General features: G+C 34.2%; 3 protein-coding genes and 1 pseudogene across 5 annotated transcripts; 1 reads left to right on the top strand and 3 right to left on the bottom strand.

Moving 5' to 3' along the window:
- The first annotated feature begins 38,745 nt into the window (after positions 1-38,745).
- Positions 38,746-114,802, top strand: LOC134233781 (atlastin-2-like). The gene is made up of 6 exons (XM_062715787.1): positions 38,746-38,773; positions 69,460-69,659; positions 78,428-78,559; positions 114,186-114,290; positions 114,433-114,483; positions 114,776-114,802. Exons 1-6 carry the CDS (start codon positions 38,746-38,748, stop codon positions 114,800-114,802), a joined length of 543 nt encoding a protein of 180 aa, XP_062571771.1.
- On the bottom strand, positions 91,128-97,013 carry LOC134233752 (uncharacterized; annotated as a pseudogene).
- Positions 114,803-122,300: 7,498 nt separating the features above from the next.
- Positions 122,301-140,375, bottom strand: LOC134233760 (uncharacterized). 3 transcript variants are annotated; one of them, XM_062715765.1, is made up of 6 exons: positions 140,211-140,375; positions 137,718-137,871; positions 136,528-136,669; positions 135,414-135,599; positions 124,109-124,279; positions 122,301-123,984 (listed from the first exon to the last, which is right to left on the bottom strand). In XM_062715765.1, exons 1-6 carry the CDS (start codon positions 140,249-140,251, stop codon positions 123,392-123,394), a joined length of 1,287 nt encoding a protein of 428 aa, XP_062571749.1. In that variant the 5' UTR covers positions 140,252-140,375; the 3' UTR covers positions 122,301-123,391. The 3 variants fall into 3 exon arrangements, with proteins under 3 accessions (XP_062571749.1, XP_062571756.1, XP_062571760.1); XM_062715772.1 differs by lacking the exon at positions 140,211-140,375 and adding an exon at positions 139,173-139,282; XM_062715776.1 differs by lacking the exon at positions 140,211-140,375 and adding an exon at positions 139,025-139,122.
- Positions 140,376-141,466: 1,091 nt separating this feature from the next.
- Positions 141,467-143,565, bottom strand: LOC134233744 (mediator of RNA polymerase II transcription subunit 18-like). The gene is made up of 3 exons (XM_062715742.1): positions 143,437-143,565; positions 142,929-143,068; positions 141,467-142,014 (listed from the first exon to the last, which is right to left on the bottom strand). Exons 1-3 carry the CDS (start codon positions 143,464-143,466, stop codon positions 141,960-141,962), a joined length of 225 nt encoding a protein of 74 aa, XP_062571726.1. The 5' UTR covers positions 143,467-143,565; the 3' UTR covers positions 141,467-141,959.
- Positions 143,566-144,179: the final 614 nt, after the last annotated feature.

Raw genomic sequence — 144,179 nt, 5'->3', positions numbered from 1 at the left:
CACTTTTACACAAAAATTCCAACATTTTACTCTGACAATAACTTTTGAGTAGTAGGTGCTAGGACTTTCATATTTCAAATATGTATTGTATTTAGAAAGACCTTTCCTTGGATAACAACAACCTTGACCTTTTGAGGTTAACCTTGGAGATTTATGTACTAAAGAAAAAACTTTAACCTTGACCATATCTTTTGAACGGTGAGGACTAAGGCATTCGTACTTCACAAATGTAATCCTTGTGAGAAGACCTTTCATTGGATAACAACAACCTTGACCTTTTGACCTTGACCTTAGAGATTTACGTACTTATGAAAAAAACTTAACCTTCATCACAACTCTTAAACAGTAGATGCTAGAACTTTTATTTTTCACATATGTATTCTTTGTTGCAAGACATTTCATTGGATACAAACAACCATGACCTTTTGACCCTGACCTTTGAGATTAACGTACTTATGAAAAAACTTTAACCTTGACCATAACTTTTGAACGGTGAGGGCTAGGCCTTTCATACTTCACATATGTAATCCTTTTGAGAAGACCTTTCATTCGATACCAACAACTTTTACCCTTTGACCTTTGATATTGGATTTTTAACTACTTTTTTTAAAAAACTTTAACTTTGGTCACAACTTTTGAACAGTAGATACTAGGAATTTTATATTTCACATATGTATTCTTTGTGACAGTCCTTTCATCGGATATCAACATTTTTGTCCTTGACCTTAAAGATTTGCGTACTTATGAAAAAAAACCTTGACCATAACTTTTGAACAGTAAGGGCTAGGGCTTTCATAATTCACATATGTAATCCTTGTGAGAAAACCTTTCAATGGATATCAAAAACTTTTACCCTTTGATCTTGAACTTGGAGTTGACCTACTTTAAAAAAAAAAACATTTTACTTTAGTCATAACTTTTTGATGGTCAGGATTAGGGTTTTCATCCTTAAAAAATCAACTTCAGTGTTACTTTCTAAATAAATGACATATGATAGTTTGTTCATATTACACCTAATATGTCATAAAAATCACATCTCACCCACAAAGACTCCGAAAGCGGGGGACCACAATTCTTTGAATTTGCTTGTTACGTCTTAGGTTTGACTCGGCGCCGGTGTAACGTTGAATATTGACCCCAGTTGAAAATTGACCCGGGGTTCATATTTCAACGTTTAATATTGAACCAGGGGTGTTTTTTCTCCGTTGAAAATTAAGAACAAAAGCCGTTGAATTTATACCCGGGGTCATTTTTCAACAGGTTGATAATTGTTTTTCGTATACCCGATGACCTCAACAAGTTGAAAATTGACCCTGTTGAATATTGACCCCACCTCAGAATTTGAACATTTTTTTGAATTGGTAAGTTGTTTTAGGTGATTTATCAGTATCTACATATTTATATTTCGGTTTCAATTTTATTTTCCTTTTCCAGAATAATAGAAATAAACCCATCATCCTGTGTATATGTGTACATTTTGATCAGTACACGATTTCAGTTATATTCAAGCATGATAACTTTAATTAGACAATACCTAAAATCCACATCAATAAATAACCACAAAACTATGAATAGGGCATAAAACAGAAATCCTGGAAATCTTGTGTCTAGAAAGTGAGCCCTACATAATATACTGACACGCAAAAGAAACGCAACCTCCAAATTTTGATAAAATTTTTAATATTTCGTATAAATAAATAGTCTAATGTTTACATCTGATAGAAGATACACATCTGCACATCTACACTAATTAGTGCATCAAGTTATGAGTAATCTATCATCACTCTAGCAAAAAGTGTCAAGGATGTAGATGTGGTAAGAATTTAACTTTTCCAGGTCTAATATCGAATATGCCCTCCATTAGCATTTGTTGCTGCTCGAATTCTCGAATTCGCTCGAATGCATAGAGTTTGTTACACGGTTGATTTGTGTCATAGGAATGTTCTGCCACTCTTACAGAAGTGCCTGACACAATACAGGTAGAGTTTCCGGTGGATTTTGGCTCGTTCGAATGCGTCGATCCAACATGTCCCACACATGCTCAATTGGCGACAGATCAGGACTGTATGGGGGCCAAGTTAACGTTTCGACATTGTTTTGTTGAAGAAAATCAAGTGAAAGTCGTGCTTCATGACACCTTGCATTGCCTTGTTGGGGGATAAGGTTATGCTGGTTGACAAACGGAATGACCACAGGTTGCAGAACAGTGTCAATGTATCGCTGACCTGTCCAACTGCCTTCAATGAATACTAAGCGGGTTTTCCAGAGTAGATCATGCCTCATACCATAACGCTTTCACCACCAACCTGTCAAATTCCACCATGCAGTTGTTGGCATAACGTTCACCGCGTCGTCTAAAAACACAATGACGCCCATGTGAGCGGTTTGCATTGAAAACGCAGTTGGACGGTGTCGATGCAACCATTGTAGTCTGACAGACGTCACGCCGATGACGATTAAGAGACATCCCCACTGCAACGCGACACGGCCTTATTCCATATAGTGAAGAAGCCAAAGCACAGTATCTTGGCTTATTCTTTAATTATGCGTCCCAGGTGTTTCATTTGAAGTTTTTTGTGCAGTTTTAAACCGGTTGCGCAAGTGCTGCAACCTCATGAAGCGATCCTGTGGTCACCTTTGGTCGACCAGTTCGAGGGTGATCAGCAGTGGCACTGTACCAGTTTGTTTTAGGCGTTTGTACAGAAGAGATATTGTGCTTTTGTGGACATTCAGTATAGCAACATCTCTTTGGGTGTTTCCAGCCATCAGTAACTGTACTGCCCTATTACGCGCATTGTTTGAGAGCTTAGGCATACTTATTGCAATCCAAAAAAATAGTTTTAATGTCAAACTATTCTTACCAGATACCTGAAGAATAACAAAAATGTGAAAGACGCACCAAATACAGTCGCGTGTATCCATGTACTTGCTAATTGTGGTATTAATCGATGCCTCGCTGACACGAAAACGTGTAGTGTGACAGAGTTTAATCAACTATAACTTTGCTTGAAAATGTGTATGAAATCCCTCGATTAAAAATTGCTGACAATAAATTATAAAAAATAAAAAAAGTCGTATTTAAAGGGGGTTGCATTTCTTTTGCGTGTCAGTATATTTTATTGATCAGGTGGGCAGAACATCCCATTTTGTCAAATTCAGTAAATAAAAGTTAACAAAATTAAAAGCCTAAAAATCAAAATAAAACACATCGGTCAAAATGAATTCAATGATAGGTTATATTTGTGAAAAGAAACAAATTCACCTGTCCCCTATTCCAACAGTGGTTTAATAATTACTGTTTTCACAGTCATGACATGTTTATTCGGCTAATTATTTGTTTACACAAAAATTCCACCTACTCCTACATGAAATTTTACCTTTTTCTACCTGATTTTCAAAAAGTGGGAATAGGTAGAATGAACCAGGCGTCGGAACCGGGGGGCTAAAAAGGGGTGCGTGGGCAAAGATAGACATATTACTAGTATGCATTTAAAATTGGACCTGACCTATTTTGTTGGTTTAGCCCCCCCCCCCCTTTCAATTTTCTTCCAACGCCCATGCGCTGGAAATCTGCGTCTCCACAATCAGTTTAGTACAAACAAAATCTAGTGGAAGTTTGATGTGTAAGTAGCATTTACGTTAAAAAAATAAAACTAAAGTTTAAAGTTATTTACAGCGAGTCAGTAGAGTTAGTTTTACTTTAATAAAAACGCACACACAAAAAGAAGAAAAAAGAAACCGAAGTCCCTCTAGATCCGCCACTACATTTCTTCTCTTTCAGCTTCTTTGATATGCAGCGGGAAAATACTTGGCACAGTTTGAAATACGCGTTATCCTCATCTGCTAGAGCAAAATCTCATAATATTCTGTCTTTTAATAAATTAATATTAAACTATATTTTTGAAAATTTTTCGTAGAAAATGTTTATATATATATATATATATATATATATATATATATATATATATATATATATATATATATATATATATATATATATATATATATATATATACATGCGTAAACGTCATTTTATATTAAATAAATACGTAAAACAAATTCTGTTTTAATAGAGAAAGTAAAATTGTTTATATACTATATATACATGTAGCTAGTATAACGTGGTTTTTGCTATAGACTATGACCAACGCGTGTCCTAATTTTCTCCGCACCTCTGTCAAGTCAAATTTCCGCAATCAGGATTGGATGAAATATTTTCTCCCGTTGTTTTTTTTTTTTTTTATTTTTTTTATGGTTATTGTGAGTTTTGTTAGACATTTAAACACTCTTTTCAATACACTATTATATAAATGTTATTAGATATTTTTCTATCTAAGGCAAACATTTTTTGATTAAAAAACTACAAAAATGAAGAAAACACCCCAGTTACAAATACCAAAAAAAACCCCCACATTTTTCAAATATATTTGGTACTACATTTGCAATCCCCAAAAAGGGGAGACCTCCCCCTTTTACATCCTCTACTTAACAAAATTAAATATGTATTGATTGTGAGGATCGTTCTTGAACTGTTTGATAAACTATACGAAAAAGATCACTAAACCTTTTATTTAACAAAAATCCGTTTTTCAAGTTACATATTATACACATGTAAGTTAATAATGTTGTGCATAACTAAATAAGCATTAAAACGTAAGTGCAACATTCGTTAAACTTTCACCATTTCTCAAAAAACCAATATTACGAATTTAAATGAAGATTTGTTAACAAAAAAAATAAATAAATAAACAAACAAATTTCTGAACTAAATTGTATATTGTATAACTATGTTTTCTAATTTCCAGGATTTACATATACAAATTACTTTTAAAAAAATACACGAAATATTACGATTTTAATAAGATTCATGTTACTTTGAAATCTAAATTTTTTTAAAGATATTTTATTCTAAGAATATTAATATAACTGAATTACTGAATTAAGTGTGCATTGATAAAATTGGTGTCGGAAGCAAATTTGGGGGGGGGGGGGGGCTAATTGAAAAAGGAAAAACGATTCAAATCTGAAAAGAAATTGAAGAATTAAAAGAAGATTTGTCCATTGTCCAGACTAGTAGTCCAAACCCAAAAATTCGATTGGGGGGATGATCTGATTTTTTTAAGCACTATTACTTACTCCTCTTTCTTTGACTACACTGTAACGTGCAAAAAGGGGGTAAGCATCCCTAACACACCCCCTCTTCCCGACGCCTATCTATTAAATCACATTTATGAAAACCAAGTCATAAATATGTGTTTTTATGCTGTTGAATTTTGAACCAGTTTCATGATCAAAATTCCACGACCCGGGTCAGTTTTCAACGGACTAGGGTCTAAATTCAACACCTTTGGTCTCACTCTTCAACGTTGAAAAATGACCCCAGGGTCCAAATTCAACGTTACACCGGGAACGAGAATCAAACCCCGGCCTCACGATCACGAAGCGAACGCCCTACCACTAGGCTACCATGAACGGTCCTGTCGAAAAAGAAAGGCAACCAAACATTTACTTTAAAAAGATTGTTTTTACAATATAAGGCTAGTACATGTTCCATCACATACTCAATCGTTAGTGGTGCAAAATTTCTGAATCTTTGATATTATCTTAAAAGAATAACATTGGATTTCGGGGAGGGGGGGGAGGGGGGGGCAACCTTCTACTTTTTTCTGTTCTTGATAGACATAGCATAGGCAATGGACCTTTCTTTGTAAACATTGTGCTCTCTTTTAAATTTCAAAGAAACAATTTGATATAGTTAATCAAACCTCCCATGTGGTTGAGAGCTTTCTACTTTGTCAACATAATGAGACATGATGTGTTTTTATGTCCAAAACATTACTTCTTACAATGTGCGGACCATCGCAAACAATATTTAATTTTTGTGAGATGCTTGAAGGAAATCCTACAACTGACTAATTTTTCTATCTGACTGCTGAACAAAATTGATATATGTACCAATTTGTCGAATGTATTACATGTAATTACAAAGTATTTTTCATGCAATAGATATTGTTTAACATTTTCAAGTCCTTGCAGAGGCCCATTTGAAAATAACTTCTATCGTTACAGAAAAGATTGATTGATTGATTGTATATTGTTTAAGGTCCCTTTTGAGAATTTTTTTGAGAATTTTCACTCATATGGAGACGTCACCGTATGCCGGTGAAGGGCTTCAAATTTTGACTTCAGGGCCATTGAGCAGTGAAGGATCTTTGTCGAGCCTGCCGCTGACACGGGGCCTCGGTTTTTAATCCTAAGGACCCGCAACTTTCGCTTCAAAGTGCCGAGCGCATGGCGAAGGAACGTTTGCTACCCACTTTAATGACTAGGTCAACTTTTTCTCGCGGCTGAGATACGATCTCACGACCTCCCGATCACGGAACGAGCGTTCCTCCGACTGAGCTACCGTGAACAGTTTACAGAAAAGAGATTTGTTGTAAACACATATTCATAGGAAATTTTTATATAGGACAGATTATCAAGACTTGTTTCATGGAAAATCAAATATAAACATGGCAATAAACGCATCTATCGACGGACGATAAATACAATTTCCAACCGCGTGCTCAGTCGAATGACTTGAATGAGGACACTCAAACGATAAATATTTTCCCCTCGATTTGCTCGATTGGGGTTAAGGTTTCGTCAAAGGTCAACATGTCCAAAAATTATTTTTACAATTGCCCCAAAACTATGTAAGGTATAAAGTTTAAACTTTTACAGTTTATAAATTATTTATTGATTAACAGATAAAAAGTATCACTTGATAAAAAAAAACTTGGAATAATATTAATTGAGAAAAATTCTTCTTAAAAATGCACATATTTTTTAAAAAAAATACACCTAATTAATTCCATGCTTTTAGTGAAAACCATCATTGCAAAAACAAAATATGTTTATCATAAAGGGCAAGTTGGACTTGGACAGCCTCTGGAAAGTTGTTTTCCCGGTTTATTGTGTCCAAATGTTAAGACTTGAAAGTGAAAGTACACTGCAAATGGCGGATACTATAGGGGTCTTGTCTTTGTCATGCTTTCAATAACAGCCTTTCATAGACCATTCACGTCCAACTTGCCCTTCAATGATAAACATATATTATTTCTACAATGTTGGTTTTCATAAAAAGGACAGAATTAAGCAGTTGCATTTTTTTTTAAAAAATGCACATTTTCTGATTCAATTTTTCTCATAAAATATCTTTTTTAAAAATATTTGTTTTCAAGTAATACTTTCTATCTTTTAATCAGTGATATTTTTACAAAATGTGAACGTTTTGACTTCATATACAACACAAACTTTCGGAGCAATTGTAAAAATAATTTTTAAGACATGTTGACCTTTGACGAAACCTTAAAATCGCATTTCATTTCATTGATCAGGCGATGCGATGCATCAAATAAAAGTAGTAAGTTATATAAATTAAGGATTATAACCAAGTAATTTCTTGTTTTGAAGTTGTTATAGTCGCACGTATTCTAAAATCAACGTAATTCGAACTGTGTGTGGCAGAGGAATGGCGTACGCAAGGTACCCATGGCCTCAGGAAGACCCCCATTGAAAAATCAAATTTTCAAAAATGATAGATAAGGATAAGCAAAAAAGCGAAACAAATGGTTGTATCAATATTATCAATAAACCAAGCTGACATGCATTATTTTCACTGATACTATCACTTGTTCTCGAGAAAAAAATGAGTTTGGGATTCGTAAAAGTGAACATGTGTATAAGTACATTATGTAGGTAGAAAGGCGGGGGGGGGGGGGGGTTAAGTCTATGTTGGTTTTGAATATATACTCATGCCAAGAATAAAAGCGTTTAGCCAGCCTGATACGCATGTACATATTAGCCACTGTTGGATTGATTGAAAGTGAAGAAAAATCCTATTTTGTTCAGGATGGGGGGGGGGGGGGGGCTGGGTGGGGGTGTACATGTAATTTAACTTTCAGTACTATATTTTTCTTCCAAACACCTCTACTTATCCTTCCTTTATTGCCCTGCCTCGTGGATGTTGAAAGGGGAAAGGGCTATACCTGTGACAATTTTATATATATCTTTACAAAAAAATTGCTATATCAACCCCCACTCCCCATCCCCGTCCGAGGTTTCAACTATAAATATAGGGAATATATCAGCCGTAACTGCATCCGACAAAAATGTATAGCAGTTTAGGCAGTGTAATTAGAACCATTTCACGTTTAGTTTGGTCTTTCAGTAAGATGTGGCATTCTCGGCACTACAAATAGCGAAAATATTCTACTTGGGTAAGCAATTAATAACATCAGGGATTTAGAATTGTTGTTGACATTGATGAGAAAACTTCTGCTCCACCTTTGTGCAGGATGAGACAATGTGATTGGTTATTCGATACATTAATTGTATCCCATGTATATTTCAACAGTGCAGGAAAGCTGTGTATTTCAGAAGCTAATAATTTAAAGTCTAGAATGCCAAGCCTTACTTAAAGTCCAAATAAGTGTGAAATGTTTCTAATTTTTTTTTATTTTCAAAATTTGTCAAACTCAAAAGACAATGTCGTTACATCAACAATATTGGTTTTTAAAAGGAAGTTTTTTTTTTCTTCCAAAAGGAATACACAGGTGATAACTAAGAATTCTTGCACCCATCCTCAAAACCTATTACCAAGGCCAAAAAGGTGGTAAAGTTAATGAACAAGGTCAGAAGAAATGAAATAATGGTACACACTGAAGACTTGTAAAAGAAATACATGTGTGATATTGTAAACGTATTACATTTAGCTGTGTATTCTTTTTTTCGGCGGTAAGGGATTTCCGTTAATTTAGGTACAACACTTAATCTCTTGCACTTATATGCATACATAAGAAATCAAAAGAAATGCACGAAATAAAAACTACACTAACTATTTAAAAAATAGATAACAAGGTTCACCCTGGACCTCCTTTGGCCCTGTGAATTTCTAAAATCAGAACTGCATATTTTTAGTTGAAAATAGTTGAAAATATGTTAACGTTTACTTAGGTCCTTTGTGACTTCATATGAAAGAAAAATGATGTAATTATTTCTCTTGTCCAGGTATTATGACGCCAAGAATTGAGATATTTTCTTTAGTCTTGAAAATTTCTTAAAAAATGGTTAAAATTTACAGCCGTTTTTGAATATTTTGCATGACCCTCAACAAAATGATTAACTATTAAAATAAAAAGATCTGAGAGATCCTCTCTTAGTAAAATTAGACTAAGCGCACATAAACTTGCATTAGAAAGTGGTAGATATATTTCCACATCAAGAAATGAAAGATATTGTAATGTTTGTAATACTGGTGTGATTGAGGATGAAATTCATTTTCTTTTTCACTGTAATTCTTACTCTAAGCTAAGAAACACATTCTTCAGTAATATTTATAACATAACAAAGAAAACTATTAATCTTAACAATGAGAAATATATGCTACAATTATATATACTCTTCAAATAAGAAACGCATAGTAGGAACAATGCCCTGAAAATTCGTTTTTATTAGTTTTAGGACTTTAGGACTTTAAATTCTGTAAATGTATTATACATTGTATTAAGCATGTATCATATTTTGCGGAAAGAGGTAGGTTTCTTACGCTGGTATGTTATGTAAGCATATATGTCATTTCTCGGAAAATTTAGACATTATAAAGAAAATTAAGTTTGATAAATTACCAAATCCGCTGATAAATGTAAACTATTATTACCGTATATAGTCGCCTATAAGTCGGATTTCTGGGAGTTAATATCTTGTCCAAAACTCTTTGTCCGACAGTGTGCATCTTACTGAACTACGGTACAATTATGTTTACCTTTTTAGACTTTAACTTAAAAACTTTTACCTTTATATTATAATATGTTATAAGATGTAACCATGCGATAAATATTTTTTTTTTATTTTACGGAAAATAGTTGAACAATATAATCATTGAACAAATCTTGCAAATTAATGCACGTCAATTATTGTGACATTTTTGCACTAAAAAGTTACATATTTGGAGTTTTAGAAAACTAAATAGGGAATAAAACCCTTTTCTTAATCAAGCTTTTTACGATATAAGTGCTGATCATTCAGAAGTATCGAGTACTTAAAAATAATGAAAGAAAAAGTTGGTGTCAGTGATGATAATTTTGAAATATTGGTCTAAATATGTTATTTCCAGGTGAAAAATCATATGAATTTTATATAAGCTTATTTTGTAACAAATGACAGAGGAAAGGCCGACCGGGATAGTGTATATACGTGTTTCTATCTTCTAAAGAAAATAGAATCGATAAAAATAACTTTGCATACTTGTTTACTTAACTGAACTATGAATTTCACATAATATTCACGATATTTCTTTTTATTCTGAATTTTACGTAAAATCTTTATACACGTTGTTTACACATTCCTATTTCTTTTCTAGAGTTACATGTTAATTACATCCCTAAATACCAATATTGCGAAAAACTTGTGTTAAAAATTGACGTCATACATGTATTGCCTACTTTGACGTCATAATGTAGCACTGTTTAATCAAGGTAGAATATTTTGTGTGCTTCCTTAGTACTCCTCCATTAAATGATTCTGTCAATATACTAATTATGTTCCGTTTCGAGACTTAGTGCTTTCATTTCCAATTAAAAATTCCTGTAAAAGCCCAAGTTCTGATACTTCAATGTTCTTGAATTTTGATAAAAATGAGTGAATTTGAGCATCTTCGACTATTAATTACCGTTCACGGTAGCTCAGTCGGTAGAGCGCTCGCTCCGTGATCGGGAGGTCGTGAGTTCGTATCTCGGCCGCGAGTGACCTAGTCGTTAAATTGGTAGCAACTGTTCCTTCGCCCTGCGCTCGGCACTTTGAAGTGAAAGTTGCGGGTCCTTCGGATGAGACCTTAAAAACCAAGGCCCCGTGTCAGCGGCAGGCGTTGGCACGATAAAGATCCCTCACTGCTCAATGGCCCTGAGTGCCGAGTAAAGGTCTAAATTTGAAGCCCTTCACCAGCAAACGGTGAAGTCTCAATATGAGTGAAAAATTCTCGAGAGGGACGTTAAACAACAATCAATCAATCGACTATTAATTAAAATATGACCCCATCCGCGATCTAAAAATTGTTTCATTGGATTGGAATCTTCCTAAACAGTTCTTACATTATACAAATACAATACAAATACTTTATTGGCACAAACACAATTACAATAATTGGCAAAGGCCCACTGAACAGCATTAAATATTGTTTACATATTTTTTTTCAAGAATTGTCAAGTAATTGACTTCTAAGATCAAAACAGTCTCTGATAAATTTAACAGTAACGTTCAAGACTTTTTGTATATTACTGTTAATATACTCTTCAATAATAGAAACGCATCGTAGAATTTAAGTAACACATTGAACATAAAGATTATTTAGTAAAATGATGCATTGATAAAACAGAAATGTGGCAAGCAACAGGAATACTATCTAAATGTCATAAATACTCAACAATTTTGAGATTATAGTCAGTTTAAGACAATTAAAGATCAATATCTAGTGTGTACCCCCGCAGACACAAATGATAGCCACAAACGGCATCTAATGGAAGCAAATGTGTGTAATAAAATCTGTATAGGAATACTCTCCCACTCCAAATGTAGAATTTTAGTCAGCTGTTGCAGAATCTGCGGATGCGATTGTCTTTGGCAAATCATGTCAATCCATTTTGTCCAATGCTAATTAATTTGGATTAAATCTAGCGATTTAGAGGACTGTGACTGAAACAGGTTGTTGTTTCTTTGCAAGAATATGTGTGTCAAACAAACCATATATGGCTGTGTATAGTGAGATTGCAATTCGGTTCTAGGATGCTGCAAAATCGAATGGGTATGTGCAGGTAAAACATGGTTAGAGTACCTTTTTCCATCAAAGTCCATTGAATTCGTACCAAATCAATCTTACTCTCTTATAATACCATTTTCCATATCCTTACACTACCACCACCAATTTTTTAACCGTCCTGGAGGCAGTTATCTATCTAACTTTTATTAAAAAGCATTAGCATTCTTAAACTTATAAGAGGCTTTCAGATAAACATTCTGGACCAGCAGGTTAACAAAAATGTTCAGCAGTGATGCTGATGTCACACTCTATTCATTTGAAATCTTTGAAGTCGATATTTGGGGTTTTGTGGGGTCGGAACAATGGCATGAATAATCGTCTTGCAATAACTCGTAGTCAACTGAAAACAGTCTTGTTAGATGATCTGTGCAGTTCAGGAATAGATCACGCTTTAGATGACATCCTTGCATTACATTCATGCAATTTGCGTAATCCTTGGAAGTGATGCTGTGCTGCTGATTTCACACGTAGTCTACTATATTTTTTGCGAACATTGGGTGCTCGATTTTAATGGTTTATGTTATATAGGTTATATATATATATATATATATATATATATATATATATATATATATATATATATATATATATATATATATGAAAATTATTATTACTTTACTTTATGGAGAAAAGTACAGATAGAATTCCATTTCTTGACATCATAGTAATTAAGGAAAACGATATCATTTTGACAGATATCTATTACAAGCCAACCGACACGCATCAGTATCTTAATTTCAATTTGTGCCATCCACGGCATACAAAAAGAGCCATCCCTTATAATTTAACAAGGAGAATATGCCCCATCGTAAATAAGGAAACAACCAAAATACAAAGACTACAAGAACTGAAAGAGTATCTACGGGAACAAAGTTATCCCGTAAAAATTTTTTGATAATGATATTAAAAAAGCAATGGATTTAGAAAGAGAGGACCTCCTCAACCCTGTGCAACAGACGGATTCCAGGATCTTGCCTTTAATGACGACCCATAATCCCCAGAATACAAACCTTGCACCGATTGTTTACCAACTCAACGACGTTTTGAAAACCGACGAAACTATGTCTTAAATATTTAAAAATTGGAAATTCATAAACAGTAGGATGCAGCCGAAGAACCTCAGGCGAATTCTCACAAAGTCCTGTTTTAAAGAAACGACAGAATTTCATGTGATCAAGTGCCAGGATCCGCGTTATGGTACCTGCCCATACATACACGGACAAAGTTTCAACTTTAATGGGAAACAGTTTATCGTTAGTAATAACATGTCATGTCAAACTAGAAATGTTATATACGTTATAACATGTTCCGGTTGCGGGGAACTATATATCGGCGAGATAGGACGTACCTTACGGGAAAGGATCAGAGTACACAAACAACAAATAAATGTACCGCAATATCGCAAACTGAAAGTCAGTGAACACTTAGACGTGTGCGGAAATAGAACTTTTACTGTCTTTCCATTTTATAAGCTGCACAATTCTAATACAGTCGAAAGACGTGATAAAGAAAGACATTTTATAAGGATTTTCGAACCTAAATTAAATAGTTTAATATAAAAGTATTGTTTCTTTACATGTAAATTATCTTACTGAGTCACATTCATTGCTTTGTTATTGTATGCTTTGTTAATGCATTGTTCTGTTAAAGTACGGGAAAAATATGACGTCAATCAAAGACATGTTAACGTTAAGTTATTATGACGTAATAATAGACGTTACCATGAGTATTGTAAAACATCATGAAGAAGAAATGAAAGCACTTATGTTTCACTCGTTCTCTGTGTTTTTATTAATTTAAAATAATTTTCATATTTATCACCGACCACTCTGATTTTTCTTGGATATATATATATATATATATATATATATATATATATATATATATATATATATATATATATATATATATATATATATATATATATATATATATATATATATATTATATATATATTTAATACAACACACTTGACCTTGCTGAATGTTAAATCGAAATAAGGTAGCTCATATAGGGAGTAGAAATTGAAATAAGCTATTGTATCATAAAAAAAATAACTTGTGCAATATATGTAGATTAACATGTACAAATCATTGTGCAAAATTTTATGTACTTTTAAAGAATTTTTACAAAAATGCTTCAATATTATTTTAAGGAAGAGACAAGAAGTCTTTTATATACGTTTCCGACAGGCGAAGCACTCCTAGAGTTTTGCTGAATGGCAGAGATGCAAACACATTCACTTATGTGCCAAATTTAGACGGATTGTTTGGGACTGCTACAGGTTTGTTAAATTAATTTCGCCATAAAATATAAATTGTTAAATTCTGGAATTTTTCTTTTTTAATGAATAATACTTTTTAAGCATTCAGATTTTGATTCTTTTTATTAAATTTTGACGTACAAACAGAGAATTGCTACCAAATTTAGTTTGGGCTAAAACCTTCCAACATGAAGCAACCTTGAAAATTCTTCTTTTCTTATGAACTGAAATGGTCAAACAGTTTGCATGATTATAGTAAGCATTGATCCCTAAACCATAATTGTGAAATGTATTACCCCTGGCTCAGTGTTTAGGCTCTAGAGTGGGGCGAGTTTATTTGAAAATACCTTATATGTTATAAGGTCTTATTTTAAACACTACATGGACTTAGAGTAAGCAAAATATATTTATGATTATGCTGAAATCAATGAGCCTTCTACTAAAATTATGAAATCTATGATCTCGTGGTCAGGGTTTTGGTCCTTGGGTAGGGCAAGGGCTTATATACTTTGCCATGTATTGATAATGTGTAAGATTTGTTTGTCTTGTTTGACTTTTTTAATCATTATGCTTACGTTATTCAAAGAAGAAGGAAAACTGATGTAATTAAAAACATGATGTGTTTATGAAACACTGATGCCCCATGCAATACAGCGAAGATTAAACTTTTTTTTCAATTCAAACGCACTGGAAATACAATTCTGAAATATGAAAGTAGGCCACAGTTAAATTTTTGTTCATAAGTACAGGAATGTCCAAGGTCAAAGTCAAAACATCAAGGTGATTTGTATTCACACTACTGGACGCAAAAGTGCTGAGAATCCCAAACTTTACTGAAAATGTTTGAACATTACTAATACGGTACTGTTCCTGCTGATAATGACTGATAGTGGTTGCAACCTACATGTATGTTTGTTATTGAAATGAATCTCATCCACTATTGATATAATTATTTCAAAAGTGGTTGTATTTCAATAGTGGTTACTAACTATGTTTGCTATTGAAATGCACTCCAAACCACTATTGATATAATAATTTCAATACCGGTCGTTATTTGAATAAGTGGTTGCAATTAATCACTTATTGTTTTTCGTCTGCTACTAGTGGTGTTTTTAATAAACAAACTACCTACACTGTGCATGCACTTGGTACTTTGGAACAATCTTAAAGTTGACGGACACACTAAAAATAGTCCGTAATATTGAATTTTTTGAAGAAATATGTTAATAGAAAACTATTTAGTATAGAACATTGCGGTACAAAAATACAACATTTAAAAAAATGAAGATGTATACATGTACATTATGTACATTTTACAGACTTATTTTAATAACTGTTTTAGGTCACCTGAGTAAACTCAGGTGACCTATTGCTAACCGTTTTCGGCCGTCGTCGTCCGTCATGCGTCGTGTGTAAACATTTGAACATTTTCAGCATCTTCTCTGCAACCACTGAACCAATTTCAACCAAATTTGGCTCAAAGCATCTATGGGTAAAGGGGAACAAAAATTGTGAATTTCATGATCCCCCCCGGGGCCTGAGGGGTGGGACCAAAACCAATAAAATTAATGCAATCTTTAAAAATCTTCTTCTTTACTCCTGGACAACAAGCAGTCAAACTTTTTGCATGATTGTAATCAGCAATGAGTCCTCTACTAAAATTTTGAAATTCATGGCCCTGGGGTCAGGGGTTCTAGTGCTAGGGCGGGGCTAAATAATAAGGTAGTGAAAATGCATTATTTCTTTGAAAATCTTCTTCTATACTCCAACCAACTAAGTACAAAGTAATGATGAGCAAGAGTGCCTCTACCAAAATTGTGAATTTTATGGCCCCAGGGTCAGGGTTCTGGTGTTGGGGCGGGGCTCTATTGATTATATAGTGAAAATACATGAATTCTTTGAAAATCTTATCCTTTGCTCCTGGTTAATATGCTGATGATCTAATTACATATCTAAGTCCAGGATTTATTTTATTTTTAGTTTTACAAACCCTCCGCTCAAGGTTTTGAATTTTCAGAAAAAAAAATAAAACACTTTTTTTTCTTTCCGATGTCAAATTTGAGTCGGGATCGAGATTTCAAATTTACGAATTGGCACTTCCGGTTTTACGAGGAAACGGTGGGTAAATAAAGCTAGATCTGAGAAGATAAGAGTGCCATTCAAAACGTTTCATCCGTTCAAAGGACAAATAAAATGCTGACAACTTTGTTGCTCAATGACATGCTGGTGAGATAATTATGTATTCGTTTCAAAAGTAACTGTACATGTAAATTATTTTCCTCCCCCAGGTTTTTAACTGACTATGGTAGCTATTGCATATTGCCAGAGAAAATGTTTAGGTCTCTGTTATAGCTTACAGTCTAAGAGTCAATCTTCAAAAAAGGGTTGCTTATGCATCAGATGTAATGAATAAAACTATGGGAGAAGTGAAGTAAATTTGAGGAAGAAATAAATAATAACCTTAAGAAATAAAAAAAATTCAACTATTAAAAGGCAAGAATGTACAAATATATACAGGCATGTAGTATCATTTGTATCAGCCAGAAAAATTATTTTACATTTAGTTGAAAAAATGTTCACCCTACTCCCCAATACTCCTTGTCTGTTTTATGATAGGAATTATAATTTTAGGCATCCAGTAAATTTTAGAACAATGTCTACACATTCACATAACACATACTAAAAAAATGAAGATATATTGAAAGACTTTTAAAGAAATGGTTTTTAAAAATGTATTTTGATCAACATCACAAAATTTATTTAACTGGCCCAAACTGGCAGATGATGAAATAAGCAATTAAGTGTTCTTCTTTCCTATTTGTAAGCATAATGTGTCCAGTGGTAAGGAGCCTATTAGGATAGCATAAAAAAATGTACAAATGTTAATAATTGATTTATCGAAAAAAAAATATTTCTTTCTCCTTCGGTACTTTTTTATTTTCATTTTCATAACTAAACCTAAACATAAAAAAAATGCTGGCCTTATAATGAAGAAAGGGGCCTTTTTCAAAATAGATAAGTTCCGGGCTGCTAGGTCAGGGGTACCAGGGGGGTACTTTGACTAAAAATAAATTAATGCTTTGAAATCTGCCCTTTGATAAGCAATGGTGCCTCTTTCAAAATTTGTGAATTTCATGGCTTTTGGATTAAAACAATCGCTGCAAAGCTGTTACATGATACTCAGGTGACCTATAAGGCCCGTGGGCTTCTTGTTATTCACATAGTTCTTTCGTCGTATTCAATTTCATTTGTTAAAGTTTCACGCATTTTTTGTCAGATATATGTAAAATAATATCCGGGAGAGGGGATAACATGTATTTTCAATTCTGAATCTCTGTTAACGATGGTTTGGACCGGTAAATACAGAGTCGAGAATATGAGTTCATATTTTAATTAAGAAAAAATGTGCAAAATATACATATAAACTGTGATAAATATATAAAGGAAGATTGTTTAATGAAAGCACTTTTTTGAAATAATATTGATATAAACTGTTCACAATTTAGATGCAGGGATACTGAAGTTAATGGTATATGAGAATCAATTAAAAGATGTCTTGCACAATATGTCTAGATAAGGAAATATAATGTTTTTTTGTCATAAACTCTTCAAGCAATGTTATTCTCAAATAAAACAATGGAAAAGGAAAGTTGTCTATATGCTAGTATTTAAAAATTCAAATGTACACTAAAAGTCGGTGTAACTTAAGAAGTTATCAGTGTCACTTTCTTCAATATGTCGGTTAAACAATATACACTGATTTCTTTTCTATCAATGTGCCTCTAAATACCTGCAAAACCATACGAAAATGTGTAGTTGACCGTCAACTAGCCGTCAACTAAACGTAAACTAGTCGTCAACTGTTAATGTGAAAACAGTTGACCACTTGGAGTTGAATGCTTTTCTGAAAAGCGATCAACTGGTTTGCATAAAAGGGCCAGTTGACCATTAGTTGAATGCAACTACTTTGAAATTTTATGCAGAACAAGAGTTGACCACTAGTTGAACACTCCGACTTGTTAGAAAATTTCTCCCACGCTAAATGTATGTTGGGTTCAAAATTACATTGTCATAGATCGGGTTTGTTATACCATACATGTAATTACAACAACCAAGATTTGAATCAGTACATGTGTGTTTTCTATAGAAGATGGGGATTTTGATTTGAAACATTATTATTGTCTTCGTGATGATTCAGCGTGTGAAATATCTCATGTACTTTTGTAAGTATATAAAATTAAAAGATTTGTTTTTACTAAGCTTGTTATTTTTAAACAGATATAATAGGAATGCAAAAAAATGTAGCCAGTATAGGTCCCTTTTTGTGTACTTTTTAAATATTGAAAGAATTCTGAAAACCTGTTATGCATCAAGTATTTTGTTGTGTTTCTTGTTGTGTTGGTAAAAATATACAATTGCTTTAGACTAATTCTATAAGGCTGTAACAACTTATGAGAGTTTGCCAGTTCAATTCATTTATAATGCATTTAAATTTACAATTACATTTATGTCAATTTAGAAACTCCATTGGTTTGTCTTTTCATATTTTCAAGAAGACTGCTTGTCTTAGATTTCAAATCTCCCTCCATTTTTTTCAAATATTTAATGAAAGCAACCTACGTGAACTGACTAATTGAGTAATCAACTAGCAGACATCTGTAAAGGAAATAGTGGAATATTCAACTAGCGGTTAACTGTGAAGGAAATAGAGGAGTATTCAACTAGCGGTCAACTGCAAATAAATTAAAAATAGAGGAGTATTCAACTAGCGGTTAACTGTAAAATAAAGTTGAGTATTCAACTAGCGGTCAACTGCAAAGAATATATAGGAGCATTCAACAGTGGTCCACTCTATGCAAATAAGTTGATCGCTCCCTCATTTGCATGGCAAAAATTCAACTAATGGTCAATTGACGGTCAGTTGACCGTCAACTAGTAGTTAACTGAATACTCTGATTGAATTCTAATAGTACTTTTTCATATCGGTGTATTTTAATTTAATTCTTCTCAAACGCTCAATATAATAATCGACAAATTGGACAAATTCAAATTTGAAATGTATTTTCACAGCTAATGATACATTCCCTAGGAATTGATCAGATTTTTAAAACTTATAAAAATAATATATTTTAAATTTTTGCTAATTACCAAGATTTTTCATACCTCATTCTTCTGTGAATAATAATGTCGTTTGATTTTTGGAAGAGGATCACAATGCCGATTAAAATTAATATATATTTATCCATTTGTTTTTCAAAATTAATTTTACTACTTTAAGTGCCCTGTTATTATTTTCAAAATTAAAAGGAAGTGATCCCTTATGATCGTTTGTAATAAATTATTAAAGACGGAATAAAGAATTTACCCCTGGGAGCAGAGCTTTTATAATCTGTTTATTAGACAGAGAAGAAAAGAGATGAAAACAAACGTTTCATTGTGGAGGTGATCCTATTGTTTCCATAAAAACGTTACAAAAAGTGTAAAATTTAAAGATGTATTCGGTGTTTTTATAAAAGCGTTTTTCAGGCATTACTTAACTAAATAAATGGTGTTTCTTAATACTTTGGCAAGGAAAATTAAACTCGATCGAGTGATTTGCTGATGTTTTTGCAGTCTGTAATAACCTTCAACCTGCTGTATAATTAACCGTATCGTTCGAATTTCAAAAATAAACTGAAACGGAAATGGTTGTTGTTTAGTTTCGCATAAACGTTCAACCTCGCAGCACTGTTAAGGCCTACTATGAGAAATCAACGGAAAATAAATGTACAAAAAGGGGATATTATTTTAAATTAAATTTATTTCAATTAAGCTGTTTTATTATCACAGAACATTAGTACCTGTGGAAATAGCATAGTATTACCCACTCTATTCTGTATGACGTTTAATCCCATCGATGGACAGTCACGTGATGAATGCATAGTACGTGTACTGAATGTAGGTCAACAACAAATTTCAATATCGCAAGGGCATACACTAGTTGAAATTTAAAATTCAAGCTATTAATTGTTTCTGCACACTTTGTAGTTTCTGAAAAGTGCTGCTGCTTTGAATAGAATTCGCGTTTTAATAGATAAATTTTCAAGTAAATAGGCCAATGTCAAAAAATATTAGACTTTTACCAAATATTTTGTGAACTTATGAAATCACGCCTTCGATTTAAAGAAAGCAGCAGCACTTTTCAAGTTAAGGATAATATCCTTTATCTATATTTAAAAAATGATTAAGATTTATGCAGTGTATGCCCTTGCGAAAGTACGATTTTATGGTGCACCTCGATGTAAAATATACGTAACCTGTACATAAAAACACGACATAATTAATAGAATACGTTCTCTGGGTAGTTAATGAATAATCGCACTAAACAAAGGATCTACATTGGTATTAATCGACTATTTAAAACCTGTAAATAATATTCCGTTTTATTATAAAACGCATTTTTCGTTGTTAAAAAATTCCTAAATCTGCCTCTCACAGTACATGAAATACGTCATGTTTACCAAAATGACGTCATATATACAAGTTCTTCGCAATCAGTACTTTGTTTAAAACAAGCTACATGGGATTTACCTACCGACGTTTTTTAATGCATTGATAGGTTTTATTGTTGTTTATTATGCAAATACAGTTAAAAGTTGCAAATATTTTCATTTTCAGGGATTATGAGAAATACATTAAAGTCATATATTTGTGTGACGTCACAGTAAACTTTTCACGTATAAATTAGGCCCCGCCCCCTTATTCAAGCCTTAACAATGCTGCGCTACGTTTTCTTTTCATTTCTTAAACACTTAAAAATATGTGCCCAAGCTAAATTCCTCGTTGACACAGGGGCAACTCTGACACTGCTGTCCTCAGCATTGTATGATACAATTGCAGAGAACATCAGGCGGCCAATGCTCCAGAAGGTTTACTAGAGCATTTTAGCTGTCTGTCAAGGGTAAGGCGGACTTAAAACTTAATAGTGAGGGCATGGTAGCACACACAACTGCTGTCATTGCGGAGATCCAGGCAGATGAAATATTGGGACTTGACTTTCTACTGTCAAATGCAAGCACGGTGGAAATGGGCCAAAGGGTGCTTTACATAAGAGATAAGATAATACCAATGTTTGTTGATGTTACATTGGCTGCAACAGAATAACAGCAACAAAGATAATCAGCATTCCACCAAAAAGTGAGATCATCACGTAGGGACAAGTGTTAAAGGACGGTAAACAGTTCCAAGCAAAACGTGTTTGGTAGAACCATTTGTATCTGGCTTGCCAAGAGAACGCTACATCACAGCCAGAACATTTGTCATACCACAGGAGATGGTACCAGTCCGTTTGCTCAATGTTGGCCAGGAATCAAAAGTCTTTTACTCAGGTACATGTACAGTTAATGGACAACTCAGTGAAGTCAGAGTTGGTGAATCGCATGAGAAGGATACGTCAAGCAAACCTGAGAAGTTAAGACCTGATTTGGTTGAGATGCTGAAGAAAACTTCAAGCTGCCTTACGCCAAAGCAGAAAAGAGAAGCTAATAAAGAGCAAGAGCCACTTTGGGCCTTATTTGGTCCTGAGAATCTCTGAAAAATCAAAACAACTCGGTTTAGATTGCAAATGCAGTATTTAAAACTTGGAGTGTTGGTAACCACGTATCTATCAATCGTGACTTAATTTTACATCTAGTCAATGCATTATGACGTCATAAAATGCGTCGTTTTCCTAATATCCTGTAAATTTCTTTGAAAATGACCTAAAGTTAAAGCATTTTTTTCAATATTTCATATAGAGCACAACCTCTGATCAAGATAATGCAAATACATAATGAAAGCTCTGTTTTTGAAGATCAAAAATCGTTTTATTTTTTGGATCGTGGGGTGTGCTCATATTATAATTCTTTGCTAAAGGTAGTCAAATACGCATGTTTTCTGCAAATTTCAAAATCATTGCAATTTCACAAAGCCTGTTTCACAAAACCAATATGCGGATTCTCAAAATGAAATTTTATTATAGAAAATGAAAACATCAAGTGTCTACTTTATTTGAATACTGTGGTTTCATCAATTTTTGTCGGCATCAATTTTCGAGGAATTTATAAAACAAACATTTTCGAGGATACATAATTTCGTGGACAAAAACATTGCCTTTACAAATGTATGTCATATTTCGTAATTCAAGAAACATTTGAATTCGTGGATCGGCTCAACAACGAAATCCACGAATATTGGTGCTCAACGAATATTGATGAAACCACAGTATATGAAATGGGAAAGAGGGTGATGGTTAATTTATTGAAATGAGTACAGGGCCATTTTATACATAAGATGGCTCTTGCTCTTTTTGTTTGAATAAAGCAATCTTTTTGCGAAGTCTGATAAAGATTTGGGTCGCACAGAAATTGTCAAACACGGGATTGATGCTGGGGAAAACATCCTATCAAAATACCACCAAGGAGGGTACTCGCTTATTTTACAGAGGAGGTTGACAAACAGCTGAATGATATGCTTGAAAGAGGTGTGATCGAGCCATCAAACAGCCCATGGTCAGCGCCTATTGTGCTAGCTAAAAAGAAGGACGGTACATTCCGCTTTTGCATTGATTACTGCAAGTTAAATAGCTGTAAAATCAAGGACGCATACCCCCTTCATAGAATAGACAAGTCATTTGATCAGTTGAGTGGTAGGTCGTGGTTCATAACTCTAGATCTCTGCTCAGGATATTGGCAGGTAGAGATGGAGCCAGAAGACAAACAAAAGACAGCCTTTGCCACACGTCGTGGATTATTCCAGTCGAAGGTCAAGCTATTCGGCTTATGTTGAGCTCCTGCAACATTGAGCGCCTAATGAAAAGTGTTTTGGCAGACCTTCACTGGAATATATGTCTTGTTTACCTGGATGACGTGATAGTGACTGGCAAGACCTTTGACGAAATGTTGGCAAACCTTAGAAGAGTTTTTGACAGACTGCAAAATGCAGGCCTTAAACTCAAAGCTAAGAAATGCTGCTTATTTGCCAAAAAGGTGACTTACCTTGGTCATGTTGTGTCAGAGGATATTGTAGCGACTGACAAAGACAAAACAGCTGCAGTAAAGCAGCGGCCAGTACCTACTATTGCCAATGAGTTACGCTCATTCCTTGAACTATGCAGCTATTATAGGAAATTAATCAAAGATTTCTCAAGCTTTGCAAAATGCCTACACACACTGACAGAGAAAGTTCGCGCCTTTTCTTGGTTTAAAAAATGCCAAGAGGCATTTGACACCCTTATACATAAACTGACCAATACTCCAATCTTAAGGCATCCAGATTTCTCTCATCCCTTAAAATTAGACACAGATGCCAGCAATGTGTCTATAGGCGCAGTCCTATCACATAAGATTGATGGTCAAGAGAGGGTTGTTGCTTATGCAAGTCGGACGTTGACAAAGTGTGAGCGTAGATATTGCGCTATACGAAAGGAATTGCTCGCGGTTGTCCACTTTGTCAAACACTTTAGGCATTACATAAACGGTAAAAAGTTCATACTCCGCACAGACCATAGCTTTTTAAGATGCTTTTTCATTTAATAATCCAGAAGGACAGTTGGCACGTTGGCTGGAAATTCTCAGTACATTTAGTTTTGAGATACAACACCGACCAGGTACACAACACAGCAAAGCAGATGTATTGAGTCGTGTGTCATGTCGCCAGTGTGATTTTGATCCAAACTAGGAGAAAGATTTGGAAAGTAACAAGCCAGACGGAGTGAGAGCCATATCCCAAGCCAGTAGATCAAAGGATAATGATGACAATCCATTGCTGTTTATGAAAGACATACAATACAAAGACAAAGATATATCTCTTGTCAAACGTTTGGTCAAAGAAAGGACAAGACCTGAGTTCAGCAGGGTTCTCCATGAGCTGTTTTACTGTGTTGCTTCCGACACAGTAAAATTTTCTCCGACACAGTAACGATTCAAATTTTATGCGTGCAACACAGTAAAAATTTTGCCGACACAGTAAAATCTGTGATAATTAGAAAATTTAAACTTGTTTTAAGCCTCTCTAACTAAATCTTTAATCAAACAATTCGGCCGTCTTTCAATTCTAAACGGTGGAGCACTTAATTACAAGGGCTTCACCTTCATAATTAATTATCTCCCAGTCCCTCGCCGGACTTAACGCATCAGGGAACAAATAATTTGTTTTCACACTTCCACAACGGTTAATTGGTAGTTTTTAAAAATAAATTGTATTATTTGGAAAATTAGATTTAAATATGTCTTTTCTATAGAGTCACGGCTCTAGAATTATGATACATGTACATCAGACAGTCAAACATAAAATCGTACCAAAGTCATTCCATTAATGTAAATAGATAGCTTAAAATTTTCAACATGTTCAAGGAACTCTTAAAAGTATTTTACCATTCTGAAGTTCGATAATTCGTTCAAGAAAACGGACAGGTATTCACGACAAATTTACTTTCAAAAATGTTAAGTACAAGTAGTTCGACAGTATCGACCAGAATTTCCTCTGTTTTCAGAACTTGTGTTTTTACTTTTATAAATATGCACGGCCATACCATTTGTGTAATGGATTATCGATTTTGAAAAAAGCATGTGTATGTATTCTTTTGTAATTATAATGAATAGTAATTCATTTGCGAATTTAACCGCGAAAATATCGCGAAATTTTAGTTTTTGCGTAAACTCTGCAACACAGTAACATTTCAAATGATGGAGAACCCTGGTTCAGTGTGGTCAGTGGCCAAGGATACGTATTACATTCTTTGTGGTCACAATGGAACAATCTTTGTATTGAGAATGACATTCTTTTCAGAAGACTTGAAGAGGAAAATGGAAGGACCATACGCTTGCAGGCTATTGTTCCAAATAGTCAAGGAAGGACAATATTCGAGTTCAGTCATGATGTGAGGACAACTGCACATCTTGGTGTGAGCAAGACACTAGCTCGAATAAGGCAAAAGTTCTATTGGCCTGGTTTGCAAGCAGACACCAGAATGTACATAGCAGATTGTGAGAAATGCTTTAGAGGAAAGGTCCTCAAATGAAGAGAAGAGCACCCATGAAATAAGATGAGAGTGGCTTACCCACTGACAGGATTGCCACGGACATACTGGGAACACTACCAATGACAGAGGATGACAATAAACGCAGCTAGGATAAGGCTGCCCGTAAAATATCAAACTGTTCAAACTGTACTAACTTCGCTGAACTACCTAGATATGACGTCATAATAGAACATGACGTCAAGTCACTGCATACTTGAGCTGACATGACGGGGAAAGTGTCATAATTATAACATGGCATGTAGATTTATTTAGGAGACTTATTGTTCAATTTAAGTGTAAGGATTGTTTGTTAAGCTAGAGTGTGCTGTTATGATTTGAACATTTGAAATTTAAATATCCCTGTTCTTTTTGCTTGTATGATACGCACATATTCAAACGGTAGCACAATTAATGTGTGATACGCTCCCCTTACACGTCCGTAGACAGAGTTAAAATTTATGAAGCATGTTTATATTGGACTGGCACAAGTGATAAACAAGGACAGATGAAAGATATTCTGTGTGAATCTACAATAGAAGTATGTCCTCTAACTGGATTTTGCTGGGGGATTGTGTGTAGTTTATCTTTTTTTTTGAATAAATTGCGATAAAGAGTGGAAAATACCCCTTTTTATGTTGGTAAGTTGATTTTCTCTTAAAATATTTTCCTGCCCCCAGCTCTTTCTATGTACTAGAGATCACGATGAATAGATCTATATAACAAACTTAGCACAATATTTTTGTTTTTCACTTGTGCCAAAGCGATTTTTGTGCAACAAGTAGGATTATATCATAAATACCCGTCACGTGATCAACACAGTCATGTGACACCCCAAAAATGCTGTTAAATAAAACATGGCTAAACTATTATTTCAAGTTAAATGCAATTTCAAACAAGGATTACATATTGAAATTAAAATTTAGCTCAGAATAAAAAAAAAGATTTTCCAGACATTTTAAGCCTTCGGACAGCCTTATCATAACTGCGAATATATATTTGTGTATCGGACTAATTCACGAAATGGAGTGAGTCCTTCCCTATGCCGAGCAGGGAAGCCAAGACAGTGGAAAAACTTGTTGTTGAAGAACTAATTGCCCGGTTCGGCGTACAATCAGTACTACCTAAGTTGTTACAACTTGTGTCCGATCCCTTTGACATATTGTCAATAAAATATGTTCAAAACAAAACATCAGTAATTCACTCTGACCGAGGTCGACAGCATGAGAGTGCGCTATTTGAATAGATGTACCAGGTTCTCCAAATCAAGAAAACACGGACCAGCCCCTACCATCTACAATGTGATGGAATGATAAATTGTTTTTACAAGACGCTAATTACAATGTTAAGCGCTGATGTGAACGACCATCATTCAATTTGGGACAAACACCTTCCATTCGTACATGAAATGATGGCTTACAGGGCTTCCGTTCACGAGACAACTTGCTACACTCCAATTACCTGATGCTGGGAAGAGAAGTGTCAACACCGCTTGACATCATGTTTGAAATGCCCAGATTAGTTCAGCACATTGTTATGGGTCAGAATAACCCTGAATGCCAGCAAAGATCAATCACACAGTTTAAACTTAACAATAATTTATTTACAGTAATATACAAATCATTAAGTACAAACTTAGCAAAAATCTAAAAATACATACATCAGAGTGTCCGTTGCTGCACACAATGTCCCAGTGAAATTATATCCCAGTAATACGTACCTCAATGATGCTTGTATGACAATCGTATCTATGCATCAAATTGTCAGGGTATTTATACCGTATTATAAATCTAGAATATTCTGGAAGTTGTAAGTACATGATATTACTGGAAAGTTCTGGACATACATAGTTCAAGAATGTTCTAGAAAATTACCGAACATGTTGACCACTCTGGAATGTTCAAGAAACTTAATGTTACTAATAATAGACACGGTGAAACAATACAAATACAACACACGGTCACAACACGTCCCCCCTTAAAAAGTTTGAAGGTCAATGAAAACTTATCTTGTTAAAACATATGTACATTAATACAAAATCTAATTTGTTCATGATACTCTGGACAAGGCATCTGCAATAACATTGTCTTTGCCTTTGATATGCTTAATTGAACTATGTTGTATTCTTGTAACAACAAACTCCATCTAGTCAGTCTTTGATTCTTGTTTGACAATTTATGCAAAAATGTCAGGGGGTTGTAATCTGTATATACAAGAATTGGATGCAATGTAACATTCAGATAAACATCAAAATGATGTAAGGCTAACAACAAAGCAAGGCATTCCTTTTCAATGGTGGAATACTTTTGTTGACATTTTGTAAGTTTCTTTGAAAAATAAGAAACAACTCTATCTACCTTATCACTATGTTCTTGAAACAAAGCTGCCCCGATTCCAAAATCACTAGCGTCAACAGTAAGCTTAAATTGCTTAGAAAAATCTGGAGTTGATAGAACTGGATTGCTCGTAAGGACCGATTTGATTTTATGAAAGGATTTTTCACAGTCCTTTGTCCATTCAAAATTAACCCTCTTTTGTAAAAGATTTGTAAGTGGACTTACAACTGAGGAAAAATTTTGACAAAATTTTCTGTAAAACCCAGCCATGCCCAAAAACCTCATTAATTCTTTCTTGTTTGTAGGAATCGGGAACTTTGCAATAGCTTCCACTTTAGCCATAATGGGTGTAACATAACCTTGACCTACTTTATGACCTAAATACTCTACATAAGCATGACAAAATTCGCTCTTCTCAAGGTTCACAGTTAAGTTTGCTTTAGCTAAAATGTCAAATAAAGCACGCATGATTCAAAGATGTTCGTCCCATGTGTCGCTGTATATGATGACATCATCAATGTAGGCCTCGCATCCCTCAAGGTCTTGAAGAAGGGAGTGAATCATCCTTTGGAATGTAGCCGGTGCGTTTTTCATGCCAAAAGGCATTACTTTATACTGGTAAAGTCCATCTGGTGTAGCAAAAGCAGATATTTCTTTTGCTCTTTCTGTTTACGGTACTTGCCAGTAGCCTTTCAACAGGTCAAATTTACTGACATATTTTGCGTTTCCAATTTTGTCAATACAGTCATCGATTCTAGGTATTGGATATGAATCAGTTTTGGTAACAGAATTCACCTTTCTAAAGTCTGTACATAATCGGTAGGAACCGTCCTGTTTTGGTACAAGAATACACGGTGAGCTCCAATTACTTTTACTAGGTTCAACAATGTCATTGTCCAACATGTACTGCACTTCCCTTCTTAGGTACTGCAATTTTGTTGGATTGAGACGGTACGGATGTTGTTTGATAGGTAGAGCGTCGCCAACTATGTCATCATGACAAGCTGCATTAGTTTTCTTTGGAACATCCGAGAAGATTTGACGATACTCATTCATCAAGTTTTTAACTTGTTCTTTTTGGTGAATGTTCAAATGTCCTAGTTTGGCATCAAAATTTGCCAAAATTTCTGAGTTTTTTCAAGCGGACACTCTGATTACAATCTTTCTCATTCATCTCTATACTTGTATCACTCTCAATACAATTTTGAACAGTCTAAGCATTGGCTAAAGTGGAAACTGGTTTTACAGAATTTCGGTCACACCTTTCAAAATACTCTTTTAACATGTTAATGTGACAAACCCGTTTCTCTTTACGTCGACCTGGTGTCTTAACTACATAGTTTACATCACTGATCTTGCTTTCAATTTCATAAGGGCCATAGAATCTGGCCTGTAAAGGATGGACAGGAATAGGTAAAAATACAAGAACCTTATCACCTGGCTAAACACCCTATTTCTGGCATCTTTGTCATACCACATTTTCATTTTCATCTGAGAGCTCTTCAAATTTTCTTGTGCTAACTTACAAGCATTGTAAAGTTTGTTTTTGAAATCAGACACATAATCTAAAAGATTAAGATCACTAGTCTCAGTCAGCCACTTTTCCTTCAACAATTTCAAAGGACCCCTAACCGTATGACCAAACACCAATTCAAAAGGACTAAACCCAAGAGACTCCTGGACTGCCTCTCGTGCAGAAAATAGCACAAGATGAACCCCTTCATCCCAGTCTTTCTCATACTGGTAACAATAGGTCTTCAGCATTGTTTTTAGGGTTTGATGAAAACGTTCTAGCGCTCCCTGGGACTCAGGATGATAAGCAGTTGATCTATATTGCCTTATACCCAACTCATGCATGACTTGCTGGAACAATCCCGACATAAAATTTGAGCCTTGATCCGACTGAATTGCCTTGGGTGCTCCTACAAAACTGAAAAACTTGGTTAGGGCCTTCACTATGCTCTTTGCCTTTATATTCCTAAGAGGTATGGCTTCAGGAAATCGAGTGGATGTACACATAATGGTAAGTAAGTACTGGTTTCCAGATCTAGTCCTAGGCAAAGGTCCTACACAATCCACCAACACTCGACTAAACGGTTCTTCAAAAGCTGGAATTGGTTGGAGAGGGGCGGATGGTATCTTCTGATTCGGTTCACCTACCATCTGACAGACATGACACGACTTACAAAACTCAGAAACATCCTTCCTTAGCTTAGGCCAATAAAAATGACTCAAAATCCTATTATAAGTCTTATTGATACCTAAATGACCAGCCATAGGTGTATCGTGAGCTAAACTCATTACATCTCCACGATAAGCAGCTGGGACCACTATCTGGTGAACAACACGCCACACTTCATCTGGAGAGGCGTCAGGTGGTCGCCATTTTCGCATAAGGATGCCATCTTTCATATAGAAGCATTCTCCAACTTTAGTAGCCTCTTCTGGAGGAAGTGCCCTCTTACTTAGTTGAATGATATCTGGGTCTTTATGTTGTTCAGAAAGTAAACGTTCTCGGCTGAGGATGTCCTTGCCTTGGCTTTCTGGTAGATTTGACTCATCTTCATTACCACTACATTTTGATAAAGGTTCCTTCGGTACTGACTTCTTGTGTGGTTCCATGTCTATTTGAGTGCCATCAAGGTCAGATAAGAAAGTGTCATTCAAATCAATATCAACAGAGGAATTCGTATCGTCAAAGGCCTGAGTATGGTCTGCCTCCATCTCTCGTCTTCTGGCCATCGCTCTAGTTACAGCACAGGCTGGATAAATGTCATCATCTTCATCATCGCACATGACATCTGGAGTGATTTTCTCACAAACTATAGGATCTGGTACAACTTTTCCACCAGCTAAATCGTTACCTAGCAACAAAGAAATGCCTGGAACGGGAAGAGTAGGTCGAACACCTACGATAACAGGTCCAGTAACTAAATCTGACTTCAAACTAATTCTATGCAGGGGAACATCAATGACGCCTAGCTCCATACCCTGTAATAAAACTGACCCACCAGTAGAAGTCTGCTCAGACAAAGGAAGCACGCCCTCTAAAAATAACGTCTGTGCAGCACCAGTATCTCTCAAAATCTGGACAGGTTTTATTTCGCTAGAGTCACCGAGTGAAACAAATCCCTGAGACATAAAGGGCTTATAATCCTTCATAGAATCAATAGAACTGGACTGTGAAACCTGGACATCAGGAGTGTCAGAACAAATCGAAACTAAGGCTTCTCTATCACCTCTAACTGCTGCACAAGCATGTGGTTGAGTTTTGTCAAAATCATTTTTTCTCTTAAGTTTAAAGCATTCACTGATCAGATGACCCTTTTTCTTACAATAACTACAAGTAGGAAGCGACCCTATTCCAGAAGATCCTTCAAAATGTCCTGGACCGGACTTAGAACCACCTTGTGATGGAGACTGGGAAATAGTGGAAGACTGAGACCCTGAACCACTCTTTTTATATGAGTCCGAATTTGTAGAATTACTGCTAGTCTGAGATTTTGACACAAAATTCTTTTTATGAGACAGAGCATAAGTATCAGATATGACTGCTGCCTTTTCAAGAGTTTTTTACATTCTTATCTTCTAAATGTGTTTTCAAATCTTGAGAAACACATTCCTTAAACTCTTCTACCAGGATGACTTGGCGCAAATTAGCAAAAGTTTTATCAAGTTTCTTAGATCTAAACCAGTGATCAAATAAATCTTCTTTCTGTTGTGAAAATTCAACAAATGTTTGATTATCCAACTTCCTATACTTTCTAACCTTTTGTCTATATGCTTCGGGTACCAATTCGTATGCTTTTAATATTGCTACTTTGACCTTCTCATAGTCTGAACTTTCAGCTACCCCTAGTGCAGAGTATACCTCAGCAGCTTTGCCAACCAGTACACTTTGTAACATTGTTGACCACACGTGTTGTGGCCATTTAAGATTTTCTGCGACTTTCTCGAATTGGGGAAAATATTTGTCTACAGATTTTTCTTGAAATTTCAAAACTAACCTAATATTTTTTGCTGCGTCAAATTCAGTTTTGACAACTGAAAGTCCTGGTTGATTCTGTAATTTTAATTTCTCTAATTCAAAGTTCAATTCACGCTCTCTTTCTCGCTCTTGTCTTTCTCTTTCTCGCTCTTCTCTTTCTCTTTCTTATTTGTCTAATTCAAATTTTCGTTCACGCTCTCGTTCTTCTCTCTCTCTTTCTCTGTCTTCTCTTTCAAATCGCATTTTCTCTAACTCTAATTGAAACTGATATTCTGTCATTTTGTAAGAGCCTAACTCTGATTTAACTCAGTGTACGAAACTCGGAAAAAATTCAGGTGGACCACGAGGGCTGACTACTCAAAAAGTCTGTCAGCCCTGCTATTGTAATTATATTAAGTGTTAAAAATTGCTCTTAAGTACTAAAATTTAAGTTAATATTTTTTTCTTTTCAATTAAATCGAGCTGACTAATTTTACCAAAAATTGTGTGTGAATCATAATACCCATAAACCTTGACATTATTAAATATTTAATCATCATGGTCATAAATTTAAAAAAAAATGGAAGAAAAAACATCAGTACTTAATGTTTTATTTTTCCTAACTTTATATTGAAAGTTATCAAATAAAAAAATAATCTTATTAGTATTTACTGTGAAAGAATTTCAATTAGATTTAAAAAAAATGTACAAGTTTGAGTGTATGTGTTCTCTGAAGTTTATATTGAATTTTATAACGCGGGCTTGCTAATTTTCAGCAGGGCTGACAGACTTTTTGAGTAGTCAGCCCTCGTGGTCCACCTGAATTTTTTCCGAGTTTCGTACACTGCCTAATGCGATCAAGTCATCATGAAGTCGGGCGACATATTGCGATTGTACGCATGTTTTTATTCTCCAGGCTGTTTCTCGGAGTTTCACGGAGATGGCTGGGACAATCTTCCTGAAACTTTCCTCAAATAAGGATCACTGGGTGTAATTTGCTGTGTAGTCATTCAGTTCCAAATTGGCTTCTGTTGCTATGGAAACCTGCAAATAGCGATGAATTTTGTCGACGAGTTTTTTCTCTGCTCCCTTGAACATTCATCATGAAATTTTATTTATCTAATGAGTGGCATCTGTAATTGTGCTAGTTGGATTAAAAAATTGCACATTGTCAATAGTTTCCATGGAAACAGGAGGATAGTGAAAATTCTTTAACTTTGATCTTAAATCAAAGAACTGAAAGGACTGATACGAGTTGTTTGTTGTCCAATTTAAGATTCTAGTTCAAGGAAACCGCCATTCAATTGAGCTTTAAACCTTTTAGGGTTAATAGGCATATTGTGTAGATGTATGAAACAAACGCAACTTTGCGCGCATTTTGAATATAGTCATGCATTAGGATATCCTACAGCATGATATCTCACAATAATCATGAAAACACGGGCATGCACATGCGCTGCAATCTTATTGACTTAAACTTTAAATGGCTATTACTCTTTTGGTTTTCGACCAAACAGAATGGGATTTATAACATAGATAAACATAATTGATTCTTACAAGAAGGTATGGTCATCATGCATATGCATGAACGTGCTTGCATGTGCGCTTTGCTCTGATTTTTAAATCAAAGTACTGAAAAGACTTATACGAGTTGATGGTTGTCCAAGCTTAGCTAATGGGTATTGCATTACTGATGGAAAATGAAAGTCTTGTCCAGTTCGGGGCGACATACGCTATTGCTTGCAATAACAGACTTTCTAGTTATTATTCCACTTTTCATAGTACGAGTATAGGTCATATCTCAGCTTTGTGTGGTTGATTTTAAACGAGTTTCTACTGGTTGATGCATCATGTTTATATCTCCAGGGGTGTTCCTCACTTTTTTCGAAAGGATGGGGTGACTTGCGGCCCCTCGTATACTAACAAAAAAATTAAATGTCTAAGTTTTATTCAAATTTTTGTATGTAACTAATCACTGATATGTGTACCTTCAAATAATACTATTTTTAACAGAAATAAAAAACGTGATTTTGAAGATATAGATCTTTTATTGAGGTAGGGGTATCATGTTTTCATCCAATTCCCATTGCATTTTAACCCCGCCCCACTCTTTAAAGCCCTTAAAATATACGAGCGCAGATAGGTACAATTTTCTCCTATGGCTGGTCACTGTATTTTATTGAAATCTACCTATATGTAAAAGGAGAAAATTGTACCTAACTGCGCTCACATGCTATTTTTTTTTAAAAAAAATTGTAAAATCTAGTTAGCCTTTCCCATTATAAACAGATCGACGGAACTAGATTTTCTGACGTAAGAATGAATACATATGCTAATAGAGGCACAGGCGATACTTTCTAACTGACCAATCAGCTAAATGAAATTCGTTACGAGTGAGTATCACAAAAATACTATAGAAACATATCTTTTATGCATTTGAGTCACAGATTAGACTCGGACCTACTTGTGTACCATTTTTAGTCACGTATTAAAAGATTGAGGGGCAAAATGAAAACCATCTATCCTTCTGTGTTCAATAATCCAGAAGTGAAAAAAGAATTAGATTACATGATCAGTACGTGCTGGTCCCTGCTGACAAAGCAGGTAATGTCATTGTCTTCGTTTGTTAGGCTCATTATATAAATTGCACATCAGAAGAACTTGGATTCAATTCTACGAGTGGTAATCCAACTTATACATATACTACTCTTTCTAAGGAAGAAATTTTTCAAAATCACCTGTCAGTTTTGAATACTTTTAATATTCCACAGAGCCAAAATGAGTTTGAACTACCTTATATATATTGGATTCCGAAACTTCATAAGAATCCTTACAAACAAAGATACATTGCAGGTTCCAGTAAATGTTCAACCAAGCCTCTTTCGTTACTTCTCACTAAAATATTGACAGTAGTGAAGGAAAAACTTCAAGAGTACTGTACAACTATATATTCAAGAAGTGGTGTAAATCAGATGTGGATACTTAAAAATTCTAAAGAACTTTTGGACAATTTGAAATCACAAGACTTTATAAAAATCAACAGCATAAAAACTTACGACTTTTCAACTTTATACACAACAATTCCGCACGACAAATTAAAATCCAGGTTTTTTTTATATCATTGACAGCTGCTTCTTCAACAAAAATGGAACTCGTAAATTTACTTACCTCGTCATTGGTCATTTGAAAAATTATTTTGTTAAAACAGATTCTGATTGTACACATAAGTACTCTGAAGTTGACATCAAGAAGATGCTCGAGTTTCTGATTGACAATATCTATGTGGTTTTTGGAGACCAGGTATTCCAACATTCTATTGGAATTCCCATGGGTACAAATTGCGCTCCGTTATTAGCTTGCTTATTTTTAAAATCATATGAAGCAGAATTTATGCAAAATCTTAAGCGTGAAAAGAAGAAAATACTTGCTGTGGCCTTCAACTCGACATTTAGATATATCGACCACGTACTGTCAATTAATAATGGTATTTTCCAAAATATATAACAAAAGTTGAGCATATATCCTGGTGAGCTTGAAAAAAAAAGACACCACAGAGTCCGATTCTTCTGTTTCATACTTGGATATTTTATTTGAAAAAGACACTAATAGTAATCTAACAACCAAGCTATATGAAAAACGTGATGATTTTAACTTTTCTATCGTCAATTTCCTTTACTTAATATGCAGTAATATACCTTCATCACCTGCATACGGAGTATATATATATCTCAGTTGATTCGATACGCAAGAGCATGCTGTACGTATGAACAATTTCTAAAACGAGGTAAATTATTGACAAGAAAGTTGACGAAATAAAAATATCAGCAGTCTCGTTTAAAGTCATCATTCCGTAATTTCTATGGTCGATACAATGACCTTGTCAGCAAATACAGTTTATCATTGAGTCGAATGCTGACTGACGTTTTTCATACCAATTGTTGGTCCATTTATACACTGAAATGATGACGGATTTTTCCACTTTTTTCTGATCATGACAACGAGCACACGACGGGTGTGACCGGTCGGCAGGGGATGCTCACTCCTTCATGACTCCTGGTCCAACCTCTGATGTTTCGGGGGTCCGCGTTTGCTCTGCTCTAATTTTGTATTGTTTTATGGACTTTGAGATTGAATACTGTTCGTTATCTCCATATCCTTCTTGAAAAAGATAATAAATATCTGAAAGAAAATTAACTAATCATAACAGGAGAAACAAAGGACATCAAAGAAATTCTAGATAAAATGTATATTTTGTTTTTCCGATCATCAGTAAAGGAATTTTAGGCACTTCTGAATTTCTTTTTCTTGCCGATAAAATGTATATCTTCTACATGTTCTAGGTAAATGAGATAATGACCATTACACTTTCCATAAAGTTTTATGGAGTCTTTTGTAAAGTGTTCTGAAAAGTTTATATTAATACGATGCCTGGATTAGAGTTTAGAGAGAAAGTCTACCTTGCGCAGGGGGAAAGTGGGAGGGGGATATACATTACATAAATCTTTGCTTTCTAAAGGTTTCAATGTGTCTAGAACATCAAATGTTAAATGTCAAGGTCCTGTTAGTGAAAAGAATGAAAGGAAGTAGTGTTTATAAAGGTCTTCCGACTTTCTTCGGAAGACCTTGTTATTCTTAGGTTTCTTTTTCACTTTTATTAGGGTCTTTCGAGCTTCCTTCCTTTTCCACTGTTTCTAATTATTATTTTCTTTTTTTCCCCGCCGTATTTTTTGACAGACAATTTCTCAGAGACTTTTAGACTGATTTTTTTTAACTTTCAGGTTAGATACCTTGTACTTACACCTACACGTGTTTCACTTTTTGATACATGTTTTCTTGGTGAGTTATTGCCCTTTAATTGATAATTTTGAGGTCTTGTGTCCACTAAAAATCTCAAGAACGACGTACGATAATTACCCGAAAGTTGGAGAACTTGTAGCCAATACGTTGTAGATGAGCAGAACGATAAAATTATAAGCCGATTTCTTAGAAATCAGAAGCTATGTGACTGAAAATTTTAGTAACTCTTTTTCCTTGAAATATTGCTACTTTTTGTGTAATAACTTTTGAATAATTTGGTAAAAAATATATAACAAAAGTTGTGCATAATCACAAGACATTTAATATAAGATCAAGGATTGAAAAGGTGCCGGTCCCTATATTTAGGGGTTAATACATGTAGCTCATACACGGATTTTTTCTGATAGCTAAAACTATTGGTATTTCATGAAAAAGTTTGACTGAAATAATTTCTTACTAAATAAATCTTGTCATTTGATATGAAGAATAATAAACTTCGGATCTGGAAAAAATGGCGCCGGTAGTGAAAGACGGGTAGAGCTCAGCTCCGCTGTCGTGGGTCGAAAAGGTGCAGATTTTCATATTTATTCAACATATATAGAAAAAATATAAGTTTGTCCATCAGCATCTGATTCAGAAGAATTAAAAAAGAGTTTTGAAAAAGTGTGAAGAACGGATTATTACTGACTTTGTCTTCAACCTGAGTTCTCGTGAGTAGCGCTTACGGGTCTGTGTTGTTGTGTTACTATTAAGGTCAGACGACACGTTCCTCAAATATATATTTTGTATTTTTTGGTATTATATAAAAAATATATCGTATTTGTCATTTTCTTCTTATTTCTGCATTGTTTTCAGAATGTTTTTAAATTCAAGAACTACAATAAATGTGACAAAGGCCATTCAGAAGATTACCCATAAGGGTTATATAAAAATATGACCCAATGGTATCTTGTTCAAATGCCTGGTAAGGTACCCTAATTTTTTTGTGAGGAAACTTGTTTAAGTATCTATACATCAAGGACAAATTCTTAGAAAAAATTATATATAAATTGTATATATTTGAGGAACGTGTCGTCTGACCTTAATAGACTTTTGATATTAGTGTATTGTGTCAATCGTACTCTTAAAAATTCTGTGACAATGTCTGAGAGATCAACTAGACTAAAGTCTAAATCTGAATCGAGTCCCCAGAATAAGGAGACAAACAAGTCCTTAATTGATGAGATCAGACGTCTGAAATCTGATATTATCACGAAAAAAGATCTCGAAAAGGCTGTTGAAAACATTGTGAAAAACGTTGTTTCTCAAATCTGAGATGATAAAATGAAGGAATTCAGTGAAACGTTAAAAGAAAATACAGAAAGTTTGAAGAAGGTATTAGAAGAATTAAGCGAGACAATAGATAGATTAAGTGAGAAAGTTAAAGACCTAGAGGCAGATTTGAATGACACAAAACAACTCGCTCGGGAGGCATATCTGACCGCTAATCGTAATGAACAATATTCGTGGAAAAATACTTTTAAGATCAATTGTGTTCCTCAGGAAGAAAAAGAGGATGTCGAAGAAGTGGTTCAGAATGTGCTACTTAATGGGTGCGGGGTTGGAATTCAGGAGAAGGACATAGCAATTCACAGAATTCCGGGAAAAGCAGACGGACCAAGGCCAATCCTGGTGAAATTAAAGAACAACATAGCAAAAGCGAATATAATGCGCAAGAGGTCAGATATTAAAAAGAATACAGATGGGAAGATCTGGCTGACAGACGATGTGACGAGACTGAATGGGATCCTCATAAACCGATTAAAAGACCACCCAAAAATAGACAATGCGTGGTACTTTAATGGAAGTGTTTATGGACTTGTGAACGATAAGCGAATGAAGTTTGACTTGTTGGACAATCTTGATGAAAAAATCAAATAGTGTAAAGTGTTATTTAGACAACCCGGAATTTTAATTTCCATCCATGTGAATATTCCGGAACTTTGATGTCCATTGACGTCGAAGTTTTTGCTATTACTTTAAAATATTAAATTCCGGTTGTGACTTTTGCCTGTACGCGATTATATGGCCCATTGACAATTTTCGAGCTAGCCAATTTTTGAACTGTTTGAATGCTTTTTACAAACTTTTTCCTGTTCTGCTACTTCTTTCCTTTCTACTCTATCTTTCTCTTTACAACTCAATTCTGTGTTTATTCAAGATTCGTACAGAAGCTCCAGTTTCCGTCAGAGGTAATTTCTTAATTATTCATCATGTCTTTAAAAATATTATCAGCTAATTGTCAAGGATTGGGGGATATCAGAAAACGAAGAGATGTTTTTAATTATCTTAGAGGAATGAATTATAATATTTACTGCCTTCAGGACACTCATTTTACAACTGAAATAGAAAATGAAATCAGAAGCATGTGGGGTTTTGACTGTTACTTATGTTCTTTTTCATCAAATGCAAGAGGTATTAGCAATTTTATTCAATAATAATTTTGAGGTTAAAATGTCTAAGGAAAAAGGAGACGTGGATGGTAATTTTCTTCTTTTAGAATTTACTGCTGAAGAAAAAAGGTTTCTTTTATGTTGTATATATGGACCAAACAATGATAACCCTGATTTTTTATGAAAGATTACATGAGTACATTAATGATTTTAATTGTGAAAATGTTATATTAAGTGGTGACTTTAATCTTGTTATAAATCCTGAATTAGACTACTATAATTATAAACATATAAATAACCCTAATGCAAGACAGAGGGTTATAGAGCTTATGGAAGATAACAACTTAGTTGATATTTATAGACAAAATAATCCAGATGCTTTGAGATATACTTGGAGAAAAAAAGTCCCATTAAGCAAAGTAGATTAGATATTTTTTTCTTGTATCGGAGAACTTACTGTCAAGTGTTACAACAAGTTCTATAGAACCTAGCTATAGGTCCGACCACTCGATTATTACTTTATCTTTAAAGTTCAATGATTTTAAGAAAGGCAAAGGATTATGGAAATTTAATAATTCTTTTTTATATGATGAAGAATTTTTAAACTCAATTAAGGGGGTGATACAAAGGGTTAAAGAGCAGTACTGTATGCAGTTCCAGTATATAATATAGATAACTTGAAATCTATTGAAGATGAAAATATTGCATTCTTAGTCAATGACCAGTTATTTTTAGAAACACTTCTTATGGAAATTAGAGGGAAATGTATTTCATATTCGTCTTTTAAAAAAAAATCGAGAATTTTTAAAGACGAAAAACTTATAAAAGAAATAAGTTCCCTGGAGGAATTGGCACAGGGATCTACAAACAATAATGAAACTCTTGAAGAAAAAAAAATGAGTTGGAAGATATTAAAACAGAAAAAATGGCTGGTGTATATATAAGGTCAAGGGCAAGATTGATAGAAGAAGGGGAGAAACCGAAAAAATATTTCTGTAATCTCGAGTCAAGAAATTTCATAAGTAAAATTATTCCAAAAATTAAATTAGAAAATGGAGAGACAGTTTATAATCAGTCAGATATCTTAAAAACAACCAAACAATATTATGAAAATTTTTATAGAAATGTTGATGATATCATTGAAAATGTTAACCTTCAGGAGAAAATGAATTTTTCAGATATTGAAAAGCTTTGCAATGAAGAATCAAGGTCATTAGAAGGTCAAATTACAATGAAGGAGGCAGGGGAAACACTTTCTAGGATGAAATCAAATAAATCACCTGGCTCAGATGGCTTTACCTCAGAATTTTTTAAGGTCTTTTGGAAATTTATAGGCATTTTTGTTGTCCGATCAATTAATTATGCATATGATCATGATATCTTAAGTGTAACTCAGAGACATGGAATCATTACCTGCTTACCGAAGGGTGGTAAACCTAAACACTTGTTAAAAAATTGGAGACCTATCTCTCTTTTAAACACAGTTTATAAAATTGCATCTGGTTCAATAGCGAACAGAATCAGAAGGTTTCTAGATAAAATTATACATCCTGATCAAACAGGCTTTATACAGGGCAGGCATATAGCTGAAAACATTAGACTTATCTATGACATTATGCAATACACAGAAGAAGAAAAAATACCAGGTCTTCTTCTTCTTGTTGACTTTGAAAAAGCATTTGATTCTGTCTCTTGGGCTTTTATTTAAAAATCACTTAAATTCTTTAATTTTGGAGAGTCTATGAGGAAATGGGTCAGTTTATTTTATTCAAACATTACATCAGCAGTAAATCAGGGAGGAAATTTATCTGAAACATTCTCTTTGCATCGAGGATGTCGTCAGGGAGACCCACTATCCCCATACTTATTCTTGATACATGTATGTGCTGAAATCCTTGCTATTAAGATAAGAAATAACAAAGACATCAAAGGTATATATTTTATTGATGGGGAAAAGAAAATCTCGATGCTCGCTGATGACTCCTCTCTTATATTAGATGGCAGTGAGAAATCTTTACAATCAAGTTTAGGTACCCTTAGAGATTTTGCAAAAATGTCAGGCTTACATATAAATTATGATAAAACACAAGTAATATGGATAGGTAGCAAAAAAGGTAGTGATGAGGTTTTATGTAAAAATCAATCTCTTGAGTGGGGAAAGAAAAACTTTAGGTTACTTGGTATTGAATTTGATATAGATTTGCAGAAGATACTTTCGAGGAATCTCAGTTCAAAGTTAGAAAACATAAAGAAAATGATAAGACATTGAAAACATAGGAATCTCACACCACTAGGCCGATTAACAGTTTTGAAAACACTTCTATTGCCAACATTGAATCATATTTTTGCCTCCCTTCCAAATCCCACTGATTTATATATAAAAGATTTAGAAAACACCTTTTATTCTTTTGTAATGGGAAGTAATGCTTGTAGACTAAAAAAGGAGTTTGTATTAAAGATCTTAAAGATGGCGGTTTCAAGATGCTTAGTATTAAAGAGTTTATTATGTCTCTGAAACTTGTATGGATGAAAAATGTCATACTGCAAGGTAATATTCATATCTTACTTTAGATTTAAAAAAAAAACAGTTTTTTGTGGAGAAGAATATATTCTCAAGAAAATTAAAGATGTAAAAAATATGTTTTGGAAAATGTTTTAGAAGCCTGGCTATTTTTTTCTAAAAAATTACCAGAACCAGATGCAAGTGTCTCTATGGAACCATTATTTTTTAATAAAAATATTCTGATTGGCAAGAAAACAATTTTTTATAAGAAATGGTTTGAAAATAATGTATTTTTCGTAAATGATCTCTTAAGAGAGGACGGTTCCTTTATGGACATTAATATGTTTAAATTGAAATATGGAATCCATACAAACTTTCTTGAGTACAATGGACTTATAGCTGCTATCAGAGAATGGATGAAAACCAAAAATATAATTTCTATGCCAACTGTGTATATGCCATATATTACACAAAAAACATTCCGTTTATTAAATGCGAAGAAATCAAGAAATTTATATGAAATTTTGAAAAGCAATGACATCAAGCCCTTAGGTCAGACTAGCTGGAATAGAATTTTTAACTTGAATGATAGTGAATGGGAAAAAGTTTTTTCATTTCCTTTTAAGTTCACAAAAGATACAAAACTTCAGTGGTTCCAGTTCCGCATTAATCATAAAATATTAGCAACAAATTCCTTTTTACATAAAACTAAGAAAATAGGTTCATACAAGTGTTCTTTTTGTGAAACTGAGACAGAAACTATTGAACACATCTTCTGGGAATGTGATGTAGTACAAGACTTATTGAATAGTTTTGATAGTTATTGTTTTAGAAAGATTCATATTAATGTTGTATATTTGAAAAAAAGAATTCATATTGGGATCTTTTGCAAAATTAGACAAAATAAAAAATCTCATTGCTCTTCAGATTAAATATTTTATCTACAGAATGAGATGTAGTGGTAAATACCTCTCCTTGAATGAACTGATATCCTCCATCAAATATATGTATGAAATAAACAAGTATATTGCATATAAGAACAATAATCAGGTGACCTTTGACGAAGCCTGGAAACCCTGGAAGAATCTGTTTTTGTAATTTTTTTCTTACTATCCCTTCTCGCTCTCCTCTCTCTCTTGCTCTACTTCTCACTCTGTCTTTCTCTTTCTCTCTCTGTCTCTCTCTCTCTCTCATAAAAAAATTACAGAAAATATATATTTGTATTTTATAAGTATGTATTAGAATCTGTAAATAAAAAAAAAGAATAATAAACTTCAAGCTATATTTAATTCTTTTTATAAAACAAATATGTGAGAAACCTTACAGGAACAAGTTATCTACTATTGTCTATAGACAACCAAGCCTTTACCGGGCCTCCTGCACAGATTTAGTTGATGCATTTGAAAGATATAGTTTTGATTCGGTGTTTCTCTGTTTATTTTTTTGTTTTTTTTTTTGTTTTTTTTTTATCAAATAATTTGAAATGTGATGATATTAAAATCAAAATATTTTTCCTGCATTAGTTTAGAGGAAGTTTTTTTCAGGGCCTCTTGTTTGTAAACAACGCGCGGCATTGTGGGAAATGGGAAGGTGCTAAAGTTCAGATTTATATAGATAAAGATCAGGTCTCTAGTCAGTCCGGTTTTTAGTGCGTCTCATCGAAATGAGAAATGTGAAGTTGAATTTTTTTTCTCACCAGACAAGCCGTATGTAGACATGCACGGACATTTAATCTGCAGCTGTGAAGTACTCTATCAATCCACTGGAGCATTATTCTAATCAGAATTATCCGATTTTTATGAGTGTGACTAAAATGGGTAGCGAAACCCGGGCCGGGCCGGGATTTTTGATAACGAAAACCGGGTTTTTGATAATAACGAAATAAATACTCATTCTTTCTTCATGAAATTTACAGACATAGTTTTTATTCTAGGACTGGCCTTCGCTGAAATTTTTAGGTCAAAATGTTGTGTTTTTTAATGATTATCACTGATTGTCCTTTTCCAAGTGACTAAAATGGGTAGCGAGCCCGGATTACTCATTTTGGCGATTTAAACTTTATTTCGGCAGCAAATTTACAATTATTTCATTTGGATCTTTGGTATTAAACTTAAGCTACCTAAAACATTTAACTGTTGTAGTAATAAATCAAGATTATTGAAAATGAATGTCAGACTGCTCGGCCCAGCGACACCTGGGCCCAACGATACCTCGGCCCATTAACACCTCGGCCCCTACGGCTCGGCCCAACGATACCTCGGCCCAATAACACCTCGGCCCCTACGGCTCGGCCCAAATTTGCAGACACCTCGGCTCACATAAAAGACACCTCGGCCCAAACAGAAATATGATATTTTAATTAAATATATTTATTATCTATTCTGTTATATATATCTATGAAATGTAAAAAAAAAATTAATTTGATACATTTGCAATCTTTCAAGACGGCAAATTGACGGTAATTAAAGAAAGACAATCCATTAGAAACTTGATTGTAAGTGCTAATCATTAAACAAACACGAAGACGCGGTGCAGTCTCAAGCGAGTCTCATACGGGGTGGTGTGGTGACAATGAGGAGTTAATTACGAAAAGCCATAATTAGGAGACTTACTAATGTTAATGAAAAGTTCTTTTAAGTAACCATTGTTGATATTTTATTGAATTGATTTGAAAAAAAAATGTTTTTAAAATTCAAAAGCAGTAAAAAAAATATATAAAAAAATAAACAAATCAATAAATCTTGTGGACCAGGGCATAAACTTCTGTTTATACCTATTACATGTACCTCCCAATCAACGAATTATAATTTGATCTTGTGCTGTTGTTTGTTAGAAAATACTGAAATATTGAAATTATCGTATTTTATAATTTACGTTTAGTGATTAAATTTTATATACATCGTACACATTTACATTACCGTGGCATAGAAAGTACAAAAAAAATTAAACTTATAAATTTAAGAAAACCAAATTTTATTTTATTCCAAACGGGTCGAGCAGTCTTCGGTTTGAGCCGACCTGTCGGGACCAAGGTGTCAATCAGCACGGGCCGAGGTGTCGTTGGGCCGAGTAGTCTGTCTACCTTGAAAATATACGCATTTTTTGAACACCCGGGATTCGTCGGAACCGGACACGTTCACCCGGGAAAAACTCTCCGAAATACTTATCAGATAATGACATATAACTGAAATATAAATGACTCTTTTTTTATTTGCATATTTATATTATTGTTTATATATTATTTATATTATTTTTTTTCCAATTTATTTCTAAGGTGTATCTATTTATATTATTTTTTTTTCCAATTTATTTCTAAGGTGTATCTAGATCAGGGACTGAAAAAATATTTATTCTCCCTGTGGCAATCCGGAATTATATAATTTGTCCCGGGCAAACGCGTCCGGTTTTGACCTGTCCCGGGTCTATGAAAAATGACAAATACCCTAATTATTGACATTTATTTTCACAATGATTGAACAATTTAACTATTTGAAGTTAATATACAACCATTAAATGCAAATATCACAAACACTTTCGATGCATTAAGATCGTCAAAATGAGTAAATCGGGCTCGCTACCCATTTTAGTCACCTGGAAAAAGACAATCGGTGATAATCATCGAAAAACAAAACATTTTGATTTAAAATTCTCAGCGAAGGCAAAACCTATACTTATAAACTATGTCTGTAAATTTCATGAAGAAAGAATGAGTATTTATCTCGTAATTATCAAAAACCCGGCTCTCAGTTTTGGCCCGGGATTCGCTACCCATTTTAGTCACACTCGATTTTTATTAGATAGAATGTTCTATCGTTAAAATGATGAATGTCCTACGGACCCGGTGAGGGCTTGTCCCGAGACACAGTTAGATTATTCTAACTAGATTTTTATATTCTAAGAATCTTGTGTGAATTGTTTACGAGAAAATTCAAATTAACAAGGATGAACACTCTTGACTCTGTTTCGGATTACCAAGTGATAATTGTATCGAGTGATGAAAGAGCGGACGGTTACATTTTAATGTGTGATTGGCGTGAACCATCGGAATGAAGGTATATAAGAAATTTTTTTTACCTATATTTTACATTACTAAAGCAATTTAGAGCATTGATATTATTACACTGTGTTAGAAATACACAGTCACAGACACATCGATATATTATCTGTTTTACAGTTCAAACGCTCTCTGTAAGCTTTGTAAAATGCTCACAACTTTATATTTTATTATATATAATTTTAAAAAATTTGAGCATGTAATTTCAAGAAGTTTTGCTATTAAAACCAAAAATGCAAAAATTCCAACACAGCACTATCTTTCATAGTGATACTCTATAATTCACACTACACTTATTGTTACTGTGTATTTTCAATTAATAATATGTTGACGGTGCATATTAGGGTGAGGGTAGATACTAAATTCAGTTTTAATTTAATTTGGGCTTGTCAAACCGCACTTGACATTTGGTGCATCGATGCTCTGTTCACACGGAGAGTTTAATTCTGTAACAGGAAAGGAGAAAATGCAGTCAGATGCTCTACCTACTGAGCTATCCAGGCCGATATCCACGACCCTAACCATTATATTCCTCCCTCCTTAAAGGTCTTTGGCCCTCCAAAGACCCCGACCCAGGCTCATCCCTGGCAGGTTTTTCACCTGTCAATTTCAGGGCATGCAACGGCACCAATTTAATCTGTAACAGGAAAGGAGAAAATGCATGGCTGGACCGGGAATCGTACCTGGGACCCCTGTATCTCCAGTCAGGTGTTCTACCTACTGAGCTATCCAGGCCGATATCCACGGCCCTAACCATTACATTTCAAATGTTTAATTCGAATTAATTTACTATGCATTTAATTACTCCACATTAGCCCCGTGTGAACATAAGCTTAAGGGAATATAATTCGAATTAAATTTTTAGGCATGGGTAATGGCAAAATTAAGAATGTAGTTTAAGGAAGCAAAGCAGTGTGGGTCCAAAGTTACTGCGGAAAAAATATGATCAACGTGCAAGTCATAATTTTCTCTTCGCCAATGCGTTGTCATAAGAGCCCACAAAATGAGCAGCACTTCGTGCTGCTGTTGCACTCAGGGGCGGATCCAGCAATTTCTTAAAGGGAAGGGGGGGGGGGTTCCAGGTTTATGCCCCTCTAACAACACCCCCCCCCCTCCCATACATACTCTCAAGCAAAGATTCAAAGACTTGTATGGAAAGATCTAAGGTTGTTCTAAATACTATCTTTGTTTTATGTCCTTAAAAAAAAGCGTACCCCTATTCCGAACAAAAAAAAAAACCCATTTCTATGGAACTCTTAAAATTGACTGCATTTGTATCCTTTCCTAAGAGTACAAAGAATTTTCTTTAAGAATTTGAAATTTTTTTATGGTGGTATGCGGGTGGGTTTTAAAACAGAGTTACATGGTAGTTCCTTCAATAGATCTAAAACATGATAAAAAAAAGAACGGTTCATATATAGCCAACTCAGCCAAAGATCGCGGGAATATAATATCTTATTAAATCTCGTATGTTACCTATCATATACAAAATATATAAAAATAAGTAAAATATGTTCTACCATTCTCTCATTGGAAAAGTATAATAGAAAAGGTAATTGGAGGAAACTGAATTTGTGAGAATTTATCTTTTCAATAAATAAGTAAGACGTACAAACATATTATCTCTCCAGACTCGGAAAACGTTTATACTCTCTCTCTCTTTCTCTCTCAATTGACAAACTTGGCAAAAAATAAAGGGGGGGGGGGGGGTTCCAACCCCCAGAACCCCCCCCCCCCCCCGTCTGGATCCGCCAATGGCACTTGCTATAAATAGCTGTTCAAACAAAATCTTAATATCATAATTTATTAACAAAAAATTGTACAAATGTTGCTCAGTTAAATTGCACAAGAAATTTATAAAAACAATTGTAATAAAAGAAAGTTTTTTTTTCTGTTATAAGACTGCAGGAATGGTTTGCTTGTTTATTGGTCTATCAAACATTTTTCAGTCATTTTATGATGCCACCACTTGGGATAGTAAGCTGCAAATAGAGACTTGTACACTGCACTTATTGTCTTTGAGAAGTAAGGGATCCTTTTTGTGCCAACACCTACCGTGACACAGAATCTCGGTTTATAGAGTCTCATCGGAGTAACCTGTCTCATGCATTTATCAATGGGATTGGAACCTGCAATGTAAGGATCAGCTTCTTACTGATGCCTTGAATATTAATATTATTTGAGAAATTCATGATTATACAAAGCGAATGCCCTACCACTAGGCTACCATAACAGACAATGATGTGTTTGGGTTGCTAAGGCAAACATTTATAATGAATAGTAGCTTATGGAAAATTGATTTTCATTCAATGTCTTTTTAAAACATGAGCAAAACTAATGAAAAAATGATTTGCATGTACCCCCGGTACACATACTTTTACAAAAAACAAGCATGGCTAGTCGGTTATGAAAATTAGGGTGTCCCGATAAGGCAATGTATAAAAGTGTAACAGTGTGGTAAGAACAATTTGCTAACACAGTGCTCTATTATCAGAACTCAGGTGACCTATTGCTATGCGTTTTCATCTGTCGTCATTCGTCGTGTGTTAACATTTATACATTTTCAGCTTCTACACTGAACCAATTAAGGCATTCAGATTTTAGAACGCAGTTCGCAGTTCGCTATTCGCAATTCAAAAGTGAACTGCGTTCTAGAACGCAGTTCGCAATTCAAAATTAAAACATACGCTGTGTGGTCTGAAATTTTGGGGGTGGGATACTAGGGGCCAGATACCACTTCTATGAAAAAATGGTGATGGTACCATCTCTAGTTTCCGAGATATGGTCTTCTAGTTTTTAGCCCTACTATATAATACTATACGAATAAACATCGGGCTCGGGGACATCGAAGTCCCCTACCCTGGGGTCTGAAATTTTGGGGGTGGGGTACTAGGGGCCAGATACCACGTCTATGAAAAAATGGTGATGGTACCATCTCTAGTTTCCGAGATATGGTCTTCTAGTTTTTAGCCCTACTATATAATACTATACGAATAAACATCGGGCTCGGGGACATCGAAGTCCCCTACCCTGGGGTCTGAAATTTTGGGGGTGAGGTACTAGGAGCCAGATACCACTTCTATGAAAAAATGGTGATGGTACCATCTCTAGTTTCCGAGATATGGTCTTCTAGTTTTTAGCCCTACTATATAATACAATACGAATAAACATCGGGCTCGGGGACATCGAAGTCCCCTACCCTGGGGTCTGAAATTTTGGGGGTGAGGTACTAGGAGCCAGATACCACTTCTATGAAAAAATGGTGATGGTACCATCTCTAGTTTCCGAGATATGGTCTTCTAATTTTTAGCCCTACTATATAATACTATACAAATAAACATCGGGCTCGGGGACATCAAAGTCCCCTACCCTGGGGTCTGAAATTTTGGGGGTGAGGTACTAGAAGCCAGATACCACTTCTATGAAAAAATGGTGATGGTACCATCTCTAGTTTCCGAGATATGGTCTTCTAGTTTTTAGCCCTACTATATAATACTATACGAATAAACATCGGGCTCGGGGACATCGAAGTCCCCTACCCTGGGGTCTGAAATTTTGGGGGTGGGGTACTAGGGGCCAGATACCACTTCTATGAAAAAATGGTGATGGTACCATCTTTAGTTTCCGAGATATGGTCTTCTAGTTTTTAGCCCTACTATATAATACTATACGAATAAACATCGGGCTCGGGGACATTGAAGTCCCCTACCCTGGGGTCAGAAATTTTGGGGGTGAGGTACTAGGAGCCAGATACCACTTCTATGAAAAAATGGTGATGGTACCATCTCTAGTTTCCGAGATATGGTCTTCTAGTTTTTAGCCCTACTATATAATACTATACGAATAAACATCGGGGTCGGGGACATCGAAGTCCCCTACCCTGGGGTCTGAAATTTTGGGGGTGAGGTACTAGGAGCCAGATACCACTTCTATGAAAAAATGGTGATGGTACCATCTCTAGTTTCCGAGATATGGTCTTCTAGTTTTTAGCCCTACTATATAATACAATACGAATAAACATCGGGCTCGGGGACATCGAAGTCTCCTACCCTGGGGTCTGAAATTTTGGGATGGGGTACTAGGGACCAGATACCACTTCTATGAAAAAATGGTGATGGTACCATCTCTAGTTTCCTAGATATGGTCTTCTAGTTTTTAGCCCTACTCTATAATACTATACGAATAAACATCGGACTCGGGGACATGGAAGTCCCATACCCTGGGGTCTGAAATTTTGGGGGTGAGGTACTAGGAGCCAGATACCACTTCTATGAAAAAATGGTGATGGTACCATCTCTAGTTTCCGAGATATGATCTAGTTTTTAGCCCTACTATATAATACTATACGAATAAACATCGGGCTCGGGGACATCGAAGTCCCCTACCCTGGGGTCTGAAATCTTGGGGCTGGGGTACTAGGGGCCAGATACCACTTCTATGAAAAAATGGTGATGGTACCATCTCTAGTTTCCGAGATATGATCTTCTAATTTTTAGCCCTACTATATAATACTATACGAATAAACATCGGGCTCGGGGACATCGAAGTCCCCTACCCTGGGGTCTGAAATTTTGGGGGTGAGGTACTAGGAGCCAGATACCACTTCTATGAAAAAATGGTGATGGTACCATCTCTAGTTTCCGAGATATGGTCTTCTAATTTTTAGCCCTACTATATAATACTATACAAATAAACATCGGGCTCGGGGACATCAAAGTCCCCTACCCTGGGGTCTGAAATTTTGGGGGTGAGGTACTAGAAGCCAGATACCACTTCTATGAAAAAATGGTGATGGTACCATCTCTAGTTTCCGAGATATGGTCTTCTAGTTTTTAGCCCTACTATATAATACTATACGAATAAACATCGGGCTCGGGGACATCGAAGTCCCCTACCCTGGGGTCTGAAATTTTGGGGGTGGGGTACTAGGGGCCAGATACCACTTCTATGAAAAAATGGTGATGGTACCATCTTTAGTTTCCGAGATATGGTCTTCTAGTTTTTAGCCCTACTATATAATACTATACGAATAAACATCGGGCTCGGGGACATTGAAGTCCCCTACCCTGGGGTCAGAAATTTTGGGGGTGAGGTACTAGGAGCCAGATACCACTTCTATGAAAAAATGGTGATGGTACCATCTCTAGTTTCCGAGATATGGTCTTCTAGTTTTTAGCCCTACTATATAATACTATACGAATAAACATCGGGGTCGGGGACATCGAAGTCCCCTACCCTGGGGTCTGAAATTTTGGGGGTGGGGTACTAGGGGCCAGATACCACTTCTATGAAAAAATGGTGATGGTACCATCTCTAGTTTCCGAGATATGATCTTCTAATTTTTAGCCCTACTATATAATACTATACGAATAAACATCGGGATCGGGGACATCGAAGTCCCCTACCCTGGGGTCTGAAATTTTGGGGGTGGGGTACTAGGAGCCAGATACCACTTCTATGAAAAAATGGTGATGGTACCATCTCTAGTTTCCGAGATATGGTCTTTTAGTTTTTAGCCCTACTATATAATACTATACGAATAAACATCGGGCTCGGGGACATCGAAGTCCCCTACCCTGGGGTCTGAAATTTTGGGGGTGGGGTACTAGGGGCCAGATACCACTTCTGTGAAAAAATGGTGATGGTACCATCTCTAGTTTCCGAGATATGGTCTTCTAGTTTTTAGCCCTACTATATAATACAATACGAATAAACATCGGGCTCGGGGACATCAAAGTCCCCTACCCTGGGATCTGAAATTTTGGGGGTGGGGTACTAGGGGCTAGATACCACTTCTATGAAAAAATGGTGATGGTACCATCTCTAGTTTCCGAGATATGGTCTTCTAGTTTTTAGCCCTACTATATAATACTATACAAATAAACATCGGGCTCGGTGACATCGAAGTCCCCTACCCTGGGATCTAAATTTTTTGGGGTGGGGTACTAGGGGCCAGATACCACTTCTATAAAAAAAATGGTGATGGTACCATCTCTAGTTTCCGAGATATGGTCTTCTAGTTTTTAGCCCTACTATATAATACTATACAAATAAACATCGGGCTCGGGGACATCGAAGTCCCCTACCCTGGGGTCTGAAATTTTGGGGGTGGGGTACTAGGGGCCAGATACCACTTCTATGAAAAAATGGTGATGGTACCATCTCTAGTTTCCGAGATATGGTCTTCTAGTTTTTAGCCCTACTATATAATACTATACGAATAAACATCGGGCTCGGGGTCATCGAAGTCCCCTACCCTGGGGTCTGAAATTTTGGGGGTGGGGTACTAGGGGCCAGATACCACTTCTATCTGGCCCCTAGTACCCCACCCCCAAAATTTCAGACCCCAAGGTAGGGGACTTCGATGTCCCCGAGCCCGATGTTTATTCGTATAGTATTATATAGTAGGAGATATGGTCTTCTAGTTTTTAGCCCTACTATATAATACTATATGAATAAACATCGGGCTCGGGGACATCGAAGTCCCCTACCCTGGGGTCTGAAATTTTGGGGGTGGGGTACTAGGGGTCAGATACCACTTCTATGAAAAAATGGTGATGGTACCATCTCTAGTTTCCGAGATATGGTCTTTTAGTTTTTAGCCCTACTATATAATACTATACGAATAAACATCGGGCTCGGGGACATCGAAGTCCCCTACCCTGGGATCTGAAATTTTGGGGGTGGGGTACTAGGGGCCAGATACCACTTCTGTGAAAAAATGGTGATGGTACCATCTCTAGTTTCCGTTTTAAAGAAAAAGTCCGGATATTTTATCAAACTTCATAAACTGATGAGAATTATTCAACTTCATCAACAATTTTGAACTTGACCCTTCCTTTGACCCACTTTTCCAAAAGTAGTGTCAAACTTAATATGCTGATATATATTGATGTAAGCATTTCAACTACATCAACATTTTGTCTTTGAAATTTCATTTGACCTCGACCTCATTTTTATGAAATTGTGTTTAAACTTAAAATTTAATTGTATTAAAACTTTGATAATGTTTTTTCAACTTTTTATGCTGATACATACTGATGAGAACTGTACAACTGTATCACAAATTTTAAAACATGACCTTTCATTGCCTGACCTCACATTTACGAAACTCCATATGCTGATACATACTGATGTAAGTAATTCAAATGCATCACTTTTTAAGATATTCTGAACAAATTTCATACAAATTTTCATGTTGCATTACTAGTACCCTGGTATACCTTCGGCGGGGCATTTATGTCCTATGGACATATTTCTATTTTCTTCCTGTTACATTGAAACTGCACAAAAACCATTACTAAAGATCGAGTCAAACTTTCAAATCATGAGCAATCTTTTTTTTAAAGAAAACCCCATCAAAAAATATCCATAAGTAAGCTATGGACCATTCACATTGAACTTCCACAAAATAATTTGAATCAAGGTCATGACACACCGTTAAGTCATTAGCAATCTTTGTGTAAAGTGGTAGAATAATTATTTTTTTTTTTTGGCATAGAAAATAAAATTATGAAATTTTTCTTCAAGTTGAACTTGAATATATAAAATAATGTGCTTAAGTCAAGTCATGGCACAACCTCAGGTCATAAACAATCTTAGTGCAAAATGGGAACTTACTAAGTATATACATAAGATATGGACCGGATACAATTTATGAAAATTTCTTCCAGTGACCTTGAACTTGTCAAAATGACCTTAGGTTAAGGTCATGGCATATCCTTAGGTCAAGAGCAATTTTTGTAGGAAGTAGTATATTCTTTAGTTTCATCAAAAGATATATGTGGACCGGACCCGTTTGTACATGTTGCTTAACAGCTATACAGACAGACTGACGGCTAGATCGCCACATTTAAATCGTATATACACCTCAAAACGTCGTTTGTTGGATAAAAAAAGATGAAAAAGAAAACTCATTGCATATACAATTTTTTTTAGTTAAAAAGTTAACAAACATTCCTGGTAGTCCTTTCATTCGGTCAATCCATTTATTTATCGACTCCAAAAAAAAGAGTATTTTGCATTTCTGTGAAGTCTATACATAATGAAAGGGCAATATCGGTATATTATCAAACAAAAGTTTATAATGAAATTTTACAACTTAAAAAAAAAGAACTTAGATTTTAAATCTTGCTATATAAAATTTTCATATTCATGGAGAAAGAAATTTAAAAAAAATATATAAGAACACTTTTATAATAAATCATATCCATAAAACTGGATATCCTCTTCCACTTTAATTATTTTTAAATTCTTCCTCTGTAACCCCCCCCCCCCCCTTTTTTTTGTTTTTGATTGTTGGATTCTTACTAAAATGAAAAACCCCTAAAACCCTAATTACTAACTTATACACATGTACATGTACATGTAGATCTAATTTGTCATATTTTAGTAGACATTTTTTTGTTTAAAAAATATAATTCTGAAATGACTTTATAATTGAAATGAAATTTCAGAACGGAATAACATTACAGTTATTGAATAAAATATAAAAATCAGAATAATCGGAAAAATATTAAAACAGTTTTTTTCGAATATCTTATGTTACTACAGAGACAAAGCAATAAATTATTTACAAGTATTACATGTGGAAGCTAAATATAGTTTCGTATATAATCCAAGGGGTTTTTCCTAAAAGAAAAATAACAGGGATGGGTTTTCTTGCTATTTATAGGTATGAAGAACATGTATTCAAAATATAGAGCCCGATGTTTATTCGTATAGTATTATATAGTAGGGCTAAAAACTAGAAGACCATATGTCGGAAACAAGAGATGGTACCATCACCATTTTTTCATAGAAGTGGTATCTGGCCCCTAGTACCCCACCCCCAAAATTTCAGACCCCAGGGTAGGGGACTTCGATGTCCCCGAGCCCGATGTTTATTCGTATAGTATTATATAGTAGGGCTAAAAACTAGAAGACCATATGTCGGAAACAAGAGATGGTACCATCACCATTTTTTCATAGAAGTGGTATCTGGCCCCTAGTACCCCACCCCCAAAATTTCAGACCCCAGGGTAGGGGACTTCGATGTCCCCGAGCCCGATGTTTATTCGTATAGTATTATATAGTAGGGCTAAAAACTAGAAGACCATATGTCGGAAACAAGAGATGGTACCATCACCATTTTTTCATAGAAGTGGTATCTGGCCCCTAGTACCCCACCCCCAAAATTTCAGATCCCAGGGTAGGGGACTTCGATGTCCCCGAGCCCGATGTTTATTCGTATAGTATTATATAGTAGGGCTAAAAACTAGAAGACCATATGTCGGAAACAAGAGATGGTACCATCACCATTTTTTCATAGAAGTGGTATCTGGCCCCTAGTACCCCACCCCCAAAATTTCAGACCCCAGGGTAGGGGACTTCGATGTCCCCGAGCCCGATGTTTATTCGTATAGTATTATATAGTAGGGCTAAAAACTAGAAGACCATATCTCGGAAACAAGAGATGGTACCATCACCATTTTTTCACAGAAGTGGTATCTGGCCCCTAGTACCCCACCCCCAAAATTTCAGACCCCAGGGTAGGGGACTTCGATGTCCCCGAGCCCGATGTTTATTCGTATAGTATTATATAGTAGGGCTAAAAACTAGAAGACCATATGTCGGAAACAAGAGATGGTACCATCACCATTTTTTCATAGAAGTGGTATCTGGCCCCTAGAACCCCACCCTCAAAATTTCAGACCCCAGGGTAGGGGACCTCGATGTCCCCGAGCCCGATGTTTATTCGTATAGTATTATATAGTAGGGCTAAAAACTAGAAGACCATATCTCGGAAACAAGAGATGGTACCATCACCATTTTTTCATAGAAGTGGTATCTGGCCCCTAGTACCCCACCCCCAAAATCTCAGACCCCACGGTAGGGGACTTCGATGTCCCCGAGCCCGATCTTTATTCGTATAGTATTATATAGTAGGGTTAAAAACTAGAAGTCCATATCTCGGAAACTAGAGATGGTACCAGCACCATTTTTGCATAGAAGTGGTATCTGGCCCCTAGTACCCCACCCCCAAAATTTCAGACCCCAGGGTAGGGGACTTCGATGTCCCCGAGCCCGATGTTTATTCATATAGTATTATATAGTAGGGCTAAAAACTAGAAGTCCATATCTCGGAAACTAGAGATGGTACCATCACCATTTTTTCATAGAAGTGGTATCTGGCCCCTAGTACCCCACCCCCAAAATTTCAGATCCCAGGGTAGGGGACTTCGATGTCCCCGAGCCCGATGTTTATTCGTATAGTATTATATAGTTGGGCTAAAAACTAGAAGACCATATGTCGGAAACAAGAGATGGTACCATCACCATTTTTTCATAGACGTGGTATCTGGCCCCTAGTACCCCACCCCCAAAATTTCAGACCCCAGGGTTGGGGACTTCGATGTCCCCGAGCCCGATGTTTATTCGTATAGTATTATATAGTAGGGCTAAAAACTAGAGGTCCATATCTCGGAAACAAGAGATGGTACCATCACCATTTTTTCATAGAAGTGGTATCTGGCCCCTAGTACCCCACCCCCAAAATTTCAGACCACACAGCGCATGTTTTAATTTTGAATTGCGAACTGCGTTCTAGAACGCAGTTCACTTTTGAATTGCGAATAGCGAACTGCGAACTGCGTTCTAAAATCTGAACGCCACCAATTAAACCAGTTTTGGCATATAGCATCTTAAGGTAAAGGGGAACAAAAATTGTGAATCTCATGGTCCTTGCCCCCTACCCCCACCCCCTGGGGCCTGAAGGTGGGGCGAAACCACTAAAATTAGTACAATCTTTAAAATTCTTCTTTACTCCTGGAAATCAAACAGTCAAACTGTTAGCATGAATGTAAGAACCATTGAGTCCTCTAACAAAATTGTGAAATCCATGGACCCAGGAACAGGGTTCTAGTGCTAGGGTGGGGCTATATTGATTATATAGTGAGAATGCATTATTTCTTTTAAAAAATCTTTTTTTTTCTGTTCCTGGTTATCAAATGAACTAACTAATTACATAGTTATGATTAACAAGCGTGCTTCTTTTAAAATTGTGAATTTTATGACTCCAGGGTCAGGGGTTCTGATGTTAGCCTAGGTCGGAGCTCTATGATTTTATCAGTAAAAATGCTTTAATGCTTTGAAAAATTTCTTTCTTTGCTTCTGGGTATCAATTAAAATAAATAAGTACATAGTTATAATAGGGAAAATACATTATTTTTTTTGCAAAATCTACTTCTCTACTTCTCTGCTCCTGTGTAATAAGCAGATGAATTATCTATATAGTTTTGATGTGCAAGGGTTTTTCTACTAGAATGGTGAATTTCAAGGCCTCTAGGTCAGGGATACCATGGGACCGGGGGGGGGGGGGGGGGGCTCTACTTATATACTGAAAATGCGATGTTTGAATCTGCTCCTTTGTATTAATCAAACATTTATGATAAGCAAATGTGCCTTTTCAAAGAGTGTGCAATGTGTGGACTTAAGGTCAGGGGTTCATGTATGGTAGTTGCACTTCTTTTTATTGTAGCTTAATATTACTGATTAGTTAACGTTGATGCATTTTTTGTTCCCCTATCCAGCCCATGGGTAGTAAGGAACCAGATATAACTGAAATGATATACCTCTAGCTGTCAACTATCATTTGAGAAAGAAAAAAATCATGCATATTTGTTTTGAAATTTGATTATTTTTGTTTATCTTTATATGGAGCTCTTCTTCTAAAGGAGATCGAAATACCGTAAAATCCCTATTAAACGCTACTGCCCCTATAAGCACCCCTAAGGTCTTTTTCCAATTATCAGAAAATAAGGTCTCCCTGTACAGAGATTAAAATCATCTTTGAATCAAAAAGTCTGCCAAAATTTGAACAAAGTGAAAATGTAACTTGTCTATTATCCAATTTCTCAGTGGAAAATGAATCATATCGTATAAATTGGGCCGATTATCTTCACTTAAATTAAAGTTCGACATTATTTTAGTTGTTCTTAACAATTTTTGAAGTATAAGAATGACATTTAATAAAATTTCAAAATTTTCTAAGCGCCCGGGGTGGTTAATAGGGATTATACGATAATCTAAAAAGGCAACGGCCACCCAGGCCCTTTAAGTAACCAACCTAAGCAATTGCAAAGTTCATAGCTATGATTAGCAATGGTGCAAGACTGCCAGCCTCTTTCAAAATTGTGAATGCTATAACATCTACCTTAAAACTTGAGCCAAACTCTATAATTTAAAAGTTGACCTACATAATGTATAAGGCCCATGGCCCTTTTGTTACTTCACACTAGCGTGTAAGTGTCTTAAACCGGCTAGCATGTTGTCATAAACACAGTAGCATGGTGTCATAAATGAGCTAGAGCCGCATTATTACTTTGTGCTAGCTCATCGTTCCTTATGCGATACCATGTTTTGTCACTTCATTAGCGCACTGTTCGTAATGTGCTGTACATGTAACACCTTTACAAATGGCCTTATCTTGACACATAAAAAATCATAACCGGATACATGTACTTTCTTTCTGACTGATTAGTCGGTTTAAACAACTGTTAACCATGACCATTCTTAATAGTAATGAATTTTGACATTAACAAGTAATGTACATTTCCATTATTTGAAATCATGAAAAACTAATATTTTATTTCATAACATCCTCAAATGACTGCCTGTAAACATATATTCATAAATAATTATATAGTAGTTTTACAAATAATACACATGCAGAAAATGTGGCAGTACCTTTGAACTCAGTTTGATGTTTTATCATAAAAGTTTCAATTTTTTTTTGATAGGTGTCATCTGAAATTTGATGCCAAGCATGATCATGATTTGCCAGAAGAGCATCTTTTGGGAGATCAGATGACAATGTATAAACAGCAAAATGAAATTGAAACAGTCATGTGAAACAGTCTCAGTTTAAGAAAATGACTTTGAATATATCATATCTGAATTTTGATTTGAGAAATAGACATAAATCTACAAATATGAACAAATCAATTGCTTTCAGTTTTTGAAGAAAAATAGATTTTGTTGCAGAATTTATGTTTAGTTTGGAATAAATGCTCTTTTTAAATATGTGTCAAATCTTGCATGTTTACATCTGTAATGAGGTCTTCTTTTTCCAAAGGAAGACATACCAATGCTTATGGTTAAGATGATAAAGGTCTGTCTTCAGTGGCAATATTTAAAATCTGATATGTGTATTTTTAAAGTATAGATGAAGGAAAGTTACTATTTTGGCAGAAACATCCAAAGCATTAACATATGTGCATTTGTCAGCACTAAGGACATGTACATGTTGTTTCAAACATAAGATAAAAGAGATGTCCAATCACATTTCAATGTCATCAAAGCACTTAATCTGTATACAGTTTATCTCATATGAGCTCAAGCTGTAGCAATTATTTTTTAATTAAAAGTCACCCATTATCTTTGTATTAAATTCCGCAGAATTTCATTTTCTTTTAAGAACCACAGGACAATTTAAGTTAAACTTGGCACAAAGCATTCTTTAGTGCAGGAAAATAAAATTTGTTCATATGAAGTGCTTTCAAAAGATCTCTGTTGAATGTCCTGTTTAGAGAACTTTACTTTACTCTTGTTGAGATACCACCCTTTGCCAGTAGAGGTCTGCAGATTAGAAACATACACAACACATTCCTTTTTCTATTCTTGTAAAAGTATTGGTCTTCTTACTGCTTAACAAAAAAATAGAAATAGTTCATTAGTTACATATTGGTATTACTCACTATCTAAATATACTGTGTAAATGTTTTAAAGCAATTTTTAAGCTGTTGATGTATATTTAAAACACGGATATTTCTGTAGCAGGCACAATTCACTAACATGATTGCATCAAAGATGATATATGTATACAAATCTAATTCAAAATAAAATTGAACTAAGCTATATCAATAGAACAATATTTGTCTACAAATGAAAGACAGAATATGAGGGAGTATAAGTTTTGTAGGTACAGTTTCAATGCTGTTGGAGAGATTACCATTGGATTATTTATCCTTGAGCTCACTTCAGATTCATTCAGACTTTAAGAAAGGGTTTTTGCTACTTGAGTCAAAGAAATAAAGAATGGTAGCAAAGTTGACAATTGAAACATTTTACTTTTTGCTTATCGCTAAGAAGGAAGACCCATCCGTTGCTTTGCATCGAGCATTGCTCTTGTTATTATTTTTTTTTCCTTATTGATTTTGTGCACGCGATTTCTCAAAAATGGCTCAACAAAATCTAATGAAACTTTCAAGACATATGGAACATTACTTGAACCTTATGCGGTTTTTTCCGTTTTGATGACATCACTTCCGGTCTAGACATATCGTCGATTTTCTGATTTTTAAGGGTCATTTTGTCCACACTTTCCCCAAAAAAACGGCTCTTGATAGAAACTTCAAACTTTGAGGCATTGGTAGAGCAATGTTTGGAGAGGTGCATCAGGTATATCAGATTTACTGGAAATGACGAACGTCTGCGCTCGCTATTGCCCCAAAATAGACCTATAACGAATTTGAATTCAAAATTTCTTGCACCCTTTCTTCATATCTTTTTGATATCAGAAGATATCTCAGAAAAGGGGCTGTCCCCTAAAATCAGGGATCTAAATCGGCCGAATGTTTCTCCTTTATATTTCAAAACGTATTGATAATTTGTAATGCGTCAAAGAAGCAAAAGTGTTCAAAATGTCAAGCTTAATATATTAGAATCGTCAAAATACGTCTGGCAACGTCACTTTGTTTTTGGGTAACATCTGTCAGTGGGGGCATAAAAATAAATTTTCCGTGCGTCGGTGTCACTTCCGGTCAAACTGAAAGTAACGAAAACTGGCTCATTTTTGCATTATTTAACATAGATTTAAAGGATTTAGACAATCATTTACGTATGAACAATTTCTTAAACGAGGTAAATTATTGACAAGCAAGTTGATGAAACAAGAATATCAACAGTATCGTTTAATTCATCATTTCGTAAATTCTATGGTCGATACAATGACCTTGTCAGCAAATACAATTTATCATTGAATGAAATGCTGACTGACGTTTTTCATACCAATTGTTAGTCCATTATTTATACACTGAATTGACTGCGGATTTTTTCCGTTATTTCCTGATTATGACAATGAGCACACGGCGGGTGTGACCGGTCAGCAGGGGATGCTCACTCCTCCATGGCACCTGATCCCACCTCTGATGTTTCGGAGGTCCGTATTTGCTCTGCTCTTGTTTTGTATTGTTTTATGGACGTTGAGATTGAATACTGTTCGTTATTTCCATATCCTTATTTCTAAATGCGTTTTTACTCATTTTTGTAAAAAATGGAAGTTCTGGTAAAACAGGACGGAAGAACTACTCGTTGCTTCGCAACGAGCTTCGCTCTAGTTATTATTTTTATTATAGTTATTATTATCTATCGCCTCGAGGTTAACAATGCACTTAAACACGGCGATTGGGCTTGCAGGCTTGCAGACAGTACCTGATTATGATAACCGTCATCAAGTAACATTCTTTCAATGCAGGCATTGTATTGATATGACTAAAATACATAAAAACACAACTTTTTTTCTTTTATTAGCTCACCTGAGCTAAAAGCTCAGGTTAGCTTGTCTGATCATATTTTGTCCGTCTGTCTGTCTGTCCGTCTGTAAACTTTTAAAGGCGCTAAGAATGTTTTATCTTTAAAATTTTATTGATGCTATCATACCTATCTGACTTCTTCTCAAGAACTGCTGGGCCAATTTCAACCAAACTTGCCACAAAGCATCCTTGGGTGAAGGGGGTTCAAGTTTGTTCAAAGGAAGGGCCATGCTCTCATTCAAAATGTTTTAAAAATCTTCTTTATTAGAACCCCTTTGCCAGAAAGGATGACATTTATTGGAATGCATCATCAGGTAGTGTTGATTCGAGCTTGTTCAAATCATAACCACCGGGGGTAGGGCGGGCCACAATGGACGACTTAAGTTTGACATAGAAATATAAAGGACTATTTTTTTTTTTTAAAAATCCTCTTCTCAAGGATAGCAAAGCCATAATTGATCATATTTATATGGAAGCACTCTCAGGTAGTGTAGATTCAAGTAGGATTAAATCATGACCCCCGGGGGTAGGGCGAAGCCACAATGGCCGGCCAAAGTTTTACATAGAAATATATAGGAAAATTCTTTTAAAATCTTCTTCTCAAGAATAGGAAAGCCATAATTGATCATATTTATATGGAAGCATCCTCAGGTAGTGTAGATTCAAGTAGGATCAAATCATGACCCCCGGGGGTAGGGCGAAGCCACAATGGCCGGCCAAAATTTTACATAGAAATATATAGGAAAATTCTTTTAAAATCTTCTTCTCAAGAATAGCAAAGCTGTAATTGATCTTATTTATATGAAAGCATCCTCAGGTTGTTTAGATTTAATTTTGTTCAAATCACGACCCCCTGGGGGTAGGGCGAAACCACAATGGTCGACCATAGTTTTACATAGAAATATATAAGAAAGTACTTTAAAAATCATCTTCTCAAGAATTGGTAATAGGATTAAAACCTTTTAATAATAAACCAATTTCTACTTTTTCATACCACAGTGCTCAGGTGAGCGATGTCGCCCATGGGCCTCTTGTTTAAGAAAAAAACTGAATTGAAATTGAAATTGTGTCACGTCCATGTGATTTCAACACCACAATAAAATTGACGACAGTTTACTTACGAGGGTCGTTCAATAAGTAATGCAATACTCAGTATATCATAATAAATGATGAAGCATTTGATTTTATTTTTTGATATTTGAAAAGTTCCATTTAATATCTACTGAACACAGAAAACCCCACGAATTTTTATGGTGTTACCGCAAAGAAATTCTTTTTTAAAGTAAGCATGGTCACTACACTGAGCTGAAAACTGTTTATAAATGATCTCCGCCAAGAAGATGACAATCTGTGCGTATTTGAAAAATGCGCTTTTTACATAAATCGCAGCAAACCTCATATTTAAGATAAAATTTTTTTAAGTGGACAAAATAATCTTTAAGGATGTATACTTTTCATATGGATTCAATGATTCGGAAGAAAAAAACAAGGGTTCAAATATAACAGTCAATATTGTTAATTGAAATTTGTGGGGACATCACAAAATATCGACTTTGTGTGCCACATGTAATTTGAAAATGCTTTATTTACATGGAAAAATATTGTAAAAATACTTAACATTAAATCGTCACAGCATTTTGTAGAATTCGGATAAAGGAACAACATAAAACAATATTTCAATCAGACAGGTGTCATATTTTCTCACAAATTTCAAAAAGAGAACTTTCGTTAATTGTGCACACCGTTTACTTAAAAATATATTTTTAAACAAAATTGAAGGATTGATAAACTTTCTTAATGTATGGCGAAACATTGATGCTATTATTATAGTCGTAAAATAATTAATGATAAATAACGAGGATTCCAGGAAAAGGGTGTCATTTAATTAGGATAAAGAGAAGTAAAGGCTGCTAACATGTTTTATTAGTTTCATGTATTTAAATAGGTCAATTAAAACATGAACATGCATCCAAATAAAGTACAAGCAATAGTAAGTTTTATCTTCAAATCGCATAAAGGAAAGTTGAATAGATTTTTTGCAAAGGAAGTCCAAAATTCGGTGACCATGGTATTTTTCCTGTGCTTAACAACGCAGCTGGATATACTCTTAGAGAAAAAATAAAATTTTGAAGAAAAGAAAGTACACATGACTTTTCAATTACCCATATTAGTTTAATCGCAGCCACTGTGAGATCTTTTTGTCCCCAAAACACATGAAAACAATCAAAGGAAGATTGTATAATGTTAGATATGTCTTGTGAAATGATATTCCTCAGTGTCTTTGGGGCACCCCTACAGATGAGTATGCTGAGGATTTCTGTTCATAGATTCAGAGACTTGAGACACATGTAACTGGTAACAGGGAATGCCTTTAGGGATTGAAACTATTAAGAATATGTATTACGTACTTTTCTTACTTTTAGATGACATGTTGCATTATTTATTGAACGACCCTCGTATATACGGGAGTGTTATTGTGTTCCATGCTTGACTAACCAAAAAGTCAAATAAATGGGTGGGGATTAATAAAAAGCAATAGCATACGCGTATTTATATATTTTAATGACAAGCGAAAGCACGACCATTTATTTGCGATAATGCAATCCCACCTGCGTTTGCGCTTATACATGTATGCACCATTTTTCATTCGTTTTACAGTATGTAAGTATAGAAGCCTTAGTCCTAACCGTTTAATACTTATGACCAAGGTCATATTTTTTACAAGTGTCAAACTCCAAGCCAGGTTCAAAGGATCAAATGTCTTGCTATCAAATGAAAGGTCTTGTCACAAGAATTAAATATGTAAAGCATGAAAACACTAGCTAAACAAAAGTCAAGATTTTTTTTTAAATCGGTGAAACTCCCAAGGACAAATGGTAAAAAAAAGTTTTTGATATAAAATGAAGGATCTTTTCTCAAAGAGTACATGTGGAAGTATGAAAGCCCAATGTTTTACCGTTCAAACGTTATGACTTAGGTTTTAGTTTATTCAAAAGTACAGAGATCTTAAAGGTCAGAAATTTATGGTACATGTGATTGGTATCCAACGAAAGGTCTATATTAAGACACAATTCATATTTGAAGTATACATGTCCTGGTATCTACTATTCAAAAGATATGGCAAAAGTAAAAGTTTGGAAGTTTTGTTTAAAAGTGGGTCAGGCTCTAACGTCAAGGTCAAAAGGTTAAATTTGGTGGTATACCCAAAGAACGGTCTTGTCACAAGGAAAACACAAGTGATATATAAAAGTCATAGCTCCACTAAATCAAAAGTTATGAGCAAGATAAAGTTTTTTGCGAACAAACAGACAAATAGAGAGACAGCTAGACAGACCGAGAGACAGCGAGACACGGAAAAAACTATATACCCCTGAAACTTTGTTTACGGGGGCATAAAAATAAATGTATTTGTATTTACAAGTAATTGACAAAATTATCAATGTATTTGAAAGTAACTAATTACATTTCAAAATAATTAACCCCAAACCTAATCGGAATTTCCCCAAATCAAGCGGTATATATGCAAGCTTTAACAGGGTGACTATTAATTGAAATCTGTTAAAATTTCCTAAGTTAAAGATTTCTGGTTAACAAATATCCCAGATTTTTTTTTCTTTTGGCTATTGATTATAGTACCCATGATTATATTTTGTGTATTGTGCACGGTTCTGCCTAATGTACAATGTAGGTGAAAATTATGAAAGCTCCTTTTTGTAACATGTTTGTGCAGTTAAATTATTAAATGTATACACGTGTATTGAAGGAAATAGAATATGCCTATATGAATTAATATAACGTTGTGATTGCAAATTCTTTATAATGTATATATAAGACTTTTGTATAGAATAATTATCACATTCTAATGAATGTTTATAACTTTATGCAAGAAGGTTATGGAAATAACGAACAGTATTCAATCTCAACGTCCATTAAACAAATATACAAAATAAGAGCAGAGCAAACACGGACCTCCGAAACATCAGAGGTAGGATCAGGTGCCATGGAGGAGTGAGCATCCCCTGCCGACAGGTCACACCCGCCGTGTGCTCGTTGTCATAATCAGAAAATAACGGAAAAAAATCAGCATTTCATTCAATGATAAATTGTATTTGCTGACAAGGTCATTGTATCGACCATAGAATTTACGAAATGATGACTTTAAACGAGACTGTTGATATTCTTGTTTCATCAACTTGCTTGTCAATAATTTACCTCGTTTAAGGATGTACAACACACCTACCTCAAAAATTTTCCTGTCGTTTAATTTTCTTAATTTTTTAATATGTTATTAAAGACTATATATGCCAATTGTTTATGAATTTTTGAGGAAATCGTTCGAGTAGTATTTGGTCAGCAAGCTCCAAAAGTTACCCCCCTTGGCAAGAAAAGAAGTGGCAAAATATTGCAAGAAGAGAGAAATAAAACAATGTTTATTTGCTAAAAATAATGTGATACAAATGTCTTCTTTTGTAAAATCATTGTTGGAACATTAAATTTCATAATCTGAGAGTCTTCACACATTTAGATTAAGATTGAATAATTTTTTGAGGGGTTGAATGAAAAATGTGTCCCTAAAAATGGACGTTAAAATCGCCTATTTTTCAAGTTTAGAATTTTTTATTTAAAAAACGTGTCGTTTAATTTTTAAAAATTTACCCTAATATTAAAGTGTAGCAATCATATTATCATCTGATTTTTTTTTTGAATTTTCTGTCGACTCATTATTTTTTTATAACGAAATTTATCATGGAGGTTCAATCAATTTTACCGCGCTTCTTGCGCAACGTCCTTCTGACGGTCTGAGGCTTAGAGCATAATCAGCTGCTAAAAGGTATATGGCACAAATAAATCTTGTTGCACATCAATTAAAATCATACAATACTTAATTCAAAATGTATTGACTAAAATCAACTTATTTTTGAAGTGGTATGTGATTAAGTACGTTTTTATATAAAACATATTGTTTGAAAAAACCGTTGTATTCCTACCAAGTCGATCCTGAGCTAGTAAAAAAAAATCCACGTGTTGGATAGTATCATTGTCCATCTCGTAAATAAATGTTTCCACAATGTAATTTTTGTGAAAAAACCTGTCGATTAATTTTGGTAAAAAACTTTCTTTAGGTAGCTGGTAGTAAAAATAATCTTCATAATTTTTTGTATAATTTTTGAACGACCAGTTTTAATTTAATAGCGGAAAATCCCCACCCCTTTCTTAATAAATCGCGTTCCCGCGCGTCTTTTAGACGGGGGTCGATCACTTTGTTATATGAATCTACAAATATATACACACTAAAAAAATTGAATTGGAATATTGCTTTTGCTTGAAAAATATATTATCTTACAAATTTAATAGTTCTCATTTGTAAAGCATACTTAAATGTAGATTTTAAGGCAATTTTTGAATACCCCTATCATCCCCACCCCTTCCTTTTTTGCGTCGCAGACCATTAGCGTTTGACGAAACGTCGTTTACAGTGCAAATATACTGGTATATTTCGTCAAGAATCCCGGAGGTATGCATTAGTTTTTTAAAAATTCATGAATGCAGAATAAATATTGACTACTCTTTTTATATGTATGAGGAAAAAATTACTAAAAGATTTTAGTGTTTAGTCCATATACGTATGCGTTATGCATTCCAATCACATGAAACCTGGATACGAATTCAAGTTTTGTTGAACTTGAATATGTTTGATTTTTAATTTTATTTCTTTAATTTTATTCATTAAAAAATAGTGTATGTTCAACTCTTCTGTGATATAAATGAAATAATTGTAGTGTCTTTCATGTCATTAATTCAAACGAGACAGCATGTGACCGCGTGGGGATACACAACATTTGCATTAGATGTACATACACCCCTCATGATATATTGTACGCATTTCTTTCAATGTCGTCGCTTCTAAAGTTAAAATGAAAATTCCGTATTTGTCCACATTAACTTCAAAATATCAAACATTAAACTCTTCATCGATTTCAATTTATCAAATCGCACATTGTTATTTTTTAAAATCTTATAGATCTAGGCTACGTTTTGTTTTGATTCGAGGAAATGCGAACCGACATTGTTGACAGAAAGTCAAAGTTACAATTTGTTGCAAGAGGATATTCATAAATGCAGATAATTTCAGTACAAGTGAACAATTCTTTTCAATTCTATACTTACATTGTGTATATATGAGGTCTATAGTATTCGATTGTCGGAATTATCAGATCTTGCTGTAAATGTATCTGATTCTGTGGAAAACCGTGAATAAAGGGAGGAAAATAAACATCTCCTAAATTTTCAGAGTTGTTCCTCTTTGATCTTTGTTGATCAGTAAGGGTCTGAGAACAGCATCGATCTTCATTGTAAAAAAGTTTTTTGGTTATTTATTCTTGTTTTATTTAGGCAAATTCAAAAAGAAAAACAATCCATGTATTTATATCGTGTATGCACAAATTGTATTGAAGATCATTAATCGGTATGTTATATAGCCAATTGTACATAATGAGAATTTCGGCAATGTAGAATAAAATTTTCAGAATATAAAAAAAATGCTGCGCTTTGAAAAAAAACAAACAATTTATTGTATATGAAATGAAATAAACAGTAAGGGATGGTATTTTATGTCTTGCTTTTTACGGAGTTTAATCGGGTTAATTAAAAAAAAATACTTATTGATTGAGTATTGTACGCACAATCACAGCTAAGTGATAGTCCCATATCCTAATTTTCTTTCATGATTGTTATACATCAGGATCGTTTTACTCGTCGTTTTGACGCTTTATTTTTGACGTTAAATTTGACGTCACGTCAAACGTTCAATTGAAATCGCAAGAGTTATCTCCCCCAGTGTGTTGTACGTCTTTAAGAAATTGTTTATACGTAGAGCATGCTCTTGCGTATCGAATCAACTCAGATATAAATACTCCGTATGCAGGTGATGAAGGTATATTGCTGCATAAGTAAGGGAAGTTGACGATAGAAAAGTTAAAGTCAACACGTTTTTCATATAGCTTGGTTGTTAGATTACCATTTGTGTCTTTTTCAAGTAAAATATCCAAGTATGAAGCAGAAGTGTCGGACTCTGTGGTATCTTTTATCTCAAGCTCACCAGGATATATCGTGTCGACGTAGGAATGGAAATTATCATTATTAATTGACAATACGTCGTCGATATATCTAAATGTCGAGTTGAAGGCCACAGCAAGTGTTTTTTTTCTTTTCACTCAAAAGATTTTGCATAAATTCTGCTTCATATGAATATAAAAATAAGTCTGCTAATAATGGAGCGCAATTTGTACCCATGGGAATTCAAATAGATTGTTGGAAGAAGTGGTCTCCAAAAACCACATAGATATTGTTAATCAGAAACTCAAGCATCTTTTTGATGTCAACTTCAGAGTACTTGTGTGTGCAATCAGCATCTATTTTAACAAAATAAATTTTCAAATGACCAATGACGAGGTAAGTAAACTTACGAGTTCCATTTTTGTTGAAGAAGCAGCTGTCAATGATATCAAAAAGCCTGGATTTTAATTTGTCGTGCGGAATTGTTGTGTATAAAGTTGAAAAGTCGTAAGTTTTAATGCTGTTGATTTTTGTAAAGTCTTGTGATTTCAAATTGTCCAAAAGTTCTTTAGAATTTTTAAGTATCCACATCTGATTTACACCACTTCTTGAATATATAGTTGTACAGTACTCTTGAAGTTTTTCCTTCACTACTGTCAATATTTTAGTGAGAAGTAACGAAAGAGGCTTGGTTGAACATTTACTGGAACCTGCAATGTATCTTTGTTTGAAAGGATTCTTGTGAAGCCAGATGTCATAATTTTTTTTTCATTTCATATGCTTTAAATTGTCATTTATTAAAAAAAAAGTCTTTCACCCCCCACCCCCCCCAAAAAAGGATCCTCGAGGTTTCAAATCCGATGCCTATTACATTTAAAGTGAGAGACATACCACTACACCACGAAACCACTTTTCTCTCGTTTAGGAGAGTGGTTTTGCCATTTTAATTCTGACTTCATTTTAAAAATTTAGAAATTTTGTTGATAAATACTAAAGTTATCATCTAATTCTCCTGACGTCTCCATATGAGTGAAAAATTCTCAATAGGGACGTTAAACAATATACAATCAATTAATCTAATTCACCTTAAAACGCTTTGCACCACAAAAGTATTTATTTTTTGGAAAATAGATTCAAAAAGTTCCAATTGTGAGCAAACAGTCTGTTTAAAAATGAAATAATTTACATAATGAATTTAATTTACCATGAAGGGGTTATTGATTTAAAATATTACATTTATTATAAAAAAAACCATCTGTATAAAACAACAAACTATGTTACCGTTTAGTCTACCAACATCGTATTCTATTCAATTCAATTAAATAACTTATAGTTCACGAACTTGAAAATCTTGCTTTTTATGCAGTCAGTTTATTTATTACATCATAATCAGTAATGTGAATTCTATAAAATTTTGTTAAAAAGTATTTTTTTTACTCTTATCAATTGTATATTCACAATTAATAATAAAAAGATTTAAAGTTGAATACTGATTTATTATCCTGGTTTGAATGTTCTTTCTTCTTTTAAGAAAGCATCTTTCTAAACAGGCATATCCTTATTTGATGATAATTTCTTTACCATTTACAGGCAAAGCTGTCCAGATTGTAAAATACGATCAAACAAAATCGGGTAATGCAAAGTTTCATTACATGGTAGAAGAAATCAAAAAGATTTTCCTTGCTGACGACGTGAAAGACAAAAAGGCTGTTATCATATCCATTGCAGGTCCAGCTAGAAAGGGAAAATCGTTTATGCTGGGATTCTTCATGAAATATTTACAGGATCCAGTAAGTTTATAAGAATCATCAGTAAACTAGTTGCTGTCGAACAATTAGAGGCTTTATATTTCAATTTCATATCATTTATTTCTTTAAAATTAGATTTAATGAAACAAGATGTGTTTCTGAAACCTGATGCCCCCGTATGTCAACAAAGCAAACTTTTCTCAAATTCAAATTTAATTAATTGGTACCAAACGTAGGGTATGCTCACTTGAAAAATAATTGTGAAATACGGAAGAGGGTCAATGTTATTTTTTTTTTCAATAAGTACAACAATCTCAAAGGTCATGGTAAAAAATTCAAGGTAACTGGTATCAAATAAAAGGTCTTGCCACATAAAATATTTATGTAGAGTATGGCAGCCCTAGCCCTTGCAATTCATAGCGCCTACCGTGACACGGCACCTACGTTTTTAAAGTCTTATCCGAAAGACCCGTGACTTTCACTTCTAGTGTCGAGAGCTTGGCGAAAGAACAGTCACTACCTTTGTTTACGTCTTAGGTATGACGCGGCGCTGAGAACGAAAATCGAACCCGGGCCCCCCGATCACGAAGCGAACGCTCTACCACTAGGCTACCGTGACCGGTTGAAAAGTATGAAAGTACTAGCCCTAATACTTTAAGAGTTGTGGTCAGGTTTGCTTTTTTGCTTTTGAGAAGTGGTTTAAACTCAAAGGTCAATTTCAAAGAGTCAAAATTCTTGGTATTCAACAAAGAATCTTTTCACAAGGAATACATGTATGAAGTATGAAAGCCCTATCCCTTACCGTTCAATAGTTATGGCCAAGGTTAAAGTTTTTTCAAAAGTACGAAAATCTACTAGGTTAAGGTCAAACAGTCAAGTTTGTTAATATCCAATAAAACATCTTTCAACGACAAATAATTATGTAAAGAATAAATGTCCTTGTATCTACTGTTCAAAAGAATGGCAAAAATAAAAGATTAAAATTTTTGGGTAAAAACGTCAAGGTCAAAAAGTCAAATTTGGTGGTACATAAAGAACGGTTTTGTCACAAGAAATACACATGTGTAATACGAAAGTTATGGGTCCACTAAATCAAAAGATATAAGCAAGGCTAATGTTTTAATGTTTAGTTGGAGTTTGACTTGCAATTGAGAGAATAAAAGCTTGCTATAAGCTGCTACACAGGGGCTTGAGTTTTTTTTATCAAACACATGTTGTCTTTTAATTGTTTCATAATTTGATACATTTCTGATTTGTTTATGCCCTCGGAAAGGAAGTTTTGTCGTGTCCGTCCGCTGTATGTCTGTCTGTCTGACTTTACTAACCCTAACCCTAACCCTAACCTCTGCGGGGAAATAGCTGAAGCATATGATTTTTGTGTTTTTGTGTTAGAAATTTGTTTTTGTAAATATACACAGGCTTTGGATACTCTTGATATTTCTTCGTTCATTTTCTTGTTCACAGCTTGATATTCAATAAAATCAAGACCGTCGAGTTTTTTCAAATGTGCTTTGGTATTTTTGGTATATTTCACATCCAGTTGCATGTGAGACAAAATCTGATTGTATTTTGTCGGCTATGTTGGAAAGCGCTTCATTTTCTGATTTCAACTGATTGACTGACTTTTTGAGAGACTCTTTGGTCTTGACATATGAGGACTGTGCTTTCTCAAGTTCAGTCACTCTCTGCATTAGCGATTGAGTTAGCGATCGTAGTTCGATAAACGCTTGCGTCGGTCGTTCACTAGGATGATCTTGTTTAGATTTATCAAACACATCAGATCTGTATGAGCTATCGCCATTACAGAGCATATAGAGGGCAAAACAATCTCTAGCATACTTGGTTGAACTAGTGTTACTTTTGGTTGTTTTTCTGGTGATAAGTTTACCTGTTGGGCACCCCTTGGTATTTTTTGCTTTCACAAGAAGTGCATATCTGTATTCTATAATAAGCTGTTCGCTGTTCGATGTGATCTCAAGAAGTTTTTGAACATATAAGTCCCTGGGAAGATTTTGAAGTTGGAGATCAAAAGATGCAAAGTCTTTTTGGCAAGTCGTTATTGTAGATTCCACGGTGGCGTGAGTATCACTCATACTGCCACATAAGCCACTAGTTACTGCATTCACAAGATCAGAGTTTTGAGGACAATATGCAAAATTGAAATTGGGTTCAATCTGATTTTCTGACAATACACAGCTAAACTCTGGATTTTGACTACTTACAGGAAGGAGGGTGGCTCCACAGTTCTGTAGTTCAAGAATATCACTCGGAGGCGAATCGTGAGCGTCCTCACCGGACGACGCCATTTTTTTTTTGTGTGTGGGATTTATGTAAGGGATACAAGACGAAGATGGTCTAATATGTCAGATACGGGACTGGGACGAGGTGCGAAGCACCGAGTCTCAGTCCCGTATCTGACATAATAGAGAATCTGAGTTTTGTATCTTACTTAAAACATTTTTTTCAATGCACTTTTGTATTGCTATTGTCATAATATGGTACTTGTGACGGTGACCAAACCAGATGGAGGGAGCGCTTAAGGGTTTCAGATATTTTTTTTTTTTTAGAGGAATGAATAGATTTTGATTTAAAACCCTTTATTGAACCCCAATCAAATATTATTTATTGTTGCCACACTCTACGGACGCATTAAGAAGAGCTGAACAACCTTATGATAATAAGCGATTCTGAGAGTATTGTGAAAGATCTTTTTTTAACGTATGAAGATTGTAAGTTACCATTAAGCAAATAAATTCAAGGAAAGTGTCGTTTTTTTCTCTTGGATATCGAAAGCACCACATCTTTACGTAAACGAATTTGGAAATATATTGTGAAAATAAATTTTCCAGGAAAAAAACGGAGTTGCACAGATATAACAGATCGAGTGTGAACTTGTCCGAATGTAATGTTCTAGAATAAGGATATGGAAATAACGAACAGTATTCAATCTCAACATCCATTAAACAAATATACAAAACAAGAGCAGAGCAAACACGGACCTCCGAAACATCAGAGGTGGGATCAGGTGCCATGGAGGAGTGAGCATCCCCTGCTGACCGGTCACACCCGCCGTGTGCTCATTGTCATAATCAGGAAATAACGGAAAAAATCCGTAGTCAATTCAGTGTATAAATAATGGACTAACAATTGGTATGAAAAACGTCAGTCAGCATTTCATTCAATGATAAATTGTATTTGCTGACAAGGTCATTGTATCGACCATAGAATTTACGAAATGATGACTTTAAACGAGACTGTTGATATTCTTGTTTCATCAACTTGCTTGTCAATAATTTACCTCGTTTAAGAAATTGTTCATACGTAGAGCATGCTCTTGCGTATCGAATCAACTGAGATATAAATACTCCGTATGCAGGTGATGAAGGTATATTGCTGCATAAGTAAGGGAAGTTGACGATAGAAAAGTTAAAGTCATCACGTTTATCATATAGCTTGGTTGTTAGATTACCATTTGTGTCTTTTTCAAGTAAAATATCCAAGTATGAAGCAGATGTGTTGGACTCTGTGGTATCTTTTATCTCAAGCTCACCAGGATATATCGTGTCGACGTAGGAATGGAAATTATCATTATTAATTGACAATACGTCGTCGATATATCTAAATGTCGAGTTGAAGGCCACAGCAAGTGTTTTTTTCTTTTCACGCAAAAGATTTTGTATAAATTCTGCTTCATATGAATATAAAAATAAGTCTGCTAATAACGGAGCGCAATTTGTACCCATGGGAATTCCAATAGATTGTTGGAATACCTGGTCTCCAATGAACCACTTTTCGTGGATTTATTTGGAAGTGTTTTCGAAAAAATCACAAGTGTATGATAAGTGCTTCAATATCGGTCGTTTCACAATCATTAACCAGTCTGGACTGTGTATTAACTCTACTGGATTTCTGAGATACTCCAATTGTGAAGTTTCGTTGCATTAATTGGTTTCTATAAAGTTTAAATTTGATTACGAGATGTTGATTGCTCCATTGCTTGAATTGGATTACGAGATTGTTGATTTCTATATAAAATTCATAATGTTTGTTAATTTTCTGCCTTATTTATTTGCTGTGCAAAATCTAGGTGACATCATCATTTGTTTCACAAAATACCGTATTATTTTGGAGTACAATATTAGATATAATATTGTACTCCTGACAATAATATTGGACTATAACTAGTACCCTCTTTAAAATACAAGACTGTAGAAACAAAAGAATGACGTCACAAAAATGTTTTAACAAACGATAAAATGGCATGTAATAGTGAGTTTGTATGCAGTATACAGCTATTTAGGTGTTTAAAATAGCACATAATTTCATTTTGTGGTATTTTTGAAGACCTCAATTATGTGTGACGTCAAAGTAAACATTTCCCGTATAAATTAGGTCCCGCCTCCTTAGTTCAAAATAACTGTGCTGCGTGGCAAATAGTTGATCAGAGGTTTGCCTTGTTGTAAGTCACAAATGACTTTTACTGTGTCGCAGGAGTCTTGATAACCAATCAGCATCAGCATGGTTCTTACTTTAATAATATGTGATAGTAAAATTATAGGCTGATAGAGCTGCTATCCAGCGAAGACCAGAATCATCTAACTTAGCTGTAGTCAGAACATAGGTCAGAGGGTTGTTGTCTGTACAGAACGGTGAAGGTGTTGCCCATGAGTCCGAAAACTTGGCAGAACTTGGCACAGAGATGGCCCACTTCAGAGCAAGAAACTAATTTATGTGTTGGGTAGTTTCTCTCGGATTTTGTTAACCCTCGACCAGTGTAGGGAAATAACCCGGTCATGTCCATCCTTGTTCTGGTAGAGAACAGCACCCAACCCTGTACCGCATGTATCTGTGTAGATCTCGAGTGGCTTGGAGAAGACTGGATGTTCAAGGACAGGTGGAGATGTCAATTTGTCCTTGACATCTATTAGAAAACGGACAATTTTGGAAAAATTCTGAATAAATTTTAAAGTATTTCGTAGATAACTCGTACAAGAAATCAAAAAATTCAAAAAACAAATGGTACTTGAGAAAAAATCGAAGTGGAAAAGTGGTAAGAAGTAATTTGCGAAGGTTGGAAAAAACTAAATAGAAAAACGTGAAATGACGAAAGATATGCCCAAAAATAATTGAAAAGAACAGAAAAAAAGCTAAAGAAATGATGGATATACGGGTGGATCTGTGAAGCTACAGTTGGCGAAAAAGGATATAAAAAGCACTAAAAAACCAACAACACTGTATATCCTAAATGTCGGATCTACTAAGTAGATACAAGGTCACGGATGGAAATTTTTATAAAGCACTAAAATGACCAACGACACGAACAATAAAAATTGTCAAATTTTCGGGACGCCCTGTCCCTTCCTCAGGACAAAGAAAAAAGTTAAAAAGTCATATAAACAAAGGAAAAAGAGAAACAAAAAGAACTATCACTACTACTAAACTACTAAACACTAGATATTTACATAATTGCATGTTGAATTGGAAATATTAAGAACACTGATAAAGAAAGAAATCCGGACCGCTGTGAAATGAATAAAGTATGCCATTTTAAATGCGAGATTTGCAAATGAATGAATATTCTAAGTCGAATAAGCGAATTATTCTACTCATAAGTTGTCTAAGGGGCGAACTCTCTTACTTTTTCTTGCATGCGTAGCCTGACATTTGCCCTTGGCATACGCTTTAACTTCACGTATATATTTTCTGCCTGGACCTCAGGGTCCACGCAATGACACATCTGTGTTATACTTGGATATTATACTTGAAAAAGACGTCAATGATAATCTTACAAAATCTATATGGCAAATGGGATGATTTTAACTTTTCTATCGTTAACTTCCATTACGCATGCAGCAATATACCTTCATCACCTGCTTACGGAGTTAAAATATCTCAGTTGATTCGATAGACAATAACATGCTCTACGTGTGAACAATTTCTAAAACGAGGTAAATAATTGACGAACAAGTCGATGAAACAAGAATACCAGTAGTCTTGTTTATGCATCATTTCGTGAGTTCTCTGCCTGGTCGAGACAATAACCTTGTCAGCAGATACAATTTATCATTTTGTTAAATGCTGTCTGACGTTTTTTATACTGATTGTTAGTCTAAAGCTATTATTCATACACCGAATTGACGACGGATATTTCTCTTATTTCCCAATCGTGACAAGGAGCACACGGCGGTTGTGACTGGTCGGAACCTGCTCCATCTCGGAGGCCTGTGTTTGGTTTTTAGCTCACCTGAGCCGAAGGCTCAAGTGCACTTTTCTGATAAAAAATTGTCCGTTGTCTGTCGTCGATGTCGTTGTCGTTGTTGTCGTCGTAAACTTTTAACATTTTCATCTTCTTCTCAAGAACCACTGGGCCAATTTCAACAAAACTTGGTACAAAGTATTCTTGGGTTAAGGGGATTCAAATATGTACAAATGAAGGGCCAGTCCTTTTTCCAAGGGAAGATAATTATGAATTAGTGAAAAATTAAAGGCATTTTTTAAAAAAAATCTTTTTCTCAAGAACCACTGGTCCATGAAAGATGAAACTCATGTGGAACCATCCTCAGGTAGTGTAGATTCAAGTTTGTTCAAATCATGACCCCCGGGGTAAGGGTGGGGCCTAAATGGCCGATCAACGTTTTACATAGGAATATATAGAAAAAAATCTTTAAAAATCTTCTTCTCCAGAACCACTGGGTCAGGAACAAATGTAACTCATGTTGGATCATCCTCATGTAGTGTAGATTCAAGTTTGTTCGAATAATGACCCCCGGGGTTAGGGTTGGGCCAAAATGGCCGATCAAAGTTTTACCTAGGAATATATAAGAAAAATCTATAAAAATATTTTTCTCAAGTACAACTGGGCCAGGAAAGATGAAACACATGTGGGATTATCCTCAGGTAGTGAAGATTCAAGTTTGTTCAAATCATGACCCCCGGAGGTAGGGTGGGGCCAAAATGGCCGATCAAAGTTTTACATAGGAATATATAGGGAAAATCCTTAAAATCTTCTTTTCAAGAACTTTGGGGTCAGGAAAGATGAAACTCATGTGGAATCATCCTCAGGTAGTGTAAATTCAAGTTTGTTCAAATCATGACCCCCGGAGGTAGGGTGGGGCCAAAATGGCCGATCAAAGTTTTACATAGGAATATATAGAAAAAATCTTTAAAAATCTTCTTCTCCAGAACCACTGGGCCAGGAACAAATGTAACTCATGTTGGATCATCCTCATGTAGTGTAGATTCAAGTTTGTTCAAATCATGACCCCTTGGGGTAGGGTTGGGCCAAAATGGCCGATCAAAGTTTTACCTAGGAATATATAGGAAAAATCTTTAAAAATCTTCTTCTCCAGAACCACTGGGCCAGGAACAAATGTAACTCATGTTGGATAATCCTCATGTAGTGTAGATTTAAGTTTGTTCGAATAATGACCCCCGGGGTTAGGGTTGGGCCAAAATAGCCAATCAAAGTTTTACCTAGGAATATATAGGAAAAATCTATAAAAATCTTTTTCTCAAGTACAACTGGGCCAGGAAAGATGAAACTCATGTGGGTTATCCTCAGGTAGTGAAGATTCAAGTTTGTTCAAATCATGACCCCCGGAGGTAGGGTGGGGCCAAAATGGCCGATCAAAGTTTTACATAGGAATATATAGGAAAAATCTATAAAAATCTTTTTCTCAAGTACAACTGGGCCAGGAAAGATGAAACTAATGTGGAATCATCCTCATGTAGTGTAAATTCAAGTTTGTTCAAATCATGACCCCCGGAGGTAGGGTGGGGCCAATATGGCCGATCAAAGTTTTACATAGGAATATATAGAAAAAATCTTTAAAAATCTTCTTCTCCAGAACCACTGGGCCAGGAACAAATGTAACTCATGTTGGATCATCCTCATGTAGTGTAGATTCAAGTTTGTTCGAATAATGACCCCCGGGGTTAGGGTTGGGCCAAAATGGCCGATCAAAGTTTTACCTAGGAATATATAGGAAAAATCTTTAAAAATCTTCTTCTCCAGAACCACTGGGCCAGGAACAAATGTAACTCATGTTGGATAATCCTCATGTAGTGTAGATTTAAGTTTGTTCGAATAATGACCCCCGGGGTTAGGGTTGGGCCAAAATAGCCAATCAAAGTTTTACCTAGGAATATATAGGAAAAATCTATAAAAATCTTTTTCTCAAGTACAACTGGGCCAGGAAAGATGAAACTCATGTGGGATTATCCTCAGGTAGTGAAGATTCAAGTTTGTTCAAATCATGACCCCCGGAGGTAGGGTGGGGCCAAGATGGCCGATCAAAGTTTTACATAGGAATATATAGGGAAAATCCTTAAAATCTTCTTTTCAAGAACTTTGGGGTCAGGAAAGATGAAACTAATGTGGAATCATCCTCAGGTAGTGTAAATTCAAGTTTGTTCAAATCATGACCCACGGTTGGGGCCAAAATGGCCGATCAAAGTTTTACATAGGAACATATTGGGAAACCTTTTAAAATATTCTTTTCAAGTACATGTGCTTCAAAGCCAGGCTCTGTTATATTTATAGGGAATCATCCTCAGGTGATGTAGATTCAAGTTTGTTGAAATCATGACCCCAAGGAGGGGGGGGGGTAAAATTCAAGCCCCCCACCCAGTTTACTTTCAGTTCTGATCTGATCTGTGTTTTTTTTTTCTAGCCAATTGCTCAGGTGAGCGATGTGGCCCCTCGGCCTATTGTTTGTATAGTTTTTTGGACTTTGATTTTGAAAACTGTTTGTTATCTCCGTATGCTTCATCATGCGTCCTTATTAATTTAATTATTTTATTTTTTCAAGGATGGGGCTGCAAGTTGGGACGAGAATGAGCCACTTAAAACTTTCCAATGGGGAGGAGGATGTAAAAGCATTACATCTGGATTGTGGATTTGGAACAAACCATTTATTTCTAAGACGGCATCCGGAGAAGAAGTAACGTATATTCAGTAACATTCTATTTTACATTATAATAATTTACTTTCAAAAAATGCAAAACACAAACATTTGTCACTTTTCCAGAATTATTTTGAAAATTAAAGGATTCTTCTGAATGAATCACAGAGAGATAGAACTAGCGTAATGCATACCTCCTTAAATAGAATTTTTGAAATACAATGTACAGAGTCTTGTACAGAAAGGCCAGAGTAGGAAATAAATGTATAATATCAGCTTTGTAGAAATGTGTCTTATTAGTGGCTACTTAAAACAGCAAGTATTGTAGCATTTCTATGTTTGCTGACTGTCTTAATGAATATGTAGTTATTCAGCTTACATATATTTCAGTAAAAAAGTAAGATTGTTCAATTTTTTTCATTAAATACGAGGGTTTTTTGTAAAACATTAACTGCCCTGAAAATATGACAGCTTTTGCCGAATGTTTAAGTTTTTTATCTAAACAAATATGTTACTCAAAAGAAAAGATTTGTCTCAACGAATAAATTTTGAAATAAAATGCCTCAGCACTAACCATTTAAAAGTCATGGCTGATGTTTTAGCCCATCTGATCTGAGGGCTCAAGTAATTTTTCTGATCAAATAACGTTAGGCGTACCGATATCCGTCCGTCCTTCTGTCCGCCTGTTCGTCTGTAAATGTTCATATTCTCAAAATCTTCTCATTGAATACTGGGCCAATTTCAACCAATGTGCCGGAATGTGTCCTCAGGGAAAGAGAATCAAAGTTTATTTAATAAAAAGACAACACCCTCCACTACTGAATTAGATACCCCCTTAGATTCCAAAAAAATCCCCTGTTGTCCCCTGTCAGTCCCTGACATTTTTCTGTCTCTTCCTGACTTTCTCCTATGATCCCCTGTCGTTGTCCCTGCTCTCCCTGTCCAGTCCCTGTCGTCCCCTGTCGTTGTCCCTGCCTTCCCTGTATACTCCCTATCGTCCCCTGACATTCTCTGATCTCCCTGTACAGTCCCTGTCGTCCCCTGTCGTTGTCCCTGCCTTTCCTGTCTACTCCCTGTCATCCCCTGACATTAATTTTGGCCAAGAAAAGAAAAGAAATATAATTTTTGTTTCATTTAAGAGTGGAAAATGATATAGTCTTGAAAACTTTAGTATTTTTTTGAAAATATAGAGTTAGTAAATAGTGAACACATTTTTAAATGCCTTAACTAAATCCTGTAATTTAGTTCCTATGACTTGTATCAATGTGATTTTTTTTAGTTTGGTAGCATTTCGAGGGGAGAACGGCAGAGACTTGCATCGATTCTAAAGAAGAATATACATTACATTATCAAATCAATGCGTAGGATATTTTGTTATCCCAAAGAAATAAATGAATGAAAAATTAATTGAAATGCATTAATAAAGTGAATGACTATTCAATAAATAAAAATAATTAAATAAACTAAAAATCTACTTTATCATTTATTTTCTTATGTGAATAAATCTACAAATCGACTGAATTAAGAAAAAATAAAAATAAATAAACAATTAGATAAATTAAATAAATAAATATATAACTAAATAGATAAATTTATATCCCCAAAATTTGTTTTATTAGTTTTATTTTATTTATTTGCTGAAATATGCTACAAAGTATTTTATTAGCATATTTAAACGACTTTTTTTTTTTACTTTAAGTCCATGATGGATATCAAAATAACCGTTTCATTATGCACAATTTTAATCTGTCATTTACATTTTTGATTAATTAATTTGATTAAAAAATTGGGTTTTCAAAACCCTTACACGGTTCTGAAACAACATCAAAGCCATTGATGTTTACCAGGATTAAACTCGTGGTACACGGTCATGACACCTATTATCTTTTTCTCCGACAGCTATACCTTGTTCATATTGTGGCAAGACGACCGTGTGTAGTTTGCAGCTGTTTGAAATAACATTTTCTCTTTGTATGAGAACTGATTTTTTCAATCTAAACGAAATAAAATTATCAAAAAAAACCTTTGACGGGATAAGATTGTGCATAATGAGACGATTATTTTGATATCCATCATTGAAGTAAATTAATTAAAAGCAGTTTTAATATCCTTCAGAAATAAATTGATACATACAGTACAGGCCACGAGTTTTCCACTAAAAACACGGGCAACCGTGGACCGCAAGTCCACGCTTTAGATCCCCTGAAGCAGAATCAAAATTCCGAAACCTTACTGCACATCTACATAACACCAACAACCATCTCTCAAAAGATGATTAGGCTGCTGAGTAAAATGTAGAAGGAGTTCAGGGAAGATGGGGCTTTTTGCATAAAAAAAACGTCATTTTTCGACCCCCATTTGATCCCCCGGGGCAAAATCTAATTTCTGAAACCATACTGCACATCTACATGACATTCCCGACCATTTCGCAAAAGATAATTAGGCTGCTGAGTAAAATGTAAAATGAGTTCAGGGAAGAAGAGGCTTTTTGTATCAAAAACATCATTTTTCGACCCTCATTTCATCCCTTGGGGCAAAATCAAAATTCCAAAATCTTACTGCACATCTACATGACACCCCCAACCATCTCCCAAAAGATGATCAGGCTGTTGAGTAAAATGTAGAAGGAGTTAAGGGAAGAAGGGGCTTTTTGTATAAAAAAAACATCATTTTTCGACCCCAATTTTACCCCCCAGGGCAAAATCAAAATTCTAAAACCTTACTAATATGACTAGTTTTAAGAGGATTATCCTTATAAAAGTGAATTTCTCTGTGCTTTCTATATTAATATTTCTTCACTTAGGGCAGTTATATTAGTTTAAGAGTTGTTGTAAATTGTGCTTTATAAATAAAATTAATTTCATCACAACATGTATTGGTAACAATCCTCTAAAACTAATGTCCAAATAACTGTATCTCACTTCTATTCTCAATGACCGTGTAGTGTAGGGCAGCGTTGTGAGAATTCCATTGGCATCGAAAGCAAGTTTTTAACTTGCCTAGATAGCCGAGCGGTCTAACGCGCTGTTCCTGCACTGCTAGGAGACAGATTCCATAGGTCGAAATTTCAACCCCTGGCTGGGGCGGAAGTGGGTATCCTCATCAAAGTGAATTTCTCTGTGCTTTCTATATTAATATTTCTTCACTTAGGGCAGTTATATTAGTTTAAGAGTTGTTGTAAATTGTGCTTTATATATATTAATATTTTAAAAGTAGGTTAAACTTCAAGACAAGGGTCAAAGAGTCAAAAGTAATAATATATTTGAAAAAGTCTTTTCACATGTAATTTACATGTATACATGTAATTTGAATGCCCTTCCTTTTCTATTTCAAAATGATAAATTTAAAATGTTATTTTTTTGGAAAGAAGGTAAAATTTTAAGGTCAACTTCTCACTCTGGTTAAAAAATCATAATAGTTTATTTAGAAAGTTTTGTGGTAATGTACATGTGAAATATGATAGTTTTATCTCTTATTATTCAAAGGTTATGACCAAGGTTCAATTCATTGTGACAAATGAACATACTGTCAATACGATGGACAGATTGAAATCGTACAAATGATATTTAATGTCCCATCCCTTTCCCCCCAAACAAAGGACAATAATGCAATTGCTGTTCTTGAGAAGATTTATGACGGAAAAAATTCCCTACATATTTCTTAGGGCAAATCAAGATTATGTTTTTATGTCATTTGTTTGCTTGTTATTAAACATCCCTCTCAGGAATTGTTCACTCATATGGAGACACCACCCCTTAAAAAAAATGAGGACAAGTCAGATTTGAGATCAACATTCATTTTAGGAGTTTTCAACCATTAAGGCGTAGAGACATATTGACTCGATCTTCCCCTCACCTCTTCCTAGACCCATATTTGTTCATATATGCAAACTACTACTTGTTTTTACATTTAAGAAAATTTTAATATACAGTCAAACTTGTTTTAAGAGGCCACCTTTGGGAAGTATGGAAACTGGCCACTTAAGACATGTGACCTCTTATTCCAGTTTGCCTTCGAAAAGGACATTCGGTCAATACATAAACAACATTAAGCATTACAGTAAAATTAATTTAATCATAATTAAACAGGTCAATTTCAAAAAAGCTTTTTATGCATATATATCAATTCAATCTCATTTAAAGAATTCGAAATGTTAAAGGTTTTGTGCATGTTTCTGTTCTTACGTATAAATAATTAATAGTTAAAACGTTGCATTAATCAGTGTGCTTTTGTTACATTGAAATCCTTTTAATTTTCATTTGAAGTAAAGAAAAATGCACAAAAATACGGTTTCATGGTAAATAAAGTAAAGCACAGAAATTTAAGTAAGAATATGTTCACTTTCATATGTTAATAAAGTGGTCAGCAGTGTAATCCCCCCCCGGTCAACTTAATTAATCAGTAATTAACTTATTTGCTAATGTTTTTAAAGTCTTGTTAATTATACTAGTATTCTTGATAAAGCTGTCAGAATTTCTATGTAACATACACAGATACACAAATAAAATTAACAGTTGACCAGAGAGATGTATTTACGAAGTTGAAAATCATTCCATAACACAGGTGTCACGTTCAGTAGAGCGTAACGAATCCCTATCGATAGTCTCTTGATAGTAAATTCACGAGATAATCATGGCACATGAAGCACTTTGTTTTCACTAGAGTAACAATTAGGGCTTCTCATGGAATCAAAATCTACAAGGTGTGAATTTCTTCAGCTAGAGGAAAGTATCAATTGTAATTAAATTCTATTAATTTTTCAATCGGCGATCTTGAAAAATAATTACAAGTTGATCTAACAGGACAAATATATTTTTTTCATAAACACAAACAGAGTTCAGCGTATCTTAAAGCAATTTTTTTAATTGCATTAATAGGTTAAATTTACTATCGAGGATATAATTACCCAAGCCAATGTGTTTAAAAGATGTGATAGGACCGCAAAAAGTGACGAAATGACCGCTATTACAGTGTCAATAAGCCTATTGGGGGAGGATTTGGGTGGCCGCTGGCCGCGTTACACAGTTGGCCGTTTATTCCAGTTAAAATATATAGGAAAAATCGTCGGGGGGAACTGATAGTGGCCGCTGTCCGCAAGTAGCCGTTGATTTCGGGTGGCCGCTAAGACAAGTTTGACTGTAATTATACAAATATTTTAATGTGGTCCATTTTTTTGAATGACTTCCAATCCTAATTCTTGGAGGATAGGTCGACACAAATTCATGAATAAAATGTCTAGCAATCTTATCATTGATGCACTTTTATTTAATTCAATGCAGTCATATTGTGAACATTTCCAGTTCATTAGGAAAGTGGAAATGACCTCCAGGGATTCATAACCTTAATACCACTAAATACATAACACAATAACTCAAGAAACAAAAGTATGAATAGTCATATGGAAAAGTTTCCTTCTATTTGGGACTGACATGATAATTTGTCATTACAGGGACAGGGAGTTGATTGGGAGACCCCCACCCCCACCACGGAATTTGCAGGACTATAATATATACTGAAGCAAATAAAAATGACTTTGAATCACCCTAGAAAATAGACCCAAACATAACTTCTCTTGTCTTGCTTCTCAGGAAATTTAGGTCCGAAAATCCCCCCTTCCTTCAAAAAAAAACCAAAACATTCAGTATCTTGTAACTGAATAATAATAATAATAATAATAATAATAATAATAATAATAATAATAATAATAATAATAATAATAATATCCTTTATTTATACAGGATTGCACAATTAGTTTACAACTAGTTTACATTGTGGTCCTGAAAACATATATACAGACAGATGATTATGTACAGAAACATAATACTCAGTAAATATAAAGCAAGTAGCTACTAAAATCAATATATACACATGGTTAGTGTTACGTTACCACTAAAAACGATCATATTTACCATCTAAGTAATAATATTTTAGTTTGACGACTGGTAATAATTTCTTATGTATGATGTTTTAAAACTTTGCAAAGATGGACAATTCTTTAAAAATTCTGGCAAATTATTCCATAGCTGGGAACCATAAATTGTGAAAGATCTTCTATAATATTCTGTTTTAGCCCTCGGAATGTACAATGAATTACTTTGACTCAATCTTGTAGCTCTGTTGTTTATTTCATGTACAAACTAAAAAACATCTAAATAATCTGGTCTAATCCGTGAAGAACTTTAAAAGGATGACAGTTCTATACATAAAATAATCATTAATTGGCATCCATCTCAGTTTTAAAAACATTTCCGATGTAGGTGTATAAAAAGTTGTATTTAAAATCACTCTAGCAGCTCGCTTTTGGAGTTTACATAGTTTGCTAAGACTCTCTTTGTTTTTCATATTTCCCCAAACAGTACAGCAATAATTAAAATGGGGAAATACAATTGTATTAAAAATTTTCAACAATAACTCAGAGGACATGAATGATCTTAATCTAGACAAAACACCTATTTTGGAAGCAAGCCTTTTCGTTAAAATCTCAACGTGTTCAGACCATGTAAGACACTTGTCAATGTAGACACCAAGTAGTTTCGCACAAGATACATTTTCAATCACAATACTACCCACTTTAATAGATAGATTCCTACAGTTTCTTAATTTTTGTTCTGTACCAATTAACATGCACTGAGTTTTTTTTTAAGATGGATTGTTAACTTGTTTTTCTCCATCCAACCTAGTGTATTGATAAGATCGCTATGTAATTTATTCTCAATAACATCGTTACTCTTATCTGAGACATCCTGAGTTGTATCATCAGCATACATGTGAGCCGCTGAGTGTTTTTAGCAGTCTTGGTAGTCATTGACATAAAGGATAAAGAACAATGGCCCAAGTATTGATCCTTGAGGGACGCCTATAGTTATGTTTAATTTTTCTGACTGAGTACCATTCCATCTAACACATTGTGTCCTATTCGGCAAGTACGATTTAAACCAATTAAAAGAGTCTTTGCAAATTCCAAAAGAAAGTAGTTTGTGGAGAAGTATATTATGATTCACCGTATCAAATGCTTTGCTAAGATCAACAAATAAAACACCAGTAAGTTTACCACTATCAATATTTTGTAACCATTTTTCAATTATACTATGAAGTGCAGTTTCGCATGAATGCTTAGGTCTAAAACCCGATTGTTTTTCATTGATAAGATTGTTATGCGTAAGGTATTCATAAAAAGAATTGTGAACATGCCTTTCTAAGACTTTGCTTATGATAGGTAATATCGAAACTGGGCGATAATTATTGAGCAAAAAATTCTCACCAGCTTTATACAATGGTGTAATCCTAGCACTTTTCCATTCATCAACAAAAACCCCCGACTTGATTGAACAATTCAAAATATGCGTTAAAATATTTCCTAAGACATGAATACTTTGCTTTAGAATTTTAACAGAAATTTCATCTAAACCAGTAGCTTTTGAGTTAGACATAGAAAGTACTTCGTCGATAACAAAGCTTTCACTAACAAAAGGTATGGAAAATGAAACTTCTGGCATTTGTTGGGGAACCGTGGGTAGGGAGTTGTCGAAACTAGAAGCAAATTTGTGTCCTATATTAGAAAAGAAGTCATTGAATTTGTTTGCGATTTCTTGAGGACAAGTAATTGTTTCACCATAGACTTCTAAATGAGTTGTTGTAGATTGAGTTCGTTTCGAGGGAAGAAATTCCTTTATACGATCCCACATATTCTTGGGCTTAGCGTGTGCCTGCTCGATTAATGTAACGTCGATGACGGAGGATAACTCTTCAGAATAAGAAATTCATCTATTGTAGCATCAAAAAACATTTTGTTCTTTAAACTCTAACCTAACTATTTGCATTTCAAACTATTTTACCAAAATCTTTACCAAAATGTGTACTTGCCGACTGTCATAGGTCCAGTCAACTTAATGAAATATAATACAATTAAAACACAAAATGAAATAATTCCTACTGAAATACATCCAATGATGTAATTGTGTACACCACACTACACGTGCAGTGCAATTTCAAAATAAGTAGCAAAATCAAAGAATTGTGGTCCACCGCTTTCGGTGCCTTCTTTGGTGAGGTGTCATTTTTTATGACATTTTGCGTCTAATATGAACACCCTATCATAAGTCATCTATTTAAAAATTATCACTGAACTCCAAGGTCAAAGGGTTAACGTTCTTGGTATCCAATGAAAAGTCTTCTCGAATGGATTACATTTGTGAAGTATGAAAGCCCTATCCCTTACAATTCAAAAGTTATGGTCAAGGTTAAAGTTTTCTCATAAGTACAAAAAATCTCCAAGGTAAAGGTCAAAATTGTCGATTTAAAATGAAAGGTCTTGCCACAAAAAATACATACATGTATGTGAAATATGAAAGTCCTGGACATCTATTCACAAAAAAATCTTACGAATAAACGTAGTCGTAAGATTTTTTCGTAAGATTTTGGTTATTCACAATATCGCACGATTGACGTTACGTCAAAAAAGCAGTCGTAAGTTTACGTCAAGTCTTGGGCTGACGTAAGTCTATAAATACTACACAAAATATCAACTCTAAAAATGAAATTAGCCACTGTCTTTACTTTATCATAAAATATAAACAAAACAGAGCCAGGGAGACTATTATATTTGGTCAGTGCACATCTGTTTGAATCATTGACCAACAGGAAAATGATGCCGTTTACCGAGAAAGTGAAAAGGGATGTCTATATACCTATGTCTATATATATAAACTTTAATGCAAAAATATATAATTTAATATAAAAATATAAAGAACAGGACAGACAAAAAACAACAACAAAATAAATGCCTTCGACAAAATGGTAATGCGTAAATAATTATAATTTTTAAAGGGGGTGGGGTAGAGAATTTTTTCAGCAAAAAAATTTTTGATACTTTTATTAGAGTAGTTTGCAAAAAGTAAATTTTATCAATTTAATTAGGGGATAATTGCTGGCCTTAAATAAAAAAAGAAGAGTTTTCAGAAAAGGGCCTGAGTTATCAACATAATTGCAACGTTATCTTGCAGGTGAATAAAAAAAACGTGCTGGAACAATTTTCACGAATTCCAATGTAAAATGAGGTTTCATATTCATCTATTAATTATTTTAACTTAAAAAGAATTTTTGAACTCGTCACTTTATTATTCAAGAATATGTCATAAAAAAGATATATTTTGATTTTGATTTGAACATATTTTATTGTTTAACACAAAGGGATCAGAAACAAGTTCTTACAACCTACAAGTTCTTCTCCTGGTGTTAGTATAGTCGATACAGTTAGTACAGTTGTCATAATAATAACATAATAAAGTATTTAATTTTGACAAGTAACATAAATCAATTGAAATGTTAATTAAATCTTCCAGATTCATTGATAAATTTATGAACTGCTGAAAATATAAGACAGTTCATATCATAAGATAGAGTGTCATTACCCCATAACAACAGATGTGTGTCTATTAGAATCGATTCGTCTAATTTGAAAAGTTTGTCAAAAAGATTATTTCGTGCTCTTACATATCTTTTACAAACAAAGAAAAAATGATAAACATCCTCATTTTGACCACAAATACATTTAGGAGATTCAATAATATTCCTTCTGTAAAGATCATAATTTAGTAAACAGTTGTGTCTTAATTTAGTGTGTATAATATTGATAATACGCTTACCAAACGAAAAATATTTCGGGGGCTTAGTTATTACATCGGTGATATTCTTTTTAAAAGTGTTAACAGATGTTGCTTCTCTGACTTCTAATTTCAATGAGTTCCATTTACGAACAGTATCGGGTACAAAGGATTTTTTGTACAGTTCTAATCTACTGATTGGTATCTTGTAATCTTCACTGTTCCGAGTATTGTGCGAAGAAACATTTTTTACTTTAGGGGGAATAATACTGCTTAAGTACTCAGGTACTTGATTATTGTGAATTTTGTACATAGTTATAAGCTTAGCAGTATGACGACGTTTGTCTAAATGTTCCCACCCTGTCTCTAAGTAGAGAGATTCTTTTGATGATAAAATTGGTAAACCTGTAACTATTCTTGCGGCACTTAACTGAACCTTTTCTAACCTATCCATATCAGATAAAGTACAACCGTCCCATACGATAGACGTATATTCAAGGGTTGGTCTAATAAATGTAATATACATTTTAGATAAATTTTTCCTGCCAAGGGTAAATTTAAGTTTCTTTAAGAGGCCTAATTTTTTGTATGCATTGCTTACAATATTACTTATATGTTCAGACCAGCCCAAATCTTCAGAAAAAAACAAACCAAGATGACGATGGGTCGTGATATAATCCAGTTGACTCCCTTGAAAATATAATTTGGGATATTCTTCCACATATTTCTTTGTAAAAAATACAACTTTCGTTTTCGACGGATTAAATTTCAATAACCATTTATCTGACCAGTCACTCAGTATTTTAAGATCATGATTCAAGACAATTTCTATGTTTCTAATATACAAATCAGAATGTTGTAATGAGTTATCGTCAGCAAACAATCTACATATTGATAACATATTGGTTGCTACATCATTAATGTAAATAAGAAATAAAAGTGGTCCTAACACTGATCTTTGAGGCACTCCAGCATCGGTGTGTAAAATTGACGAAAGCTTATCTTTAAACATTACCCTTTGAGATCTGTCACATAAATAACTTGTAAACCATTGTAAAAAAATTCCACTGATACCATATGACTGAAGTTTAAAAATTAATGCTTCATGCCACACTCTATCAAAAGCTTTCGATACGTCACAGAAAATCATACAACACATTTTTCCATTCTCAATACTATTCACAATGTTATGATATGTTTCCAACAATTGAAAAACAGTAGAATGACCAGGCAAAAAAACCAGCCTGGTATTTGTAAAATAGTTTGTTTTCATGGAAAAAGTTGTAATCATGTTTAAAAATGATTCTTTCCATAATCTTACTAATACAACTCAGAAGAGAAACTGGCCTGTAATTACTAGCTAAAGATGGATAATCTTTCTTAAATAGAGGCAATACATGCGCTGTTTTCCAGTTGCTTGGAAATGTTTTTTTTCTGAAAGTGATCTATTAAAAAGCATGTATAAGGGTTTTGATATTGTATATTTAGTACTCTTTAACATTCGATGACTTATGTTGTCTGGACCGGTAGCCTTATTAATATTTAAAATTGAAATAATATCGAGAACCTCTTGAATTTGTATTTTAATATCAGAAATATTTTCACATTTTACGCACTTTGAAAAAATTTTCAGAAAACAAAAGGAATTAGACTTATATTTTTGAAATAGACAACAGTATTATCCCCTCGCTACGTATGATGAGATATAGTGATGCGATTATGTGTGTTATTACTTTATGTGTATATTAGTTTTTTTTTCTGTGTGGAATTTACGTAATTTGATTTGGGATAGATGTCAAATGATTTACTTAAGGATGTTGGCTCCTGAAGTTTTGAAATATGAGAATCTCCAGAAACCACATTAATTACAATTCATAAGTATTGTGGTTTTAAAATATGTAGTTGGTGCATATGCTAGTGGCGCATATTAAGGAAATATGGGGCCCCAAAGGGGTACTGTTTTACTTGAAATAAAATGTTGAAATTTGCATGAAATAATCAATGACATTATTAAATCCCCCCAAAAGGATCTCAAATCAATAAAATATAATAAGCTTTTATATATTTCAATTCGACAAGTATTCTAAATCAGTTCAAAACTATAATACGACTTCCATTCCCCTTTCAAAACACTATATGCGGCCCAATAATACCGTAAGGGGGTAACTTCCACAAGCCAATGGCCTCCAAATTTAAAAGCTTGAAAAATAAAATATAAAATATTGTCAATTTTCTGATAATTCAAATATACCTAGGGATTTTTATGATGATTCAAATAAACAAAAAAAATCTGGTGGTCTGGGTAAAAAAAAAGAGTGTCAGTCCGAATTTCCTCTGTCGTTCCTTTATTTTGAGGCCTAAATTCATATACACACCGTATTTACCAATTAATAAACAAATCACCTTTATATTTTTTTTTTATAAATGGTCAAGTCCTTTTGTTTTTCATCTATCATAATCAATAAAAAGAGTAAAAGGTCACAGAATACATAAAAAAGTCAAAATTTTCTGTTTATTTCTTTACAGAAAAAACTTCAAACAATATAACTAGAGCAAGATTCACTCATTCAGAACAAGTTTTAATTATTTTGATTATCTGAATTTAAAGGAAAAAAAAACTATTCTTAAATTTTTTTATAAATATTTATTCAAATTAACACAATATATTGGCCCTGCTAGTAGAATTTTATTGGAATATTATGCCATAATTATATTCTCTGTAAAATAATGAATACATTACAAATCAAGTAACCGCATCTTATATAACACTACCTTTAACAAAATAATCTGGTATTTCACATTGTAAATAATATTTGAAGCGGCCAATTACTGCCCCTGATATTACCTTACAACAAAATAACAATTGATTATAGGATGGACGTAACATCTAGAGTGGCGAATTACGGCTAATAATTTGTACATAGAATTCGGAGCGGCCTATTACCGCCCCCGATAAAACACTCCTGACAACAAAATAACAAGTGATTATAATTTGTACATAGGATTCAGAGCGGCCTATTACCGCCCCCGATATAACACTCCTGAAAACAAAATAACAAGTGATTATAATTTGTACATATGATTCAGAGCGGCCTATTACCGCCCCCGATATAACACTCCTGACAACAAAATAACAAGTGATTATAATTTGTACATATGATTCAGAGCGGCCTATTACCGCCCCCGATAAAACACTCCTGACAACAAAATTACAAGTTATTATAATTTTTACATAGGATTCAGAGCGGCCTATTACCGCCCCCGATATAACACTCCTGACAACAAAATAACAAGTGATTATAATTTGTACATAGAATTTAGAGCGGCCTATTACCGCCCCCGATATAACACTCCTGACAACAAAATAATTGATTATAAAATTTGTACATAGGATTCGGAAGGCCTTTTACCGCCCCCGATATAACACTCCTGACAACAAAATAAGTGATTATAATTTGTACATAGGATTTAGAGCGGCCTATTACCGCCCCCGATATAACACTCCTGACAACAAAATTACAAGTGATTATAATATGTACATAGAATTCAGAGCGGCCCATTACCGTCCCCGATATAACACTCCTGACAACAAAATAAAAGGGTGTGTTGTGACTATTTCAAGGTCATTGTGTACTTTAATTAAAGTGAACTTTAAAAGATGTAATTGATTACCTTTATGTATTCTTATTGAGCATGTTATATCAAATTACCTCTGGGCTTTCAGATTCATTCTCCTTCTTTTTGCTTTTACAGTATTGGCGATGGCTTTTCGCTTTCGGTGCTGTAAATCTCTTAGTACAGCTAATTTATGGGTGAAGGTGCCAGGAGATAAGCCTCCTCTCATGTTAACCTGTAATAATATTAGATAATTATAAACCATATGACTTAAATTACATGAACAAGAAATTAATGGAAAGGAGGGAAATCTGGGAAGGTACTTAGTAGCGGGAAGGTACTTAGTAGCTGTTGTAAATTTAGTTTTATTTCACCAGATTTGTGTAAAGTCATGTAAGTCACTGCCAAAGACTGAACTTATGTTGTTAAATTACATGCAGAATCGACAAAGGTTTGACAAAAATGATATCTATAAACAATCTTCCTAAAAAGTTTTTGTTACCTTGGCTACATAAGAGTGTCCAATGTTCTTTTGCGCTACTCCTGCAGCAACCCGATACCCCAGACTCGCTGAACCACTGAAATGGCAACGCTTGGGAGCTTTGGAGGCAATGGTCATGTTAAGTGACTCATTAGCTTGAGTTGACCCCATGTGAGCTAGCTTCTTGCTGATGCCTTTATATCTAGTAAAAAGATCTAACAAAACACTCTGTAAATTTGAGTCAGAAAGACACTTTCCATAGGGTAGTGACTTATAGTTCATATTGGGATTTCCGAGATGGCTACACCAATCTCCACATGAAGAATGATCCCCAAACGGATGTTTATACATGGCATCAAGACCAGTAGAAATCCCATCCTCATTTCCAACATTTTGAGCAACCATATAGTTCCAACACTTTTGAATGTATCTTATAACTTTAGTCGTTAGAGACTTGTGTACCTTTTGCAAACCGTACAGATGATTTGCAATATTTTTTGACATGGTTTCTGTCCGACTGTTTTTCGATATTTGGGTCAACCTCGTTTCGCAGACGTGATATTGTAGCTGCATCATCATCGCCAATAATAGTTGCAACTCTCACACCACTTCCTTTCACTTTCTTCACAATTTCAACAACCATATCCTGTTCCATGGCTTTGGAACTTCCTGAAATTAACAAAGATTTTGGTAATCAAAAGTTTTAAGCTTACAGATGTGTCTAAATATGTTAAAAAAATTACTGTATGTGTACTAAAAAGAGAACTGAGCTTCAAATTTTAGTGGCTTTGGCAAGGACAACGGTGCGCTAATTCATGAAAATCGTTTAGAAATCATTATAAATACCATATACAGTATGTACCGTTAAATACGCCAACAACTAATTACCAAGTAATTGCGCTATATTTAGGCCAAAAATAAAATTAGCTTTCTTCAGCTTGCCATCCGAAAACTTATTTACTGTTCTTTGGATTCACAGATTTAATAACACTGTGAATATAGCACATTTTTAACAACACAAGTTATTTTCCCCTATCACAGTGAGTACTTTGTGGCAAGTTGATTGAAATTGGCACAGTTTTTTTTAGAAGTTTACAAAAAAATATACAGATAATCTATGAAAAGTTTTGTTGCTTTGTCATATAAATTAACAATAGCTATAGATTTCAATCAATTACCTTCCCAATTTTTATGACAATTGTGTGGCCTTGCTGGCAGGTTTTCTTTAGCAGCATGGGCACAAAAACGACATGACTTTATTCTACAGCTCCAATCCAGCACTTTTCCAGTCTTTGCTCCAATCATGGTTGCATGTCCTATTACAGTAATGACAAAATGAATATAACAAACAGTGAATTTGATAATCTTCATCTAATAATTAAAATATGAACCAACACTGTGATCCAAACACAATTCATGAATTCGAATCTTCTGAAACAGTGTTTTCAATAATATCTTCATTTTAGATCAGAGGTTGGGAGCTTTGTAAAGTATTCAAAACATAACTTACATTTTTTGGGGCAATTTCTAAAGAAAAATGTTAAGATTTGAGGAAATGGATGTAATTCATGACAACATGATATGTGGACTAGAGAGAAAATTACATCAATTTTAATTGATATGCAGTCATCACGGGTTCAAGTAAAATTTAACACATTTTCAACTAAAACTGAGCAGTTCTGATTTTTCAGAAATTCACAGGGGCAAAAGAAGGCCTTAGTGGACCGTGTTGTTTGTTCCAGATTTTATTCTTTGAAAAATGTTATAGGGTCATATGCTATAAAACAAATTTAAGAAGACTTGTCTCCTTCATAGTTATAAATGCAAGTATTAGTAAATATACCAACCAGATAAACTGTTATACACTTTTCCACTACCTCTTCTCTGCCAGCCAGCATCGACCGAAGCAGAAATCTCGCTCTCACCATCCATTTTTCTTTATAAAAATACAATGTATTAAAAGTAAGAATTTTCAAAAAAGATCACAGTAAAATATCCCTTTCACAAACGATTCACAATGTGCGAGGAGCCATTATCTGTTTTCCTGCTCTGTTAACTTTTGCAACAAAGTACATTCATGCGCAAAAAAATTCATCCAAATTCTGAGGACAATATATAGTCAAGTAATTACTTCATTGATAATTCAATTTATTAAATCCTTGATGAGTAGATCAAGATGTGTTTGTGAAACACTATGCGCCAGGCGTCAACAAAGTTCGAAAAAGCTATTTTTGGTATATAGGTCACAGTCAAGGTCACAAGGTCATTGACCTTGGTGTTGTTTGTAAGAACTTAATTAGTGGGATATGCATACTAAATATGAAGTCCCTATCTCCTATATGGTTCAAAAGTTGTGGCAAAAAGTTGAAAAAGGTATTTTTAGTATAAAGGTCACAGTCAAGGTCACATGGTCATTGACCTTGGTGTTGTTTGAAAGAACTTTATTAGTGGAGTATGCATACTAAATATGAACTCCCTATCTCTTATGGTTCAAAAGTTATGGAAAAAAGTGGAAAAAGCTATTTTTAGCATATAGGTCACATTCAAGGCACAAGGTCATTGACCTTGATGTCATTTTAAGGAACTTTATTAGTGGAGAATGCATACCAAATATGAAGTCTCTATCTCTTAGGGTTCAAAATTTTTGGCCAAGGTTAAAGTTGACAACAGACAGACAGACAAACAGATAAACAGACAAACAGACATGACAAAAACAATATGCGCCCCGAAAAAATTTGGGCGCATAAGAATTTTTTTATAGAAGATTTATAATAATGAATGAGTCTATCTGTACAAAACCAAATCAAGAAAAGCTATAAACAAGATGTGTTTGTGAAACACTATGCGCCCGGCGGCAACAAAGTTCAAAAAATCTATTTTTAGGATATTGATCACAGTCAAGGTAACAAGGTCATTGATCATGGTGTCATTCGAAAAAACTTAATCAGTGGAGTATGCATACTAAATATGAAGTCCCTATCTCCTATGGTTCAAAAGTTATGGCATAGAGTGTAAAGAGCTATTTTTAGCATATAGGTCACAGTCAAGGTCACAAGATCATTGACCTTGCCGTCGTTTGAAAGGACTTTATCGGTGGAGTTTGCATACCAAATATGAAGTCCCTATCTCCTATGGTTCAAAAGTTAAGACAAACAGTGGAAAAAGCTTTTTTTAGCATATAGGTTACAGTCAAGGTCACAAGGTCATTGACCATGGTGTCATTTGAAAGAACTTAATTGGTTGAGTATGCATACCAAATATGAAGTCCCTATCTCCTATGGTTCAAAAGTTATGGCTAAAAGTGTAGAAAGCTATTTTTAGCATATAGTTTACAGTCAAGGTCACAAGATCATTGACCTTGATTTCATTTGAAAGGACTCTATTAATGGAGTATGCATACCAAATATGAAGTCCCTATCTCCTATGGTTAAAAAGTTATGACAAACAGTGGAAAAAGCTATTTTTAGCATTTAGGTCACAGTCAAGGTCACAAGGTCATTGACCTTGATGTCATTTGAAAGGACTTTATTAGTGGAGTATGCATACCAAATATGAAGTCTCTATCTTTTATTGTTCAAAAGTTATGGCCAAGGTTAAAGTTGACAACAGACAGACAGACAAACAGACAAACAGACAAACAGACAGGACAAAAACAATATACGCCCGGGATCTATCGATCCGGGCGCATAAAAAACATTAAAATTCCATTACATTGACTATAATTAATGAAAAATGAAGGAACATGTACAATACCTAAAATTGCATACATATATAATTAGGGAATAACTATCTTCTAATTTGACATTTGCAACCATTACTGCTGATTTAACGGTCGCAAACTGAGTTTTACGAATTGTTTTGGTGAGTTTCCAGACATGAAATACGTCATGGAGCAATTGCAATTAGAATTAGTATTTACTAATTATGTAATTCATACATGTATGCATATCAACATTTGAGATCCCTATTAATTAATAGAAATTATTTAAATCTGGTGCATGTTTTTGATTTCTGATTATTTAAAATAAAAATCCATTACCCTCCAGTTAATAAGCTCTCTTCCTCTAAACTTTGTTTTGCCGAGTCCTTCGCAAAAGCTTCTATTACCGGACCAACCTCTGCCTGTCTCTTGGCAACCATTTTGTGTTGAACAGGAGGTATATTTAGTGCTCCCAAGATGCTGTTGAATTGTGTAACTCCTCCACCTGCATGGATCATTGCTGTAAATAAATGTTAATAGTATTTTTTTTTATTAAATGACAGGCAGACATACAAATATGATTGCCATAATATACAACCTATCAAAGATGGGTTTATAAACAAAAGGCCCATTCTACAATGTTGGATTTGAGCTACTGAATAAGAGAACTAGTAATTATAAAGCATATCATAAATACAGTTGCTTTGTTGTTGGATATAATCTTTATCCAAGTTGTGTGGTTTCTTTTTTTAACCTCTAGCCTTGGCAGGCTAGTCATATCCACAAAATAAAGGGGTTTAAACATAGGATAATCAATAATATCTCACCAGTTCCAAGTTTTGAATTTACATCCCAAGTTCTTGAAGGATGAACTCCATGCCTCTTTCCTGTTGGGACATTATTCACATGGTTGCAATTAGAATTACTACATGGAATCTGAAAAAAATTAAAAACAAGCTTAAAATGTTTGACTCTCAATTAATTCAAGCAACTTAGGCTTAGTTATTAAATTGAACAGCAAGCCTCTATCCAGTTTTTGATTCCATGGTCATAAAACTTTGATATAATTACACATGGTGTACTTCACATTCTGGTTTTTACTAAGCGTAGTACAAAAGTCTAGTTTTAAGGACAGACACATGAAAATATGGATTCAAAATTATAACAGGGGCTTTTTAAAATCAAATTAGACACGAACTATTTTCATTAAAACAAACAGCTATTATAAGCTAAAAGGAACTGGAGTATTAAGCATGTGAAAATGTGTAATGTATGACAATTAGCCTACACTAAAAAAATCGGATACCTGTTGTGGATAAAATTCATGACTCTGGCAATGCCCAAAGCCACACTTGGGTATTCGAAACACGTCTGCATATTCTAACTTGTAAAATGAATACCTATGTTAACTTGCGAAATAAATTTTTGGGGGGAAAGGCTGGACTTTTACGCTACAATATTTAAATCAACAAGTCATTGAACAACCTTGACAAAGCACTTAGATTTTGAAATAATGCCCGTATATTTATAGCACCGCCAAATCGGTTTCTTACTCAGAACTGGTCTGAAATAACTGCATGCATATATTTTTTTCTAAACAGTTCCTGTTGTGAAATATTTTTTGTGCTACCCTGGTATTCTGTTTCCCTTGCTTTTCATCTCAGAACTCCTCTAGTTTATCTACATAAATCCGATAATCGTGGCATATAGATTGTGATATATTGATTGTGACGTAACACAATTATTCAGTATATAAAACACCTATTTACTGTCTATGAGGACAATGTTCAGCAAGTTTATCATCACCTGGGGAAATAGTTGCTGTCTTAGGGAGATGATAATCTTGCTATTGTCTAGGGGTGTGTGATTTTATTGGTATACCAGAATATCACGATTTTTGGTTGCATGATACGTAACGTGATACGTAGTCCTAAATACCGGTCTTTAGGTATATATTATTAAATCCAGAAATTATTCATTTATTTGTTCAATCTTTCAAATTGCAATTACAGAAAGTACGAAAATGTTGTAAAAAGTGGAAAGAAAGGCATCTTACCCTCCAAACATAATTGATTTTACGTAATTTCATAGTGACGTGATCAACGTTATCAACACATTTGATTTATACCATTGAGTTTTTAAAAAAAAAATGATGGATTTCTAACTTTACCATGTTTACCTACCACCTTAGTACTAAGTACCTTACTATTCGAATACATCAGTCACAAATGCCCTTTGGGCTTTATGGGATTTGATCACGTGACCAACCCGTTTTACATCTCAACAAAACCCAAAAAATGATACCTTATTTCTTAACTAAAGCTTTTTGAATAGCTTTATAATGTTAGTTATTTAAAGCTATATAGCTAAATCAAGAGACATGTACTGCACCTGTTAAAGATAACTCTTTGGCCTACTTCTACATTGTCCTGTGATGTTCCCATTAACTTAATTATATAGATAATGTTATAAATTTATAACCTACAAATATCTTCGTACATAAGATTTTTAAATATGAATATAGAGTATAAGATTACCTTTAAGATAGCAGCCAATCCTTAAGTGTTTATGCCTATGGTGTGGTGCAGATGGAGCGGGACGCCACACTTATCGCAGGGTACTACTAAACAGAGTACGATAGAGTACGATAGAGTACTTTAGAGTACGCTAGAAAAATTATGTAATTTAATGCAATTAAATTGTTTATTTATGTATGTACACCTTGATTAAACATTATTATAAACTTATTTTCCAATATTTTTTTAGCGATATTTTGACAAGAAATAACATCCAAAATTAAACGCATTAAAGATTACGGTATACTTATAGCTAATGCCCTAATCTTGATTAATATAATTGTTTCAGACTTTCAATCTAAAGACTTGTATCCAAATTATATTTAATAATATTAAATTATTTGCATGTGTAAATTTTTTTCACATTCACAATGAGACATTTTAACGTTTCAGTTAAATTAGATCGGGATCAAACGATCAGCCGTAACCTGAAATCAAAAATTGAAATAACTCCTAAAATACAGAAAACATACAATGTTTTTTTTAAAAATATATATTCAATATGTTAAACTAAAGTAGAAAAAAATATAAAAAGTATTTTAGTTGCATTAAATTATAAAATATTACTAGCGTACTCTAAAGTACTCTATCGTACTCTATTTAGTAGGACCGCTTATCGTACGCTTTGAGGGCTTCGGCCAGTACTCCAAGTTCCACAATCCGGCGACCAGTGGACCAGGTGTTGTCCGGTTCAGAGGAACTTTCACAATCAATAATGATATCCTAGTTGACGTGTTGGATTTGAGCTACTGAATAAGAGAACTAGTAATTATAAAGCATATCATAAATACAGTTGCTTTGTTGTTGGATATAATCTTTATCCAAGTTGTGTGGTTTCTTTTTTAACCTCTAGCCTTGGCAGGCTAGTCATATCCACAAAATAAAGGGGTTTAAACATAGGATAATCAATAATATCTCACCAGTTCCAAGTTTTGAATTTACATCCCAAGTTCTTGAAGGATGAACTCCATGCCTCTTTCCTGTTGGGACATTATTCACATGGTTGCAATTAGAATTACTACATGGAATCTGAAAAAAATTAAAAACAAGCTTAAAATGTTTGACTCTCAATTAATTCAAGCAACTTAGGCTTAGTTATTAAATTGAACAGCAAGCCTCTATCCAGTTTTTGATTCCATGGTCATAAAACTTTGATATAATTACACATGGTGTACTTCACATTCTGGTTTTTACTAAGCGTAGTACAAAAGTCTAGTTTTAAGGACAGACACATGAAAATATGGATTCAAAATTATAACAGGGGCTTTTTAAAATCAAATTAGACACGAACTATTTTCATTAAAACAAACAGCTATTATAAGCTAAAAGGAACTGGAGTATTAAGCATGTGAAAATGTGTAATGTATGACAATTAGCCTACACTAAAAAAATCGGATACCTGTTGTGGATAAAATTCATGACTCTGGCAATGCCCAAAGCCACACTTGGGTATTCGAAACACGTCTGCATATTCTAACTTGTAAAATGAATACCTATGTTAACTTGCGAAATAAATTTTTGGGGGGAAAGGCTGGACTTTTACGCTACAATATTTAAATCAACAAGTCATTGAACAACCTTGACAAAGCACTTAGATTTTGAAATAATGCCCGTATATTTATAGCACCGCCAAATCGGTTTCTTACTCAGAACTGGTCTGAAATAACTGCATGCATATATTTTTTTCTAAACAGTTCCTGTTGTGAAATATTTTTTGTGCTACCCTGGTATTCTGTTTCCCTTGCTTTTCATCTCAGAACTCCTCTAGTTTATCTACATAAATCCGATAATCGTGGCATATAGATTGTGATATATTGATTGTGACGTAACACAATTATTCAGTATATAAAACACCTATTTACTGTCTATGAGGACAATGTTCAGCAAGTTTATCATCACCTGGGGAAATAGTTGCTGTCTTAGGGAGATGATAATCTTGCTATTGTCTAGGGGTGTGTGATTTTATTGGTATACCAGAATATCACGATTTTTGGTTGCATGATACGTAACGTGATACGTAGTCCTAAATACCGGTCTTTAGGTATATATTATTAAATCCAGAAATTATTCATTTATTTGTTCAATCTTTCAAATTGCAATTACAGAAAGTACGAAAATGTTGTAAAAAGTGGAAAGAAAGGCATCTTACCCTCCAAACATAATTGATTTTACGTAATTTCATAGTGACGTGATCAACGTTATCAACACATTTGATTTATACCATTGAGTTTTTAAAAAAAAAATGATGGATTTCTAACTTTACCATGTTTACCTACCACCTTAGTACTAAGTACCTTACTATTCGAATACATCAGTCACAAATGCCCTTTGGGCTTTATGGGATTTGATCACGTGACCAACCCGTTTTACATCTCAACAAAACCCAAAAAATGATACCTTATTTCTTAACTAAAGCTTTTTGAATAGCTTTATAATGTTAGTTATTTAAAGCTATATAGCTAAATCAAGAGACATGTACTGCACCTGTTAAAGATAACTCTTTGGCCTACTTCTACATTGTCCTGTGATGTTCCCATTAACTTAATTATATAGATAATGTTATAAATTTATAACCTACAAATATCTTCGTACATAAGATTTTTAAATATGAATATAGAGTATAAGATTACCTTTAAGATAGCAGCCAATCCTTAAGTGTTTATGCCTATGGTGTGGTGCAGATGGAGCGGGACGCCACACTTATCGCAGGGTACTACTAAACAGAGTACGATAGAGTACGATAGAGTACTTTAGAGTACGCTAGAAAAATTATGTAATTTAATGCAATTAAATTGTTTATTTATGTATGTACACCTTGATTAAACATTATTATAAACTTATTTTCCAATATTTTTTTAGCGATATTTTGACAAGAAATAACATCCAAAATTAAACGCATTAAAGATTACGGTATACTTATAGCTAATGCCCTAATCTTGATTAATATAATTGTTTCAGACTTTCAATCTAAAGACTTGTATCCAAATTATATTTAATAATATTAAATTATTTGCATGTGTAAATTTTTTTCACATTCACAATGAGACATTTTAACGTTTCAGTTAAATTAGATCGGGATCAAACGATCAGCCGTAACCTGAAATCAAAAATTGAAATAACTCCTAAAATACAGAAAACATACAATGTTTTTTTTAAAAATATATATTCAATATGTTAAACTAAAGTAGAAAAAAATATAAAAAGTATTTTAGTTGCATTAAATTATAAAATATTACTAGCGTACTCTAAAGTACTCTATCGTACTCTATTTAGTAGGACCGCTTATCGTACGCTTTGAGGGCTTCGGCCAGTACTCCAAGTTCCACAATCCGGCGACCAGTGGACCAGGTGTTGTCCGGTTCAGAGGAACTTTCACAATCAATAATGATATCCTAGTTGACGTGTTGGATTTGAGCTACTGAATAAGAGAACTAGTAATTATAAAGCATATCATAAATACAGTTGCTTTGTTGTTGGATATAATCTTTATCCAAGTTGTGTGGTTTCTTTTTTAACCTCTAGCCTTGGCAGGCTAGTCATATCCACAAAATAAAGGGGTTTAAACATAGGATAATCAATAATATCTCACCAGTTCCAAGTTTTGAATTTACATCCCAAGTTCTTGAAGGATGAACTCCATGCCTCTTTCCTGTTGGGACATTATTCACATGGTTGCAATTAGAATTACTACATGGAATCTGAAAAAAATTAAAAACAAGCTTAAAATGTTTGACTCTCAATTAATTCAAGCAACTTAGGCTTAGTTATTAAATTGAACAGCAAGCCTCTATCCAGTTTTTGATTCCATGGTCATAAAACTTTGATATAATTACACATGGTGTACTTCACATTCTGGTTTTTACTAAGCGTAGTACAAAAGTCTAGTTTTAAGGACAGACACATGAAAATATGGATTCAAAATTATAACAGGGGCTTTTTAAAATCAAATTAGACACGAACTATTTTCATTAAAACAAACAGCTATTATAAGCTAAAAGGAACTGGAGTATTAAGCATGTGAAAATGTGTAATGTATGACAATTAGCCTACACTAAAAAAATCGGATACCTGTTGTGGATAAAATTCATGACTCTGGCAATGCCCAAAGCCACACTTGGGTATTCGAAACACGTCTGCATATTCTAACTTGTAAAATGAATACCTATGTTAACTTGCGAAATAAATTTTTGGGGGGAAAGGCTGGACTTTTACGCTACAATATTTAAATCAACAAGTCATTGAACAACCTTGACAAAGCACTTAGATTTTGAAATAATGCCCGTATATTTATAGCACCGCCAAATCGGTTTCTTACTCAGAACTGGTCTGAAATAACTGCATGCATATATTTTTTTCTAAACAGTTCCTGTTGTGAAATATTTTTTGTGCTACCCTGGTATTCTGTTTCCCTTGCTTTTCATCTCAGAACTCCTCTAGTTTATCTACATAAATCCGATAATCGTGGCATATAGATTGTGATATATTGATTGTGACGTAACACAATTATTCAGTATATAAAACACCTATTTACTGTCTATGAGGACAATGTTCAGCAAGTTTATCATCACCTGGGGAAATAGTTGCTGTCTTAGGGAGATGATAATCTTGCTATTGTCTAGGGGTGTGTGATTTTATTGGTATACCAGAATATCACGATTTTTGGTTGCATGATACGTAACGTGATACGTAGTCCTAAATACCGGTCTTTAGGTATATATTATTAAATCCAGAAATTATTCATTTATTTGTTCAATCTTTCAAATTGCAATTACAGAAAGTATGAAAATGTTGTAAAAAGTGGAAAGAAAGGCATCTTACCCTCCAAACATAATTGATTTTACGTAATTTCATAGTGACGTGATCAACGTTATCAACACATTTGATTTATACCATTGAGTTTTTAAAAAAAAATGATGGATTTCTAACTTTACCATGTTTACCTACCACCTTAGTACTAAGTACCTTACTATTCGAATACATCAGTCACAAATGCCCTTTGGGCTTTATGGGATTTGATCACGTGACCAACCCGTTTTACATCTCAACAAAACCCAAAAAATGATACCTTATTTCTTAACTAAAGCTTTTTGAATAGCTTTATAATGTTAGTTATTTAAAGCTATATAGCTAAATCAAGAGACATGTACTGCACCTGTTAAAGATAACTCTTTGGCCTACTTCTACATTGTCCTGTGATGTTCCCATTAACTTAATTATATAGATAATGTTATAAATTTATAACCTACAAATATCTTCGTACATAAGATTTTTAAATATGAATATAGAGTATAAGATTACCTTTAAGATAGCAGCCAATCCTTAAGTGTTTATGCCTATGGTGTGGTGCAGATGGAGCGGGACGCCACACTTATCGCAGGGTACTACTAAACAGAGTACGATAGAGTACGATAGAGTACTTTAGAGTACGCTAGAAAAATTATGTAATTTAATGCAATTAAATTGTTTATTTATGTATGTACACCTTGATTAAACATTATTATAAACTTATTTTCCAATATTTTTTAGCGATATTTTGACAAGAAATAACATCCAAAATTAAACGCATTAAAGATTACGGTATACTTATAGCTAATGCCCTAATCTTGATTAATATAATTGTTTCAGACTTTCAATCTAAAGACTTGTATCCAAATTATATTTAATAATATTAAATTATTTGCATGTGTAAATTTTTTTCACATTCACAATGAGACATTTTAACGTTTCAGTTAAATTAGATCGGGATCAAACGATCAGCCGTAACCTGAAATCAAAAATTGAAATAACTCCTAAAATACAGAAAACATACAATGTTTTTTTTAAAAATATATATTCAATATGTTAAACTAAAGTAGAAAAAAATATAAAAAGTATTTTAGTTGCATTAAATTATAAAATATTACTAGCGTACTCTAAAGTACTCTATCGTACTCTATTTAGTAGGACCGCTTATCGTACGCTTTGAGGGCTTCGGCCAGTACTCCAAGTTCCACAATCCGGCGACCAGTGGACCAGGTGTTGTCCGGTTCAGAGGAACTTTCACAATCAATAATGATATCCTAGTTGACGTGACCAATGTCTGGGGAAACAGTCTGAGGATTCTCATGATTCTTCTTTCCCTCTCCTTCGTTTGCATAGTTATGATCCTTCCTGATAGCAGATCGGATTCGAAATCGCCAGGAAACTTTTTCTCTTCATTCTCTCTCCTTAGCGCTGCAGAACCAGCTTTTCTTGTTCATTTTTCCTTAGCGGCGTGATAGTCTGTTGACTATGACATTCCGACTTCCGTGTAAACAGACGACAATAGTGCGCATGTCGTAAATTGCGCGAAGCACATTTGGAAGAAGAATCTCGACTTAAATTTAAAATAAACGTGTTTTAAATATCAGCCTATAAAAAATGATGTTTTATTTTATACATAAAACGTGTCTTACATTTTGATTATTTGAAAATTTCTTGTCAAAATATTCTACGACATTTATCTGATTTGAACGAATTACGACATTTCGAGTCGCGCAGTGGACCCAAAAGTGTCAGGAGCGAACATCTTTAACATGTTTTTGGGGGAAGGAATGCTCTGCTTTGCGGTGCCCTTACTTTGATATGTTTCTTTCTAAAAACGGATGGATTGAAGAAAACCAAGAAACGGAAAACGAAGAAAAGACTGGCTGAATTAAGGTCTATCAGCTCAACTCTTTATCATTCCCACCCAGATATATCAATTTCTATAACTCGTAATACCTTAAACGTCAATGATATTTAGAAAAAGAGCATTCTCAACACAGTATAGGCACTGTACAAGGAAGTCTGTAGTAAATCGAAATTTTGTTCTTTTAAATCTCAAAGTCTATTTTTGTTCATTTTCAGGAAAATCAGAATATTAATAACTAGCTGTAAATTCGATGTAAAGTTGATGACGGAGGATAACTCTTCAGAATAAGAAATTCGTCTATTGTAGCATCAAAAGACCTTTTGTTCTTTAAACTCTAACCTAACTATTTGCATTTCAAATTATTTTACCAAAATCTTTACCAAAATGTGTACTTGCCGACTGTCATAGGTCCAGTCAACTTAATGAAATATAATACAATTAAAACACAAAATGAAATAATTCCTACTGAAATACATCCAATGATGTAATTGTGTACACCACACTACACGTGCAGTGCAATTTAAAAATAACTAATTAAATCAAAGAATTGTGGTCCACCGCTTTCGGTGCCTTTTTTGGTGAGATGTCATTTTTTATGACATTTTGCGTCTAATATGGACACCCTATCATAAGTCATCTATTTAAAAATTATCACTGAACTCCAAGGTCAAAGGGTTAACGTTCTTGGTATCCAATGAAAAGTCTTCTCGAATGGATTACATTTGAGAAGTATGAAAGCCCTAGCCTTTACCATTCAAAAGTTGTGGTCAAGGTTAAAGTTTTATCATAAGCACAAAAAATCTGCAAGGTAAAGGTCAGGGTTGTTAGTAGCTAATGAAAGGTCTTGCCACAAAAAATACATACATGTATGTGAAATATGAAAGTCCTGGACATCTATTCACAAAAAAATCTTACGAATAAACTTAGTCATAAGATTTTTTCGTAAGATTTTGGTTATTCACAAAATATTGCACGATTGACGTTAGGTCAATAAAACAGTCGTAAGTTTACGTCAAGTCTTGATCGACGTAAGTCTAAAAATACTACACAAAATATCAACTCTAAAAATGAAATTAGACACTGTCTTTACATATCATAAAATATAAACAAAACAGAGCCAGGGAGACTATTATATTTGGTCAGTGCACATCTGTTTGAATCATTGACCAACAAGAAAATGATGCTGTTTACCGAGAAAGTGAAAAAGGGATGTCTATATACCATGAAACTTTAATGCAAAAATATATAATTTAATATAAAAATATAAAGAACAGGACAGAAAAAAACAACAACAAAATAAATGCCTTCGACAAAATGGTAATGCGTAAATAATTATAATTTTTAAAGGGGGTGGGGTAGAGAATTTTTTCAGCCAAAAATTTTTTTGATACTTTTATTAGAGTAGTTTGCAAAAAGTAAATTTTATCAATTAAATTAGGGGATAATCGCTGGCCTTAAATAAAAAAAAGAACAATTTTCAGAAAAGGGCCTGAGTTATCAACATAATTGCAACGTAATCTTGCAGGTATCATATTCATCTATTAATTATTTTAACTTAAAAAGAATTTTTGAACTCGTCACTTTATTATTCAAGAATATGTAATAATAAAAAAGATATACGACGCCTGCAAAATTATAACTATCATAGGAAAGCATTGTACTTGTTTTTAAATGTCAGGGATATAAGGGGGGAAATCGTACTATAGAATTACGTAACTTTTCCGAGACCACAAGTATACAGTCAATATTGATTATAAAATTTCTTCACTTCTGTTTCAAATTAAATTTTTAAAAACTTTACATTTATTCTATAGCCTCGAATCGAATGTGTTTTCTTTCAATTTTTCCGTCCTTGCATGATGGAAACAATCAAGTTGGATTATGCTAAAACGCGGAACGGAACGGAAAACGGAATATTTTATTTTGAATTAAATCACTTAAAATATACAAATCGCTTATATATCATGCACCTAGAATCGAATTTGAAAATTTGACAAGCAAAAACACAAAAAAAGACAATTGTTTGATTCGGGAGGGGGAATAAAACACATTTTAGAAAACGATTGTTCGAGAGGGGGGACAAGTTTCAACTCCAACATCTTTCAGTACTATTTTTATACACTACCTCACTACTTTAATTACAATCACAAAAAATGTGAGGATGTCAACTTGAACGAAAATTTCCGTAGTAAAAATGTTTTGAAGGGGGGGGGGGCAAATATATGATATCTTGATGAACCATTGAAAGAGAAATAAAATGTAAAAATATATATATATATATATAGATTACACTTAGGGTAAACCTTTACGGCAAGCTCGATTAAACATATCTTATATAAATGCACACTGGTTGTTAAAATTCAATTCAAACAATAGCTTTCTATATTATTTAAATTCTGGATGCAGAATCTTTGCATTCAATGAAGTTTAATTTTGTTTGTTTGCGGTACATATGTGTTTGTGTGTGTGTGTGTGTGGGGGGGGGGGGGTGTATATGAATGATCTCGTAAAAATGAGTTTGTTTTCCCGCTCATCGGAAAGGTCTGCTTTAAGTTGTAATAGGTCTGCCCCCTTTTTGTGTTTAAAAATATACGATAGATGTAATAAATAAATTCTTAATGTGGTTGTGGGCCATATTTTGTCTTTACAGGCATTGGCATTGGAAACAAATTGAAAGAGGGGTGGGAGGTCAGTAAAAATATTTCCAACATGCAAAAAAATTGACAAGCAAAAGAAAGGAAGATGTGTACTTTGCTCAACACGAAAATCCTATTTCGTGGGGGGGGGTCGACACAACCATTTTTCCCCAAATGCTACCACTTAACCTTCCTTTACCTAATCTGTGACGGGGCCTGTTGAAAAGGAGGCATCACTTGTACACCACTTCTGAACGGAGGGTGTGTATGACTCATGAATTTATAATAGTTTACAATAAAGTTTTATTAGAAATGAGTTTTACAACAAGAATATTGCTCACCTATCTGATTTATATCGAATATATGTTATTTGTTTGACAAAAGTTTTCCTTTTTCCATTCCTTTCCGCTTTCCGTTCCGTTTTCCATTCCGCGTTTTATCAACACCTATCAAGTTGTATGTCGCCTCATCTGGGTACTTCGGATCATCAGCTTCATGTTTATTACTGTACAGTATGTATATCCCATGGAAAATCTGTAAATTTCGTCAATCTAATATGAAATACTTATTGTGAATTGTAAAATATTTTTAACCCCATAGGCATCGGTATCAAATTGAAAGTTTGAAAGTGGGGTGGCTGATCATTGTATGTCGGCCATCTAAATGACACAATTTTTTTTACCTTATTATAACTTCAAAAAACCACTTACATTTTAGAGAATTTTTGTACAATCAAGAAGACCACGATGTTTATTTCGTTTTTAAGTACACTATAATTGAAACTAGATTGATAAATATACGCATGCAGTTGAGTTTGATAAAATCATAAAATGCATCACTAATTAACATCTTTATCTTTCTATTAAATAAATTTTAAAAGCCATAGATATCGTTCATTTATGTATGCACGTTTGTTTACATAAACAAACTGTCACACCTCTGTTACAACGCACTTTGAAAAATTACGCACTTTGAAAATTTTTTTCAAAGTGCGTTAAGTTTTGGGACCAGGTTAACGCTATTTAAAAACTTTTTCAAAGTGCATTAAATTTGGGACCAAATCAACGCACTTTGAAAAAATTTTCAAAGTGCGTTTAAACTGTGCATCATAATTTTACACATTTTACGCACTTTGAAAAAAATTTCAGAAAACAAAAGGAATTAGACTTATATTTTTGAAATAGACAAAGGTATTATCCCCTCGCTAGGTATGATGAGATATAGTGATGCGATTATGTGTGTTATTACTTTATGTGTATATTAGTTTTTTTCTGTGTGGAATTTCCGTAATTTGAATTGGGATCGATGTCAAATGATTTACTTAACATGTTATTTGGGGAAGGAATGCTCCGCTTTGCGGTGCCCTTACTTTGATATGTTTCTTTCTAAAAACGGATGGATTGAAGAAAACCAAGAAACGGAAAACGAAGAAAAGACTGGCTGAATTAAGGTCTATCAGCTCAACTCTTTATCATTCCCACCCAGATATATCAATTTCTATAACTCGTTACCTTACGTGTCAATGATATTTAAAAAAAGAGCATTCTCAACGCAGTTTAGGCACTGTACAAGGAAGTCTGCAGTAAATCGAAATTTTGTTCTTTTAAATCTCAAAGTCTATTTATGTTCATTTTCAGGAAAATCAGAATATTAATAACTAGCTGTAAATTCCTTATTTTTCTCAAGTGTTTTTAATCGCGAACTGGCTCTCAAACGTCAAATCGCTAAAATTATAATTCCCAAATGAACGGCTTATTAACAGATTTTACATAGACTTAAGCACCAGAAAAATAAAAGCGAGTAATATCTTTTTCGCGAGTGATGCTTCTTGCGAAATTACACAGAAATTAATTCCTCGCTTATATTAAGGAATCTACAGTACCTGTCTGCTTTTCGTTGTTAATTTGACACCATACCTGATAATCTTTCTGTTAAACTCTAGGTTTTTAAAAACACAAGTTTTGCCAAAATTATAGAGTTATTTCTCTTTGGTATCCCAAATAATTAAGGTTTTATGAAAATTCATATAAATATCTGTAAATCTTTTTAGAATCATTCCAATATGTTAACTTTTGAGAATTGACTAAGAGATGGGCGGAAAAACAATACTATCGCTCGTAGTTCTTTACGACATTGAATGTTGACCTTTTGACCCCAAATTCAAATGGGGTCTTCCTAAAGCCACAGGGATTCTGTTATGTTAAATTTCATTGCAAATATTCAAAGGTTGGCGAGGTATCCCGTGGAAATGAGAGCGTTACAGAAAGAGGGATGGACAGACAGCTAAACGGACGGACTGACAGATAGACCCAAATTAATATCTCCCACTTTCAAGCGGGGGACAAAAAGTATCAAATAGGTTCAAATGATAATTTATCATACCTAAGATTTGTAGGAATATTGACTAAGACATGCAGCATTTTTTTTCAAAGTGCGTTAATATGGTCGATATTAACACACTTTGAAAAAAGAATATTTTTTTCAAAGTGCGTTATCCTGGTCCCAAAATTTACCGCACTTTGAAATTTTTTTTCAAAGTGCGTAATTTTTTCAAAGTGCGGTGCCACATACCTCCATGTTGAAATAAATACTTTTCGCTTTTCGCAGGAGAGTTACAATCTCGAACTGGCGTATTGAAAAGCAGGGGGGGGGGGGGCTAAACCAACAAAAAAGGTAAGCTCCAATTCACAATGCGTATATTATTTCAACCGTTGAAAAAACGGGGAGTTAGACTTTTATGAAATACTGAAGAGATCGAGATCGACGCAAAATGTAATTACACCATTTCTTGATTATAACACATTGAGTTATTAAATTTTGCGTCGAGATTAAGCAAAAGGCAGAAACGCAAAATGTAATAACACATATTTTCGTATACAATTTTCAACAGTGTTATGGCCCATGGAAAGAAAATAAAACAACAGAAATTAAGAAAAAAGAAAAAAAAAAACAATTTTTTACAAGGTTGTTTGGGGGTATTGACCTGTGTGCTTTTGGGTGTTTTATAGAAAATTACAATGAATCAAAAAAATATATTCATTTGTACAAGCAGGTGTAAATGTATAGCGAGAAGTGGTTTATTTACATTAATGATACCATACTTTTCCATGCAAATCTTCAACATTGCAGACAAGCAGAATCAAAACTCCCTCTCTCTCTACATCTTATAATAAAGCGGATTGTTTCTGCATGTCCACAGTAATACAATAATAAACATACGAAGTAAACACCCCGTCCTTATCCCTGCCCCTCCGATCCTCGCTTGACACACACTTACACTTCTATTCATTTGTTAACAAATGTATACGTGCCGAAAATGCATATCAAGAACTGTTAATTAACCTATGGTCAATCTTTGTTAATGAAATATGTTTTATTGGTTAGAAATTTAATAATACTATTAAAAATATGAAAATCAAAGTTAAGGTCAGGTCACCTGGTGGGCCAGGTCTCGGTTCCTTATTTCACCATGTTGACCTCGAAAGGGGTAAATAATTGTATAATACGAAATACCTATATGATCGAAGCCCAGGGGTGACAATGTCACCTGAGCATGTTATGCTCAATTTGATGAATACATGTATTATGTAAATTATTGAACTATAATGACATTGTCCTTGGTAAAGCTCAATTTGAAGGAGTGTGCATTTAGAAAACACTTTAGAACTGGTATTACTGTCTCATGACAGCATCTAGTTTTGATCTAGTTTTGAACAACTTTACTAGGGCGTCTGATGAACTTGATTTTTGATACAGAATAATTAAATACAGAATGATAAACTAGACGTAAATATTCTACTTGCAATAAGATGTGGATAGATCTAAAATGTTCGCTAATAGTATGATTTTTAATTTTAAGATCTTATTAGCGCGCATATTTTAAAGAAAATATAATATCCGTAGGTACATATTTTTAGCATTTCACACTGTTAATGCACATGTTCATGTGTAAATAATAACAATTAAATGTACCGTTTTTAATATATAAAAATTAAATGTAAATGGCAAGGGAAAATGTCAAAGTTTTAAAAATTTCACAGAAAGACTTAAGCTTATCGGAAACCCTTGATTCATGCGTCAGTGTCACTTTCTTCAATATGTCCGTTAAACAATATACACTGATTTCTTTTCTATCAATTTACCTCTACACACCTGTATTTTAATTCAATTCTTCTCAAACGCTCAAAATAAAAATCGAAAAATTGGACAAATTCAAATTCAAAAAAAATTATTTTCACAGCTAATAATACGTTCCATAGGATTCAAAACTTATAAATAAGCATTAAGTATATATTCTAAATTTTTGCTAATTGCCAAGATTTTTATATTTCATTCTTCTGGGAATAATAATGTATCAGTTGATTTTTAGAAGAGGATCACAATGCCGATTAGTATTAATATATATATTATCTTAAAATTAATTGCATTGACCCTGAGGTCCACGCAGTAAATATATAAGCGAGGTTAAACCAGATACCATGGGCAAATGACAGACTAAGCATGCGCGAGGATGCAAGAGAGTTCGAACCTTAGGTAACTTGCCCGTATAATAATTCGCCCAATTCGAATTAAAATATGCCTTTTATTGACAAATCACGCTTTTAAATCTGCATATCTTATTTACATATTAATTGGCGGAGTCTGAATTTCTCTCTTTTACATATACTTTTATATACAAAATAAACATTGATTCTATGGTACAATCATTTTAAAATGTAGGAGGAATTTGATGTTGCAGTATATAGATTTATGTAACTTAACAACTTAATTGAATGAAAAACGTCATTCAACGACTAGTTCTAGCTTTTAATAGAAAGAACAGAATTCACCGGCATTACTTTTGTACAACAAGGCTCGCAAAATAATTTAAGGGGAAGTGAGGGAGGGGGGGAGTAGTCCGACAAAAAAAAATCTGCGTACTACAGAACTGTGCTTCTCGTGAACCATCAGATCTCTATTTTTCCCATGATAGATTTCTCCCGTGTAAATCCAGAACAGGTGTCAAGTTCCAGCCAGTATGAGTAACACGTATCAAAATAACCCGAATTTTTACACAGACAAAGCTAAAGGCCGCTAATCGGAGATAAATTTTAACACTTTTCTTTTGAGACTACAATCAGTCATAAGTAGGCAGATCATTGTAGAAAATGTGAACAAACCTACCGGAATATTCACTACACCTAGAAATGTCTTTATTGAATTTCAATTAATAATGAATATATAATGAATAACCTTCAACCTGCTGTATAATAACCGTATCGTTCAACTTTCAAAAATAAACTAACAGTTGCTATAAATCGCGATCGAACGATGTACATGTAATAAGGACCATTTTAAGTTCTTTGAAGTTAGTGTTCTAAGTATTGCCAATGCTTTGGTTAATACTAATATGAATTCGATATAATCGTTATAATAGCCACTCTTCATACACAGCATATTGTCAATCTCTAACCTGAGGGGACGTATTACGTTAACAGTATACAAATCATAGGAAGCGCTTTCCTGAAGTTACCGTTGTCGATAGGTAGCGCCTTGTGGAAGTTTCCGGTTTTGGTTACGTGCCATAAAGCGATGTCGATAGGTAGCGCCTTATGGAAATTTCCGGTTTTGGTTACGTGCCATAAAGCGATGTCGATAGGTAGCGCGTTCTGGAAGTTTCCAGTTTTTGGAGCCATGCCATAAACCGGTTAGCTAGCTAACCGCTTAAAAAGGAATAAGTACGGATTCATTTCACTCCGAAATCGTTTGTTAATCGAACGTAAAAAAGTCATGTGCTAACCCCAAACAATAGACTCCATTCGACTGACCTGGGCAAGTCGAAAAAAATCGGACGAAAAAATTGCACAACCAATGCAGAGATTTTTTTGAAGTACGAGGAGAAAATCATTTTAGAATTGCGCTTCAAATATATTTACTTTTGGGGAAATCTCTCCAAAATCGGTATTTTAATTTGTTACTTAAAATGGTTGCATGTTCCAAATGTTGCTGTTACCAACTGGAGTATTATTAAACAAAATGAGTCACATATGAAAAAGAGGTCTGTTGAAGCCCTCATATCTAAAACATGCACCCATCTTGAATTAAAAAAAATTTAGTGAAAAAAGTAATGATTTCTGTAACATCTTAATTCAAATTATTTATTGTCTACTAGCCTTATGTATTTTATTCAAGGTCCTTTTGATTTGCATACCGTATATACTCGCCTATAAGTCGGATTTTTGGGAGTTAATTTCAGGTCCAAAACTCTATGTCCGACTTATAGGCGAGCTATAAAATGAATGGTATTATATGAAGTCAGTCCCTCTGGTTTTTTAGCTTATTAAATACAACCGACTTATAGGCGGACCGACTTATAGGCGAGTATATACGGTATGTCACCAACATTTGAACTTTTGAATTATAGGTTGCAGTTTTTTTAATGGATTCACAAGGACTCTATGACAGGAACTCATCGATGAATGACTCTACACTTATTTTTGCTTTTAGTGTGCTTTTCAGTTCTATCCAGGTACATTCAATTTTGAACCAAAAACTAAAAAAAAAATCGTGAAATATGAGAACTAATAATCATTTCATTTTAGATTATGTAATTACTATTCCTCCATTAATTTTTGAATACTTGAAATTCATGCTTTAATATTTTATTCTAGGTGTACAACTTGATGCAAGACATACAATGCAATGACCTGGAACATCTTGAGGTGAGATTTAATTCAAAGAAAGGTTTCCTTTTTTTTAAATATTTTTTTTATTCATTTTTAGTGTATTTTTTTTTCTCAGATGTTTGTTAACTTTGGAAAATATGTTGAAAATTGTGAAAGATTTCAGGTGAGATATTTTGTACTTCTATTCCAAAACAAATCTGAACACCATAAAAATTTAAGATAAAGAAAAAAGTATTTATCTTTTTATAATGTCCATATTGCCCGTAAATGGTATGTGTTTTTTTTCCAATACAATTTTGGAATAATTAACTGATAATTTCTTATGTAGCCAACAGTTCCGAAATTTTTATACTAGAATTTCTTCATTTTTATTTTCTTGTACTAAATTAAATCTCAATATCATTAGTATTACGGATAAGCTTAAGCTTCCTTGGGATAAGTTAGATTCATCTAGAGATAAAAAAAACAAATGTGCTGCTTTTTTGCATTTATGAATAACGCAGCATTTTATGTTAGTTTGTTAGTTTGTTGTTGGTGTCCTCCATATCAGTGAAATACTCTGGAGATGGACGTTTGTGGCAACGCACTTTGAAAAGATTACGCACTTTGAATTTTTTTTTCAAAGCGCGTTAAATTTTGGGACCAGGTTAACGCACTTTGAAAAAATATTTTTTATCAAAGTGCGTTAATATCGACCATATTAACGCACTTTGAAAAAAAAAATCTGCATGGCTTAGTCAATATTCCTACAAATCTTAATAAAGACGTAGATTCACTTACTCCATAAAATGGCCCTGTCAATATACTAATAAACCGACCAAGTCCTTACGTTCTATTTAGATCATCAACATAAAGTAGAGACTTAGTGCATTCATTTCCTATAAATGAATTCCTCTGAGAGTCCATGTTTGGAAACTCAGGCATTGTGAAACTGCAAGTTCTTGATTTTTGACAAAAATGGCTGAAATTGAGCATCTTCAACTTTTGATAAAAATATGAGCCCACCCTGCGATCCAGAAATACTTCCATGGATTAGAATCTTCTGAAACTCTTCTTTCATTATATAATTCAACATTCTAGATCAGAGGTTGGGGGCTATGCAAAATATTAAAAAAACAGGTTCAATTTTTGGTCATTTTTAACGAAATTTTTCAAGATTTGAGGAAAATGACGAAATACATGACGTCATAATACATAGACTAGAGAAAAAATTACGTCATTTTTATTTGATACGAAGTCACCAAGGGTGTTAGGTAAATATAAAATTTTCAACTAAAACTGAGTAGTTCTTATATTTCAGCAATTCACAGGGCCAAATATGGACCAATGTGAACTTTCTTCTTTTCATTTGAACTTGGTTTGATACTTTTTGTCCCCCGCTTGAAAAGTGGGAGATATTAATTTGGGTCTATGTGTCAGTCCTTCCGTCTAGCTGTCCGTCCATCCGTCTTTCTGTAACGCTTTCGTTTCCACACGATATCTCGCCAACCCTTTGAACGTTTGCAATGAAATTTAACATAACAGAATCCCTGTGGCCTTAGGAAGACCCCTTTTGAATTTGGGTCAAAAGGTCAACATTCAATGTCGTAAAGAACTACGAACTATGGTATTGTTCTTCCGCCTATCTCTCAGTCAATTCTCAAATGTTAACATATTGGAATGATTCTAAAAATAAAATTAATAGATATTTATATGAATTTTCATAAAACCTTACTTATTTGGGATAAGAAATAGAAACAACTTTATAATTTTGGCAGAACTTGTGTTTTTAAACACCTGGAGTTTAACAGAGAAATTATTAGATATGGCGTCAAAATAACATGGAAAAGTAGACAGGTAATGTAGATTCCTTAATATAAGCGAAGAATTAATTTCTGCGTAATTTCGCGAGAAGTATCACTCGCGAAAAAAATATTTCTCGCTTTTATTTCTCTGGTGCTTAAATCTTTGTAAAATCTGTTAATAAACCGTTCATTTGCGAATTATAATTCTAGCGATTTGACGTTTGAGTGCCAGTTCGCGATAAAAAAAAAAACACTTGCGAAAAATAAGAAATTTACAGCTAGTTATTAATATTCTGATTTTCCTGAAGAAATAGACTTTGAGATTTAGAAGAACAAAATTTCGATTTGCTACAGAATTCCTTGTACAGTTCTTATACTGTATTTAGAATGCTCTTTTTTTTAAATATCATTGACACTTAAGTTTACGAGTTATAGAAATAGATATATCTGGGTGGGAATGATAAAGAGTTGAGCTGATAGACCTTAATTCAGCCAGTCTTTTCTTCGTTTTCCGTTTCTTGGCTTTCTTCAATCCATCAGTCTTTAGAAAAAAAACACATCAAAGTAAGGGCACTGCAAAGCAGAGCATTCCTCCCCGATAATCCCGATACAATTTACGTCAATTCCACGCAGAAAAAAACTAACATACACATAAAGTAATAACACACATAATAGCATCACTATATCCCATCATACGTTGCAAGGGGATACATGTAATACTGTTGTCTATTTCTAAAATATAAGTCTAATTCCTTTTGTTTCATGAAAATTTTTTCAAAGTGCGTTAAATGTTTACATGGTGTAAAAATTATGATGTACAGTTTTAACTCACTTTAAAAAAAAAAAAATTCAAAGTGCGTTAATTTGGTCCCAAATTCAACGCACTTTAAAAAAAAAATTCAAAGAGCGTTAACCTGGTCCCAAAACTTAACGCACTTTGAAAAAATTTTTCAAAGTGCGTAATTTTTCAAAGTGCGTTGTAACAATGCACTTGTGAACTATGAAAACCTAGAGCATGGGCTGTTCAAAAGCTGTATGACAAAAAATGAAGATTTGAAAACAATAATAATAATAATAATAATAATAATAATGATAATAATAATATTTATTCAGGTATAGGTATTGAGCAATGAGCAATAACACTGAGGTATGAGTATTACACAATATGAAAATTTATAAATAATATACATAATTTAAGAGATAAGTTATAAAACAAATTGACTAATAAATCTTAATTTCATATAATTCAAATAAATATATTATATTAAATATGCCTAAACCCAAAGATAGCCCAGGAAAGCCATTATGGCTTATTTCCAATAGTGTCCTTTTACATGTAACAAAATTACTGGCATATGACATATAATATACTTAATACAAACAACAAATTGTATACTAGCTATAAACCGGATGGCTTAAAACTTTAATCTTATTATGCAAGAGCATCTAAAACACAAGTTCTTAATTGGATAAGAAGAAAGAACAATTGAGTAATAAATCTAATAGTATAAAAAATCCTCTTTGGCATTTTTCTTAAGTTTCTCCATAAAATGTTTTCTGACCTCTTTTTGAATTTTGATTTACTCGTAATTGTTTTAATCTGGTCAGGAAGAGAATTCTAATCTTTGATACTATTATAAAAAATGTTTGACTCTCCATTTTTTGAACCCTTGGCACAAAAATTAATTTGACGACCTTGTACAATTTTAGACACATTTCGCTTAAAATTGCTACACATATAATTTGGACCTTTATTATTAAAAATATTGTAGACGTGGTTGAGGCGTAACTGTCACACTCTACTTCTAATGTTCAAACAACCTAATTTTTCAAATTCAGTATATAACACTTACTCTTGATCTAGGTGAAACATCAAGAATAAATCTAATAATCTTGTTCTGTATAACCTGTAGTCTATTTTTTTTTCCGATAGTCCTTCATACAAACAAATAATAGAATAATCAATGAATCAAGAATTTCGAAATCTCTAAGGTCAAGCTCAAAAGATCAAATATACATGTATATATACCCAAGGAATATCACACATGTGAAGTTTTAAAAGTTATAACTAAGGTCAAAGTTTGGGTCTTATTTATAGTTTTTGTCCTGCCTGTTCGTTAGGATATCTGTTTGTGTGCAAAAACTTAAACCTTGTCCATTATGATTGAGTGGGCGGGGCTATGTCTTTCATTTTCAGATGTATTCCCTGTGACAAGAACTTCCTTTGGGTACCACTAAATATGACCGCTTGACCTTTGAGCTTGACCCACTTTTGCAAAAATATCCCCAACTTTATCCTTCGCTAAAGCTTTTGAATTGTTGGAGTTAGGGGATTCATTTTTCACAGGTCTATTCTTTGTGACAAAACCTTTCAGTGGGTATAAATGTTATTGATCTTTTTACCTTGACCTTAGAGTTTGACCCACTTTAAAAAAAATCTAAACTAGGCTATAACTTCCGAACAATTAGAAACAGGCTTTCAAATTTCATAGATGTATTCCTTGTGGTAAGGCCTTCCTTTGGGTACATATAGTACAATTTTGACTTTTTGACCTTGACCTATGGAGTTTGACATGCATTTGAGAAAATTCAACCTTTGCCATAAGCTGTCAAGGGAGAATCAGTGTTTCACAAACAATCTTGTTTTCTTGCAAAAGTGGTTCAAACTCCAAGGTCATGAGGTCAAATATCTAGATACCCAAGGAAAGGTCTTGTTACGCGCATGTCATTAAGATTTTGTTTGCTCTTGTTGCCTAAACCATCAGAAGATAGTACATCAATTGATTACTTTATTTCCTATCACTGAGCTTCTCTTTGGAGTTTTTACTTATTGATCATAAATCCTGGAAAGGTTGTTTATCTTAATATGTTTAAATGAAACAAATACATGTATATCAGAGAAATTTTAGACGAGCAATGTATACTTGATTATAAGCGTTGTTTTTTTTTTTTTTTTTACTCTTCCATAAGCTATTCAGGAAAAGAGAAAATATAGGTTAAATTTATCAAGTATTCAAATTAAACAAAAAAATTTAAAATAGAAACTTGTCATTTATTTTATATGGTTGTAAAGGGTCATATTGTAAGTTGATTGAGTTTATCGAATTAATTGCTGTGGTTCTACGCCAAAGGTAAGAACGTAATTCCCCTGATTTATATATATTTAACAATGACATAGAGAAAATTAAACAAACGCAGAATAGGATAAACCAACATAAGTCATCAAATCATGAATTGTTTTATAATCTTCACATAAATTTAAATTGTATTGTAATACTCAATATTATATATTATTTAGGTAAACTTTAAGCTTTTTAGCATTGATAATCTTCATCGTATACTATAGTTAAAAAAATCATTACGCTTCAAATATCTAACATGTGTATTATATATTTAAAAGGATATTTTAATTGATATAACTAGGGGCGGCCCCAGGACAAGTTTTATTGCAATCAACCGATCTTTGTATTTTTACCGGTTACATAATATATATAGTGGCAACTTATTTTTCATCTAATTAAATTTAATCAACTGGATCATGAGGATTGACTCGTAGCTGGGTTAAATACTCGTAACTAAGACGGTTTAGCGACAGTAATTTTTCGTCAAAATAATGGTTCTAAGACCTAATGTTCTGATCGTAGTATTATTATTTGAACACATCAGTCTATATTTATTTTTTTCATTAAATAATGATTATATTAATTACAATATATGAATAATTATTTAGTAAAATATTTAAGATCAAATTGTTCCTGTAACAATACGATGAATTTTTTCAGTTTTTTGTTGATCGTTTTGTTTTGTCAAGATGCACACAATAAACACAGGAACAGGTGCTTGTTTCTCAGGGATATTGTCATTATAGAAGGATCCTTCACATCCCGCTATAAATCTTGACTTGTTATCAAGCATCCCTGCTCGTGACAAGTGAGTGACCTAGTCCGTCAAATAATTCTCAAATTGTCACAATTTCGATCGACATGATTTACTCGCACTTAATGGTTTAAAAATGTACATCCTTTACAGATGACGTTCTCTGAATTAGTAATTATGACGAGAGAGTCTTTTAGAGCAAGCATTGGCGTCGGAAACAAATTGAAGGGGGGCAGAAAAAAATTCAAACCTATAAAAAAATTGACAAGCAAAAACAAGGAAATGTTGAAAGAGAAATGTGTCCATTGCCCAAACACGAAAAACACGAGGGGGGGGGGGGGGGGATAAAGGAAAACTACTTCTTTTACCAATTTTTTTCCCAAACACTACCATTTACCTGTTGGAAATGGGGGGTCCAATACGCCCCCATTGTACAATATCTATATTATGTTGGGGGGTGGGGGAGGGCGAAACTGGCGCATGTTTTGTTCATGCATTGTTATTTTTTACCGTTAAATGTGTTACGCTTACCTTGTTTATGTATCAGGTATTTCTTAGAGTCAGCCCCACAATCTCCATTTGTTTTGCAATGACCTTCTGATTCCTCTCCCTGACCATAAGCCGCACGAGAAGGTACTGTACATGAAAATGAACAGAAAAAAATACAAGTTCTCTGACAGTAATTCTCCTTTATTGAGATTTGAATTCTTTCTGAACGAACACATTTCACGGGAAAAATAAGTATCAAATTTATACTAAGAGCTGTATAAAAAAAAGTTTAAGTTGATATGTACATTAACATTTTGTTTCATTCATTCTGGATTGGTGATGACAGCTATTGGAACAAGATAAGACGTATCTTTGTGTTTGAACTGAAAAAACTTCCTTAAAGCTTCTTTACCTTTCCTATTCACAACTGCTCTGTTTCAAATTTCTAGCCAATAAAATTATTCCATCAGTATAAAAATAAAACAATTAGAGAAAACTGTATAATTATACAAATATTAAGCCCATTAACATTACGAGAATGAAGAAACGGTTTGTTTGTTTTTTTTTAACTCGGACATTTGTTATACCTGCCAGTTCTCCAAGAGCTAACACAAAACCAAGGACCACAACTCTCCACATGATGAGCAGATCTCACACTGCATACAAAAGTAAGGGATGTGGTATATGTAAATAAACTAATTCAAGTGATTACAAGTAACAGGATTATTACGTATAACCAGTGAATATCAAGGAACTTGTTATGTATAATATACAGGAATTTTACATTATACTAATGTAGACATTGATAATATAGCGCTTAGCGACTTTAATTTTATGTTATGTCAAAATAACTGGCGAAAATATCAAGAGTCAAGACTACATGTACCATAGGAAGCTTTGAACAGCTTTTCTGGCCCTCTGGTTCTTGAGAGGGTAGGAAAAAATCCTAAAGATACTTGTATTTCAGTGTAAAATTTTGATCCCCCTTTTGTGTACCCATCCTATCCATGGGGTTATGATCTGAAGAAATTAGAATTTACAATGCAAGGATCGAAACTTCCACATGAGTTTAATTCAGCTTCTCTGGCCAAATGGTCCTTGAGATGATATTTGCAAACTTTTTCCTTTATATTTAAATATAAAACTTTATTTGATGTATTTGTTGCGGTCAAATCCTACCCAAAGGCGTCAAGCTATATACAGTATGAACAATTCAAAATCTACACAAGTTTCAGTTTTTCTGGCCAAATTGTTCTTGAAACGAAATTTGGAAACTTGTTTCCTTTATATTTTTTGAAAGTAAAACTTTAATGTCCTTACTGTGGTCCAACCCTACCCCAAAGGCTTCAAGCTACAATGTATGACGATTCAAAATCTACACAAGTTTCAGTTTTCTGGCTCATTGGTACTTGAGGTGAGAAATGCAATTTTTTATTCTTTATATTCAAATATAAAACTTTGATGTCCTTATTTTGGCCCAACCCTACCCCAATTCAATTCAGTTCAAAATATACACTAAGTTTTCCTCGGAAAGCTTTCGTATCAATTTCAGCTTTTCTTGTTCATGTGGTTCTTAAGGTTTTATATGATCCCAACCAATTTAAAATTTGCTTTTTTGTTCACCTTTCAAAAGGATAGTTAACTTGGCTTTATCTATCAACAATTTAGAATCCTCTTTATTCCCCGTCGTTCTTAAGCAGAATGTAAAAACGCCGAACAACGGGGATCTGGGAAGCTCCTTTTATTTCATTTTCATTTACAATTATAAACAAATTAACTCACTCTTTCTTTCTCTCTCTCCCTGCACCATGCACACATTTTATCTAAAAATATGTAGAAAAATATATTGACAAAATTGGCACAAGTATATATTAAGCTTTCTACTCGTTAAAACGTCCGATCATAAGAGTAACATTCAAAAAAATATATATTATAGACCCTTTTCCTATGACATATTTTGTGTAGGAGTTATTCCCCTTAGCCGCCATATTGTAGGGCAACATTCCCAGATCCCTTCATTATTCAACCAAGTTCAACTTGTTATAATGGTTACTGAGGTAAAGATAATGCTATTTTTCTTATGGATATACGTTTGTTAAAGCATCTATTAATTCATGATTATAAGATTGTGAATATTTTCCCCCTTATATTTCTTGCATGCATGTTTAAAATTGGTTGCTCAAAGAGGTAAATTCACTACTTTGCCCTACAAGATGGCGGCTAAGGGGAATAACTCCTAGGCAAAATATGTCACAGGAAATATTTTAGATAGCTCTGAAATAGGCCTTGTAACATTCATGTACAGTGAAAATATTTTACATAAAACCAGGCAGTATTAGTACATTAAATTTGAAAATAAAACATGATTATGATTCAGATATCTTGAACAATTTACAAAACATTTCTTTTGTCGTACATGTAAATGTTTGCATATACCTCCTCCACAGTATAAATATAAGCAAACCTTGTAAATGTTTCCAATACTCAAGAAGAGAATTCTCAGAATAGTATTAGATGTAATATTAAAACTTAATGTGCATTATCTATTAATAATTCAAATATTTTTTTCTAGGAAACACCAAACATATTTCTTCTATTTGACTATTGTATTTTTTTTCGCTATGTTTAACATTGCTGGTAAAATCGAAAAAAATGTATATATATATCAACGAATCAATTCATATTGGTTTCATTTTTCATGAATGAACAACTTCATTACACTTATCGCAAAAACACAACCCGCGGTTACTTCAATACTTCGTTAATGGTTGAGACACGTTTAGATACAGAGGACACTAGCTCGGGACATGCCCCGTCTGAGCGAATTTAGATAACTTAATGGCCTCAATGGTTGACATCCCGAAATCGTTCCGTAAATCTTCCCTTGTCATTTCCTTAAGCAGAACACCGTCGATTCCTTGCTCGGCAAACGTATCAACATATTTATCCAGTTTTAGTTCCTTCATCCACGCTCCTAAATCGGCAATCTTCAGTTCCTCTACATTAGGCGCGCGTGATACTCTACTCGGACTGGGTGGAACTTCATTAACAGTTTTACTTTTTTCTGGCCTTTGAAAAACTGTGGGCCTCTGTGGCACTGCCGGAGCCGGAAGTGAAGCCGGGGGCGGGGTCAAAGGTTTTACAGGCTGGGCTTTCTTGTCCATTACCGGCTTTGGCGCCTTAGGCGGAGGCACTCTGCTCACCACGTCAGCCGGGATGAAATCGTACGTGTCGGGCACCTGTTCTATGTAGTTCAGAAGCCTAGAAGGGCGATGGGAAAGTTTTTGTCGTAGGATATCGTCCATGTTATAATATTCAGCAGGAGTTCGGTAAGTAAAATCAGAGTAGTCGTTATGTATAGCTGACTCTTGTGAATACACAGCCACATCTGTCAAAATGAACACGTGTTAAAGAAGTTTTGTATAAATTTATAAAATATACCTAAAGTGAATCAGTCTTCTACCGAGTAAATGTACAAGTGAACATTGTAATGATGTGACTTAAAAACATACTTGGGTTTCCAAAGTTTGTGTTGAATTTTACGTTTTGCATGACTTTCTGTTCCATGTTTTGGAGACTGGCCACCCAATGGTCGTCGGAGAAGCCCTCTATTCCTACCGCTATAGACAGTCTTAGGTCAGGCAGGTACACGGGTACAGCGGTCTGCTGAGCGTATAACATACCTACAACCGCAGAGAATTGGTCAACACTGTTCAGATACAGAGGTAAAAAACAATTATGTACAAACAATATACGCTGCTGTACAATAACAAAAATCAACTAGTGCTAATTGTAACGGGAACCGTTACAGATGTTCCCCAAACGCTCCCCAACTCCATTTTGGTGCCATATTCCCTATAAGTTTCATTAAATAAGACAAGCTCTATGCATTTGAGACTTTAACAACGTTTACCCAGAAGTGTACCAATTTCATTCAAATTTTAGCATTTTAATTCCACTTGTTCCATGTGCGTGCGTGCGTGCATGTCCATGATGGCCATACCTTCTTGTAGGAGTCCTTATATCTATCTATGTTCTAAATCCCATCCTGTTTGGTTGAAAAACAAGGGAGTTATAGCTATTAAGTTTCAGCCAATCAGAGTGCAGCACACGTGCATGTGCGTGATTTCATGAATTTTTTTCTATATCATATTGTAAGATATCCTAATGCATTTCTATGTTTTAAATTTCAAAGCATTTCGTCAAAAAACAAAGGAGATATAGCCATTTAAAGTTTCAGCCAACCAGATTGCAGCACGTGCACATGCCCATGCTTTCATGAAAATTTTGATATATCATGCTGTAGATCTTCATAATGTAGGACTATGTTCAAAATTTCAAAGGATTATGACAAAAAACAAGAAAGATATTGAGACTTCAGTTTCAGCCAATCAGAGCGAAGCGCACGTGCATGCGCGTGAGATCTTGCTATTTTGACCATGCCGTCTTGTTTATACTACTAATGTATCCTTACATTATGAGTTTCAAAAAAATTCATCAAGAAATAGAAATGTTACGGCTTCATCAATTATATTGGTTATTTCACATGTTGCACGTGCGCGCTCTTTCCAGCACACGTGCATGTACGTGCTTTCATGAAAAGTCTTATATATCGTGCTGTAGATCTTCATAATGTGTGACTAAGTTCAAAATTTCAAAGGATTATGACTTAAAACAAGAAAGATATTGAGACTTTAGTTTCAGCCAATCAGAGCGAAGCGCACGTGCATGCGCGTGAGATCTTGCTATTCTGACCATGTCATCTTGTCTATACTACTAATATATCCTTTATATTATGAGTTTTAAGACTTTTCATCAAAAAATAGAAAAGTTACGGCAATATCCATTATATTGGTCATTTCAAGTGCTGCACGTGCGCGCTCTTGCAAGCACGTGCGCGCAAAATGACCTTCGTTCGGCAACTCTACATAACATGCCTACTAACCCTAAAAAGGTTTCACCTAAGTCAGATGTGTTGTTTACAAGATCACTCGTGGACAAGATTTTCCCAGGAAGAAGAAAAATAATAAGAATAATAATAACTAGTGCTAATTGTAACGGGAACCGTTACAGATGTTCCCCAAACGCTCCCCAACTCCCTTTTGGTTCCATTTTCACTGTAAGCCTTATTAAATCAGACAACATCTGTGTAATTTTGCCTTTAACAACGTTTTCCCAAAAGGATACCAATTATATTCAAATTTTAACATTGCACGCGTGCCCATGTGAATGTACGTGCATAATGAAAATATAATCTTGTCTACACTTTCTATATATATGAAAATATACTTTATATGAAAGCATTTAGTCCAAAAGTATTAAAAATCACTCATTCAATTGTATTTTCAATTTCACTCGTTCCAAATGCACGCACGTGCGTACATGTGCATGATGACAATACCTTCTTGTAGGAGGCCCTTATATTTATCTATGTTCTAAATTCCATCCTATTTGGTTGAAAACCAAGGGAATTATGGCCATTTCAAGTTTCAGCCAATCAGATTGCAGCACACGTGCATCCACGTGATTTCAAGAATCTTTTTCTAAATCATATTGTAGAATATCCTAATGCAAAACTATGTTTTAAATTTCAAAGCATTTCATCAAAAATCAAAGGAGATATGGCCATTTAAAGTTTCAGCCAATCAAATTGCAGCACACGTGCATGCGCGTGATTTCTTAAATTTTTTTGTATATCATATTGCAGGATATCCTAATGCATGACTATGTTTTAAATTTCAAAGCATTTCGTCAAAAAACAAAGGAGATATAGCCATTTAAAGTTTCAGCCAATCAGATTGCAGCGCACGTGCATGCGCGTGATTTCATGAATTTTTTGCATATGTTATTGTAGGATATCCTAATTCATGACAATGTTAAAAATTTCAAAGCATTTCGTCGGAAAACAAAAGAGATATTGAGATTTTTGTTTCAGCCAATCAGAGGAAGGCGCACGTGCATGCGCGTGAGTTCATGCTAATTTGACAGTGTCATGTTATTAACACTTTAAATATATCCTTATGTAATAAGTTTCAAAGCATTTCATCAAAAAATGTAAAAGTTATAGCTATATTAAGTATATCAGTCAATTCACTCATTTCACGCGCACGCACGTGCAGGCGTATGCGCGCAAAATGACCTTCGTTCCGCACACCTACACTACACACCTATTAACCCTAAAAAGGTTTTAGCTCAGTTGGGTGCACAGTTTCTGAGAACACTCGCGGACAAAAAAGTACCGGAGAACAAATAAGAAAAAAAAAATAATAATAATAATAAGAAACCGAGTAAAAACAATATGTTCCCAAACTCCGTTTGGGGAACATAACTAGTGCTAATTGTAACGGGGACCGTTACAGATGTTCCCCAAACACTCCCCAACTCCGTTTTTGGTGCCATATTCCCTGTAAGCTTCATTAAATAAGACACACTCTATGCATCTAAGATTTTAACAACATTTACAAAGAAGTGTACAAAAATCATTTAAACTTTAGCATTGCACGCGTGCATGAATGCATTTGCGTCATGACCATATCATCTTGTCTACACAATCTATATTTTTAATACACAGAATATTAAAGTATTTAATCCAAAATTATAAAAAAAAAAAAATACGCTCATTCAAGTGTATGTTTGATTTTAATCATTTCACGTGCACGCACGTGCATACATGAGCATGGTGACCATACCTTCGTGTAGCAGTCCATTACATCTATCTATGTTCTAAATTCCACCCCGTTTGGGTGAAAACTAAGGGAGTTATAGCTGTTTAAAGTTTCAGCCAATCAGATTGCAGCACATGTACACGCACGTGTATGCATGTGCATGGTGACCAAACCTTCTTGTAGAAGTCCATTATATCTATCTATGTTCCAAATCCCATCCTGTTTGGTAGAAAACCAAGGGAGTTATAGCTGTTTAAAGTTTCAGCCAATCAGATCGCAGCGCACGTGCATGCACGTGTTTTCATGATAATTGCTTTATTTCATGTTGTAGGATATCCTAATGCATGGCTATGTTCAAAATTTCAAAGGATTTTGTCAAAAAACAAGAAAGATATTGAGACTTTAGTTGCAGCCAATCAGAGCAAAGTGCACGTGCATGCGCGTGAGATCTTGCTATTTTCACCATGTCGTCATGTCAATACTACTTATAAATCCTCACATTATGAGTTTCAAAGCATTTCATCTAAAAATAGAACAGTTGTGGCTATATCTATTATATTGGTCATATCACGTGTTGCACGTGCACGCTCTTGCAAGCACGTGCGCGCAAAATGACCTTGATTCCGCAAATCTACATAACATGTCTACTAACCCTAAAAAGGTTTTACTTACATCAGACGAACAGTTTAAAAGATCATTCCCGGACAAAAAAGTTCCAGGAAGAAGAAGAAGAAGAAAAATAATAATAACTAGTGCTAATTGTAACGGGGACCGTTACAGATGTTCCCCAAACGCTCCCCAACTCCCTTTTGGTGCCATATTCTATGTGAGCTTCATTAAATAAGACAAACTCTATGCATTTGAGACTTTAACAACGTTTATCCAGTAGTGTACCAAGTTCATTCAAATTTTAGCATTGCACGCGTGCGCATGTGAATGCATGTGCGTAATGACCATATCATTTTTCTACACAATTTATATATTTTGATATACTAAATATTAAAGTATTTAATCCAAAAGTATTAAAAATACGCTCATTCAAGTGTATTTTTTCCTTTTTTTTCTTTTCACGTGCACGCACGTGCATACATGAGCATGGTGACTATACCTTCTTGTAGAAGTCCATTACATCTATCTATGTTCTAAATCCCACCCCGTTTGGTTGTAAACCAAGGGAGTTATAGTTGTTTAAAGTTTAAGCCAATCAGATTGCAGCGCATATACACGCACGTGCATGCATGTGCATGTTGACCATACATTCTTGTAGAAGTCCATTATATCTATCTATGTTCCAAATCCCACCCCGTTTGGTTGTAAACCAAGGGAGTTATAGCTATTTAAAGTTTCAGCCAATCAGATTGCAGCGCACGTGCATGCACGTGTTTTTATGATAATTGCTATATATTATGTTGTAGGATGTCCTAATGCATGGCTATCTTCAAAATTTCAAAGGATTTTGTCAAAAAACAAGAAAGATATTGAGACTTTAGTTTCAGCCAATCAGAGCGAAGCGCACGTGCATGCGCGTGAGATCTTGCTATTTTGATCATGTGATATTGTCTATGCTACTAATATATCCTTATGTTATGAGTTTTAAAGCATTTCATAAAAAAATGTAAAAAGTTACGCCTATATCAATTAAATCAGTCATTTCACGTGTTGCACGTGCACGCTCTTGCAAGCACGTGCGCGCAAAATAACCTTCGTTCCGCAAATCTACATAACATGTCTACTGACCCTAAAAACATTTCACCTAAATCGGATGTGTAGTTTACAAGATCATTCGCGGACAAAATTTTCCCGAGAAGAAAAATAATAATAACTAGTGCTAATTGTAACGGGGACCGTTACAGATGTTCCCCAAACGCTCCCCAACTCCTTTTTGGTGCCATATTCCCTGTAAGCTTCATTAAAGAAGACAAACTCTGTGCATTTTGACTTTAACAACGTTTTCTCAGAAGGATACCAATTATATTCAAATTTTAGCATTGCATCCGTGCGCATGTGAATACATGTGCGTTATGATCATATCATCTTGTCTACACTATCTACATATTTTAATATACAATATATTAAAGCATTCAGTCCAAAAGTATGAAAAATCACTCTTTCAAGTGTATTTTTCATTTCTCTCGTTCCAAATGCACGCACGTGCGTGCACGTGCATGATGACCATACCTTCTTGTAGGAGTCCCTTACATCTATCCATATTCTAAATCCCATCCTGTTTGGTTGAAAAACAAGGGAGTTATAGCCATTTCAAGTTTAAGCAAATCAGATTGCAGCACGCGTGCATGCGTGTGATTTCATGATTTTTTTCTATATCATATTGTAGGATATCCTAATGCATGACAATGTTTTAAATTTCAAAGTATTTCGTCAAAAAACAAAGTAGATATTGCCATTTAAAATTTCAGCCAATCAGATTGCAGCACGAGGGCATGCGCATGCTTTCATGAAAATTCTTATATATCTTGCTGTAGATCTTCATAATGTAGGTCTATGTTCAAAATTTCAAAGGATTATGACAAGAAACAAGAAAGATATTGAGACTTTAGTTTCAGCCAATCAGAGAGAAGCGCACGTGCATGCGCGTGAGATCTTACTTTTTTGACCATGTCATTTTGTCTATGCTTCTAATATATACTTATAAAATGAGTTTCAAAGCATTTCATCAATAATTTTAATAGTTACGTCTGTATCAATTACCGGTATATTGGACATTTCTCGTGTTGCACGTGCGAGCTCTTGCAAGCACATGTGCATGCACATGCTTTCATGAAAAATCTTATATTACAGGCTGTAGATCTCCCTAATGTATGACTATGTTCAAAATTTCAAATGATTTTATCAAAAAAAACAAAAAAGATATTGAGACTTTAGTTTCAGCCAATCAGAGCGGAGCACACGTGCATGCACGTGCGATCTTGCTATTTTGACCATGTCATCTTGTGCATACTACTAATATATCCTTACATTATAAGTTTCAAAACATTTCGTCACAAAATAGAGAAGTTACGGTTATATCCATTATATATTGGTCATTTTAAGTTTTGCACGTGCGCGCTCTTGCAAGCACGTGCGCGCAAAATGACCTTGATTCCGCAAATCTACATAACATGCCTACTTACCCTAAAAAGGTTTCACCTAAGTCGGATGTGTAGTTTACAAGATCACTCGCGGACAAAATTTTCCCAGGAAGAAAAATAATAATAATAATAAGAATAATAATAACTAGTGCTAATTGTAACGGGGACCGTTACAGATGTTCCCCAAACGCTCCCCAACTCTCCTTTTGTGCCATATTACCTGTAAGCTTCATTAAATAAGACAAACTCTATGTATTTGAGACTTAAACAACATGTACCCGGAAGTGTACGAAGTTCATTCAAATTTTAGCATTGCATTTAGCATGACCATATCATTTTGTCTACACAATCCATATACTTTAATATACTAAAAATTAAAGTATTTTATCCAAAAGTAATAAAAAATACGCTCATTCAAGTGTATTTTTGATTTTGTTCATTTCACGTGCACGCACGTGCATACATAAGCACGGTGACCATACCTTCTTGTAGAAGTCCATTACATCTATCTATGTTCTAAATCCCACCCCATATGGTTGAAAACCAAGGGCGTTATACCTGTTAAAAGTTTCAGCCAATCAGATTGCAGCGCACGTACACGCACGTGTATGCATGTGCATGGTGACCATACCTTTCTTGTAGTAGTCTATTATATCTATCTATGTTCCAAATCCCATCCTGTTTGGTTGGAAACCAAAGGAGTTATAACTGTTTAAAGTTTCAGCCAATCAGATTGCAGCGCACGTACACGCATGTGTATCCATGTGCATGTTGACCATACTTTTTTGTAGTGGTTCATTATATCTATCTATGTTTCAAATCCCATCCTCTTTGGTTGAAAACCAAATGAGTTATAGCTATTTAAAGTTTAAGCCAATCAGATTGCAGCGCACGTGCATGCACGTGTTTTCATGATAATTGCTGTATATAATATTGTAGGATATCCTAATGCATGGCTATGTTTAAAATTTCAAAGCATTTCATCAAGAAACAAAAAAGATATTGAGATTTTTGTTTCAGCCAATCAGAGTGCAGCGCACGTGCATGCGCGTGAGATCTTGCTATTTTGACCATGTCATATTGTCTATGCTACAAATGTATCCTTATATTATGAGTTCTAAAGCATTTCATCAAAAATTTAAAAAGTTACATCTATATCAATTAAATCTGTCATTTATCATGTTGCACGTGCGCGCTCTTGAAAGCACGTGCGCGCAAAATGACCTTCGTTCCGCAAATCTACATTACATGTCTACTGACCCTAAAAACATTTCACCTTAGTCTGATGTGTAGTTTACAAGATCACTCGCGGACAAAATTTTCCCAGGAAGAAAAATAATAAGAATAACTAGATGTGAAACTCGTTGCGAGCAACGAGAGGTCTTCCGTCCCTTTCCGGAAAGAAAACTTAAAATCGAGCTGAAAAAGTAAAAAAAAGATTTGCCTACAAGAGGGATTGAACACATTAGTCGCCAGCATGAAATTCCAACACACTAAATATTACGCTATCGGGACCTCTACTCTAAATCTACTTGTATATATCAACAAAACAGTGCTTCTCTCTTAAAAAGAAAGGCGGGTCACTATTCAAAATATAGCGCCAAACGCCACGATTTTAAAAAAAAAAGAACGTTCTTATAGCGTAACATTCGAGGTTTAGAAAGTATATTTAACTCATTTTACAAATTCCATATTGTTTTATATATGCATGTAACACTAAAGCGGTGAAACAGTTATGAATTTTAAACTTTTTTCAATTTCCTGTTCATCCCCAAAGTGAACTATCCTGATTAGTTAATCAAAATAGGTTGAAACGTTTCGCCGAAAAATCTGGCTCGCCCTACGACGGTCAAGGAATCAAATATCATTTATGCTCAATAACTTGAATCAGGTCTTTGAGACAAGAATGCTTGAATAAACTCCATGAAGCCATCTTTTAAAAAAAAGTTTTCTTATTTTTGTCTTATTCATTAGTTTAATATGACACAAGTGTGCATAGGAAAACAGTGGTTAAGATTTATACTTACAATATTCATTGATATTCTTTTTTGAGACAGTATAACTTATAAGTACGATTTAAGATCTGTTTTTCCGTGGTGCACAAAAGATATTAGGTATCGAATTTCATCTGCACATTTAGTCTTTTCTTTTTTTATTTTGAAAACCAGCCAAAACCAATTAGAGAAGACGTTAGCTTGACACAGAACTGCAACGTCACTACGACGTGACAATCCAAGTATTCCTTTACATTTCATTTATCCTGTTGTTACTTTCATTCAAGCAAACGCTCGGCTGCCTCCGAAAACCCCTATTGCGAAATGTCGACGTTGACTGAGACAGCCGCCATTTTGGACCCGCTTCAGATTTTTGAATGCTAATATCTAGAGTTTAGATTTATCAACATTCAAAAAAATTATATAGTAAGCATTATAGGGAGAGTTTCTATTAATATACCAAAAATAAATGGGAAATATTGAAAAACAAAAAAGTTAGAAAATACAATTTTTTTAAATTCGCATGCCGTAACGACCGGAAGAACTGACGACGCACAAAAAGGTGATTCTGCAAACCACAAAGTCACGAACTATCGTCTCCAATAAGTCTCCAGGTCATATCTTTAGCCATTTACGATAAAAAGGGGCGACAAAATTGCATTTTAAAATCAGAAAATTGCCCATAACTTGGCACCAGAAGCGAATTTCCAAATTTCCTTAAAAATGTATCAAGTTCATCTTATTGCGCATAATTCCTGAAAATTTCATAAGAATCCGCCGAACAGTTGCTGAGAAATCGCGTGCACAAAATTTTGGGAAAAAAAATAAGAATAATAATAATAATAACTAGAAAAGAAACTCGTTGCGAGCAACGAGAGGTCTTCCGTCTGATTCTAAAAAAAATTCCGCAAAATCGAGCTGAAAAAAGTGATCAAACTTCTTATGGAAACAAATGGGATTAAACCCGAATTGCCAGCGTGAAAATGCAATGCGCTTACTATTACGCTATTGGGACCACAGCTCTAAATGTATTTATGTATACTTCTGCTACAGTACATCTGTCTTAGAATAATGAAAGGTGAATCACTATTCTTAATTTTGCGTCAAACGCCACGAGTATATCTTTGCACCTTTTCTTTGGAATGTTCCTTTTAATAGGTGTGATAGCTTCAATGAAAAGAAAAAAAGAACGTTCTTATAGCTAAAATATCAAGGTGAAGACAGTATAATTAACACATTTTACAAATTTCATATTGTATATAAGCAAGTAACACTAAAGCAGAGAAACTGTTATCCTAAGTGAACTATCCCGATTAGCTAAGCTTTCATGAAAAGGTTGAAATGTTTTGCCGAAAAACATGTGTCGCCCGAAGACAGTCAATGAATCGGATACAATTTATGCTCAATAACTTGAATCAGATCTTGGAGACAAGAATGTTAATATAAACTTCATTTAGCGATCATTTAAAAAACGGTTATCTTATTTCGTCTTTTCTATTATTTTCATATGACACAAGTGTGCATGGGAAAAACAGATTGTAATTTTTATACATACTATATTCATTGATATTGTTTCTAGAAAAACTATTACTTATAACTATGATTTAAGATCTATTTTCACGTGTTGCAAATCAGAAGGTACCGGTATTAGGTATCGAATTTCATTTTCACATTTAGTCTTTTCTATTTCTACTTTGAGAACCAGCCAAAACCAATTATAGAAGACATTTAAGAAGAACATAGTTTGATACAGAATTGCAACGTAAATACGACGGGACAATCCAAGTATTCCTTTACATTTTATTTTTCCTTGTCTTACTTTCGTGCAAGCAAACGCTCGGCTGACTCAGTAAACCCCTATTGCGAAATGTCAGAGTTGACAGAGACAGCCGCCATCTTGGACCCGCTTCAGATTTTTAAAAGCTAATATCTAGAGTTTCGATTTATCAATATTCAAACAAATTATATAGTGAGCATTATCAGAAAGATTTCTATTAACATACCAAAAATGAATGAAAAATATTGAAAAACAAAAAAAGTTAGAAAATACTATTTTTTAAATTTGCATATCGTAACGAGCGGAAGTATTGACGACGCACGAAAAGGTAATTCTGCAAATAAGAAAGTCACGAACTATCGTCTCCATTAAGTCTCCAGTTCATATCTTTAGTCATTTTCGAGAAAAAGGGGCGACAAAATTGCATTTTAAAATCAGGAAATTGTCCATAACTTGGCACCGGAAGCGAATTTTCCAAAAAGCGGAATTTTATATAAAATTCATATAATGACGCATAATTCCTGAAAATTTCATTGAAAACGGCTGAATAGTTCTCGAGAAATCGCCTGCACAAAATTTTGGTCAAAAAAAGAATAATAATAAGAAACAGTACAATCACTATAAGGTCTTCCGTGAAGACGGAAGACCTTAATAAGAAACAGTAGAATAACTATAAGGTCTTCCGTGAAGACGGAAGACCTTAATAATAATAAGAAACAGAGTAAAAACAATATGTTCCCCAACTTCGTTTGGGGAACATAATAAGAAACAGAGTAAAAACAATATGTTCCCCAACTTCGTTTGGGGAACATAATAAGAAACAGAGTAAAAACAATATGTTCCCCAACTTCGTTTGGGGAACATAATAATAAGAAACAGAGTAAAAACAATATGTTCCCCAACTTCGTTTGGGGAACATAATAAGAAACAGAGTAAAAACAATATGTTCCCCAACTTCGTTTGGGGAACATAATTATGATCTTAGCATCACCAAAGTGCAAGAAATGTATACTCGGTATTGCATTTAATAACTATGAAATATATACAAAGGCTAAAAATATTTTCAAAATTTTCATAAAGGTATGCAATTCTCCATATTAGTCCGAAATATCTTACCTTTTCAAAACTTTATAATTTTAACGATATATTTTAAATTTGACTATCAAAAAGAAAAAGAACTGGGAAAACGTCAGATATTTCGCACTATCTTCAGTAAATGCTACAATAGAAGAGATGATTTTCGGAAAGTCGGGCAAAACAGGAAATACAGATGAAGAAATGTGGACTCTTACCGTCTGACACGGCGTTGCCTAGGAGATACCTGTCTTCGTATGTACTGATCAGGTTCAGCTGACAACTCTTCCCGGTCTCTCGCTGCTGGCCTTGAATATTCATGAGTTGGTGCGAGTCCGATGGCGTCACTTCCACCGGAAGTAAATGCTTCTCAAGAATTTCATTCAGAGTTTGTTCTTTGCCACCTGGATAAGAAAAAAAATATCAGATTTAATTTGTTGGCAGGCATAACCTACACATAAGCCGGCTCCGTGATATTTCTCTTAAACTATCTTCGCAAATCAAAGGTTTACAGCCGCTTTGCTCTTTGTAGAGAGCAAAGCAGACTGAAAACCATTGGCTTGCAATGATGATCTTATGAATGTTTAAACAATCAGATCATTTGCTCAATATGCTGTTGGATTTGTGGATTATGCCAGTGTTCAAACCAGATGAAGATTTAAACAAGACGTGTTTGTGAAACATTATGCGCCCGGTGGCAACAAAGTTTGAAAAAACAATTTTTAGCAAATAGGTCACAGTCAATCTCACACGATCATTGTCCTTGGTGTCATTTGTAGGCACTTAATTAGTGGAGTATGCATACCAAATATGAAGTCTCTATCTCCTATGGTTCAAAAATTAAGGCGAAATTTCGAAAAAGCTATTTTCAGCATTAAAGTCACAGTCAAGGCCACAAGGTTATTGACCTTGGCATTATTTGAAATAGCGTAATCATCGGAGTATGCATACCAAATATGAACTCTATCTCCCATGGTTCAAAAGTAATGGCAAAAGTTCGAAAAAGCCATTTTTAGCATACAAGTTACAGTCAAGGTCACAAGGTCTTTGGCCTTTGTTTCAGTTGAAAGTGCTTAATTAGAGGTGTATGCATACCGTTATGAAGTCTATATCTCTCACGGTTCAAAAGTTATGATAAAGGTTAAAGTTGACAACAGACAGACAAACAGATAAACAGGCAAACAGACAGATAGGACAAAAACAATATACGCCCCGAATCTATTGATTCGGGCGCATCAAAAATTCAAGTCATTCCGTAATATACAGTATTTCTGAAGACTGTGCTTTAAAGGGAACATATATATAAAGCAGTAACGCTGGTCCACAACTCACTTTTCTTGCCGCCTTTCAGGGAGCAGAACTTCATTCCGTAGTCCACGGGGATACTGATTTCCCGCCCCTCCAGCACGGACAAGCCCCTCTCTACCTTAGCTACCACTCGCTTCTGGGTGGAGTAGGTGTGTATCCGAATTACCTTCAGATCAAAAAGGGAAAACGTTAATCTTATATAAATTACATTAAAGCCAGGCCTAGACAACAGAACACGAAACTTAAGATCATATGAATTTTCAGATAATGAAACGAAATTGACATGGTACAGATTATCTACATTCCCAATTCCCAGAATTCCCTACTATTCGGTCGAGCATGCGTGTTTCGGTAAAATTTATGTAGTTACACCAGCAACATATATTGCATGTACATGAAGTTATGGAATCCGGAAAGGGCCATGTAGTTCACTTGCTCGCCATCGCATAATCGCGGTTTGGGTCGATAGTTCGATAAATCGATGGTGCAATGAGGATGAAGCGATGGTGCGATAGTGAAGTACGGGGACCTTTCTGAATTCCGTGGGGGTTGATATTATTAAATATTTTCCTCCATAGAAAACAATTGTCCACAGCCGATGCACTCTTGATGGAACCAATTAAAAGAAAATTCTCATTAACTACCATATACGTAAAATACATCTAACGCAAAAAAGAGCTATGCTCAAATTATCAACTCAACAACGGATGAATATGCATAAAACCTGTGAAGAATAATATCTTATTGAATATATTCTAGTATACAATACGCCGAAACTGATAAAAAAAGACATTTTAAGACGTTTGGACTTCCTTACAATATTCTAAGATATCATTGACTGCAGACTTAAGATGTTAATTCACTAACCATTAACTGACCAATAACTGACATGTCCAATATTGAATTCCTACCACAATACTGAATTCTCCGTTAACTAACCAATTATTGACCTGTCCAATACTGAACTCCTCCCATTAACTGACCAATAACTGACCTATCTAACGCTGAATTTCTCTCATTAACTAACCAATAACTGACCTGTCCAATACTGAATTCCTCGTATTAACTAACTAATAACTGACCTGTCCAATACTTAATTCCTCCCTTTAACTGATCAATAACTGACCTGTCCAAAACTGAATTACTCTCATTAACTAACCAATAACTGGCCTATTCAATACTGAGTTCCCCTCATTAACTAACCAATAACTGACCTGTCCAATACTGAATTCCTCCAGTCCGATGTCCCCGCAGTAGCCCTGAGTGACCACTATTAGCTGAGGAAGGCTGGAGTGGTATCGGTCGTAAAACTCCTTCACCGTCAGATTATCATTGTTATGTTTGAAAGTCACCTTTGTCGCCATGTTCCTGCAAAGTAAATTTTTTTCTCTTGAGACTTTAGTCTTTTTCATCTTGCACAGTAGATATATTTATTTATGATTTGCTTATCGCTATCCAGTAGGGGGCCAGTAAACATGTACCGAATACTGATATTCATTTTAAAGATATTTAATCACTTTACGACAGGTATTTTTTCCTGATAGATATTTAACCTGCATTGTTTTATGAGCATATGATGACATATCTAAACTACGATTTACATTTATCATCTTTACATTTTAAAAATTTTCAATTAAAGATATAAATCGCTTCTCTTGATGTATATGTATTTATATATATTTTTTTAAATTGATAACAATTTTGGTTCTTCAAATAAAAAAAAAAAAGATAACGTAACCCCTGCATGACAACACAATTATGCATTAACATAGACTGTTCAAGACCCCTTATGCAATGCGTACAAAAGGCCCGTACGTAAGTTTGGACTCCCCCCCCCCCCCCCCGCAGATAAAAAACACAAAAATAACAAACTTGATAATGTTACTAAGTGCTGGTAATTGTGGTGGGGCTTTCCCACAACGTTTTGATATGTTTTTTTCTAGAATTTTCCAGTGTTCGGCCGTGGAAGAAGAATTAAGAGAGAGGGGCAAGCAGCATCTAAATGAAAATTTAAAACTACGGCAAAACACTTTAATTCCCAAAAAAGAGGAAGGGACCCTGTCTTCCTTACCCCTCCCTACCCTTCTCAAGACCTCTGCGAAAAACTACTTCACGTATATATCATACAAACAAAAGTCATGTAATATTTATGCATTTAGAGTGATCTGCCTTTATAGAGTAATACAAAATAAAGAAACTAAGAATCTACAACGAATTTACTGGTAATCAATCCAATTACTTTAGGTATATAGACCCAGATAAGTATTAACGCTTAATTCTTTACTATGTATGTGTTTTCGCCACTCAAATAATTTACAGAGATCTCCTTAAACAGTTCATTAATAGATCTTTTTAAAACAACATTTTTTCTTACAATAATATAATTAAGCGGTTAATCTTTTCAGAGAGAGAGAGACAGAGAGAGAGAGGGTTATTGGTTGCAGAGTATTTTTAACCCTGCTCTAATACAAAAAGAATACCAACAGGTATATCAAAACATGGAATGCAGATAAATTCTAACCTCTATTTCTTATCAACAGTAAGTAGAAAACTATTTAATGCATCATATTAAGCAAATTCCTCCTGTATCATTAGAAATATGACCCATCGTAGCCTGAAGTTAATTAATAATTACGTAATTAACCAGGTAAACAGAGTAAACACCTTACCTGTCCCCTTCTAATCTGCGTCTTACGAACCCGGAAGTAAAATCCCTCCTTTTGTTCAAATTATAAATACCCGGTACCTGAATGGGGAATTATACGCACCAAGTCTGAATGTCGTAATATCAGGCGTAAAGGACTTCATTCAGATAGCACGTTTATAAAGAAATTCATTTATTTTAAAAGTAAGATTTAAACAGGTTTGACATGTTTGATGTGGAACGCCAGTCCCCTCATGCTATATATGTACATACAGTGGTTCAAAATATCGGTAATAGGGATAGGGGCAGCTAAGATCATTGCATCAAATTATCTTTTTTTTAAATGTCTGCATGACATAATGCACATATTCATAAATATAATTGTTTATAAGAAGAACTAAAGGTACTGTGAGTAATGATTTCACAATATGATACCCTCGCTTCCCATATGAATATATAATGGCAGTGTCCATGGGGAATTAACCAAAATATGTGTTGGATCAATAAGTAAAATAGGAGGTCACAATAACAAAATATAATAAAGAGTCTGTCAAAGTTTCATCAAATTTCATTAAGAGGTAGACAGGAGTTGAGAGATAAGAGATGGATACCCTAAGGCGTAACAGACGGACGGACATACCGATTACTATATACCTTCCCGCTTTTCAAACTGGGGTATAATTAACTGTTTATTTTGTAAAAATGTTTAAATATTACATTTCTGTATACAGATGTATATGGGGATTTAATATTTATTAATACTATTCTCTTTAGAATCAAAATTACATGTACGTCTCATTTAAAAATGTCGCATGGACGTTTTCCCATGTGCAGTAAAATTTCTAATAATGTAAACTTAGTTAATTAATATCATAAAATGAGGGTTTGTCAGCTCCAACACAAATTACCAGGGTTGAGTTTTAAATTTTAAGTTTAAATTGGGTTTATGTGGATTGAGTTCTCAATTCCCCGGAATACCTGCAATAATTGACTAGTTTTGCACATGGTTACAGTACATCCTAATGAAAACATCACTGTGCATGCATATAATTTATTTACTCACGACCAGCAACATTCTCCGCCCCCTTTTTCCTGTCCCCTCATGATAACTATCACTGACCCTGTCTCCAGATAAGTCCATGTATCATTCTACCATGATTAATATGCTGGCCAAGCAATGACACGTGTCCAAAAGAAATAAAAATTGAGGAAACATTATGCATGATGTGCATTCATTTGAATAATTGTTGAATAAGGTTTCAGATAAAATTTTCCTTTTTATTTCACTGAATTTATTTTTAAATTATAAACATCCTTGACAAATTGGCGTTACTCCTCCTTCCTTTCTGAGATGAACACTGACAAAGTTCTTTAGTTTGGAGCATTTTGGGGCACGCCACAATCCTTGGTTTATGCGTAAAAGGAAACTTTTTTACTGTCCATAGGCGTCGGAACCGTGGAAGGGGGGAGGGGTAGGGACGCTTGGCCCCCGTTTTTTTTTTCAAATATATACGTAATATGCAAATCATGCAATCACGCGAAAACGTGTAGGTAAAATTATAGCGGAAAATTATTCCGCTATAACCTGCACATGGTGCTTTGGACTGTCAACTTATTTGCTACTGAAAAGCTTGCCCCTAGTACGAACAATTTAACAGGGACAGACTACTTACATTTAATTTTATGTAACAGGGATTTCAATAACCTACAAGTAGTTTAAAAGTCAGAATTTTGTAATTTATTTCCTTGTTCAGCAAGAAATGCCATATAAGGTCATACGCCTCAAAGACACCTGATCCCATGTACCTCTGGAATTTCCGAGTGTCCGTGTTTATGTTTTTTGGCTTTTTTTTTTGGATACTTTATGAATCAATTTTTCTTCACATAAGATATTTAACTCGCGTTTGCCCAGAGATTGCGTTATGATAACTTTTCGCGTGATTGTATAATTTGTATTTTCTCATTTCCCTCCATACCCTTTTTAATTTTTTTTAAATTAATGTAGCTGTTTTTTTCAAATGCAAGTCTGTTAAATGATTGATTTTGTTTCATTATGCAAACTTTGGCGGCCGATTCAGCTACTAAAGTTTATATATAATAATAGACTCAGAATATTGAGTACTAGTACATGTATATGAAATCCGCCTACGGATTTTTTTTTACTATGCAGGGAAACTACTTACAACAGATATATTTCTGATTTTTTAAAAGGATTTCTGTGCCCTGGTATGTATTTTGCATGTCCAAATCTCATTAATATCGAAACTATTAATATTCATGGAATTAAAAAAAAGATAAAATAAAAATAAATAAATGTAGTCAAACTTACATGTACAATTTATTTTTTTAAAATAAAGAGGTACATACATGAGGCATCTCTGATGCATGTAGCTGCATACAGCACAATAACCAATGTCTCCAAGTATACATGTAACTACACTGTAACAATGAGAAAATGATTTTGACATCCCCTAGATTGGAATATTATATCTTTCAAAATTTGTCTTCAAGACTTTTAATAAGAGGCAAAATTGCACATAAAATGTCCATTGGTCATTTTCTCTCTATTGGACACTCAAGTTCTTCACATGGTACAATATGTCATACAAACACAGGTATACATGTATGTATCTTGTACGACACAAGTACCACACACATGAAATTCATACACTCTTGATGTCCTTTTGGCATGCACAGTTTCTCCCTTCTCTGAATTCTTATCAGCATTGTTTGTTTCTGACTAGAAACTATACAGCGTTTTCTCTGCACAATAACAGTCTTGCTGACTAGGTCCTTTCTATCCTTACTTAATTTAAATCTGTGCCAGTTGAATTTTCCTGTGGTCAGTTTTTTCCAGCATCACTAATCTGCGAGCATTAAGGAACTAATGTCACTCAAAGATTTCTTATTGGCATTATCCATTTTTTTTCTTCAAAAGAAAATTAGAATTTGAGATATCAAGAAGTCATAACAGAGTTGTGGAAAACTTTTTCAGATAGCCGGTCATTCGGACCGGCAAGAAAACAAATTAAGCCGGTCCGAAGTGATTTTTGTCAGTCCGAAATAGTAAGTCGCAAAATGAAAAAAAAAACAAACATATTTATTCACTTAATAACAAATTTTTTTAATAAATCATGTTCACCATGTTAATAATGATACAAAAATTCAGTCTCCATTTCCAAGTCCTCTTCCGTTTTCTTTTAATTTTGCATTCATAAATAACAATACTAGATATCACCGCTTTTGGGCAGGTCGCAATGCTCATTCAGCATAGTGAACATAATTTTTAAAAAAACATTTATGCATTTTGGAATTATATTAACCTAGATTAGAAAATTGGTCTAGAAATTGCAAAAATTCTTTGCATCGATAAATAAAGATATCAACACGATCGGTAAAAAAAAAAACGAAAATCATACAAAGAAATCTTCTTACTGTATGATTATTATCCAAAAATGTTTCAAAACCAATCAGAAATATTCCACTTCTTTTGTAACATTAATGCCCTTTAGCTGCATGTCTTTTTTCTTATATCTTATGTTTCTGCTTTGACTACAATTCAAACTATGATCTTGCATCCATAGTAACTTACAGTCTGACTTCCCTAAGCCAGCCCCTACTATTTCATTTCAACGAAGTGAAATAGTAAGGGCTGGCTTTAGTCAGACTGTGGTATAACTTAGGTTTTAAAGGTAACCTTAACCCTGAATTAAAGATGTATTTTAAGATCTAGAGTGAACATATAAAAGAACTATTTTTACTGACAGTTTTATAAGGATACGGTTTGAGCTGCTCTGCGAAATTTTTGATGTCTTCCCCGACCCCCTCCTGACCTGATGACGTCACCACACTGAGTTCTACCAGATACGAGGGACAGATGGACTCGATCGAGTCATTAGTCGTGGTACCTGGCTGATTCATCTACACAAGGTAAATAAAAAATAATCAGTGTTAGAAGCAAACTTAACTGAAAGAAAAGGCTACTTGTATTTTTTGAGAATTTCAAGCAAAATTTTCCTATCAAATATGACGAAAACCTGCTTCGTTCACTAATCTTATGTGCCATTTTACATATATGTATATTTAAAGCTTAACTCCATTCTTGCCAAAAAAAAAATTAATCTAAATTAAGATTTAAAAAAAAATTAAGAGAAATTAATTAAAAATTATTTGTTGCTAACAATCACATTCATGTACAAATTTTTTTTTCACTTGAATGAGATTGCTACAAAATATAAATCCGATTTTTTTTTTCATCTTTTATCATAAACAGTCTTCCTCCTCTTTACCTTGTAAAACTTTGACACTGTAATCTTCATTCTTCCTTTATGGAAATAAAAACCTTTCACAACAAATTCATGGTCAATTCTGATAAAAGAAAATATTAAATAGAGTTACAAGGGATGGTTTGCTTATTTTTCCTTGTAATACTAGTCCAACTTTCCTTAATTCAAATAAATATTATCTGAAGCCTGATATTAATGTGACAATGGGAAATGCATGTGAAATTCTTACAACTAAAGATCAACACCACAAAACAATTATACATGACTTTTACAACAGTGTTAATTATTTTTTTATTAAACAATTAAACCCAATTCAAGATTCACAAAAAAATGTACGATTTTACCGATATAAAAGGGAATTCGAACTACACCCATCTAAATTATATTAGTGTAGATGCAATCTCATCAACTTTTGGAGGGGGGTTTCTGTCTCATTAAAACTAGCTCCACATTTTCATTCATATTTTTTTTATTGTTCCTCAATGAAGACCTACAATTGGTAGAATAAATATGGCAACTAAATTATTTTAATCTTATCATTAAGGAAGTGTCTCGAGAATCAAACAGAACTTCCTCATATAATCCATATATACATAAAGTATATAAACAAGTATCATAACCTAATCCTGATATAAAATCTTTTCCAAATCAGGTACTACTTTAAAATGAATGTGTTGTTGGTTGATAAATTAAACCTGTGCACATTGTTAGATGTTGGTCAGTCTATCTAGAGTATTTAGAATATT

Source organism: Saccostrea cucullata, unplaced genomic scaffold (assembly GCF_032062105.1).
Source record: "Saccostrea cucullata isolate Sc308-1 unplaced genomic scaffold, CSIRO_AGI_Scuc_v1 ctg1654, whole genome shotgun sequence".
NCBI lineage: Eukaryota > Metazoa > Mollusca > Bivalvia > Ostreida > Ostreidae > Saccostrea > Saccostrea cuccullata.
Note: the sequence above shows the minus strand (reverse complement) of the source record. Positions and strands in the feature narration are given on the sequence as shown.

Bases quoted from the DNA above. Each gene is read 5' to 3' on its own strand.
- LOC134233781 (XM_062715787.1), top strand. From the start codon at position 38,746: ATGTCTAAGGAAAAAGGAGACGTGGATG. The intron at 69,660-78,427 runs GTAAGTTTATAA...TATTTTTTCAAG, and splicing joins TGAAATATTTACAGGATCCA to GATGGGGCTGCAAGTTGGGA. The intron at 114,484-114,775 runs GTGAGATTTAAT...TTTCTTATGTAG, and splicing joins ATGACCTGGAACATCTTGAG to CCAACAGTTCCGAAATTTTT.
- LOC134233760 (XM_062715765.1), bottom strand. From the start codon at position 140,251: ATGAGGGGACAGGAAAAAGGGGGCGGAGAATGTTGCTGGTC. The intron at 136,670-137,717 runs GTCAGTTATTGG...TTTGATCTGAAG, and splicing joins AGGAATTCAGTATTGGACAG to GTAATTCGGATACACACCTA. The intron at 123,985-124,108 runs GTATGTTTTTAA...TCATTTTGACAG, and splicing joins CACAAACTTTGGAAACCCAA to ATGTGGCTGTGTATTCACAA.
- LOC134233744 (XM_062715742.1), bottom strand. From the start codon at position 143,466: ATGAAGATTACAGTGTCAAAGTTTTACAAG. The intron at 143,069-143,436 runs GTAAAGAGGAGG...TACCTTGTGTAG, and splicing joins CAGTGTCAAAGTTTTACAAG to ATGAATCAGCCAGGTACCAC. The intron at 142,015-142,928 runs GTATCCTTATAA...TAATGCTCGCAG, and splicing joins TTCGCAGAGCAGCTCAAACC to ATTAGTGATGCTGGAAAAAA.